The sequence below is a fragment of the Dermacentor silvarum genome, chromosome 4 (genome assembly GCF_013339745.2).
Source record: "Dermacentor silvarum isolate Dsil-2018 chromosome 4, BIME_Dsil_1.4, whole genome shotgun sequence".
Lineage (NCBI taxonomy): Eukaryota > Metazoa > Arthropoda > Arachnida > Ixodida > Ixodidae > Dermacentor > Dermacentor silvarum.
This window is the reverse complement of record NC_051157.2, coordinates 118,105,506-118,207,138: the sequence shown is the minus strand read 5'-3', so window position 1 is coordinate 118,207,138 and position 101,633 is coordinate 118,105,506. Positions and strand designations below refer to the sequence as shown.

At 49.3% G+C, this 101,633-nt stretch overlaps 1 protein-coding gene across 1 annotated transcript; it reads right to left on the bottom strand.

The window, feature by feature from the left end:
• Positions 1 to 30,747: 30,747 nt before the first annotated feature.
• Positions 30,748 to 92,874, bottom strand: LOC119448860 (uncharacterized). Its single transcript, XM_049666529.1, has 5 exons — positions 92,811 to 92,874; positions 81,814 to 81,888; positions 51,350 to 51,418; positions 32,212 to 32,253; positions 30,748 to 31,029 (listed from the first exon to the last, which is right to left on the bottom strand). The coding sequence occupies exons 1-5, from the start codon at positions 92,872 to 92,874 to the stop codon at positions 30,779 to 30,781; spliced, it is 501 nt and encodes a 166-aa protein (XP_049522486.1). The 3' UTR covers positions 30,748 to 30,778.
• Between the last annotated feature and the right edge of the window lie 8,759 nt (positions 92,875 to 101,633).

Below are 101,633 nucleotides of genomic sequence, written 5' to 3'. Positions count from 1 at the left end.
TATCTCTGTTGAGTCCGGTCCTATACGTGTAGGGGAGGCGGGCTCATTACGAGCGTTAACTCTGTATCTTGAATGTCTTGGCATAGCATTTTGCTTTTACTCTTGTACCATACCCCCAGGCACCGGTGGGGCCATTGAAGTCTCCCCTATGATCAGAGGATAGTCCCTGCCATCACCACAGCCTTTCTAAAGAGAGTTACGAAGCGCTGTCTTTTTGGGTTGGATTAATATAAATTTAGAATAAATATACTGGAGGATTCCTCCATCTGGGGAGGAGCTCTATTAGCACGTGTTCAATGTCTGAGATTTGGGTTTCATGCCGAATCACCACTAGCCCTTCATCACTAGTGTAGTTAATGTTCTGTTATTCCCATTCGGGGGCCCGATAGCTTGAATCCCGGCTGTTTCGCCAGCCCATGTGTTTCCTGGAGAATCATAACGTCCGGTTTAGTCTTGTTTTTAAGGTATTGTTGCAGGACGACCTTTTTGGATTCGTAGCTCCTGCAATTCCACTGCCATAAGATAAGGTCGCTTTTCCCACGCTTTCCCATCTTACGGTGGGGTTACCGCGGAGGGGGCCGGAAGGAAGGAGGGCGCTCTTAAAACAATGTTAGAAGAGCTAGAATTCCCAGCTGCTTGTAAATTTTGTAGATTCCCTGCCGAGCTGATCACAGGCGTGTTGTTGATTGGAGGCGATGGGGTTCTTCTCGGGATAAGTTCTGTTATCCTAGTATTAATTTCGGCCATATTGGCCTCCATTTCATCTAGCCTGCTCAAGATCACCTCAAGAGAGGAGGAGGAAAAAACATTTATTAAGAGAAGGCTGCCGTACGTTCGCGTACGGCAGCCTCTTCTGCCGTGCGCTGCATCCGAGGCCTACCCAGGGTGAGGGCCGAGAATTCATTGTGTGACGTGCGTAATGCAATGCAGATATATAAAGTTCATGTGGGTAGCTTGGTGTTGCAGTTCCCATTGTTATTATTGGTACAACCGCGAATGTAAACTGTAGTGTTCTCCGATTGTGTGTGCAGATGCTCAGATTGCTCTTTTGTGTGCGCAGATGCGCAAATAGTACTATTGTTGAGGTCGCGGGAGGTCGGGGGTGAGTCGCGGTAGTATTGCATGAGGTCGCGGGATCGAATCCCGGCTACGGCGGCCGCGTTTCTATGTGGGCGAAATGCGAAAACACCCGTGTACTGAGCGTTTAGGTGCACGTTAAAGAACCCCAGGTGGTCCAAATTTTCGGAGTCCCCCACTACGGCGTGCCTCATAATCAGATCATGGTTTGACACGTAAAACCCCATATCTAAGTTTTTTTTTAATTGTGCATGTCGGCTTTCCTGTTGTGGGTTTTGGGCACTCACGGACGAATCAGTGAGACATGCAACTTCGCTTCAATAACCGCAAGTGATGCGCCCGTGTCCACCAAGGCTGTCTGTACACCTTCAACATACACCAACAGTACATTTGACGGGCGCCCCGGAAGAGCTTGATGCAGTCCAAAAGATGCAGCTTCCCCCCTGAAGCCGCACTGCTTAGTTTTCCGGGCGATGATCAGAGGCTGAAGGAGGCGGGTCGAAGTAGTGAAGAAGAGCGCCGAATCTGTAAAGGAGAGCGACGTCGCGGGGAAAAGGGTGTACTGGCTGCGCCGAGTTTGGCGGAGATGGTGGACGAGGTGAATAAGTCGGGTAAGAGGGACGATGGTTAGGTCCAGGTGCAGAAAACTCATCCCATTCAACATCGTCATAGCCTGGCTTTTTGTATTGTTGGCGACAACGACAAAACCTTGAAATATGGCCGCGGAGGCCGCAGCAGAAGCAGACCAGTCGAGATAGCGCCAGGGGTGATAAGACTGAGGCGATGCTCTCGGTTTGAGACGACTCAGCGAAACCTGCGCTGCGGGCGGCTGTTCAAGGTGATTGCTGGGCGGGTGGCACAATAGTGGCATTCTGAGTGTAAGTTGGTGGTTGCGTGGGATGTCGGCTCGGGACTGGCGCGCAGGTCAGGGAAAGCCAGTTTTCCTTTATGATATTGCGCATACTACCACCAGGAAGTTTCATACGATCCTCAATAGGGCATGGACCAGCTTAGGCATGCAGTTGCTTTCGAATGAGAGAACGGCTTAGTGCACGTAGCTCGCTGCCGTTGGTGGTCCTGAGATCAGGCATGTGAGGTTGCAAGCGTATAGTCTTAAGCTCATCGAGGCGCTGACACATACTAATAATATCGGCAACGGTGGTTGGGTTCTGAACCAGATGAGCATTGAATGCTACTGGCCCGGTTCCTTTGAGAAGGTTGGGCACACGGTCATTCTCCGCAATTGAGCTTTTAACGCGGTGGCATAGGGCAAGGACGTCTTCTATGTAAGAAGTGTACGACTCGCCGGTGTGCAGAACACGCTCAGCAATCTTCTTTGCGATATCCGAGCGGACAGTAGGGTTCGCAATAATCTGGCGTAGTTGACGAGTAAACGAGGTCCAAGTGGCGAAATGGTTCAACTCATGGTTGAAGAACCAAGTTTTGGGGGCACCCGTGAGATATAGAATGCGACGCGCGTAAGTTTTGAAAAATCACCCCAACGATTTACGGCACTCACACGGTCGTACTGTTCCAGCCATTCCTCAACATCGTCTCCACGAAGTCTAGCGAACACCCGTGGGTTTTTTGTAGGGATGGTGATCGCCCAAGCAGGGATAGCAGCCGGGGTTGCGGCGGAATGCTGCTGCCTTGGGCTGCTGATCTTGCGACATCGCCAACTGCAGTTGGTATAGGTGGCGACCCGAACGGAGCTCCAGTGAAGTGGTCTAGTTGAAGTTAGGGAAGGCCGGTAGAGTGAGAGGACTGAAGGACCGGATAGCACTCTCCGCTATTTGTGAGACAACGGTGAGGTCGCAAGTCTCTTCTTTATTGTCCCGAGCCAAATCCACACGACGATGGTCTCAAGTCGTGATGATGAGTATGTGCAGATGAGAAGATGAATCGCAAGTACAATGCTCACATATATATATTGTAAGATGGCACTTGGTACGAAGGCAGAGCCCTTGTATTTCAACCAGTGTTGTACAAGTTCCTCTAAAACAGGAACAAAAGCTCGTTCCTTCCCAATCTTAGAACAAGTTCCCGTTACAAGTACTGTAATGCGAAAGGAACGCGTTTCCAGTTGCACTTCTACCATTGTAACGTGGAGTTACATTAGGTTACAATTGATTTTTGTAAATCAAACGATTTTGTAAATGAAAATATAGTGTCAAAAAATCCTGCGACGAAATAAAGTGAGCAATTTAAAACATCACATTGAACGTCATATATTATACGAATTTGAACATCGCCGGCGGCCGATTATCTCGAGATAAAAAGAATCCAAAGAAACGCTCCTAGACTAATTTTTTTCGGCAGCACCGGACATACTCCAGACATGTCTAACTGCAACTTTCGTGCTCGTCTATTGCAAGTGCAACAAATATGGCGCTTTCCACTTAGGTCTTCAAATGCGCAGTCAGGATACTGCACTTCAGATCTGAAAATAGAAAGTACTCACATGCACCAATATCCTCCTGAGACACGAACACAACAACGGGACATAATCGCTCTTCAAGGTAGTTTTTATTGTCGACTGTTATGTCATGAACTTGAAAAACATTTTTTTAATTTAAATACCACGGATAGAAACCAAGAGCTCCGTCTCCATGTACGTGAAAAACATGAATATCTCCATCATCTCCTTATGTCAGAGAGGGCACGGCAGCTTGCTGGCGGACAGCATGCCTAAATCGCCATTACTGCTTGTGCAGGTTTTGCCGTGGTTTTTCGCCGTGGTATCTACAGCAAACAACGGGACTCAACCAAGATTCTTCGATGTGCCGCAACGTGGCAATGACACTGCGGACCGTCTACTTGTCAACGCCTACCCCACAGGAGTGACGTCATCGCTGGACAACCTAGAAAAGGCGCATCCCGGCATCGATTTCTTCAGAGGGCACGGCAGCTTGCTGGCGGACAGCATGCCTAAATCGCCATTACTGCTTGTGCAGGTTTTGCCGTGGTTTTTCGCCGTGGTATCTACAGCAAACAACGGGACTCAACCAAGATTCTTCGATGTGCCGCAACGTGGCAATGACACTGCGGACCGTCTACTTGTCAACGCCTACCCCACAGGAGTGACGTCATCGCTGGACAACCTAGAAAAGGCGCATCCCGGCATCGATTTCTTCAGAGGGCACGGCAGCTTGCTGGCGGACAGCATGCCTAAATCGCCATTACTGCTTGTGCAGGTTTTGCCGTGGTTTTTCGCCGTGGTATCTACAGCAAACAACGGGACTCAACCAAGATTCTTCGATGTGCCGCAACGTGGCAATGACACTGCGGACCGTCTACTTGTCAACGCCTACCCCACAGGAGTGACGTCATCGCTGGACAACCTAGAAAAGGCGCATCCCGGCATCGATTTCTTCAGAGGGCACGGCAGCTTGCTGGCGGACAGCATGCCTAAATCGCCATTACTGCTTGTGCAGGTTAGTCAGCGTGGTAATTTGCCTGCTTATCGTAGTGATAATAGGTTTTTGTTGGTCATGCCGTGCCCTCAAAAGTGTTCTGCAATTTTGTCTGACTGCTGGTCGATGCTCATGTTGTTGCTTGTGTCCGGTGACATAGAACAGAACCCTGGGCCGAAGGTTAATGAAATGTTGCAGGTTATTATTGATAAGCAGGAAGTTGGAGACCGCAAGATGGACCAAATAAGAGAGGAAGTTGCGGCTGTTAATGCTAAAACTGATAAGTTACAGGGTATTCTGACTTTGTTTGAGGAGATGAGCAACAAAATTGAAAAATTGGAATCTGTTGTCCAACAGCAAGCATTGAAGTTAATCGAGTATGAAAACAGAAGTAGGCGTAACAACCTCCTAGTATTTGGAATCAGTGAAAGTGCTGATGAAACAGAAATTAAACTCAGAGAACAGGTCCTGGACGGTATTTTTGACAATACTTTGGGGGTCCCCGTCAGGACAGTTGAGAGAATTCACCGTATTGGAAAGCGAATCCGGATAGGTCAAGACCAATTATTATGAAGTTCCTTGATTCCAGGGAAAAGGACAGTGTACTAAAGAACTGTTTTAAACTGAAGGGCACTAATGTTCGTGTCAGCCAAGACTATGCTAAAGAAACAGCGGAAATACGAAGAAAGCTATGGGAAAGTGCAGCATCGGACCGGTCAAAAGGCACGAAAGTCAAGCTTATCTACGATAAACTTAAAATAAAAGACAAAATGTACACTTGGGACCTCACACAAGATAAGCGCACACTATGTGGACACGAAGAAAGTAGATCCGGTAAAGAAAAACAGAAAAAAGTTGATACGGCTAGCCTCCCGCCTAACTTGGACGATTCAGGAAGTTCGATGGTGACGCCCAGCTCGTCACCTACGTCATAGCTATGTTTTCTTGTTTTAAACGCACGCAGCATCGTTAACAAAATAACTGATCTGGAATTTCTACTGCTTTCACAGAGCCCTCATATGGTTTTGATAACAGAAACCTGGCTGCACTGTGGTATACAAAATGACGTAATTATTCCCCCTGGTTACCAAATGTTTAGGAAGGACCGCGATTCACGTGGCGGAGGAGTGTGTATCATAATAAAAATTCTGTCCATGCGACCCTAATTGATAGTGACATCCCTGAAACAGTTTGGTGCAGGATTTCTTTTCAAGGTGTTGTTTATCTTGTCGGTGCAATATATCGGCCACCTGCGACTTCCCTGGACATGCTAAACCAACTGAGCGCATTCTTGTGCGACAATGTACATAGGAACACACGGTTAATTATGGCCGGAGACTTCAATTTACCACACATTAACTGGCAGGACCTAGCTTGCAGCGGCGTTGAAGCATCCAGTGCTGATAAACTACTAGATTTAATGTTTTCTTTTAATCTGAATCAAATCGTTCAACAGGATACAAGAATAACTTCTAGGTCGCGGTCATTGTTGGACCTAGTGTTCCTATCCAATAATATAGAAAATCATTTGTTGACAATTGAGGACGGTATTTCTGATCACAAAATGATTGTAGTGAATGTGACCGCTAGCAATGTGCCCCATAAGAAATACTCTACTGTAATTACGATAAAAAACTACAAACGTGCTGATGACAATTCAATTTTAGATTTTTTGGAATTTTCGTTCGGCCAATTTGAGCACCACGCAAAGGAAAAATCTGTAGATGAGCTATGGCATGAATTTAAGGATGTAGTAAACCATTGTGTGGACCGATTTGTGCCAACTCAAAAAAAGAAGTCTAAACAGCGCCGTCCTTGGATTACCCGCGGTATTATTCACATGAAAAGAAAGCTAAAACGACTGCGTAAAAAGAAAAAGGGTTCGGACGGAATAGCGAGGCTTCGTGCAGAATTAAGACGTACTCTGACACAATCCAAAAAGCAGTTCTTTGAAAAAACACTGACAGGGTTCCTAAAAAGTTCTCCACAAAAATTCTGGAGATATCTCAGCAGTAGGAAAGATAAAATTGAAGAAATCGTAAAAGGCACTGGAACGTTAACAAAGACTGCCGACATTGCTGAGCATTTCAATTACTTCTTTCAGTCTGTGTTTACTAACAACACAAACGCGAATACAGGCGAGCATTTACAGTATATTATACATTATCCAATGGAAAATCTTGTAATCAAACAAGAGGGAGTATTCTAATTGCTGCTGAATTTAGATGCAAAAAATCTAGTGGACCCGACGGGGTTTCTGCTGATTTTCTGAAACGCTATGCCGAGTGGATGTCCTACTACCTAACGATAATTTTCGAGAAATCATTACATACGCATTCATTACCCAAGGACTGGCGCAGGGCCGTAGTTATACCAGTGTACAAAGGCGGTGATCGCACGCTTGTAAATAATTACCGTCCCATTTCACTCACATGTATCAGTTGTAAACTTCTGGAGCACATCATCGCAAAACACATCTTAAAATTTCTAGAAGAGAATAGATTACTTTACTCATACCAGCATGGCTTCCGTACTGGACTATCCACCATTACACAATTAATCGAAGTGGTTCATGATCTCGCTGCAGCCTTAGACGAGAAGCACCAGATTGACGTCATTTGTATAGATTTTGCAAAAGCCTTTGATAAAGTGCCGCATGATAAGCTGATCTTTAAACTGAGAGAAATAGGTATCGATGAAAGGCTAGTGCTTTGGATAAAAGAATACTTAAATGATCGCAAACAGACCGTAAGTTTAGATGGCAGTTTGTCGAGTCCACTCCAAGTGCTATCAGGTGTTCCTCAGGGATCGGTGTTGGGTCCACTGTTACTTCTTATATATATCAACGATATCCCATGTGTTGTTGAACAACCGGTGAAACTGAAGCTTTTTGCAGATGACTGCCTAATTTATTCTACCGTAACCAATGTTCAGGATCAACTCAGAATTAGTCGTTGTTTAGAAAATTTCAGTCAATGGTGTAATTTATGGGGAACGAAAATAAACTACTCTAAATCAACATACACACATATGACTAGAAAAGTAAACGTCCTACCTTTTAACTATTACATCGATGGTAATTTGTTAGTTCGTGCTAACCAGTTTAAATATTTGGGTGTTACAGTCACGCATAATCTGACATGGCATACGCACATAGAAAATGTGTGCTCGAAAGCGAACCAGAAACTAGGTTTCTTAAGGCAAAAACTACATCAAGCTTCGCGAGATGTAAAGCTGATAGCTTACAAAACTTTTGTTAGGCCGTTACTTGAATATGCCTCAGTCATCTGGAGCCCTCATCAAAACGCATTGACTACAAGGCTAGAAAAAGTTCAACGTCGTGCTGCGCGCTTCATATGCGCAAAGTACCGCAGATTAGATTCTGTCACACAGATGTTGCAGTCATGTGAATTGGAAACACTAGAAACACGAAGGAAAAGGAATCGGCTCAAAGTGTTTTTCAGGATACTACATGGTCATTTGAAAATTAACAAAGATGAGTACGTGCAACTCCCAGGGAAACGAAGCAGTCGTGTCAATCACCAATATGTTTTGAGACCATACTTTGCTCACAGTGATGTGTTCCGCTATTCTTTTTTCCCCGCCGTGATTGAACTTTGGAATGCGTTACCAAGCTTTGTGGCAAATGCCAGTGATGTTTGTGAATTTGAAAAATCGTTAAACGCGTATTTCTGTGATTTCGCTTCTACTTGATGTACCTGTATATATGATTTGTCTGTATTTAAAACCCTCCCTGTAAGAACCCTCAACAGAGGGTTGACAGTATGATTAAAATAAAAATGTTAGCTGTGGTAAAAACTGCATTTCATTGTTTAAACGCTGAGATGAAGATGTAACTACGTGTAATACATTGCCATGTTGCTGCAATGTCCGGTATTTTCACGCAATCTCGGTGACCTTGAAACACGCCTCCAAATATTTCGGCCGTTTTGGACGACACAAAGCTCTAGACCAATTTATTGTCAAATTTCTCCAAAACGCATGACAAGAATATGAGTAAACCACTTCTTTACAGTTACACATGCACCGTATTTCATCCCAAGAGTGAATATTTTGCGCAATCCCTTCCGGGTCAATTTCGAAAAAAAGTTGAAGACAATGTGCAATGTATTGTAAAGGGGTCTCAGGAAGATATAATTATATTTCTTGCACAAGAAATCGCATCGAAAGGAACAATACATAGGCGTTTAATGAATGCTGATTCAATATTGCAGTATGAGGGAAAAAAGAAATGTCAAGAATAGATATTCGCAATTTAGTGAAGATCCTTGTTTGAACTAGGCAAGAGTTACATCTCGATGTCAGTGTCCGATAAGCCGGTATGGAGAAAAGAAACTACAGGGGGGAGCGTCACGTGACAATCTCGATGCCTAGTCATAAAAAGAGATATATAATGGAGAACTCACGAAAGAAAATGCACCATAGTAACTTGACAGGCAAGCGTTAGTTCTTTAAGCCTCATGCGGTCGCCCATCCGCCCTGCATGATGTGCTGCGTACGTGCGTGCGTCTGTTCAGTGCCGTGGAATGTTTACAGAAGGAACGCCGTTCGCTCTGCAGTTCCTTCGTAAAACTAACGAGTTAGCTTTACAGTTCCACCGACCCTAAAGGAACGGTGGCATTCCTCCGTTCCTTCCAAAAGGAACTAGTTCCAGGAACGCCGTTTCGTACAACACTGATTTCAACGCAACCGTGCGAGCCAGCCAGCGAGCACCAACCCGACACGATCACGATGATTATGAGGATAGGTACATACAGATGAAGACGATGATGAACTACACAGTTAGCCCTCAAATAAACTCCCCCACCCCCACTTCACGAAAGCGGTCGGCAAGGTAGAAAGGGTACGGACGCCAGAGATACGGCTTCAGGCGAGAGACGTGAATGATTTCGGTGCGGCGGCAACGGCGGTCAATAGCCGAGCTAACAAGAGCGACGCGATAGCTAACCGCAGATTTCTTTCAAGCACGGTGTACGGGCCGAGATACCCGTGAAGAAATTTTAGAACGTAATCTGTCATGGACTCATTCCTATAGCCATTTCGGGTCGCGCTGATGCCGCCGCCGCCGCGTAACCGCTACCGCCGGAAATGTGAAAAAAATCACAGCATATCCACGAAGTGAATGATGATGAGTGGGCGAAGCACCGGGGGATTATTCGGGTAAACCACAGCTACGGACGAGAGATAAAGAGAGCGCGCGTCGGGAACGAACGCCCTTGTGCACCGCAGCGCCAATAGCTACGGACGAGAAAGAAAGAGAGCGCGCGTCGGGAACGAGAGAAAGAGAACGCGCGTCGGGAACGAACGCCCTTGTGCACCGCAGCGCACCTAGCTACGGACGAGAGAGAAATACGTTTAGTTTATACCGACATCTGGTAGTAGCGTTAAGACTGGTTACACACTACGACGGGGACGAACGTGTGCCGCTATAAGGAGCTTCGCCCCTAAAACGCCGGAAGCGTTCTCCGGAAGCCGGAAGCTGGCTTCCGGAACCGGAAGTGGAACCGGAAGTGGAAGTCGGCTTCCGGTTATACTATACATATACATATATATGTATATATGGGTATGCATACATATAGGGACACACAACGCCATCTATTGAGCAATTCATAAAACTAGACGTGGCTACCTACTACGACGGGGACGAACGGGTGCCGCTATAAGGAGCTTCGCCCCTAAAAATGCACCCGGTCTCAGCCGGGATCGAGCCCAGGCCCGCTGCGCTGGAGTCGGATATTTTCCCACTAATCCACGCAAGCGCTTGCTATAGGGCAGCGGAAAAAACCCTATAAAAGCAAACACAGACGATCCGAGCCTCCGCCAGTATGGTGGCGCCGTCTAGTAAAGGCGCAGATGACGAGATGCCATTCAGACGAGACGCGCAAACCCCCCCCCCAAAAAAAAAAAAACGCGATCCCCAGTCTCCACCAGTATGGTGGCGCCATCTAGTTAACGTGCCTGCAAACGCATCGTGCGCAGCTCGCCATCGACGCCGGGCGGATAGTTCAGATCGTTCTCGTCAAAACGAGGCGAAGAGACTTTGTCGCGAAGAACCTGGTGGCGTGGGGCCGAAATTGGAGCGACTCTTGAGCCGCTCCACCAGCTTACGCTATGGCTGTGCTGCGTGTGCCGCGCAGGCCTGTGACCTTTTTTTCACAGGAACTCGAACAGGTACTCGAACAGGTGTCCCCGTACTCGAACAGGTGTCCACAGGAGCACTTCGTCGCCTGGGCGGCACGAAATAAAACGACGCGTTGCATCACAGCGGATTTTCCTCTTGTCCTGAATGGTCGCGGTGTTGGCGCGCGGAAATTCACGGCAGTGGGCGATGCGGGCGGGGAACTCTTTGGGAAGAGATGTGAATGGGACAGAAGGTGTAGAGAGAAAAGTTGTGTCCAAAACAAAGGACTGTTTACGGCCGTATACGAGGAAAAAGGGGCTGTAGTTTGTTGTGCGTTGAACGGCCGTGTTATAAGCAAACGCGACGAAAAGTAGTACAGTGTCCCTGTTTCTGTGGTCGGGGGTTTAACATACATGGAAATAATGTCAAACAGAGTTCCATGAAAACGCTCGGTAGGACCATTCGTTTGGGGATGACACGCTGATTTACTATTATGGAAGGTCTCAGTTGCCTGCAGGACTTGAGCAAGATCATACGAAAGAAATATCTGGCCACGGTCACTCAGAAGAACACGAGGCGCACCGTGGCGCAAGATAATGGCGTGCAGGACAAACTCGGCGACTTCAGAGGCATCACCAGAAGGAAGAGCTGCCGTCAGAGCGTAGCAAATGAGATGGTCCACGGCGATCACAACCCAGCGGTGCCCCGCGGGTGTATAAGTCTAACCCCAGTGGCGTACCAACGATTTCTTGAGGGAGGGGGGGGGGGAAGCCGCCAATGATATGACTCTCTCTCTCTCTCTCTCTCTCTATATATATATATATATATATATATATATAGTGCATATTACTATTAAAATAGGTGACTGTCTGCAAAAGCGTCTGTAAGGCTGTATCGTACAGACTGTTGTGTCTGGCAGTCCTTCGGGGCAAAGGAGGCCTCATCGACAGACGGGGAAGCTATCAAGTGCTCTTAGCGCTTGTCGGTTCTCGCAGCCGGGAAGTGTCTCCTGGGACGGATGGATGAGCACTTAGTCTCCAGGCTGCCTCATGCGCCGCTAAACGGCAACGTCGCCATTTGGTGCGTTTCCGAGAAATTACCAGCGCCACCCGAACTACGACGAGGCCCGGCGCCGACTGTGACGCGCCAACCTGGAGCCCTTTCAAGACAACAGCCGCCGTCGCTGCAAATGGTGGCTTCCGCGAACTGACGGCTACGGAGAGGCGACTCTTGACTGGAAATTGCGGCTTCCGCGAACTGACCGCTACGGAGGTGGCCATTGGCTAAGAATAAATAAAGTGCATTCCCTCGTCGTCTGAAAGAGGGAAACGGAAGGCATAAAAAGGCGAGCTGGAGTGTTGTGAGGATGGAAACGCTACTACATGCAAAGATCTTAGCACGTAGACGGCTCCGATATCATGGTGCCCTTCTTGTAAAATACCAACATGTACAGTGTATATAAAACAGTTTTCTGATTCCTCTGGACGTCTCCTTCTCCCGGCCCCTGGAACGGCACCACCCACGGAACCTTCGTGGCCGCCCGGACAACGGCTTTCGCAACAAGACGTAGACCTATTTTGTACAGCCCTAGAAAAACCATTTGCATTTGCCTTTATTTCTTGCAACTCCATTTTTGCTAGATTTTGGTTGAGTTCACCGTTCTCCCATGAAGCGAGATAAATTCTGCTTTGTTCGTAAAACACATTAATGAAGCTACGGTTTACTTGCACGCGTAAGTTACTGCAAAGTCATAGTTAGTCCCTGCCTTTGAAGTTCTCCTACATATTGCCCATAACGTGCTCTTTATTTTCGCGAAATATAAACAAAGTGTCTTATTTAATTCACCGAGGACATAGCTGAAACCATGTAGGAACGTCTTATGACGCATGAAAACAGGGGGGGTGAAATTTCTCGCTGGTACCTCCTCGCCCGCACTCCTCCTCCTTCCTTTTCCTTCTGCTGTACTCTCCACCGCCGAGGCGCGGATAATCTAAGCCCACGGTAGTAGAATAGGAGAGGTGGCCAAACTTTAGGCCAAACGAGCGCCGCAAGCGCGTCGCGGCAACTCTCGAGTTTCTCGAGTTTCTACAGCGGTCTCCAAGGGGCGACAAGGGTTTTATGGCATCAAAGACGCGTATCGCAAGCTTTCGCTGTGCTGTAAAAAGTCGGTTATTATGGCACATTTTGTGGCTTTAAAACGTTCTTTATGCTTTTAATAGCTTGTAGAGGCTGTCTGCTGGCCCTGCCCTGAAAAACAAGGGTGCCAGTCTCTAGGGAGCTCAAAAATTTCTAATCGGCGCGGGTAACCTCGACAAGACTGACACAGAGCGCCGATCGCAAGGGACGCGCGTATATTTTTCTGGAAGCGTGAAAATTCTTACCGGCGAGTGTACGGCGTAAAAAAAAAAAAGGTTTTCACGTCATTGTGGGTTGCTTTGAGCTTATTGGCGTAGTTTATTTATGATCGCCTGGCTGTAACTAAATTTCACTGTTGCGCAGTCAGCAATTGTTTAAATATTGTTCCGCTCCCGTCAGGCGCCGTGCAGGCGCCTGGACTAGTAGAGTCACATGGCGAGTGCAAACGTGCACGTGCCTACGAAATCTTGAAGACTGCAAACGACGGGAGTAGACGCCGCTGTGTGCAGACACAGTGGCGCCACCGCGCCTTCGTGCTCTCGGCCGACCACTCTGAGCAACAACGAAAAGAAACGGCGTGAAACACGCAGTAAGTGAAGACGCGGTGACCGCTGTAGAGGCGGCGCAGTGGACTTCACTTGGGATGCACACTGCAGACAGATCGCGCACGCTGAAGCTTCTACAATGAGTATCCCGGTGTTGCAGAAAGGGTCGATAAACGTTGCTTTTTAAATCAGCCGGTCCTCCCAGTGATATAATAGAGAGGTTTAGCTTGTCCGGTAATCGGGTAAACGCGAGCACACCGGGCGTTGGGGCGTTTTGCCGGAACCGTAAACGTGAGCGGCCTGTATGGTGCTACCACCTGGTGGCGCAGAAGTCAAACAGACAAAAAACAGCTACTGTTGCAGTAACCAAGTGTATTCTTCTTCGCTGATGGTGTAAATGTTTGACCGTGGCGTAATCGTGCTGCCGCCGAAAATTTACACCAGCAGAGAAGTAGAATACACATGGTTACTGCAATATTAGCTGTTTTTTGTCTGTTTGATTTCTGCTCCACCAGGTGGCAGCACCATACACGCCGCTCACGTTTACGGTTCCGGCAAAACGCCCCAACGCTCGCGTTTACCCGATTACCGGGCAAGCTAAACTTCGCCAATCTTTGAATAACGTGCTTTGAAACTGACGATTTCGTGACCCTAACGTTTTTCATTAATAATAGTAGTAACAATATATATATATATATATATATATATATATATATATATATATATATATATATAGTAGGTAACTGGATTTGTCAATGGGCCAAGCGTATGTAGAAAAATGAGAAGCACAACTTCGCGGTTATCTTAGGTTTATTTTCCCAACAGTTTCGGTCGGTGGACCGACTTTTTCAAGGGATGAAGGTCCCTACGACGCCAAACTCTTTCTCGAATGTCAGAGAGGTAAAAATACAGCTTGAATGCTCGCGACGCCCGCCGACTATGCGCACTTTCATGTACGGCGGAGCAGTGAAATGAGGCCAGACTACCCCTGCTGCCACCTTACGCAAAGCGGCGGCAACTCGAAAGCCGTCACGTCATGTGCGGCGCATTGGCGAAGCGGCGCAGTTTGCCACCTCTCCTATTCTACCACCGTGGTTTTTGGACGCCAATGAGAGCCGCGCATGTCCCCGTCTACCCCACGCCTCGGTGGTGGAGGGTACAGGAGAAGGAAAAGGGAGGAGGAGGAGTGCGGCTGAGGAGGTACGGGCGAGGAGAAATAGGTAACGCCAGCGAGGAATTTACCAATTAACGTAGCTCGTACTAGTGGCGCAAGGCTAAAGAAACAGTGGAGCTGACGACACCTATCTGGTCCTGACCTTGCGGGTTGTGCTTTTCCGAAATTTGTTGATTATTGATCGATTATTGATTACCTATTGCCTGGCTATCGATTGGCTATCAGAGGGTATTGGCCGCGCATTGGGTTAGGCTAAGAACTACCAAGTCATCCCCAGCATTTATTATAGAATTTATTGATCATTCATCGATTATCGATTACCTATAGATTGGTTATCGCAAGGTATTGGCCACGTGTTTGAGCTAGGCTAAGCGCTACCAAGTCATCTTCAGCATTTTTTCGGAATTTGTAGAATATCGATCGATTACCGATTAGCTATTGATTCACTATCGATTGGCTGTCGCAAGGTATTGGCCACGTACATGGGCTAGGCTTAGCACTACCAAGTCATCCCCACCGTTTTCCGGAATTTATTGGCCATTGATCTATTATCGAATAGCTATTGATTGGCAATCACAAGGTATTGCCCAAATATTTGGGCTAGGCTAAGCACTACCAAGTCAGCCCCAACATTTTCGGGAATTTATTGATCGACTATCGATTAGCTATCGATTGGCTATCGCAAGGTAGAGCGATGAAGAGCTGTGCGCAGTGACGTCATCGCTAACGCGGCGTCGGAGGAGCTAGGCGCAGCGAGTCACAGCTAGAGCACCGCACGGGCTCGGGCTTACCCGATAGCCCTGGCCCGGCCCGGCCCGTGGGCCGGGTAGGGCAGTTTTTTCACGGGCTCGGGCTGGGCTCGGGCACGGCATTGGCTTTTTGACCCGGGCCGGGCTCGGGTATTCTTGAAAAATGAAATGAAAGCTTGAGTGTTAATACTTATGCGCAGCTGCCTACACATGACACACACCTACTGCAGCACCTGAGCTCTTTTCAAAGCACAATAGAATTCACCGTTGAAGTCATGCGCACTGCATCCGGCATTTCAACAAGCGTTTATCGGATGCCTACCCACACAGGAAAATATCAGCACTGTATATCAGTATTCGGCAATCCGTTTGGACAAAAACGATCTGTTGCCTCTACATTGTTTACCAACGCATTCCGATTGTGCTCGACTACTGACGCACGCAGAGCCGAGACGCAGGATTTGGTCAGCAATGGCTACCCCGGCGAGTTTATAAAGACTGAAGAAAAGCGTGCCGCTGAATACCCTGTCAGGCCGATGAGAACAAGGAAACCGGCGTCTCTCCCCTATGCACGAGGCGTGAGTGAGTCAATGTCGTGAATTTTCAAAGATTATGATGTACAAATCTGCCACGTCCCTTCAAGCAAGCTAAAACAATACGTCATCCGAGTCAAAGACTGCCTCGAAAAAGAAAAATATCCCGGTGTCATCTACAAAATTCCTTGCCAGGACTGCCAGGCCTGCTACGTAGGCGAGACGGGAACCTTTAAAAGGATGCTACAGCAGCACCGCAATGATGTAGCCAAAGGACACACGGTTGCCAGCGCCCTGGCAGAGCATCATGAGAAGTCACGGTATTAACTGGCATTCTGCTTCCATCATCGAAACAGAGAAGAAAATATCATCCCAATTGATCCTTGAAACTTTCTGCATACAATATACTACTAACACGAGAAACCGGACACACGGGGCCCCCTCCCTGAGTTGTACGCAAGCGCATTACGTCTTCCGACGTATATACAGGGTGTTTCATTTTAGCTGCACCAAATTTTTAAAAATTGCCCGTGGCAGATAGCATAATTACAATCCTTGAGCTAAACTACTCGATGAGGCGGCCATTACTTCCACGAGAAATAAAACCGCTTAATTGAGTAATTAACATTACTACGCTAATTAACTTCTTAATTATTTACTTTGCGGCACATCTTTCAATCTACGAAATATAGCCGCTGAGTTCGCAAAGCGTATCCACTTGAAACGAATTCTCAGGACTGTGCCAGTTTCGAGATATTAATTTTCAAAGTGTCCCACGAAATACATGGGCGTTCCAGTTAACTTTGTGCTTCAATGCATAAAACAGCGTTTTCCTCAAAAAGTTAACTGGAACGCCCATACATTTCGTCGGACACTTTAAAAATTAATATCTCGAAACTGGTTCAGTCCTGGGAATTCGTTCCAAGTGCATACGCCTTGCGAACTCAGCGGCTATAACCCGTAGATTGAAAGATGTGCCGTAAAATCATTAATTAAAAAGTTAACTAGCGTAATTATGTTAATTACTCAATTAGCCGTTTTGATTTCTCGTGGACGTAATGGCCGCCTCATCGATTAGTTTAGATCAAGGATTATAACTGTGCTATCTGCCACAAGCAATGTTTAAAAATTTGGTGCAGCTAAAATGAAACACCCTGTATAATAAAGACCATCATGCGTGACTACGATTATAAGCATGGCCTTGAAAGGAAAAGTCAGTTGATTAAAAACATTTTGCTTTCCATATCGGCAGGTATGCGGTTAGTAGTACTCCATCTTCCACAACATGACCTCATATAATATCCCCAAAGACTAATAAGAGATTTTCAAGGACAAAAATGGGTTGTTTCTGAAGCGTTACAGTTTCCGTAGTTCTATTATCCGCGCATAAAATAGAGCCCCTGACGTTTCAAAGGTCTAATAGGAGCAAAAAGTTTGCGCGTCAGAGCCATGCCTTCTTCTTCTTCTTTCTGGGGTTTTACGTGCCAAAACCACTTCTGAATATGAGGCACGCCGTAGTGGAGGGCTCCGGATTAATTTTGACGACCTGGGGTTCTTTAACGTGCACGACAACGCAAGCACACGGGCGTTTTTCCATTTCGCCTCCATCGAAATGCGGCCGCCGCGGCCGGGATTCGATCCCGCTACCTCGCGCTCCGCAGCGCAACGCCTTAGCTGACTGAGCCACCCCGGCAGGTCCAGAGGACCATTAGGACACATTTCAGCAAAACTTCTGTTGAAAACACTGGGGTTCATACACGCTAGCACTATCTATCTCACATGGTCTCTAATGTGAATACACGCCAAGAGAGCAGCAGGCAGCGTGTCTCAACAGAGAAGATCAGGCAATCTCGAGCTCGCGCCTCCCGGACGACTGGCGATGTGTCTGCAGCGCCGGGCATTCGTCTTCGCTACAATCACCCCCCGTCAGCAAAGGAGCCATCCTGGCGACTCATGGTGAACATAGAAACATGGGGTCGTAATACGGCTCCAGGCGTTGTACGTGGACGGTTTCACGACCACGACAGCGTTGGTCCGTAGGTGACGTGACAGGCTCGACAATATAGTTCACAGGCGATGTCTGCGCTACAACACGGTAGGGTCCTTGATATTTCGAGACAAGTTTGGATAAGAGGCCAGCAGGAACGGCAGGAACCCAAAGCCACAAAATCGGATCCGGAAGAAAGTGTCAATGCGGGTGATCATCGTCACGTCGAGAGTTTTGTTGCCATTGGTCGACCGCTGTAAAGGAACGGGCGAGCTGACGGCATTCCTCTGCGCGGCGGGCAGCTTCAGAGATGGGCGTACATTCGGATGAGTCGGGTCTGTACGGACGAATGGTGTCGAGGGTAGTCGAAGGTTGACGGCCATACAAGAGGAAGAATGGGGAGAAGTTTGTGGTCGCCTGTGGTGCAGTGTTGTAGCAGAACGTGATGAATGGCAAAATGAGGTCCCAATCAGTGTGATCAGAGGACACGTATTTGGAGAGCATGTCGACAAGGGTGCGGTTAAATCTTTCCGTCAGACCATTAGTTTGAGGATGGTAGGCGGTGGTGGTGCGATGAACGATGCGACATTCAGCAAGGAGCGCTTTTACGACTCCGGAGAGGAAGACATGCCCTCTGTCACTCAAAGGTTCGCGACATGCACCATGACGAAGTTTTTCAGGAGGAAGGATGCTTTATCACGAGTGGTGGCAGCAGGCAGAGCGGCTGTTTCTGCGTATCGCGTCAAATGGCCAATGGCGACGACTATCCAGCGGTTTCCGGAAGCCGTGCCCGGAAGGGGTTCATATAGGTCAATGCCAATGCGATCGAAGGGCCAGGCAGGATACGGGATTGGCTGGAGTGGATCAGAGACATGCTGAGCAGGAACCTTGCGGCGTTGGCACTGAGGACACGACCGAACGTACTTGCACACAAAGGTGAACATGGCACACCAGTAAAACCTGGTGCGAAGACGGTCGCACGTCTTGAAGACGCCCGCATGTGCACACTGCGGGTCAATATGGAAGGAAGAACATATTTCACCACGAAGATGTCGAGGTATGACCAGCAACCACTTGCGGACGTCAGAGACGTAATTCGGGTGATAGAGAAGTCCATCCCGAATTTAGAAGTGGGATGCTTGACGGCGAAAAGCTCGAGAAGGTGGAGGAACAGTCGACGGGTTTGAAAGGAAGCGGATAAGAGTACTAATCTAGGCATCTTTGTGTACTCCGAAGCCATGTCGGAGCCTGCTGGGTACAAAAGTACTTGGTCAACGGCAGAGAGACAGGCATCCCTTTCGGTTGACACGGGCGAACGGGAAAGCGCGTCGGCATCGGTGTGGTGGTGGCCAGACCTGTAGACAACGCACACGTCGAAATCTTGCAACCGCAAAGCCCAATGAGCTAATCGATCTGAGGGTTCCTTTAACGTGGACAGCCAACAAAGTGCATGGTGGTCTGTAATCACGTCGAAGGGCTGCCCATAGAGGTAGGGTCGAAATTTACCAAATGCCCAGATTATGGCCAAACATTCCTTCTCCGTAACCGAATACTTCTTCTTAGCTTTGGTGAGGGTGCGGCTTGCGTATGCAACGACGTACTCGTCGAATCCAGATTTGCGCTGCGCGAGCACAGCGCCGAGTCCAACACCGCTGGCGTCGGTGTGTACTTCGGTTGGAGCTTTCGGGTCGAAGTGGCACAGTGTAGGCGGTGAGGTCAGCAGACGACACAACTCTTGGAAGCCATCGTCACAAGCAGACGACCAAGTGTAATCGTTCAAGTCGCTCCGTAGAAGCTCATTCAAAGAGCGGTGATGGACGCAAAATTCCGAATGAAGCGGCGAAAGTACGAACACAGGCCAAGGAAGCTGCGAAGGTCTCTTGCGGAGGAAGGTTGAGGAAAATCCGCAACTGCACGGAGCTTGGCAGCGTCACGAAGAATACCGTGTTTAGATACTACACGGCCAAGGGTGGTGAGCGGACTAGCGCCAAAGTGGCATTTCTTCAAGTTGAACTGAATGCCGGCGGCAGTTAGGCGCTGTAACACTTCCTAGAGCCTACAGTGATGGGTGGGAAAATCGGGCGAAAAAATAACCACATCATCTAAGTAGCACAGGCACGTTTTCCACTTGAGACCACGCAAAAGGTTGTCCATCATACGCTCAAATGTTTCGGGGGCATTGCAAAGCCCGACAGGCATGATACAAAATTCATATAGGCCATCTAGTGTTACAAAGGCCGTTTTAGGTTGGTCTTCGGGTGCCATGGCGACTTACCAATAGCCGCTGCGTAAGTCGATAGAAGAGAAGAACTCCGCGCCTTGGAGACAGTCAAGGGTGTCGTCAATTCACGGAAGAGGGTAAACATCTTTACGAGTTACGTTGTTAAGACGACGGTAATCGACACAGAATCGAATAGGTTCATGCTTGTTCTTAACAAGAACAACGGGAGATGCCCAGGGGCTATCCAAAGGCTAAATGACGCCGCGCTTTAGCATGTCAGCTACTTGGTCGTCGATACCACGGCGCTCTGTCGCGGATACACGATATGGTCTTTGTCGCAGTGGCGCACTGGTACCCGCGTCAATGCGATGACGTACAGTTGACGAGCGGTCCAAGGGAACATACTGGCAGTCTAAAGACGAACGGAACTTGTCGAGGAGGCGTAGAAGCTGGGCGCATTGGGAAACAGTCAACGTGTCGTGTCGGCCATGGAGCTATGTAAAACGTCGGGCGAAGTCGGCTTCTGCGCGGGATTACAGATCACTCCGGCGACCTCATGAGTGGCGATGGAACCAGTTGGCATGTCAATGATAGCCGCAGGGTCGACACACTGGGCACGGCCAACGCACTCCCCACGAAGCAAAGTGAGAGGACAGGACAATCGGTTGGCGACGAGCAGTCTGCTGACGCCGGCATGAACGTCCAAAAGGGCGAAAGGCAGCGGGGAACATTTGCAACGAGCGAAAATTGCAGATGGCGTAAAACGTGCGCTGGCATCAGCAACAATGTTGCATGAAACTGCGGCAAGGGCAGATGAGTGCGGTGGAATTGTAACGTATTCGGCAACAAATACTCTATCTTCAGGTTCACGAGCGTCAAGGTCAAGGAGTGGGGCATGACACAGCGTTTGAAACTCCACTTCAGCGCGAGAACAGTCGATGACGGCCTTATTAGGGCAAAGGAAGTCCAAGCCCAAATAACACCGTGGGAACAAGAACACAGCGCCAAAAATTCGACGATGTAGAGGAAGCCGTTGATCACAACGCGAGAAGTACACGCAGCTGCAGGCGTGATGTGGTCTGCGCTGGCAGTACGAAGTGATACGTTTGACAGTGGCGTCTTAACTTTTCTGAGCGAACGGCAAAGTTTGGCGCTAATAGCTGAAACTGCGGCACCAGTGCCAACGAGGGCGAGTGCGGCGACGCCGTCCACAAATACATCAATAACATTAGTCGGAGAAGGGAGAGGCCTTGGTCTGTTCCTGTGTGATGCAGTTCTTGCCTCAGGAACTGCGGCGATTAGTTTTCCCGTTCTGGCAAAAAATGTCGCAGTTTAGCCCGAACGGCGAAGCATCATTTGCGATAGCAAATTAGTAGAGAACTATTCGGAGTAGGGATAGTACTTTTATCGGCTGCATAAACATGGACACATTCGCTTACTAACTGAACTAACAAGCGTGGTGTCATCACGCCTTTGCTTCCCGCCGTGCGTGCTCTCTCTCTCGTCGCCGCGCGCTGGCGCGCGGCGACGAGAGAGAGCGCACGCACACGCAAACCATATTGTCCGGTTGTCAGGAGTGCGCCATTGTCCATTGCTCTGTGGGTACCGCGGCTGAACGAAGGGAGGGGCTGGACGCAGTGGCACGACTGATGGGAATAGCGCAAAGGTCTGAAGTGGTGGCAGCACGAGAGCCTCGGCATATCTGAGAGGTGCTGTCACCTCGGGAAAAGCAACGGGAGTCAGCACTGGCGGAGTCTCGCGGGCAGAAAGGAGAGCTGCGCAAACTTGCTCGTGGATGACCTGGCGAAAGTTGGCCGGCAAAGGCGAGGGTGCTGGCGTGGCTGAAGACAGCAGCGAAAGCTGACGAGCGACCTCAGCACGGACCAACTCTTTTATCTGGCAAAGCAGAGTGTCCATCTCAGGAGCCGCAGTCATGCTCGCGAGGGTTTCGTCGGACACAGGTGGGCGCCGCGTGAGAAGACGCTGTCTGCAGAGCGTAAGTGAGTGAGTGAAATAACTTTATTGAGGTCCAGAGAAGACGCAGGGGACACCCCGCGCCACCCGGCTAGTCACACGTAGGGACCGGCAAGCCGAGCTTGACGGCCCGATCGCGGGCACTCTGGACGGCCAGGGTTTGGTCGTTGAGTTCGGGGCTGCCCAAAAGCGCAGCCCACCTATCCTCGCTGAAGGCGCAGCCGATGGCTTCACACTCCCACAACACATGGTTAAATGTTGCCGTTAGTCCACAGGCAGGGCAGTCCGCACTGGGATACCTTTCAGGGTATTAGCCTGAAGAACCGCAAGGTTAGGATACGCACGAGCTTGTAAAAGTCGAAGGGTCACCGCCCGCGCCCTGCATAAGGCAGGGTGCGGGAGGGGGAATACCCGTCTTGACAGATAATAATGCTTAGTGATCTCATTATACGTCATCAACGGTTCCCCGCGGGGTAGGGGGACTGCGGAGGCGGCGCGGTCAGTGAGTCCTCGCGCGGCCTCGTGCGCGCTCTCGTTAGGGTTAGAGGGAGAGCCCTCAATCGACCCCAAGTGAGCGGGAAACCAAATGAGAGAATGCGGAGAGATAATTTTCAAGCTTAGGAGAATACGAAGGGCCTGAGGGGAGACCATCCCGGTTTGGATGGCCTTAATGGCCGCCTTAGAATCGCTATATATTACCTCTCTGCGACCATCGAGCACAGCCAGCGCGATTGCAATCTGTTCGGCTACAAATGGCTTCGAAGTGCGTACTGTAGCGCAGCAAGTGATCTTGGAATTAGAGTCGACGATGGATACGGCGAACGCCTCTTGTTGGACATATGCCACGGCATCCACGAAGCTTGCCTCAATGCGGTTGTTACGTACATGTTCGAGTAGAGCTCTACCCCTGGCCCGACGTCTGCCGACGTTGTGTGCGAGGTGCATATTGCGGGGAATGGGCGCGATGTGTAGTTGAGTTCTGATGTCGCTGGGAATACGCACGGCGTCGGGGCAATGGTCGACAGGGTAGAGGTCCATCTCATCGAGTATCTTGCGGCCCGCCGGGGTGCCGGATAGCCTGAGCAGCTGTGAACGCTCTTGCGCCTCTATTATTTCTTCGAGCGTGTTGTGCACTCCGAGTTTTAACAGGTATTCGGTGTGAGTGCTCACAGGTAAGCCGAGGGCAAGCTTGAAGACCTTTCTGATGAGGGAATTTAACTTGTTCCTCTCTGCAACATGCCAATTATGCATGGCTGCCGAGTATGAAAGGTGGCAGAGCACAAAAGCGTGTATAATGCGGATGAGATTGTCCTCCTTGATTCCCCGGTGCCTGTTGGCGATCCTCCGGATGAGGCCGAGAGCACTCTCCGTTTTGGCGATGATCCTTCTGAGTGCGGCACCATTGGCATGGTTAGACTCGATATACATCCCCAATATTCGGAGCGAGTCCCCTCTGGGCACCGGGGACCCGTCACCAGTGAAAAGCCGTATTTCGCTTTCGGACGCTGGTTTCCAATCACGATGGCCACCAGCTCTGGGTCTTTTCTTGTAGAGAAGTAGCTCAGACTTGGATGGAGAACATCTGAGCCCAGTGGGGCGTAGGAAGCGCTCGGTCGCATCGATGGCGCTCTGCATGGCGTCCTCAACTTGGCCGTCACTCCCGCCAGCACACCAGATGGTGATGTCATCTGCGTAGATGGTATGGTTGATTCCTTGAATCTTGGCGAGCTCCTTGGAAAGCCCGATCATTGCGATGTTGAATAATGTTGGCGAGATGACTGAGCGCTGAGGCGTGCCGCGTGAACCGAGGGTGATTTCTTGCGAGAGGTATCTTTCGATCTTGAGCTTGGCAGTTCTCTGGCTAAAGAATGATCGGACGAAATCGTAGACCCTCTTTCCAAGCCCGAAGCCGGTAATAGTCTGGAGAATGAATTCGTGTGAGATATTGTCGAAAGCCTTCTCCAGGTCTATTCCAAGGATGGCTCTGGTATCTATCGTGCTCCGGTCGATGATATGATGCTTTATCAGCTTCATGGCGTCCTGTGTCGAGAGGCCGGCTCTGAAACCAATCATATTGTGGGTGTATATGTCATTAGTCTCGAGGTGCACCGTGAGCCGGCTGAGCAGGGCATGCTGTGCGACTTTACCTACACAGGACGTCAAGGAAATTGGTCTCAGATTGTCGATTCCTGGTGCTTTACCGGGTTTGGGATTGAGGACCGTGCAACCCGTCTTCGACTGTGTGGGGACATGTCCACTGCGCCGGACTTCATTAATCCTTTCGGTGAGGAAGTCGATCGACTCATCATCGAGATTCTTGAGCATCTTATTAGTGACGCCATCTGGGCCAGGGGCGGATTTGCTGTTCAGGGAGAAGAGGACCTGTCGGATCTCAACCGCAGTGAAATCCTGGTCCAACTCCGGCACATCACACCCCGTGTAGTCTGGGAACTGGGTGGGGGCAGAGCTATCGGCGACTGGTAGATACTTCTTTATGAGCCTGTCGACAATCAACTCGTCCAGGGTAGAGTCTGAAACGAGGTGGATGGCTTGCGCAAGGGGTCGTCTTTGGCTGGACTTGGTGCTGCCCTCATCGAGAAGGTGTTTGAGCAGACCCCAGCTCTTGCCGGATCTGAGCTGGCCCTCGACGGATTCGCAGAGCTCCTCCCATTGTTGTTTACACAGGTTCTTGCAGTGCTCTTCGATCTCCCTGTTGACCTCGGAAACCCTCTTGTGGAGCCTCCTGTTATGCTTCTGTCCCTTCCATCTCGTAAGGAGGGCTTGCTTGGCTTCCAGCAGGTGGGCCAACCTGTTATCTATCTTGTCAACGTCGAGGTCAGTGACGACCTCCTTGGTCGCCGCGGCGGCATCATCCCTGATCCCTTTGCACCAACTTTCTAAATCTGTCACGGCCGTCGGTGCACGCTCCACTCTGATCTTTCGGAAAACGTCCCAGTCGATCATCTTGAATTTCCGCGTCCTACAGCGGGCAACCGTGAAGGAGACCTCGATGACGTAGTGGTCACTTCCGAGGTCTAGAGCCGTGTTTACCCACTTCACTTCCCCGACGTTCTTGACAAAAGAGTTGTCTGGGGTAGTGTCCCGGCATGTGGAGTTGCCTCTCCTTGTGGGGAAATCCTTATCGGTGATGAGTGCCAAGTCCGCTTCCATCGCAGTCTGCCACAGGTCGCGTCCAGAGCGTCGTCGAAACTCTGGCAAAGCTCAATGACCTGAAAAACATTGCCTGGGTTTTTGGACAGCAGCATATGAAAGGCATCGTCGGAAATGCCCTTCAAGATGTGACGTACCTTGTCCGCCTCCACCATCGTTGGCATGCCGGCAGAGGTCAACGATGTCCTCTATGTAGCTGGTGAACGTTTCATCAGTTTCCTGGGATCGGCTTCGTAGGCGTTGTTCAGCGCGAAGTTTGCGCACGCCAGGGCGGCCGAAAACATCTGCGATGCTGGTTTTGAAGCTAGCTCACGTGCGTAGGTCGGCTTCTTAGTTTTTGAACCACAGCTTGGCGACACCCGATAAAAAGAAGATTGCGTTGCCGAGCTTGAGGTGATCGTCCCATTTGTTGGCCTTGCTGGCGCGCTCATACAATTCCAGCCAATCTTGAACGTCTTTCTCATCGGTGCCGCTGAAGATGTCAGGATCCCGCTGGCGCTGGGCACCGGCACATACGATGGCTGAAGTAACTGGTGGGGATGTCGGGCTGGGATCGTCAGGCATTACGGACGGCAGAGTTCGGGTGCGTAATTCCATGTTGCGGGGAAAACAGCAGCACCTCCACCAGAATTTAATGTGAATACCGGCCAAGAGAGCAGCAGGCAGCGTGTCTCAACCAGAGCAGGTAAGGCAATCTCGAGCTCGCGCCTCCCGGACGACTGGCGATGTGTCTGCAGCGCCGGGCATTCGTCTTCACTACAGGTCGTACACTCTGTGGAATAAAACCTGGTTTAACATCACATACGGAACAAAGAATCAGCGGATTTCAGCAAGTCAACCGGTTAAAGGGACACTAAACAGAAACCTGAAGTTGAGCTGAAATGGTAGATTATCCTTTCACGATCACAGTCATACCATTCTTACTGCAAACAGACGTTTAATAAGCGAGAAAATAGTGAAAAACTGAAGGATAGGTGCTGACGCCCCTTCGAATTTCCCGCACTACACGTTTGTGACGTCGGAGAATACACGTCGTGACGTCGCGATTGGTGGAGAGCGATTTATCGCTGTTAATAAAACGCAAAATGAAATACACCTTAAACGTACATAAACAGCATTTGCCAACTTTTTAAACCGTTTCAAGCGAGGAAGTACAAGTTTAGCACAAAATTAAATAAATAATAAAAAATGTCATGACGATACATCGGGTCGTGACAGTTTCGTAGTTTCGTTTTTGCTCCTTGGATCTAGGGATGGTAATATCGATGAACGGTTAATCGATTAATCGACTAAAAGTATGCCGCAAAACGATTAATCGTCATCGATGTCTACCTTTAATTTAATCGGTTTAATCGATTAAACCAGTTCGATTAATCGTTTTCCAGACAGTGTCTAAAGTGGCGTGAAAATTTTCAAATCGTACTATAGAATGCGGAGCACGAGCAACGACAGCGCGGCTGCGAAGACCGAGAGCGAATGTCGACTGTTTTCCCGAGTCCTGCCGAGCTTGCCAAGCGTTTCCGCGCTTTACGCACACGTCACACAGGCTGCCTGAGGCCGAAGAGAGCCCGCCCCCATGGAGGAAGAAATAAACTACGGAAAGAGCATTACGTGAGGCAGCAAGTCTTGGAAAGCGAACTTACCGTCAAGCCATTTCCTTCGCTTTTTACCTCGCAGTATAGGGTCAACACGTGACTCTGAGAGGCAACGAATTGGCGGATAATTTCAGATCAGCGCGCACCCGTTCAGCTGCTGCCCTGCAGCTTTTCCAGCGAGGCAGCATTAAACCTACCGCGCGCTTTGATGTGGTGATCACGTGTAGGGCCGTTGCTTCTTGATGTCGCTGCGATGTTCTCTTCTAATTTCTTCTTCCCCACCCTCCTCAGTAAGTGTCCTTTTTAACATACAGGGTGTTCATTTTTAAGTTTTACGGAATCTTTTGAGAGCGCCTGTGGCAGGTAGCATAATTCTTATCATTGATGAGACGGACATTAGTAGGAGAAATCGAACCACATATTCAACTAATTACCAAACATTACTAAATTAACTTCATAGTTAACTTACGACACATCTTGCAATTTGCCAATTGCAGCCGGTGAACTTATCTATTTACTTATTTGACGTACTTTCCAGGCCCGAAGGCGTTACAGAAAGGAGTGGATTCAAAAACAAAAAATAATGCAGCAAAAATACAAACAAAAAATAATAACAAAAGGCATTCGAACAGCGCTCTTGAAGTTGGTAGAGTCGGTGATGAGTGCGACTGATGCGGAAAGGCGATTCCAGTCCGTGCTTGTCCAGGGATGAATGCGTCACTGTACCGGCTTGTGCGGCACAATGGCCCCCCGACTTCGAGGCTGCGGTCAGCGCGGGACGAAATATAAGGGAAGGGAAGGGCAAGGAAAAGGGAAGGGCAAGAAGGGTTTCTTTTAAAAGGGGGTTAAAATGAAAAAAATTGTGAAAAAGGGAAAGACGGGAACATTTGCGGCGTGACGAAAGATAAGGTAAGGTAAGATAAAGCGTCCACCGCGGTTTTGAATAATTTCAAGAGTAGAAACTAATGAAGACTGAGTCGGATCCCAAATGGCTGAAGCATACTCCAATTTGGAGCGAACTGAAGTTTTGTAGAGAGTTAGCTTCAGGGACGAAGGGGCAGAGCTAAAATTACGGCGCAAGCAACCAACCATACGGTTAGCGTTATTAGCAACATACTCAATATGCGAATGCTAAGAAAGGTTATTTGATATATGAAAGCCGAGATACTTGTAAGAAGTAACTGACGTCACAGGTGCACCATTAATAAAGTACGTGTACATGAGAGTGTTACGACATACTCGCATGGCCTTGCATTTATTTGAATTTAGTTGCATGCACCAATTAGAACACCACTCAGTTACGCGGTTAAGGTCGTCTATGCAGTTCTTGGGAATCGGAAGGATTAGTAATTTTACGGTAGAGAACACAGTGATCTGCGAATAGCTTTATGGAAGAACAAAGAACGCAGTTCGGAAGATCGTTAATATAGATTTAAAAAAAAAACACCGCCCAAGCACTCCGTACAGATGGTTAACCAGCGAAGCTGAAGCGTGCGGCCCCGGTGTTTAGAAGTGGGTTAATCCCGAAGCTGTGAAGCGTTTCTCAGTTATTGGTTACATGATTGTGTTTCTAGTGGAACGCAAGCGCCAATGGGGGGCGGATGCTGCTAACCACGACGCCTAGCTAACTCGTGATATCGAACGCATGCGACAACGGCGAGCCGAGGAGGAGGCGTTGCGGGCAGAGCAGCGTCAACGTGGCAATGGCGGGAACGCGTCAGTTAACGATGTCACTAACGGCGCTGCCAATGGCGCGCGTGCTTGAGTGCGACGTAGAGAACGACGTAACTGACGGCGCAGCCAATGGAGACGTTTACCGAAACATGAGACGAATGGTTTTTCGTTTCGCCTAGCCATATACAGCTTTTGCTGTAAAAGAGAAGTGGACCCAGGACTGAGCCTTGAGGAACACATATTAGAAAACAGGCGTATCTACTTGTCAGGCGTATCCACTTGGAATGAATTTCCAGAATGACACCAGTTTGGATATATGCACGATCTAACTCGCCGTAAACAAACGCTGTTGTTCCAATTACTTTTTTTACCAAAGTGCATTGAAGAACAAAAGTAACTGGAACGCCCATGTATTTCGTCCCACACTTTGAGAAGTAATATATCAAAACTGGTGTCATCCTGGAAATCCATTTCAAGTGGATGCGTCTTGCAACCTCACTGGCTACAATTCATAAATTGCAATATCTGTCGTAAAGTAAGTAACTAAGAAGTTCATTAGTCAATTTATAGTTAATTAGTCAAGTATGTCTATCGACTTTTCGTGCTACTAATGTCCGCCTATTCGAATAACCCAGCTCAACGATAAGAATTATGCTACCTGACACAGGCAATTTTGAAAAATTCCGTAAAACCTAAATATGAACACCCTGTATATTGTTTATTCCTTCACTAGTCACTAGTGGCAATTATAGTTGGCCTTTAAGAAATTAAACATTATTCTTTATCAAAGGTTACATCCTTGTATTTCTTATCCTGGTTCCATTTTCAAACGTTATAATAGGTACTTATGTGAGTAGATAACTGTCTTTCAGCCTTTTTAAAGCGCCCGAAAAAGAAGTCGATTAATCGATTAATCGACGAAAAACCCCGCATCGAAAGCGATTAATCGATTATAGGCTAAACCGACGAACGATTATTCGTTAATCGATTAAAATATTTAATCGACCATCCCTACTTGGATCATAGCGCGCGCCTGTTCCGCTCCACAGTGCTTGGTTGCGTGTTGCGCGGCTCGAAAAACGTTGACTTCGCGTGAAAAAGGCAGAAAATGCCTCGTGTGCGTAGTGTTGAGGCGCTTGCTCAGGGGCAGCGGCAGTGTTTACCCGATTGTGTCCTTTTATGTGGTGCCGCGCGATGAGCCCCGGCTCCCCGGCGTTCGCAATGGCTCAGTGCTGTGCACTGGCAAAAGAGCCATAGAAAGAGCCAGCGAAACGGCAAAAGAGCCAGAGAAAGCGATGGTGTGCCCAGTGGCCAGTCCTTTCTCGAGCAGCTGTTCCCTCAATGCGGCCTTCATCAAACCCCCTACCGGTGCCCCTGCAACAGGAAACTGGCGGCTCGGTGAGTGCTGAATGTCATTAAATAAATCCACGAAATAACCATACCGAGTACGTGCGCATGCAACTTTCTACGCTTGTTCTGTCGGGAACATCGTCGCCTGGCGGACCGGACGCTTCCCCTTCCGTCGAAGAAAACGAAGCTCTGCTTTCCGCCGGCGCGGCCGGCCGCTGACCGCCATCGCACGCGGAAACAGCTACCGCTCGAGCACGGAGGATCATTTCGCGCTCCGTTTCACTGAATATCAGCTGAAAGGCAGTCCTGCTTCCCTGGCGAGCTCTTCGTTGCAAGGTTCAGCGGCAGCAACGGTATCCATCGCGGCGAACGCAAATGCAGCGGCCATGCATGCAGCCATGATGCAGCCAGCCCCTCGGCCGTTTACGCAAGCGGTGACGTATCCTGGCGCATTCTGATTCACTGAGAGCAACGAAATCTGTGACGACACGGCTTCAGCACCAAATCTGGGGTGAGAGAAATTGAGGAAGAGATATTTGGTCTTTGTTTAAGACTTTCTCCGCTAATAACTCATATTTTTGCACCCAACAAAAACGGCATGCATTCCTGAAGGTCCCTCTTTTATTCCATCTGAACTTCCTGTTTCTCTTTAGTATCCCTTTAAGTTATTGCGGAAAGAGACGTGGCCCGGACAGCTGAAAGCGGAGGTTCTTATGAATACCTTCTTATTTGGGGAAGTGGAGAACTTTGCTGTAGTACTGGTTGCTGTGGTCTCGGAAATGTATGCGCTGACGCCACCCATGGCACAAACCGCCCCTCGACAATGCACAGTAAGTGAATGTGCGACCGGCAAGAGACGCTAATGACATGCGAAATAATCTTCATCGAGTTGAAACGCCCTCAATAGGAATATATTCCTGCCTTTGAACAACAGGGATGCCTCCATATGTCTGGAATATTTCTTGAAACATTCGGCGTGGAAGCCAAGAAGAAACAACGCAAGTGTAGAGTTTGATAACCATGTCTTTATTGCGAGATTAGAGGCAAATGACTCGTCGTGCTTCCCAGTAACATTTTTCGGAGGCCACGTTTTCTAGGCACTTCGCAACTTGGTTCATATAGCAGCTGCTCCTTTTGCAAGAACAACTTAATTTTTTCACCTTTAGAGTGCAGCCCTGTTGTGGTGCATAAATGTCTATGTCTAAAGGGAACTTGCAGCTGCACTCCCCACAAGCAAATACCATGCCGCTGCCGGTTCTGGAATGTGGAGCACCCGAAATGCCAGTTCCTAAAGAAGATAAAGAACATACGAGTATATTCTGCAGGCACAGTAAAATTCCAATTTCTAAATACGGGCCGGCCTCATTACTCATTAAGTAAACACATCATTACTATAAAATGTGTACATGCGTTAGAATAGGAAGCATTATAGGCACTGCCATACTCATGTGCATGGATATTCTGAGAGGAAAAACATGTTTTCACTTGGAGATGTAAAAGAAATCACCCAATGATCAGAATATATAGCTAACCGTTGTCTTTTTCACAAAATGTCACAAATTTGCCTTTTTCACAAAATGTACTACCACAACCCCGCTCTTCGATCCTTGTTTATCCTACCAGCGCCATTTCGCTTACACCGGCTTGATCATCCCCATAAGGTTAAGATACCGTATTTTTCAATTACTGCAGGCTCGCAATCTTTTGTCCCTAGAACCGCAAGGGACTGGAATCACTTACCCACATTCATAACGGACATAGCTCATCCAACTGCCTTTAAACATGCCCTATCAAGCTTATTGTAGTACCACACATTACGTTCCTGTGTGCTTTATGTGAGTATGTAATTATTCGGTCTAATGCTTCGTATATGCTGTATATGTTTTGTATAATTCTCTCCTTTCTTTTAATCCCTTTAAACCCCTTCCCCCGTGTAGGGTAGCAAACCGGACGTGCTTCTCCCTGCCTTTCCCTTCTTTTTTCCTCCTCCTCCTCCTGTGTAATGCTTCTATCTTTATGTTATCTTTATGTTATTATTTTTGTCTTCACTTTTACTTTGTATGCCCCTCCCCCTCTGTAATGTATTTATACCCTGAGGATACTGAAAATAAATAAAAAATAAATAAATAAATATATATTTCCTGTAGCACATCAATCGTTGTGTTCCACGTTTTATATTCCACGTACGGCTTGACGTGTTTTTATATTTTTAGCAAAGGTAACAGACAGCCTCCTGTGACACATATGTTACAGCAAAATATTGAGCTTGCAAAAAAATATAACATAGAGTGCAGCTAGTGCGTTAAGCAAAATAAGCAGATGTGCCAAAACATTAATAAGGGCGAACGAACCGCAGCTACGAAGCACTGGAAGCTTGACGATAACCCGATCTGAAGAACCACGTTTTCACCAGGTTAACGTTATATTCGGATGAATGCTGCCACCGAAACGGGCAAAAGGCTTTACTCACCGTTATATCCTGTTTGGCCAGTTGAATCATCGGGGCTTGGAGCTAAAGATTGAAGAAACTTACATGCGTCAAATGCGCGGTGCGTGAGAAAAAAAACAAAAACATGTGACAGTTTAACAAAAAACTTTAACAGTGAATAGACAGGGAAAGCTGAATGTGTAGGGAAAAGAGTTTAATATCACACATCAGTGTAACGCGCCGAGCTCTTATCTTTGTCGGACAAAACAATATGTAAGTTGTTTTAGCTAAAAGTGAGTCTTAGATACAGAAGCTTTGGAAGCAGTTATGCCAAACGACTGTTTCTGACGTATCACAGAAAATGCAAAGCACTTCATTGCCGCAACAGGTACATTTAACAACGTAGATTTGAAGCTAATTATTTGTATCGCCAATCAAGGACTAATTGCTCAGACACACGCCGCCTGCCAAACGAACAAATCTGGTGTGTGATGTTCCTATTATCTTCAAACTGAAAGGCTAATGTTGGGACTAGTTGTTGGTATATCCTGTATAGAAACGTGCTGCTGAGCTACACTAGCGCACGAATAACCCATACGACACTTGGGTCTGTACCTATGAGACCCTGCTGTTTTGACTCACATACCCTTAAAATATACACAAAAGGAAAGTTGCGCACGGCATTTGCATAGCGATATCCGTAGTTCATCGCAATCTGTTGAATTTGCCTAATCCTTCTTTTTCTGGCTCTCCTGTGCGGCAGACCAGTTTCTCACTTCATCCGGCCAACATATGCGTCTTCTGAACATCTTTCTAGAATACTCTCAGTTGACCTGCTTAATGTTGTAATACATAAACACTGTTCGATGGTAATGAAAACTGGACCAGCTCGTTCACTTCTATTTCTGGCCAAGGGGAGCACAGCTGTAAAATACACGAACTGCTCTTTAAGATAAAGGTGAATTATTACTGTAAGTAAACAACCAATATTTAGTTCATTGAAAAATCAACAACTAAACTTCCGTCCAGCATATCAAAAACGCAACTATTGATTTTGATTTCAGTTTCTCGTGCTTACATCGACAATTTGAGGCATCAAGAAAGCGATGTTGGGCTAGTTGGTTCATGCTTTAAATGTGATTCTTGCGCAACAAGACTAAGACGAAAGAAGAAGCGACAGAAAGAGCGCGGAAACAGGACAGGAAGGACAGACAGAAAGGTGCTTTTTCTGTCCCGTCTTCTTTCCTCTTAGTTTTATTTCGCCAGAACGAGATTTGAGGCATTAAGATTAGTGTGCGATGTATGATACGGCGAAAAAGCTTGCTTCAACGGATATTAAGGTGAAAGGCGAACGATGCGTTGTCATCGACCCGAGTAGACAAGGCTGGCTCTTATACAATGCGCAATGGTCGCGCTAAACTGTTCGGCAAAGTGAGCGACATCTCAAGGAAACGAGGGCGAGTACAAGGTCGCATCGACAAAGATTCCACGAGAAGGTGCGTGAGCCATAAGCTCCGGGCTGGGGGCATGGCCGAAGACCTGCCCCACCAGCTGCGCATCGTTAGGGATCGGGGTACTCGTTGTAGTGCCCGGAAGGGCGCCTCCACTGCCATCGCACAGGTCATATAAGACGTGAGTGCCGTGGGCATTGCAGAGGTAATTCTGTACTAACAAAACAGTTGCACTGTGTCATTTCTTTCTTTAAATAAAGTTTCTGGACGTCGAAATTCTAGAAATATTGTCGGCAAGACTCAAAGTGCCATAAAGAATTTACTCTATTAACCTCTCTGCAAATCGTTTCAGTGGCATTTCTCACGTGCATGTTTCGTGAAAACAAACACAAAAAGTAATCACGCGGAAGCAGAACGTCGCAAATGTACCCAGGGTACACCACAAGTGGACAACTAGTCAACAAGTGGCGACGAGGACGGGATCAAGAAGGAATATAAGCAGAACAACCGCCAAGCAAACCCGACTACTCGGCGTGAGACGCTAGTGGCATGGCGCAACCACGCAGCGCACCGCCATTGTTCGCAGTACTCCGCAATTCGATTCAAATGCGGAAACGTGGACAAACTACTCCGAGCGTCTAGAATCCTCATCATCATCATCATCAGCCTATATTTATGTCCCCTGCAGGACGAAGGCCTCTCCCTGCGATCTCCAATTACCCCTGTCTTGCGCTAGCGTATTCCAACTTGCGCCTGCGAATTTCCTAACCTCATCATCCCACCTGACTTTCTGCCGTCCTCGACTGCGCTTCCCTTCTCTTGGTATCCATTCTGTAACCCTAATGGTCCACCGATTATCCATCCTACGCATTACATGGCCTGCCCAGCTCCATTTCTTCCGCTTAATGTCAACTAGAATATCATCTACCCCCGTTTGTTCTCTGATCCACACCGCTCTCTTCCTGTCTCTTAACGTTACTCCTAAGATTTTTCGTTCCATTGCTCTTTGTGCGGTCCTTAACTTGTTCTCGAGCTTCTTGGTTAACCTCCAAGTTTCTGCCCCATATGTTAGCACCGGTAGAATGCAATGATTGTACACTTTTCTTTTCAACAACAGTGGTAAGCTCCCAGCCAGGATTTGGCAATGCCTGCCGTATGCACTCCAACCTAATTTTATTCTTCTGTAAATTTCTTTCTCATGATCAGGGTCCCCTGTGAGTAATTGACCTAGATAAACATATTCCTTTACAGATTCTAGAGGCTGACTGGCGATCCTGAATTCTTGTTCCCTTGCCAGGCTATTGAACATTATATTTGTCTTCTGCATATTCATCTTCAACCCAATTCTTGCACTTTCTGGATGAAGGTCCTCAATCATTTGTTGTAATTCCTCTCCCTTGTTGCTCAATAGGACAATGTCATCTGCAAACCGAAGGTTGCTGAGATATTCGCCATCGATCCTCACTCCTAATCCTTCCCATTCTAAGAGCTTGAATACTTCTTCTAAGCATGCAGTGAATAGCATTGGAGAGATTGTGTCTCCTTGCCTGACCCCTTTCTTGATAGGTATCTTTCTACTTTTCTTGTGGAGAACCAAGGTAGCTGTGGAATCCTTGTAGATATTTGCCAAGATATTCACGTATGCCTCCTCCACTCCTTGATTACGCAATGCCTCTATGACTGCTGATATCTCTACTGAATCGAATGCCTTTTCATAATCTATGAAAGCCATATAGAGAGGTTGATTGTACTCCGCAGATTTCTCGATTACCTGATTGATGGCATGGATATGGTCCATCGTAGAATATCCCTTCCTGAAGCCAGCCTGTTCTCTTGGTTGACTGAAGTCAAGTGTTGTCCTGATTCTATTGGAAATTATCTTGGTGAATATTTTATACAATACTGAAAGCAAGCTAATGGGTCTGTAATTCTTCAATTCTTTAACGTCTCCCTTCTTATGGATAATTATAATGTTGGCGTTCTTCCAGCTCTCTGGTACACTTGAAGTTGTGAGGCATTGCGTATAAAGGGCCGCAAGCTTTTCAAGCATGATATCTCCTCCATCTTTGATTAAATCTACTGTTATTCCATCTTCTCCAGGCGCTTTTCCACTGGTCATGTCTTTCAAGGCCCTTCTAACTTCATCGCTAGTTATAGAAGGAGCTTCTGTATCCGGTTCATCACTATTTCGAATGGAAGAAGCTTGGCTGTTTTGGCTACTGTACAGGTCAGTATAGAATTCTTCTGCTGCTTTTACTATGTCATCGAAATTGCTGATGATATTACCATGCTTATCTTTCAGTGCATACATCTTGCCTTGTCCTATGCCTAGTTTTCTTCTTACTGATTTCATGCTGCGTCCATATTTTACGGCTTCCTCAATTTTTCCCACGTTATAATTTCCCTCTCATGACTCCGACAATTAACCCATGGCCCTCAGTTCCCAGTGGCTGCGGAGCACCTGACCAAGGTGGCGGTCAGACCTGCTACGCGGCAGAGGGTGCTAAGAATCTCAGGGTCAAGGCAGGCCGCCAATGGAAACTGAACCTGGCAACGTTCAACACGCGCACCCTCTCGAGTGAAGCTAGAATCCTACTACGACGCAAATAGAATCCCCGACGACGCTCGCAAACGCGCCATTCTCATAACATGCCTCAACCCGGACGAAATCTCTTGGCGCCGAAAAAGTCACGGGAAGAACCTTATGATGCCATCATTGGACTGCTCAAGCAGCACCTGAATCCGGCATCGTCGGAAATATATGAAACGTACCGGTTTCAAACCCGCGTTCAGAACACCCGCGAGGAGGTAGGCGAATACTTGGCGGAACGTCGCAAGATCGCAGACAACTGTGGCTTCGGTAGCACGTTGGAACAAAACCTGCGTGACAGATTCGTCATCGGATTGCGAGAAAAGATGGTCCAACGGGTACTCCTCGCGAAGCCAAAGTCTCTTATCCTTCAAGAAGCAGTAGATATCGCCACTTCTGCAGAACTGGCGATACAAAACGTGGAACGCTTCGGGATCGGCGAACGAAGTCAACGCCGGAGCCTTCAAGAATAAAACGAATCCACAGTTTCGGCACGCCAAGGCAAAGACACCGCGGCCGTGCATTCGCTGTGGCGACTGCTCGCACGATGCTCCGAACTGTCCGCATAAAATGTCGACGTGCTAGAATTGTCCAAAGCAAGGGCATTTAGCCAAAATGTGTTTCGGCGGCGGAAAACCGAAAAAGCCAACAAAGTTGCAGGCTAACGTTGTGAGTGTCGAAACTGGCTACAACAACTGCAGTGAAGTTTTGGACATTTTCACGGTAACAAGTGAAGGTACTGTGGTTGAGCCGGTCTACAAAACAGTGAAGTGGGGACCAGTGGATGTTGATATGCAGATGGATACGGGTTCCCCAGTCTGCATAGTTTCTGAAGAAACATATCAACTCCATGCCAAGCAGTTGCCAGCCCTGGAAGCAACAAACAGGGAGCTTCATTGCTACTTGGGAAAGCTGGGTAAGCGGGGTGCGGGGTCAGCGGGGTCAGTGGGGTCAGCGGGGTGCTTCACTCGACAGCCCAGCACCAGAACTACAGGGCAACTGCTGAACTGTACGTTGTGCGATGCCCTGGACCCACACTGTGTGGTAGAGATGTGATCCAAAAGCTTCATCTGCTACCCGACAAGGAGGTAGGCACAATCCTGACTCCAGACAGTAAAATCTCAAGTGTCACAAAATGGCTGAAAGAAAAGTTCAAAGACCTCTTTGATCCAGGAACAGCACTGATGAAGGGACCTCCTGCCAGCCTTGCGATGAAGAAAGATGCAACTTCAAGATTTCTGAAAGCCAGTTCATTACCGTATGCACTACGTGAAAAAGTGGGTATGGAACTCGACAGAATGTGTCAGCAATGAATGCTATCTCCAGTGAGCCACAGCTGTTGGACAACGCCAATTGTCCCAGTGGTAAAAGCAGATGGAAGCTTGAGAATATGTGGGGATTTCAAGGTCACAATCAACCCCGAGTGTGATGTTGACCACTATAAGCTCCCAAAAATGGACATATTTGCCTCTCTCAAGGATGGCTACAGGTTTTCAAAGTTGGACCTACGGGAAGTCTACTGCCACATACCACTGGATAAACGAGCAAAGCAAGTTGCAGTACTAAACAGCCATAAATGCTTATTTGCTTATAATAGGCTGCCATATGGCATTGCATCAGCCCCTGCCATATTCCAAAGGAAGATGGAAGAACTTCTGAAAAACGTACCAGGCACTCAAGTCTTTTAGACGATGTACTGATCCCAGAGGCAAAGAATAGCTACGGGAAGACGGTAAACAAGGTACTGGAAATCTTTCGGGAAAATGGTATCCGGTTGCGGAAAGACAAGCGTGTGTTTGGAGCACAAGAAGTGACCTACTTGGGACACAAAATTGAGCGACACGGCTTGCATCCTGCAGAAAAGAAACTGGACACTATCATGGAAGCACAGCACCAGAAATGTCCAAGAACTCAGATCGTTCCTGGGTCTGATCACCTATTACCGCAGCTTTTTGCCTACCATGTCTAGGCTCTTGGCACCCCTGTACTGGTTGCTACAGAAAGACAGCAAATGGCTGTGGGCAGCTGAAGAGAAGACAGCGTTTGTAGCTCTAAAGATCGCTTTGATAAATTCAAATTTGCTTGTGCACTTTGACCCCACGAAGGTAATAGTGCTAGAATGTCATGCCTCGCCAGAAGGCATTGGTGCTGTGCTATCTCATGTGATTGATGGTATTGAGAGACCAATAGCATTCAGATCCCGTACCCTAACAACGACAGAGAAGAATTGTTCTCAGTTGGAAAGGGAAGCCCTGGCCTTCGTGTTTGCTGTGGTGAAATGTTGTGACTCTTTGTTATGCAGGCAGTTCACAGTGAAGACTGATCATGAACTACTGGTGGGGCTTTTCAAAGAAAACAAGCCCATTCCTAGTACTGCAGCATCACGCATTCAGAGGTGGGCAATTACCCTTGGGGCCTACAAGTACACCATAAAATACAAGCCTGGATCCAGCAACCAAAACGCAGACGCATTGAGTCGACTACCTGTGCCAGCCAGTGAGACCGAACAGCAAATGCAAGACTCTGACCAACAAGACAGTGCACTGGTAGCCAGTATTTTGGACACAGCACCTGTCTCAAGGAAGCAGCTGGCAGACATTACTGGAAAAGACCAACTCATGCAATGCCTTCGTGTACAGAGGGGGTAGCCCAAGAAACCCCCACGGTCTAACCATGACCAAGTACTGCCATTTTGGAGACGAAGGAATTCCCTCACTACAGATGGGCAGCTCATCCTTATGGGAGACCGACTAGTTGTTCCTGAGGCAGCTAGAAGAGCTTTCCTGCTGGAACTGCACGAAACACATCCTGGAGTCAGTACCACTAAAGCGTTGGCAAGGAAACTTGTGTGGTGGCCTGAAATTGATCAAGATATTGAACAGCTTCTACGCAGTTGCCCGATCTGCCAGCAGACAGCATCTATGCCACTATCTGAGCAGCCAGCTGCATGGCCAGCTACAACTCAGCCATGGACGCGTGTTCACATAGACTATGCCGGCCCAATTGAAGACAAGATGGTGTTGGTTGTTGTCGACAGCTATTCAGGCTGGATTGAAGCCGTCGCAACACACAGAACAACCACCGCAGCAACTATTGAGATCTTAAGGAGCATATTTGCTCGATTTGGTCTGCCCAATTGTCTAGTGTCCGACAATGGCAGTGCCTTCGTCAGTGCCGAATTTGAAGAATTCATCACGAAGAATGCCATAAGGCGCATCCGTATAGCACCCTAGCACCCTAGCACCTAGTATAGCACCTAGTAATACTCTACGAAGCGGCGCCCGCGGGCCACACCCCCACAGCGCATGCGCGTCCCCTCCCCTTCTCTCTCCTTTCCTACGCTCCCCCCTTTCTCTCCTCTAGGAATCCGGAGCGGCGCGCTCGACAGGTGGTGCGACAGCTGCATACTCCGCTGGGGCGCCATGGTAGTTCCGCGATATGAAAATGACGGAGAGCGCACGCCTCATTCTCTCTCCTGTGCAGCGCCGCGATGAGCGCTCGGGCCCCTGCCGCGAAACCATCTCCCGCTCAAGCTAACCATCTCCCCGCTGCTTCGCATCCACACATGGTTCCCTTTAGCGGGAGATGGAGTAATGTTTTGTGTAGATATATTCCTGCACCTAAGGCCATCGATATAGTAACTCATACGAATACTTTAAAGCAACATTTCTATCACATTCATCGCTACATTCCGTGGCACTCGAGCTTTGAACTGCGGCACATTTTCGGCCCGTGGCAAAACACCACCTGCTCGTTATGGGCCTCCAAAGTGCTGCCAATGTTCTTGGGGGCCGGAAGCCTTAACAAAACTTTGTAAATATCTCCATAGTGTGTGTGCGTATAACTGCGTGTATGTGTTTTTGCCTATAGATGTAATGCCTCAGAATTATGAATGTCAAAGGGCTAAAACGTGTTGTGGGCGAAGTATAGGAAACCGTTCACGTGTTAGAAATAGATAGTGCGTGTGTGCATGTGCGTGCGCGTACATGTGCGTGTGTGTGTATCTGTGACTGCATGTGCTGTTTACGAGTTTATTGCTGCGTAAAGCATAACCATCACCCAGCACCTGGAGTAGCATGTCAGCTGATCAGCCAGGTTAACATATCCAGTTTCCGCCTTACGGGACAACCTGCCCTCCATTGCTCTGATACAAGAGGTTGTTCGTGAGGAGATAGCTAGTTTTGCGCTTCCGTCTCTCTGCCCGCTTATCAGGTTCCACCGGCTGCTTGCTCCCAGACGCAAAGTTATCTCTCGCCCCGTCGCAACCCGGCCGATTGGCGAACAGCGTATGATACGAAGATCTGTTTTTATTGTTCCCGAATTGGACATATCGCCCGTGACTACCGCAGCCGCTGGTTGTCGTCATCTCGTTGGCCATCTCACAGCGACTACCGTCAAGCACCAGGCCCTCGTACTTTCTCGCCTTAAAGCCAACCTCTATGGAGCGAAAAGGCGACGAACTTTCGGCGGCGGCCGCTCGGCGACGGCCGCCCGCCGCCCGACGTCAAAAAAATGACTGTTCGCCGCCGATCCACTCCTTCCAGATATTCGCCGCCCCGCGAACCGCCGCCGCCGGAAGTCGCCACGCACGGCGGAGAGCGAGGACGAATCGGACCACATCGCAGAGGTCGACTTCCGTCGGTCGCCCGTCGACGGGAGTTTTGGTTATTGACGCTTGGCTACTGTTCGGCTATTTCCTACCTTCGTTTCAAATGCTTGTTTTCCAGCGCTGTTTCACCTCCTTGTTGATTGTTCTGCCTCAATGTTCCAGTGAATAATATGTGGTCACTGCTTGTTTTGTGTAGTTAGAGGCTTCGCTTCCCGATGATGCTCTGCCCATGCATACCCGCAACATGATGCCTTGCGTACCGCCGTGTTTTGGAAAGACGTTTCATTGAAGTTTGCTGGTGTCTCTACGAAGCACTTTCTCGGATGTACCACTACTGGTACATCCGAGAAAAACGCGAGATGAAGAATCGCGTAGGTGCGGCATATGAGCGGCTCGCTACTTTAAGCGACAAAAGAGCCTTCTTGCAAACCACGTACGTAAAACATGGTAGCTTCGAATTGAATTTGGCGTGGCTTTTGTAGAATTCGCTTCGTTCATAGCAAATGACTGCGTACACGGCTTTCGCTTAGTCTCAGGCCGCTTCGACGATAGTGTATTTGGATAACCTTGTGGAGTTTTTGAGATCGCTTCTGGTTTCAAACGACACGAAGCCTAACGAGAGAAACCTTCAAGATATGTCAGCGCAACCAATCGGTGAAGTCGAGAGATAGGCGTGACGTTGGCATAGGGCCTCTGAGATCGAAAGATCTCGCAGGCCAGCTAAAACTAATAAACGTGCGCTGCTTAGCGTACGCTGTACTATAGCGTATAGCGTACGCTATAAGTTGCGTACGCTATACTAAAACTGTCTAATAGCTTTCCGTGTTTCCTCCATGGCAGGGCAGGCTCGAAGGTGGAAGCTGACGGGAGAAAAACTCAGCTGCGCGCGAGCGGAGAGAACCGTAAATAAACACAGGGTGATAGACGAGGGATAAGTATCGGCGAAATACCGACGTGCCGCGTATTCAAAAAAACAAAAAGTTACAGTCTAAATACATTCCGGCTAACGGCAAACACTTATTGCACGCACTTTTTCAGACCTAGGGCCTTATTTTACGTGTAAGAACATTGATTTAGGCGCTGTTTTGCCTTCTGCTGTCATTCGCCAACGTCGCTTTCGTAGCCTATCTCGTCTGGCCACAACGACTCCTCGCGGGCTGCGTCGACCGCATGGTCGGCGGCGTTCGCCGGCTCTTGTTTGTATGGAGTGTGGTGCGACGAATTCGCGACGGCGCTTCGCGCTGGATTTTTCGTCACGTGAAATTCGTCGCGAAAGTTCGCTGCATGGAGGTTGGCCTTTACTCGCCAACTCAGACGCCTAATGACGTCAGCGCTCCGCCGAGACCCAGCCGCTCCCCGTCTCCGCAGAGGCGTCTGTCCCGTTCGCCTCTCGTTCGCCGCTGTTCGTACCTATCTACAACCGATCGCTTATTTACGGGAAACTAAGCGGAGCAGCTCCCGGAGGGAACGCTGCAACTACGACCCGGCCTACAAATCCTCTTTTGACCCTGCCTACACGTGGCAGCCTACTGGACGTTGAAGCAGTTGGTGTTGCCGTCACAGCTTTCGTCGACGCAATCCGGAAAGTTCTGACACCCGCCGTGCCCTGTACAGTACATGTTGCCGACGGTAGAACTTGACCTGTCATAAGAATGTGCACGTTTGACCATTGGAGACCACTACACTATTGTTTTATTAATTGTTCCAGATCAGTGCCCACATGACCTCATTCTCGGCCTCGACTTTCTTTCTACGCACTCCACCCAAATTGACTGTTCCGCTAGCATTGCACATTTTTACTGTTCCTGGGCATTTACATTGTACATTCTGTTTTGCCAAAATAATTTCTTATAGAAATTCATCATTTATTGCTTGTGTTGTTTGCACAGTCTACATACCATTTGTGAAATGTCGATCCCATTGGTTATTACGTTGAATTATTCGCTGCATGACGTACCCCACCGCTTATGTAATACCCCTGATAAAGGGGCCTTTAAGGAAATAAACTGAACTGAACTGAACAGGACCTGCCGTCTCCTACTGACGCCACTTCTAGTACACCACTCCGCTTATGTTCTGCTGAGTTCAGCCGTCTGTCTCCACAGGCCGCTACAAATATCCTCGTGACCACTTATCCTCCCGTTCCTGATGGCGAGTACGTCGTATCCCCGATCATTGATGTGATTCTGTCGCGCATTATTGCGCTTCCGCACACCATAAGCCGAATTATCGAGAATTGTAATTGCCTACCCATCCTAAATTTTGGATGTTCAATGCATGTTCTACCCCACGGCATTGCCTTGGCCCATATCACGCCTTTAAAAGAATTGCACGCTTCTTCCTTGATCCACAACAACATCAGTCAAGCTTTTATCGCTATCTCTCTTGATCCCACTCAAGGTGATGTGCTCCTTATGTAGATAGTGCCCATCGCTCTCAATAAGGCCTTGTTTATAGCGATTCTGTGATCTGCCATGCAACCCTTACGTCTATTATGGCGTATCGCAATTCATCAAACCTGCTTTCATATTTTACATTCTTCAGAGCTGTAATTTCGCGCACACAGATATTCCCGCTAAGGACAAAGAACTCTGCATAATTTGAACAGTGAAGGAACAGTTCGACTCACGAATATTTTTATTCTTCCGTGAATTGTAAACGCATCACAGTGACCACCACTACATGAAGAGGTTGAACATGATGACAAAAATTGTTAGGCTTTTATGGTTAACCATAAAAGATGTCACAATTGCAGCGACAGCGCGATTAAACTACTCCTGCGCACTCTAATACGGCCGTTGTCTACCACTCCCAACCAGTCTAATTTGCTTCCTAATGTACTAAGCACGTTCGGGATTAGCACGTCTTTTAACCAATTGACCGAGCTTATTACGCCATCGTGCGATACGCAATGTCGTAATCCCCATGCCCGACACCTCCGGAGCCGCGCACCCTGTTATGCGTGAGCAGCTTCCAGTGTGGTGCATTATTCCAGCTTGTCAATTTAACTTGAATTGGTGGCGCCATTGGTGCCTATGTGGAATGGCGGAAATCGTTGGACATGCTGTTTTGTCGCAGTGTTTTCATCACCTGCGTAGTGTTGGTTTCAAAATGCCTGCTCTCACTTTGCCACTCTCCGTGTATGCTTCACACGTCGGCTACAAACACCGTAGAAACTTACAAACACGCAGGTTACGCGATAGATCAAGGGTTATCGCATCTAGCTACCCGCTGCAAACGGTCGCATTGAAATAAACTGAAAGAATATGGAGGTGCTCCATACAACCATTTGGAAATATAAGAAACTTTTTCAGGTTATGCAGCTGGAGATAATAAAGACACGGGTAAAAATTGTTGGTAGGAAAGAGGACATCAAGTAATTGTTAGAACAAAGAAATAAAGCAAGCTATAGAAGAGCGTAAGCAGGCGTCAAGGGATCATCAAGAAGCCAAAGCTTTGGGACTACATGAAGAAGAGGTGCACTTAGATGGGTGAAATTGTGGGAAAGAAAAGGGCGGGTAATGCGCTCCTGCAAGAGAACATTAAATGCACAGGTGAACATTGGGTGCATACTATTCGCAAAAGAGACAGAGGCGCACAGAAAGATTCTGGAACCAAGTAAGAGCACTGGGAGGTCCAACTAAAGATTCGCCAATGGCTATAAGCGGTGAAGAATGTAACATCTAAGAAGGAGGCGATGCGCTGAGGTACATCAGAGACGTTATTAGGGATTAATTCGGGAGGAAATTCAGACTGAAGCAGATGCAGCAACAACACAGAAGCCTGAGAAACCAAAATTTAGCATAGAAACATTTTGATTAAAAACCCAGAAAAAATAAAAACACCGCCTAAGCACTCCGTACAGATGGTTAACCACCAAAGCTGAAACATGCGGCCCCAGTGTTTAGCAGTGGGTTAATCCCGACGCTGTATTGAAGCGTTTCTCAATTATTATTTACATGTTTGTGTTTCTAGTGAAATACAAGCGCCAATGGCGAGCGGATGCTGCTAACCAGGAAGCCGAGCTAACCCGAGATATCGCACGCATGCGTACAGTGTACTAGAAGAGTTGTAGTGCGCTCACAACGCGGCAGAGCTTGACGCACTTCGTGTCGCCGCCGACAGGCGGCGCGGTTCGCAGCGTCACCTGAAACTTTCCTACGCATCGCGGTAAAACAGCTATGGCGTGTTGCTCTTTTCACCATATAAAAGTAAAATGCACGACGTGCAGCGCACGAAAGTTCTTTTGGTGCACCTTCGCAGTGTGCAGTGAAATAAATTACTATTGTTGCGGCTGATCTACAGAGGGTTGGCGACGTCTTGAGCCGGAGGCTCAAGACGTCGCCACCCTCTGTAGATCGCATCTGCGAATTTCCGCAGATGCGAAATTCGCAATCCCGTTTCACATGGATCTACGGTAGCTGCGTTTTTCGCATATGAGTCGTTAAGCATTCTGACTGGCAATAACGAATGAGCGAGCCGCCTCCTATTGGTCGTCTGTTTCCACCGCTACAGTGGCTACCAACGCATCTGCGTTTTTCGCAGAGAAGTTCAGCACACCGAACATCGAAAAAACGCACGCACGAAGGGTCCGGCGGCCTATTTTCCGCAGCTGCGAATTTGCACGTGCAAATTCGCATACAAAATCGCACCATGTGAAACGGGCTTCACTGCTGCACAATTTAAGCTGGTTAGCTGGTTATTTATGTATTACATCTTTCGTAACGTTAATGCGACATGAAATCGAAAGGATGAAAATACCATGTTACATATATTTATGCAATAACAATATTTATTTACAACGAAATAAAGAATGATCCCGGAAGCGCCGGGAGCAGCCGGTGAAAACTCCGAATAGCTACTGTCTAGTGCGCTTCGGATTTTCTTCGCGGGTGCTTTGTCCCTTTCACACCTTTTCCTTTTGTTCCTGGGCTTCGGTGTCGTCTTCGTCAGGTACTGTGGTAAATTCGGAAGAATCGTGGAAACAGCGTTTTCTGATAGCACTAGTGGCAATTGTCACGAGGAATGCACACCTCTTTGCACTCTATAAGGTGCACAAGTCCCTAATTATGAATCGCGGTTCGAAGTGTAACTCACATACCCGCAAGATTTCTCCAGTGTCTTATCTGCACGGTTGAGGTTCCTCTCCCATTCCTTTCGCCGTTCATCACGTGGAACACTGAGCAAAGAGGCCTTTGGTGCATCTTTCACACGACTGTAGCCAGTTCAGCACTTGGGTGCAATGCAGTATTTTCGACGGCGGCTAGCCATTCTCACTCACTCAGAGTGCACATTGAGTAAAGCGTCACGCACAGAGCAAGCACAGAGGATACTGCTGAAAACGCCGAGGACTTGCAGTCGAGAGCCGACAACGTCGATATTAAGTGGTTAGTTTTCAGAAAGGAAAGGTTGGCGCAATCTTCTGCAGCCCTCGAGGGAGAACGGTCAACGTCGCGATCCAACAGAACGTACTCCATACAAAGCGAGGGAAGTTTTCAGGAGAAACTGGCGGCAGGGCCTCTGGCGGGCGCCGGAGCAGTCGACGCTGAGTGCGCCGCGGCGACGCGGCGCAGGGATACGGCAGTGAGCACACTGCCCCTATTCTAATACACTGTACGCATGCGACAACGGCGAGCCGAGGAGCCGGCGTTGCGGGCAGAGCAGTGTCAACGTGGCAATGACGGGAACGCGTTCGCCGGGGCCAACGCCAGCTTTCGGCGAGAGTTTCTGGAGCGGCACTTTGCCTTCGGCTGCAACGAAACGTTCACGTTGAAATGGCGAAGTGAAACTCTGGCACCAATGGCGGGCGGACGCTGCTAACCCCGACGCCGAGCTAACTCGAGATATCGAACGCATGCGACAACGGCGAGCCGAGGAGCCGGCGTTGCGGGCAGACCAGGTACGACGCAGAGAACGACGTAACTGACGGCGCTGCCAATGGCGCACGCGCTTGGGTGGTTCGAGGAGAACGGCGTAACTGACGGCGCAGCCAATGGAGACGTTTAGAGAAACATGGGACGAACGGTTTTTCGTTTCGCCTAGCCATATTCGCTGCCCGCTCAATGACGGGCAGCGAACCCCGAGGCCTGGGAACTCGACACCCAACTTTGAGGGTATGACTAGCTTCACATGCCCCCCTGTTCCCAGTAGGGGAGGGGTCTTAAACTTGTATCTTAAATGCCCAATGGGAAAATGCTGCAACAGAAGGTCCCCCGACAGATGTATGCGGACGACATAGTGCTGCTAGCAGACAACGGAAGATATATACAGACAGCTGCGAATATGTGTGGCAACGCAGCAGTTAATCTAGGCCTTAGGTTTAGCACAGAGAAATCGGGAATTGTGATTTGGGAGACGAGTATTTATTATGGGAGACGAGTATTTACGTGGTGTCAGTTCAGCAAGTCATACCCATAGTCATACCCATAGTCAAGCAATATAGGTACCTCGGCGTTTACATAAGCGAAGGAAAGGCTTACTCAAGCACCCACCAATATAATCTCAAAACGAAGGGAAGTGGAATGCAGCAATTACGAAAGATAGGGCACTTTGGGCGCAACAGTAAATGTTAGGTGGTGCACTGAATCTGGAAAGGAGCAATGGTGCCAGTGCTAACGTTCGCAAATGCCTATCTGAGCTTAAAATTAGATATCTCGTCGGGCCTTGGTTGGGCCTGTATTGAAGTCAGAGAACCGCAGAGCAAAATTAGTTTTGACGAAAGGCTCAGAACATGGATGGATATAAATGGGCGTCTAAAGTGCACAATAATCTGTACCTGAAAAGCGTGTACGCAGAATAGAGGAAGAGGTCAAGAAAGTACAGCCAACCAGAAAGTACAACCAAGTACAGTGCAATTGAAAGTAGAAAGAGACAACCAGGAGTCATCAGAAAGAAAGTGCCAAACACAGACAATAAAGTGCACGCAAGGAATGTAAACAATAAAGACCATGGAGATTTACATGATTGAGAACAAATTAATGGGGAAAACTGGAAGATAGCACAAAGGGCAGCGCCTAGGTATTTGAGGGTCGAGGTGGTTGCCTAAGGGCCAAAACATACTGGAACGAATATTCGCAACAAGATGACTCATGTCTATGCTGCATGAAAGTTCGGGAGACCACTGAGCACATCCGAATGGAATGCCAAGCGATGCCCCCAGCGACACCCATAGGCAACGTACACCTTCCAGAAGCGCTTGGTCTAGGTCACTATTTGTCACCGCCCCGTTTCGAAGGGAATACCAATAAATAATAATAATAATAATAATAATAATAATAATAATAATAATAATAATAATAATAATAATAATTCTCATTATTATTATTATTATTATTATTATTATTATTATTATTATTATTATTATTATTATTATTATTATTATTATTATTATTATTATTATTATTATTATATAGCAATTCTCTTTACAACTTCACTGTCCTTGATATGAGAGTTCCTCGGATTGGTACACATACGCGAACGTCCTTTTGTAATTTTGTATATAAATATACCGTTAAGTCATTGTTCACCATATGAATGTGCTTGAACTGAATGTTAAGCTCAGGGCTAGATAGCGATAAAGCAGATTTTGCAAATATTTTTCCTTCTCTTATAGCATTCCGTTCAACAACGAGGTATTATTTTCGAAATTACATACGTTGTTGAAGAAATGGTATTGGTGACTTGACAGAAATGAGCTTGAACATTAATTACGAGCTAACATGGAGCAGCTTTCTCCAATGAAAAAAAAAAAACATTTGCTTTGAGATAAAAATTACTTTCCGCTCGCTACTCATGTGGCATGCGTCTGCATCATAAACGTTAGAGGGGCCTTGCGAACGCTCAAGGCGCAGAGGAACTATCGAATCGTTCTGTGATCATAGAGGTATCAAGAAAATGACTGTGTGAATAAATGAGATGTCCCATTACTGCTTATGTTTAAAAATTGCAATTTCTAAATGAGATCAATTGCGAACAATCGGAAATCTTTAACATCCTTTATCGAAACGAAGACAGTATAAAGATTCTCAATGTAAGAATGAGGCATTGAATACAAAGGCAAACCACTTCGCTGAATAAGACGCCTTGTTTTACATGTACAGGTAACTGAGCATAAACTCCATGACTGCTTAGCTCTCGAATGCCGCGAACGTAAAAAAAAATTGCTCTGGTTTCTTGACAAACCAACACAGAAATGTAAAACAAAGCGCGCAAGTTTGCACTCGGTCGTGCAAAGCTTAGGCACAGCGAAAGTGTCAATCCTCAAGTCTTACTGGCTGCTAGTGCTAGGTATTAACTTGGTTGCTGAAGGGTCTTAAGTTGGTTTACCTTAACTTGGCGGCCATGGCGTATGTTTCTTCGTCTAATTGGAGAGATATCCGGTAACATAGACCAGTAACCTAGACATGACTGTGGTGCTGATGGTCAAAGTATTGTTGGTGGAGTTATTACGGATGTTTCTATTTCGGGTTGAAGCCGAGAAGTAATGAAGCTTTCTCTAATGGCGGACTTTCTTTACTTGGAATGAAACTACAGATACAGATGAAATACAGCCTCAGAATATTTCCCGTATATATTGTTACGGGTCATTTCCGTCACCGATAGTCTGTTTAATCGACTTCTGTGCGTAGAGCAACTTTGCTAATTCGTTGAGCTTACACTTGAGGGCACTAAAAGCGCCGCGCGTTAGCTGGAAGTCACGTGGCATTTTGCTTTAATTTTTCGCACCATTAGAAAACGCTGGAAAAAGTTATTTAGGGCAGTTATCTTAGCACAGATGAAATAATCCGATGCTTCTGAACAAGCACTACAACTCTTGCATTGAGGATTTTTTGTTAGAGTTAATAAATAAAACGTAAATAAGTCATCTTAGTAAATGATGAAGCTTTCGCGGATTGAAAAAAAGCTGTCGCAGTTTCACCTGAAAGGCGAAGCATCAATTGCGATAGCAAATTTGTAGAGAGCTATACGGAGTAATGATATTAGCTTTATCAGCTGTATAAACTTGGACATGCAGCAGCACCGGCAACACGGAGAACTGTTGTCGATGCCGTCGGCGTTTTGTCCGCGTTCACTCAAAATGCGTGCGGCGTTGGTGACGGTTGCCGGAGCCTCTGATATGATGATAAGTGGTTCTTGAGGGAAAGGGAAAGGTTGGCGCTATCTTCTGCAGCCCTTGAGGGAGCACGGCTCAGCGCCAGAGCCTCTGATATAAATAGGCACTTGGTGCCGCAGCTAAACGTCGCCTCCCTTCCCTCCCCCTCCCCCACGGCCTCTCGCGCGTCGGAAGAAGGCGCGTTTGCTCTACATATATGGTGATTGTAAAGGAGGAAAGAGACGCCTACTTCTGCAGCCCTTAACGGAGCACGGCGCAGAACGCGCGTTTGTTCTCTGCCGTGCGTTCATTCCCCGTAAAAGCGCGCGCCCCTCGCGCTCTTTCACTCGCAGATACAGCGTTCGGCGCGCGGAGCCGATTTCATCCCCATTGACGTCATACGGAACCTCACGGCGACGGCGACGGCGACGCCGACGGCAGAAATCTGCTTTTGAGTGTCCATATAATTGCTATCGCAATAAAAATATCATCACATGCTTTATACGGCTCAGAACAATCTGCGCCAATACAACGCGCGTAGCGTCTAAGTTTGTATTTTTAAAGCTTGGATAAATTGAGCTGAAACAACCTGTACATACAGTGAAGTAGACGCGCGTTTGAAGCGCATGTAGGGAAGGTATTCTTGAGCAAAAATTTTCGGAGGCACCATTCCTTTCGCGACATTTCGCGCGCTGGGTCCATCGGCGCCTACCAAGGAGGTTAAAAAAATTTTTTTGACCTCCTTGGCGCCTACGAGCGACAGCGTTCCTGGCATGCCACAAACGCAGGCATGCAGGCAGGAGCCGTGTCTGTGTCTGGCGAGGCGAGCGCGCACCCGGGCTTGTGGTTACTAGGAAACGTGAACTGACGTCATCGCTACTGCTTCGGCGCATGCGCGACTAGGCACCGCGGGCGGCGTCGGTAGCAGCTCTGCGCGTTGCCTCGTTGGTGCTGCTACAATTTCTTTCTCTCTCTATGTCGCTCTCATCTTCGCTTTCCCTCTGCGAGCATGCTCTCCTTCCCTCTCCTTAACGTCCCATGTCAAGGCAACATGGCACAGCACGGAGAGGAGGCGCGGCACATGCCGCTCCGCGAGGTGGTTGCTAGGCAACGCAGTGACGTCATAGCTCGGCGAGGTTTTGAGACATCAGGCGCCACTTTTTACGGTTAGCTAGAACATCTTCGCTGTTAAAAAAGAACATGTACCCTATTTAAAGCCCCTTGGCCAGGTTTTATTGAAATGAAACTGTGCTAAATATTTATAAAATGCGCCAAACCAAGCGTTGATGGCAGAAATAACTAATATGCTCATAGAAAGACTAATAATTAACTGTACGACAGCAATGTGTACTCCTGAAAACGCTTATCGTCACGCGATTGGTACTACCTCCAATCAAATTACAAGAGGTGATATGCTGGCGATATTAACGCTCACTTACCCAAATCCAAAAAGACATCAATCTTCTGATCGATGTGCGGGTCGATGTGTTGTTCTTTCGCCGCAGAACCTAGTGAAGCATAAACAAAAAGATAACACATATGGTAACTAAATCAATTATATATATATATATATATATATATATATATATACAATGCCAGACAAAAGCGATTCTCGGTCCGGATAAATATGCACAGTGAAGTAGACGCGCGTATGAAGCGATTTATTGACGTTTCGGCAAGGGTCCGGCCTTCATCAGAATACAATGCATGGCGTCGGTACAGTTATTATACATGTGCATATCAGCCGAATGATATATGTTTACATGAAAAACGTATAAAATTGGCGAACAAAATGCGTGTCCCACGTTCTAAAGAACAGCTGATTCGTGTAAAACAGATGGCGTTTGCAAACACCAAGAGAGAGAGAGAGCAAGCGAGAGAGGAAAGGCAGGGAGGTTAACCAGAAGTCAGTTTCCGGTTTGCTACCCTGCACTGGGGTGGGGGATAAAGGGGTTGGAGAGAGTGCAAAGAGAGAGAGAGAGAGAGCGTGCGAAAGAAAAAAAAAAAAAAAATAAACAAAAGCAAACACCAAAAAAAAACGTCACCAAATATGTGCTATGTTACCAAGCAAAAACAAAAAAAAAAGAATAGTTACGTGCTAATAGGAATAAGGAAAACGAGGGAACATGTGACGGGCATAAAGACAGGCAACTCAATTTTCTTACACTTTCGTTCAAACCAGACGCGACTGTATCAAACTTATAGATAAGGAGGGATTCAGGGGCTTCTGTATCATAATTTGAACGAAATCCAGATTCAAGCAACTTAACTTTCAGCTCATCAAAAGAGTGGTCAGGGAGGCGCATGTGTCTTGAGATGGGCAGGCTGCGCAACATGTCAGCCTGGGATTTATGATTGTTAAAACACAATTTAAAATGCCCTTCTGTTTGTCCGTTCACATTTTTAAGCTGCATTTGATCAACACCCATTTAGATCGCACATAAACTTGGCGTATTGTTCTGCCTAAGTTCGCAAAATTGACCTCAGTTGTAGTTGCGCAGCCGCCTAAGTACTACACCGCCGATAAAACTGAGTAAAAAGGCTATAGACCACTTTCATGCGTATTCTAGTGGAAAAGGATCATTTAACGCACCCGTTCGGAACAGTGCCTACACATCACCGATAACACGCCCCTAAATTTTCCCACATATAAACAAGATACCTTGCTTAGCTCAACGAGGACACCGGAGAAACAAAATACGAATCTCGTATGATGCATGGAAACACATGGAAAAACGAGGGTTTAGTAGTTATCTGCAACACTTGCATTTAATGCAGGAAAGTGAAAGTATTGTGACGCATTGCGCTTCAAATTCTCCCTGTTCTCACGAAATCTTAAGTTCGTATTTCGAGCTGTTATTTTTATTTTAGGAGTCTGGTGTCTACTTAACTCTATGTACAGGGTGTTTCAGCTCACTTTATCCAAGTATTACAAGTACAAACATAGGCACTACGCGTGTTGCGTTGGCGCAATATTGTTCTGCGCCATCATGGATGGATGGATGGATGTAAAACTTTAATGAACGTCCTGAGGTACGCGACTCAGCGCGCAGCGGGCCGCTCCCACGTTGGGACAGCCAGGCCATGCCCGACCGCCGCATCGTGGGCCCTCTGGACAGCCCATAGTTGCGCCCGGCATCGGGGCTCTTGATAGCGGAGAGCTACTTGTCCTCATTTATTTGTTCCGTGCCTCGTAACGAGGGGCAACGCCAGAGCATATGGTCTAAGCAAGCGAAGTCATTGCAGTGCCTGCAAGAACTACTGGCATAAGTGTCGGGATAAAGCTTGTGTAATAAAGTCGGGCTGGGATACGAGCCTGTTTGCAATAATATGAGGGTCAATGCCTGCGCTCTATTTAACTTCTTGTGAGGAAGGGGAAAGTCTCTCCTGCCGAGATCCAATACCGTTGATCCAATACCAAGAACATACACCCGACCCACAACGAAGGGCGGAGAAAAGCGAGAGCGAAGGCAATCCTTGATAACATCAACCGTAACGAAACGCAAGTCCTCTTCGTTGACGCGACCAGATATTGGAATTGAGGCGCATACGCGGTCTCTGTGGTGGACGCCCATGGCTCACTCGTCAACGCAGCCACGGTGGTTACCAACTTCATTCACGAAGCAGAAGAAATGGCCATCGCGGTGGCCCTTCGAAGCTGCAAAGAAGCCTCCGTCATTTACTCGGACTCAAGAACAGCCATCAGAACCTTCTCGGCGGCCCTCGTCTCTAGGAAAGCAGCTACGGTTGTCAACAAAATCTTCCAAGAACCGGGAGGAGACAATCTCACGTCCCCACACGTCACATGGTTCCCGGCCCACATGGGCAACATTTCCGGACCTCCTGACTGTAATCCGAACGAGCGGGCACACCAACTGGCGCGAGAACTCACATTCCGCGTCTGCGGTCCGCCCCCTCGCTTCAACCCAGCCTGCAGGGATCTAGACAACAAAGACCCGCTAGTATGATACCACGAAATCACTTCATATCATAGGTTAGCACGAAGAATTTTTCCTTCTCCTCACCAAAACCTCAAAAAAGCACAGGCCGTCACTTAGAGACAGTTGCAGACTAGGACATACATTACACCAACAACACTAAGCAGGATCAACCCTGAGGTTCCTACTGCATGCCCACACTGCGGCCACGAATACAACAACTTCGAACACATGCTCTGGCTGTGCCCTGCCAACGCGGGCACGGACTTTCCTGACCAGTCCTCCTGGGACTCAGCGCTCAGAAGTAAAGAGCTCGTCGCTCAGCTCAAGGCTGTCCAGAGGGCCCGGGCCGTCGCCAAAGGACTCTGTCTACCGGCCCCGACCTGGGTGGAGCCACTGGATTGATTGGCGGGCCCTCCGGCCCCGCTTTAATTCTTTCTCCTCAGGACCTCAATAAGGTTCGTACTCACTCATTCTCCTGCCGAGATAAAAGTGCTGCGTAATTTCATTGTATGTTGTCGGTTGATCTCTGTTCTCCACCACTCCTGACCGGCCGGGGAGTTCTCCATGGTCGCGGAAAGCGAGACCTCGCGCCTTGGAGTAGGCCAGCTCGATGAGGTTTGTGAGGCCTCCCATGATGGATCCCATGTGAGCGGGGAACCACGTGAGAGTGTGGGTGGCAATGCTTTTGCCGTCGAGGATGCGACAGGCTTCTTTACACACGGCGCCAACGCTGAAGGCGCGGATGGCTGCCCTGGAGTCGCTGAAGATGTTGGCATCTTTCTCGTCCAAGAGGGCCAAGGCAATGGCCACTTGCTCGGCCGGACATGACGACGTGCTTCGTACCGAAGCTGCGTTAACGGTCTAACCCTTGTGGTTAATGCACACTACTGCGAAATGTTTGCTGTTGCCATATTGGGCCGCGTCAACGAAGCAGCTGCAGCCAGGGAGTTCTGTCGCCCGGCGTAGGAGCGCCACGGCCCTGGCCTTCCTTCTTTCCACGTTGCGCTGGGGATGCATATTGCGCGGGGCGGGGGATATGATGATGTGGTCTTTCTGCTCTTTCGGAAGGCCCTGGTAGGAGTCTTTGACTTTAGCCGGGGGGACGCCCATCTCCGTTAGGAGTCGTCTGCCCGCCGAGGTGCCGGAGAGTCTGAGAATTTGTGCCCTTTCTTGTGCTTCTGCAATTTCTTCCAGTGTATTATGAATGCCCAACTGCAGAAGTCGGTCGGTGCGCGTGTAGTGTGGTAGTCCGAGCATGCTCTTGATCCCCCTCCTTATCATGGCATTTAGCTTGTCTCGCTCGGCCCTCTTCCAGACGTGCATGGCGGCTACGTACGTAAAATGGCATAACAAGAAAGCGTAGACTAGCCTTATCAGATTCTCTTCACTCAGGCCTCTCCTTCTGTTAGCTACCCGCTTGATTAGACCGATGACGCAATCCGTCTTCTTTGCTAGTTTGTGAATGGTGATGCTATTTGTGCCCGCCCCTTCGAGTGTCATTCCCAAGATTCTAATGGACGTGACTTTGCGAATCGCATCTCTGCACTTGATGTAGAGATTATGTCGATTTTGGTGGGGGGTTTCCAGTTCTGTGGTTTGCGGCCCTTTCTAGTGGGGCTGTAGAGAAGGAGTTCCGATTTCTTTGGGTAGCACCAGAGTCCCGTGTCCGTTAGAAAGCGCTCTGTAGTGTCGACAGCTTCCTGGAGAGCGGCTTCGACTTGTCCGTCACTGCCTCCCGCACACCAGACAGTGATGTCATCCGCGTAGATCGTGTGACCGATGCCCTGGATCTTGCCTAGGTATCTCGAGAGGTCGACCATGGCGATGTTGAAGAGGAGCGGTGAGATGACTGACCCCTGGGGGATGCCTCTTCGACTCAGCTTCATTTTCTCTGATTCCAAATCTCCAGCCTTCAGGATGGCGCATCGTTTGCTCAAGAAAGACTTGACGAAGGCATGGAAGGACGAGCCCAGGTCGCGTTTGGAGATGGCGTCGAGAACGAACTCGTGACGGATGTTATCAAAGGCCTTCTCCAGGTCCAAACCAAGGATGGCTCTCGTGTCCCGAGTGCAGCGTTCCAGGATTTGGATCTTTATAAGCTCCATGGCGTCCTGGGTGGAGAGGCCTGGCCTGAAACCTATCATGTTGTGAGGGAAAAGGTCGTTGGTCTCGATATACTCGGCAATTCTGTTATGGATGGCGTGTAAGGCCACCTTCCCCACACATGACGTCAGTGAGATGGGGCGGAGGTTGTCCAAGCTCGGCGGTTTACCGGGCTTTGGGATGAGTATGACCTTCGCCACTTTCCATTGTTCCGGTACAATTCCCTCCTCCCAAATGCTTTTTATCTCATTTGTGAGAAACTCGACTGATTCGTCCTCTAGGTTTCTGAGAGCCTTGTTGTTAATGTGATCAGGGCCGGGTGCCGACCTACCATTGAGGTCGTGTAGGGCGCGGCGGATTTCACTGCCTATGAAATTATTTTTTCAATCCGTGAAGCTACGTAATTAACAATGATTACTTAATTACCTTTTTAATTATTAACTCTGGCAAAAAATCCTCATTACGAAATTTGTAGCGCTTGTTCAGAGACATCGGACTATTTCATTTCTGTTAAGATAACTGCCTTGATAAATTTTTTTCCGCCGTTTCTTTCAAGTGCGCGAAATATTAAAAAAATACCACGTGACGGCCTGCTAACGCGCCGCGCTTTTAGTGTCTGTCCTCAAGTGTAAGTTGAACGAATTGGCAAAGGCTGCTCCAGGCACAGAGGTTGATTGAACAGGCTGTCGGCGACGGGACAGGTCCGTAACAATATATTGTAATGAATGATTCAAGGACTTCTAAGATAACTTTTTATTGGGGGCTAACTTGTGCCCGGCAAGTAAATAAATTAGGTAACTGCAGCGTTCCAAGCAGGAGATCAAGAAGCCTTCTTTTCCTCGAGTGGCGCTTCACTTCCTATTCTTTTGACAACTGTCACATATATCCGAGTGCGTGCGGCGAATACACGTGCCATTACATCTTCGTCTTTGTTGTTCTCACTAATACGCCGTTGTCCTCTTGGAGGGCGCACGAGCCTGCGCGCGTTATTTAAAGACGGTTTTTGTCTTGCGTCATTTAAGCGCCGCTCGAAGAAATGAAGGCTTCTTGATCTCCTGCTTGTAACGCTTCAGTTACCTAATTTATTTACTTGCCGGGCACAAGTTAGCTCCCAATAAATAGTTGTCTTAGAAGTCCTTCAATCATTCGTTACAATTCTGGTGGAGGTGCGGGTCCCATTCGAGTTGAACAAAGCAGCCCTGAGCCACGCCAACTCGGACCCATCGAGCTCACGCCTGTCCACCAGCTCACGAGCCGTCGCCTACGTGGTGAGCGACCCGAGTTTTCTGTTTTGCCGGAGTCAACTAGAATAGCAGCAGCAGCCAATGCCGAAATGACATCCCAGACCGCCTCAACCCATGTCGTTGATCAGCCGATGACGCCTAAGCCTTTCCACGGCGACACTTTTGAAGACACCGAGGACTGGTTAGAAGGCTTTGAGCGTGTGGCTGACTACAATGGAAAGGACGAAAACCGAAAGCGCCGCAACGTTTACTTCGCGTTGCAATACTCTGCACGAACGTGGTTTGAAAACCATGAAGCTGCCCTCCGGTCGTGGGATGACTTCCGATGGGAGCTGCTGGCTACGTATTCGAGCACAGACCGCAGGGAAACAGCTGAAGCCGCTTTGCAAGCAAGAAGCCAACGAAACAACGAAAGCGTGGCAATGTATGTCGCAGATATGTCCCGCTTATTTCGCCGGGCCGATCCGAGCATGAGCGAGAACAAGAAGCTTCGGCATCTGATGCGCGGTGTGAAGCAGGAGCTTTTTGCCGGTTTGGTTCGAAGCCCTCCACGCACAGTCGCCCATTTCCGCGCCGAGGCGATAACTATGGAAAGGACACACCAACAGCGAACGAAGCTCTACAACCGCGATATGAATGTCGCATCTGTGGACGCCATATCAGCGGTGTTCGGCAACGGCGTCGATGTCTTACGAGAACTCGTTAGGTCTGTGGTTCGAGAAGAGATCCAGAGACAACAGCTGAAGAATGGCCCTCCAGGGGCCTCTTGATTGGCAGAAGTGGTTCGTGAAGAAGTGAGACAAGCAGTCCGCGAACAGCACTCACAAGCACAGCCACAAGCGTCGCCAACGGTACGGCCGACAGTATCGTACGCCGAGGTATTCAGAGTGATATGGGGTTTATTGGCGTTTAATCCCGTTATGTCCAGCGCAAAGAGCACCCGAGCAGTTCCAGCGAAACGCCAGCGCGAAGCAAAACCAGCGATACGAATCCTTTCGTCTTTCTCTTCCTCACTTCAGGAACCATGCGACCACATCGATGCTTGTGCTAACTTCGTCATTACAATGGCCCCACGAGAGAAGACTAGCCATCCTGGCGACTCACGGTGACGACACGATAGAGGGATCGTAATACGGTTTAAGCCGGCTGACGTGCACAGTCTCGTGACCACGACGCCGCAGATCGTCAGACAGCGTGAGAGGTTCGACCACATAGTTTACAGCAGATGTACAGGCGACGATCCGGTAGGGTCCGTGGTATTGATCCAGCAGCTTAGACGAAAGACCAGGAACGTGAGGCGGAATCCACAACGAGACGAGGGAGTCGACACGGAAAGTGGTAGGGCTCAGGTCGTTGTCATGTCGATTCCGCTGGTGGGCTTGACCTTCCGTCGTGAACGTACGGGCAAGTTGGCGGCATTCTTCAGCATACCTGGCTACATCTGATATAGGTCGATATTCAGAGGCGTCAGGTTGGTATGGCAATACTGTATCGAGCGTGCACGAGGGTTCTCGTCCATACAATAAAAAGAATGGTGAAAAACCTGTGGTCGCTTGAGTCGTGGTATTGTAAGCGTAGGTGACAAAGGGGCGAACCATGTCCCAGTTGGAGTGGTCCGACGCAACGTGTGCAGTGAGCATGTCGCCAAGACTGCGATTGAAGCGCTCAGTTAATCCATTGGTTTGCGGATGGTACGCGGTTGATGTACGGTGCACGACGTGGCACTCGGCAAGCAGAGCTTCGACCACTAGGGAAAGAAAGACACGTCCTCTGTCACTGAGGAGTTCTCGAGGAGCGCCATGTCGAAGCACGAAATTGCGCAGGATGAAGAAAGCAACCTGACGTGCTGTAGCGGCAGGAAGGGCGGCAGTCTCAGCATATCGGGTGAGATGGTCAACACCAACGATTATCCACCGGCTTCCAGACGTAGTGCATGGGAGTGGGCCGTAAAGGTCGATGCCGACCCGATCGAAAGGCCGCGCAGGGCAAGCTAAAGGCTGAAGAGCGCCGGTCGAGCGTTGCGGAGGAATCTTGCGTTGTTGGCATGCTTCGCAAGCACGGATATACTTTAGGACAAAGCTGTACATACCGCGCCAGTAGAAGCGTTGGCGCAACATTGCGTAAGTTTTCAGCACGCCTGCGTGAGCACTCTGTGGGTCGGCATGAAAAGCAGCGCCGATGTCGGGGCACATGTGACGAGGTATTACGAGAAGCCACTTGGGACCACCCGGTATATAGTTGCGGCGGTATAGCAGGTTGTCTCGCACGGTAAAATGAGAGGCTTGACGGCGGAGCGCGCGGGAGTGCGGATTGGCGGTGGAATCCGACAGAAGGTCGAGAAGGGCAACAATCCACGGATCCTTTCGTTGCTCCGAATGCATGGACTCGACGTTGAGCGCTGATAGCGGTGTACTCTGCCGGGAGAGACGCTGTATCGGGGAGTAGAGGAGAGCGAGAAAGGGCGTCTGCGTCAGAATGGTTGCGGCCAGACCTGTACACCACTTGGATATCATACTCTTGAAGCCGGAGGGCCCACCGACCGAGGCTGCCCGAGGGATCTTTCAAAGTCGACAACCAGCAAAGAGCGTGGTGGTCCGTGATGACATCAAACGGGCGGCCATAAAGGTAGGGTCGGAACTTGGCAAGGGCCAGGCACTCTTTCTCAGTGGTTGAATAGTTGGTTTCGGCCTTTGTGAGGGTTCGGCTCGCGTAGGCGACAACATACTCGTGATAGCCAGGCTTCCGTTGCGCGAGCACCGCACCAAGGCCCATGCCGCTTGCATCAGTGTGCACCTCCGTAGGCGCCCGGGAACGTAGTGCCGGATAATCGGAGGAGCTGTGAGCAGCTGGCGTAGCGTCTGGAATGCGTCATCACATTCACGAGACCAGTGAGACATGTCGGTGCCAACGGTGAGAAGTCGCGTCAAATGTGCGATAACGGTCTTGAAATTGCGCACAAAGCGACGAAAATAAGAACAAAGGCCGATGAAGCACCGGAGGGTCTTCAGTGACGTCTGCTTAGGGAAGTCGTCGACAGCTCGAAGTTTCGCAGGGTCAGGGAGGACGCCGTCTTTGGACACAACGTGGCCCAAGATAGTCAAGGTGCGAGCTGCAAAGCGACACTTTTTGATATTCAGCTGAAGACCAGCGTTCTTAAGACATGTCTAACCTTCTTGGAGACGTGAGAGGTGCGTCGAGAAGTCTGAAGAAAACACGACGATGTCATCAAGGTATCATAGGCAAATGTTCCATTTGAGGCCGCGAAGTATGTTATTCATCATGCGCTCGAAAGTTGCGGGCGCATTACAGAGCCCGAATGGCATGACGGTAAATTCATATAGCCCGTCAGGGGTGACAAACGCTGTCTTCGGTCGATCGCATTCGGCCATGGGAACCTCCCAGTAGCCACATAGTAGGTCCAATGACGAGAAGTACTCAGCGCCTTGTAAACAATCGAGTGCATCATCAATTCGGGGTTAAGGGTAGACGTCCTTCCGTGTGACTTTGTTTAGGCGGCGGTAATCGACACCGAAACGAATAGAACCATCCTTTTTTCGCACTAGCACAACTGGAGAAGACCACGGACTCTGGAGTCTGGCATGGTTGAACGACGCCACGCTCGAGCATGTCATTCACTTGGCCGTTGATTATACGACGCTCCGCCGCTGAAACGCGATAGGGGCGTTGTCTAAGGGGAGAGTGGGACCCGGTGTCGATGTGGTGGGAAACACTGTTCGTATGACCCAAGGCGTGTTCCGTACAGTCGAAACGAAGAACGGAAAGTATCTAGGAGAGACAGGAGTTGCTCGCGGTGCTCAATGGAAAGGTTGGCGTCAACGCATGAATCAAATACTTCCGTAGCCAATCGGGAGCTTTTCGGAAATGGTGTCATGGCGTCGAGCGAAAAGCCAGAAGAGGAGCCAAGCTCGTCCAAACACTCAGACATGTCAATAGGTTCGACACAGCCGAGGCACTCGTCGCGAAGCAGAGTCAGCGGGTATTGGAACGGGTTGTCCACTAGCATTATTGTTATACCAGCGGCTACGTCAAGAACGGCGAATGGAAGTGGTAGAGATTTGCGGTGAAGAAAAACAGATGAAGGCGTGAACAGTACCGAGGCGTCGGGCGCCGATGGACACAACAAAGCGACTGGTGTTGAAGTGCTTGGTGGCAGATCAGTATCGGCGGCGACGATAATCTTTAAGGGGCCGGGAGAGGCGGCAAGCAGAGTGGTGTTAACGACAAACAGAGCAACTTCCGCACGGGCATAGTCAATGACGGCATGGTGGTGCGACAGAAAGCCCCATCCCAGGATGACATCATGGGAGCAGGAAGGCAGAACAAGGAACTCAATTGTGTAAACTACGTGCTGAATAACGATCCTATCGGTGCATGTGGCTGAAGGTTCGATGGGCTCCGTGGTGGCAGTACGAAGTACAAGGCCAGAAAGTGATGTGGTGACCTTCCTAATCTTACGGCAAAGAGTCTCACGTAGGACGGAAACTGCAGCGCCCGTGTTGATGAGTGCGAATGTAGCGGCTCCTTCAATCTGTATTTCTATAATGTTTTGCGGTGATAGCAGAGGTCTTGGGCATTTCGACAAGCGTGCAGCTCTGGCCTCCGAAGCTGCAGCATTTAATTTCCCTCGGAAGGCGGGCGACGACGCATCGGCGATATCGAATGGTGACGCGGTGATGGTGAACGACGGGGGCTGAAGTTCTGATGAGCGGTCCAGGATTTCAGCGATGGGTTCGTATAAGCATGCTGGTGGGATGCAGGTACCTGTGGCTCAACGACGACGTCCTGACGCAGCAGGCGACGGCAACAAAAGCGCGCCACATGTCCCGCGATACCGCACGAGAAGCATATCGGCCGATTGTCCCGCGTGTGCCATGGGTCTTGCGGCCGGAAGTACTGAGGGGGCATTTGAGGGACAGGGAGAAGAGCTGGGCGCGGTGGCGGCGCCGAGTAGGGGAGTGTCGTTGGTCTAGGACGCGACACAACTTCAGCGTACATCAAAGGTGCAGCAATCTGAGCTGGTGCAGCAATCTGTTGGACTGGTGGAAGGGCCTCTGCAACCTGCTCGCGGATGGCCTGCTGCACGGCCGAGGACAAAAGTTGCACATGCTCCTGGGTGAGAGGGAGCAGTGAGAGCTGGCGGGCCACCTCTTCACGAATGAAGGCTTTGATCTGAGGCAGCAGAGACCCGTCATCAGCCTGTCCGTGAGCAGTCACCAAACTGGAAAGGGAGGCCACTTGAGGAACACTTTGGCGGGCGAGCGCTCGTTGCCGGCGTAATTTATCGAAGCTTTGGCAATATGTGACTACGGCTGCAACGGTGGTAGGATTCTTGGCCATGAGCATCTGAAAAGCGTCGTCATCAATGCCCTTGAGGATTTACTTAATCTTATCTTCCTCAGTCATCGTTCGGCTCACGCGGTTGCAGAGATCTATGACGTCCTCAATGTAGCTAGTGAAAGTCTCGCCCGGCTGTTGCGCTCGGTGGCGAAGGCGCTGTTCTGCGCGAAGCTTTCGCACCGCAGGACGGCCAAATACCTCCGCGAATGCAGTCTTAAAGTCATTCCATATCGCAATGGTTGCTTCATGGTTGCGGAACCAGAGGTGGGCGATACCCGCAAGATAAAAAATAACCTTGGTGAGCTTTGTCCGATCGTCCCATTTGTTGTGGTTGCTCACCCGTTCGTACGACGAAAGCCAGTCGTCGACGTCGGTATCAGCGGTGCCACTGAACACAGCCGGGTCTCGTTCACGAACGGCACCGGAGGTGACTTGCACAGTTGACGAAGTGGGTCGCTCACCGGCGTCGTCTGGCATGGTCGTGGGGGTAGCGGAGGGCAGAGTGCGGCTGCGGAGTTCCAGGGCAAATTGTTAGGATAGTTAGGATACCCAGCACCTCCACCAAATGATATGGGGTTTATTGGCGTTTAATCCCGTTATGTCCAGCGCAAGGAGCACCCGAGCAGTTTCAGCCAAACGCCAGCGCGAGGCAAAACCAGCGACACCGATCCTTTCGTCTTTCTCTTCCTCACTTCAGGAGCCATGCGACCACAGTGACGCTTGTGCTAACTTCGTCATTACAAGAGGAACGCCTGAACATACTTTCGTCACGGCACCTACCCATGTAACGAACCTCAGTTCACGCCGCCTCCGCCTGAGACGAAATTCCGGAAGGCTGACATATGACGCACTCCTGATAGAATCCCACTGTGCTACCACTGCGCCGAAGCAGGCCATCTTTACCGGATGTGCGAGTACCGCAGAGTGGGACTTTGGGGTTTTCCCGTAAACGCTCCTTGCCCAAGAAGCGGTGAACACCCTTTTGAAATCCGGGAGTATTTGTCAACTCGACAAAGCCCTCATACTTCACAGCAACACCAACCTCGGTCAACAGTACCAGTGCGGTATCGATCACCGAGCCCGCGTCCATCCTGATGCTCCCAGAGGCGACGTTCCGAAAGCCCGCGTCGGGAAAACTAATACCGGTGACCTGTGGAGGTAAGGCCGCTGTCGACGCAAGAACAGTGCCTCCAACGCTGACTCCGAAATGTAACGCCAGACGCGAGAGCAGTTGCGGAAACAGTGACGTTACTTCCGATTTGTGTGTGGTTATAGACGGCTACGAAATTACTTCTTTAGTAGACACAGGCGCAGACCATTCAGTTATGAGTAAAGAACTTGCCAGAAGACTGAAGTGCTGACTCCTTGGAGAGGACCGCAAGTTAGAACAGCCGGAGGACACCTTATCGACCCGGTGGGCAAGTGCACTTCTAGAATTGGAATACGTGGCCTCACATACGTCGCTACTTTTATTGTCCTGTCAGAATGCTCGAGGCACTTAATTATTGGAATGGAATTTTTGCAGGCGAACGGTGCAGTAATCAACTTGCAAGAATTTTGTGTGTCGTTCTCAACGAAGCACGCCATCGCTACATTCAAGTGTGAAGAAAAAAACCACAGCATATCCACGGGGTGAATGATGATGAGTGGGCGAAGCTCCGGAGGGAATCATCGGATTTCCCGCTTAAGGGGACGCTAGCACAAACGCGTTAGAAACGTGCAGTACTCTCTAGTAAGGGGGAGCGGCCACAGCGTCTTACGCAGCCATTTACACATGCCGGAACGTGCACCGCGTTTGCCGACGCCATCACATGACTGCTGAGAGAGTATACCCCCCGTATTCATAAACGCTCCTCGACTTGAACTTGACTTGCCACCGCCTTGGGCAGCGCGTTCGAAACGCGTTGAAGGTAAGGCGGAGAGGCCCACAGCGTCTTACACCAGCTTCTTACACGGGCCGTAACGCGCTAGCACAAACGCGTTAGAAACGCGCTAGAAACGCGGCCTTTCGTTAATGTTGGGTATTTATTGCCATCGTGGTGCGTGTGTCTATGTGCACTTCGTGGCGTAGTGGTTAGCGCCGCGCGTTCGGAAGCGAGGGGTCCCTGGTTCAATTCCGCGCTACGGACAGAACTTTCGGAATTTTTTTTCATAAAACGCCGGAAGCGTTCTCCGGAAGCCGGAAGCTGGCTTCCGGAACCGAAACCGGAAGTGGAACCGGAACCGGAAGTCGGCTTCCGGTTATACTATACGTATACATATATATGTATATATGGGTATACATACATATACGGACACACAACGCCATCTATTGAGCAATTCATAAAACTAGACGTGGCTACCTACTACGACGGGGACGAACGGGTGCCGCTATAAGGAGCTTCACCCCTAAAATTTGATGCGCTCCAGATTGTAGACGACGTCATGATACCCCCAAGATCCAGCATAGCTGTCGCCGTAAGAAGCAACGTATTCAGCGACTATGAAGGAATAGCAGACAGTAACACTGGCATTTTACTCGAAAAAGGTATCTGTATGGCCAGAGGTCTTCTTCGGCTGCGTGATGGGTGTTCGAATGTCGTTATCATAATTTTGGAAATGAGGTCCAGCATATTGCGAAGGGAACTGTCATTGCCCACCTTAATGATTATGTCCAGATTATGGATTTGAACACTTCCGAGGCTGCACCCTTCAAGTCTGACAACGTAGACTCCATACTCGCATCCATCAAGATCGAAGCAGCGGTATCACCGACCCAGAACCAGCAAATAGAAAGCCTTGTACGAGAATTCGCCACGTGTTTCTCAACGTCATCCCAAGTTCAGAGAACATCCATCGCCAAACACCGTATCATTGTCGGCGAAGCTGTCAGGCCTATTTGCCAGCATCCCTACCGAATGGCACCGAAGGAGAGAGAGGTCATCAGAAACCAAGTTGAAGAAATGCTGAGAGACGACGTAATTCAACCGTCGACCAGCCCGTGGGCTTCACCCGTGGTGTTGGTAAAGAAAAAGGATCAGACCTTGCGCTTCTGCGTGGATTACCAAAAGTTGAATGTCGTCACAAAACGGGGTGTTTATCCACTTCGAGGATCGATGACACACTTGATAGACTACGGGATGCGAAATTCTTTTCCTCTCTCGACCTCGAAAGTGGCTACTGGCAGATAGAAGTGGACGAAAGAGATCGTGAGAAGACAGCGTTCGTCACACCAGACGGGCCATACGAATTCAAGGTACTTACATTCGGCCTCTGTTCCGCACCTGCTACATTTCAGCGGATGATGGACACTGTACTATCCGGGTTAAATTGGCAGTCCTCTCTTGTTTAACTTGATGATGTCGTGATTTTTTCTACCACCTTTGATCAGGATGTCGAACGACTACGGACTGTGATCAACGCTATTAGTTCAGCAGGGCTGACGATAAAGCCACAAAAATGTCACTTCGGCTTCCATGAGCTCCTGTTCCTCGGCCATGTGATTAGTTCTGAAGGCATCCGTCCGTGAATAACGTCCTCTACAAAAGAAATTTTGAGCACAACACAGAGAAATTCTTACTCGTCGTTCATTCATCCTTGCAATCCGAAATCTTGGAAGCCTGTCACGATGACTCATCCGCAGGACACCTTGGAGTGAGTAGAACATTCGCTAGAATCCATGCCAAGTACTACTGGCCAAAGCTATTGAGTTCGGTGCAGCATTATGTGAGAACATGTCGGAATTGCCAAAGACGCAGAACGCCTCCATTAAAACCCGCAGGCCTCCTTCAACCAATAGAACCCCCAGAAGACTCATTCGAACAAGTAGGAATGGACTTCCTTGGTCCATTTTCGACATCGTCATCAGGGAAACGACGGATTGTAGTAGCTACTGATTACCTAACCCGAAATGCCGAGACAGCCTCTCTAATCAATTCTACAGCCATTTAAGTGGCTAAATTCTTCATCACCAACGTGGTACTACGACATGGTGCCCCTGCAGTTATTATCACGGACCGAGGAACTGCATTCACAGCGGATTTGACGCAGTCCATTATGCAACTAACTCATGCCAGCCACTGGAAAACAACTGCCCATAACCCTCAAACAAATGGGTTGGCTGAGCCGCTGAACAGGACGCTGACCGATATGTTGTCGATTTACGTAGACTTAGAGCACCGTACATGGGACAAGAAACTACCATATGCAACATTCGGTTACAATACCGCATTGCAAGAGACCTCTCAAGTGATGCCATTTAAGCTTGTTTTTGGCCGAACAGTTACCACACCCTTAGATGCAATGCTGCCGGTAAACGACAGTGCAGAACAAAACCCTGAAATCAGCGAATTGATACGGAGGGCCGAAGAAGCACGTCAGCTGGCGCGACACTGCATTCAACAAAGACAGCGCATTGACGCCGACCGGTACAACTTGCGGCGAAGAGAAGTCGAGTATGCACCAGGTCACAGAGTGTGGGTGTGGACTCTCGTACGGACGCGCGGCCTGTCCGAAAATCTTCTGCGCCGTTATTTCGGCCCTTACCGATTACATCGCCGCACTAGTCCCTTAAACTACGAAGTTACGCCGGAAGGACAAGTGACCTCATCACGATCACGTCGCACATAAACTGTGCATGTGGTCAGAATGAAACCATATTGTGACAGGCAGTGATTGTTCTACCAAACACCTCTACTCAGTGCCATATATACCACCTTAGTATGGACAACAGCTTGTCAACAGTTTCGCCACTTTACGCATCGGGACGATGTGTTCTTAGAGGGGGAATAATGACGCAATACAAAAACCGTCTTTAAATAACGCGTGCAGGTTCGTGCGCCGTCCAAGAGGACAACGGCGTATTAGTGAGAACAACAAACACGAAGACGTAATGGCATTGTCATTCGCCGCACGCACTCGGATATATGTGACCGTTGTCAGAAGAAGAGGAAGTGAAGCGCCGCTCGAGGAAAAGAAGGATTCTTGATCTCCTGCTTGAAACGCTGCAGTTACCTAATTTATTTACTTGCCGGGCACAACTTAGCCCCCAATAAATAGTTATCTTAGAAGCCCTTGAATCATTCGTTACACAATCAACATCATCATCAGCAGCAGCCTATATTTATGTCCACTGCAGGACGAAGGCCTCTCCCTGTGATCTCCAATTACCCCGTCTTGCGCTAGCTGATTCCAACTTGCGCCTGCAAATTTCCTAACTTCATCACCCCACCTAGTTATCTGCAGTCCTCGACTGCGGTTTCCTTTTCTTCGTATGCATTGCGTAACTCTAATGGTCCAACGATTATCCATCCTACGCGCTACATGGCCTGCCCAGCTCCATTTCTTCCGCTTAATGTCAACTAGAATATCAGCTCTTCCCGTTTGTTCTCTTATCCACACCGCTAATTTCTGGTTTCTTAACGTCAGGATTAACATTTTTCGTTCCATCGCTATTTGTGCGGTCCTTAACTTGTTCTTGAGCTTTTTTGTTAACCTCGAAGATTCTGCCCCTTATTTTAGTACCGGAAGAATGCAATGATTGTACACTTTTCTTTTCAGCGACAGTGGTAAGCTCTAAGTCTGGATTACGCAATGCCTGCCCTATGCACTCCCACCCAATTTTATTCTTGTGTAAATTTCTTTCACATGATCAGGGTCCCCTGTGATTAATTGACCTAGAAATAACGTACTCCTTTACAGACTCTAGAGGCTGACTGGCGATCCTGAATTCTTGTTCTCTTGCCAGGTTATACAACATTATGTTTGTCTTCTACATATAATCCTCAACCCCACTCTTACACTTTCTCGGTTAAGGTCCTCAATCATTTGCTGTAATTCATCCCCATTGTTGCTGAACAGGACAATGTCATCTGCCAACCGCAGGTTGCTGAGATATTCGCCGTTGATCCTCACTCCTAAGCCTTCCCAGTCTGAGAGCTTGAATATTTCTTCTAAACATGAGGTGAATAGCATTGGAGAGATTGGGTCTGCTTGCCTCACCCATTTCTTGATAGGTGTGTTTGTATTTTTCTTGAGGAGAACCAAGGTTGCTGTGCAATCCTTGTAGATATTTGCCAAGATATGCACATATGCCTCCCGTACTCCTTGATTACGCAATGCCTCTATGACTGCTGGTATATCTACGGAATCAAATGCTTTTTCATAATAGATGAAAGCCACATAGAGAGGGTGATTGTACTCCGCAGATTTCTCTATTACTTGAATTGCAGTGATTTGGGCTTGTTGGTGTGACATCGTGAGGCTTAAAGCGCATGAAAAGACAAGGACATGCAGACTAACCAGACCAGGCCTGTCTCACAAGTGCAAGTGCAAAAAGAAACATCAGGACCCGTTTGTTGAATGTGCGGGAGGAATTGTTTACAACCTTCCTTTAAAGCGTGCGAAAAATACGTGGGACAACGCGGAAGGTGCCTCAACGAGCGTTTAATGGAACACCGGTATAATGTAGAAGAAAAGGGGGGTGGGTTCCTTGAAGCTCACTGCAGGCATTGAAAGTGCGCTGATGCCGGGGCGGATGATGGTGTCCGCTTGACGTGTGCTCCAGCATACAGAGACTGCTCCATCGTGGGAAGAGCACCAGGAAGATTAACTCGCAAATTTATCGAAGCAGAAATGATTGATAGGCTTGAGGATAACTATTTCAAAACCACCAATTCCCCTTTCCCACAAAGAGTTAGCTTACCTGCGTAATGGTGTGTAAGGTATTTTTGTAAACGGCGCATGTACGATGATGTATGCGAAAAAGTTGTATATAAAGTGTGGGTCCTTTGCTCGAAATACGTATTGTTGCAAGTTGGTGCCTGTGTGTGTCACGTCTTCCTTCGTCCTTGTCTTTTCACGTGCTATAAGCCTCACTCTATTACCTGATTTATGACAAGGATATGATCCTTCGTTGAATATCCCTTCCTGAAGCCACCCTGTTCCCTTGGTTGGCTTAAGTCAAGTGTTGCCCTTATTCTATTGCAAATTATTTTGTTGAATATTTTATACAATACTGAAAGCAAGCTAATGGGTCTATAATTCTTCAATAATTTAACGTCTCCCTTCTTATGGATGAGTATAATATTGGCGTTCTTCCAGCTTTCCGGTCCAGCTTGCAGTAGTCCAAAGCATTGCGTATAAAGAGCCGCAAGCTTTTCAAGCATGATATTCCCTCCATCTCGGAATAAATCGACTGTTATTCCATCTTTGTAGCAGCTTTTCCCCTGGTCATATCTTTCAAGGTCATTCTAAGTTCATCACTAGTTATAGAAGGAGCCTCTTTCCCATGTTCATCACTACTTTGAATGAAAGTAGCTTGGCTGCTCTGGGGACTATACAGGTCAGTATAGAATTCTTCCACTGCTTTTACTATGTCATGGAAATTGCTAATGATATTACCCTGCTTATCCTTCAGTGCATACAATTTGCCTTGTCCTATGCCAAGTTTTCTTCTCACTGATTTCATGCTGCGTCCATATTCTACAGCTTCCTCAATCTTTTCCACGTTATAATTTCAGATATCCCTTACTTTTTGATCAGTTTCGACAGTTCAGCGAATTCTATCTGACTCTCTGGAGTTTGACATTTTCATGTTTTGCCGTTGCTTTTTTAGGTCCTTTGTTACTTGGGAAAGCTTACTTACTGGTCGCCTTGGTGCTTTACCTCCCACTTCAATTGCTGCTTCTGAGATCAACCTAGGTTACGGTTTCATTCATTACCTCTATGTTGTCTGTAACTTCCTGTTCTAAAGCTGCATATTTGTTTGTGAGCACTAGCCTGAATTGGTCTGCTTTTACCCATACTGCGTCTAGGTTGGCCTGTTTATTCATGACGAACTTTATTATTTCTCTCGTCAAATTGAGAGAAATCCTAGACCTCACTAACCTATGGTCACTGCACTTTACCTAACACTTCTACATCCTGCACTATGCTGGGATCGGTAGAGAGTATGAGATCTATTTCATTCCTTGTCTCTCCATTAGGGCTTATCCAGGTCCACTTCCTGCTGCTGCGCTTCCTGAAGAACGTATTCAATATTAGGAGCCTATTCCTTTCCGCGAATTCTACCAACATCTCTTCCCTAGTGTTCCTAGAGCCAATGGTGTAGTCCCAATTGCTTGCTCACCATCCTGCCTTTCCCCCACTTTTGCGTGGAAGTCGTCTATGACTACAGTATACTGAATTGGCACCTTTTTCATTGCTAATTCAACATCTTGAATAAGCTGTTCCATTTCTTCATCATCGTGACTGGAGGTTGGGGCGTAAGCGCTTACTACCTTCATTCTATGCCTCCTAGTCAGCTTTATTACGACTGCTACCCTCTCATTAATGCTGTAGAATTCCTCAATGTTGGCGGCTATGTCCTTAGTGGATTCCAAGTCCTACCCCGTATTCTCTCTTATCAGGAAGACCTCTGTAGCAGAGGCCGTGGCCATCAGTCAGCATTGCATAAGCATCAGCGGGTCTTCTAACCTCATTAAGGCCAATAATATCTCAGGCAATGCCTACTAATTCCTCAAACAGCCCTACTAAGCTAGCCTCATTTGAGAGCGTTCGCATGTTGAACGTTGCCAGGTTCAATGTCCAGTGGTGGCCTGTCCGGACCCAGAGATTCCTAGCACCCTCTGCCGCCTCGCAGATCTGACCGCCGCCTTGGTCAGGTGCTCCGCAGCCGCTGGGGACTGAGGGCCATGGGTTAATTGTAGGAGTCATGAGGAAGGTAGTGGCCGAATGCTTCACCAGGGAGACCAATTCCTGTTCTGGTGAGGGAGTGACTGTTAAAGCTTAGTGGGCCTTCCTACTTTGGTTACACCTGGACTAGTATAGTCACACTAGCTCTCGGCGATATCTTTTTGTCGGTGTCAGGCGCCACTCCATGCCTGAAAATGTAATGGACTGGAGGAGGATTCGAACTTACGACCTTCAGATTAGAAGCCAGATGTTCTACCTCTGCTCCACGCCACCACTATATATGCCTATACAAACCAATATATACGTGAAATATTGTGAGGCTGCATTTCATTCTGTATCTGTAGTTTCATCCCGCCAGTAGAGAAAGCTTCACTACTTCTAGGCTTGAACTCAAAATAGAGGCATCCGTATTAACCCCACCAACAATACTTTCACCATCAGCACCAGAGTCAGGTCTAGTTTATTGGTCTTTGTAGCCTGAAATCTCTGCCATTAGACCAAGAACCCTAAGGTATGGCTGCTTACGTTTCCCCTCTGGACGAATGCATATGGAGGACCATCTACAATGCCTACTGGAACGAGACGCCATTGGAAATCCTCGACAGCTTCCTCCAGTACAATCCCGAGGGTCCTGTCGTAGTGACTCGCCGCCTGAAACAGACCACCTCCAACGTTGTCACCTTTGCAGGGACCAAGGTACCCCGGTCTATCTTCTTCCGAACCGGTCTCATCATCTGCCAGCCCTTCTATATCCGCGTGGCGAAGTGCTTGAACTGACGGCAAACAGGCCACTGTACCGATGTCTGCCCCAAGCCTGTGACCCACCTCTGTCGCCGATGTGATGAAAATCGTCCATCTACTCAGGAACCGACGTGCACACCAAACTGTATCATCTCCGACAGCACCGGGGAAAAGAAGAGCAAACACCGCTTTATGCATCCCAACCCCAAAAAGGCTAACACATCTTCAACCGAAGGCGATGCACAAACCACCAATCAGGCACCCATGAGAAATTCCAGCTCAGAGGCCGTTCCGAAAGACAGGATCACAGCCATTGAAGATCATGCAATCGACCTGCCCTTTGCCTCCCCTGGATACCATCCAGAACTCCACTGCCACCAAAGGGCCTAATCGCAGCAGCAGCCGCTCCCACAGACAGGTCGGAGCAGCTGAACTGATCCTGAACCCTTCTCGCTCTCAGGAGCTGCTCAAAAGAATATCGACCTTAGAAAAACTAGTCACCGCCCTCCGTCAGGAAAACGTCTGGCTTAAACATGCTCACATACCACACTCAGTCACTACTCCTTTATCACCCTTATCACCGCAGTGTTAACCAGCTCCATCACTGCAACCTCAACCAGATCCTTCTAACCCTACGGAGCTCGACTTGGCTCCTCCTTCCACCCCTCAACCTCCGCTCCCCCCCCCCCCTCGAAGCAAAAACCATCCGCGGAGTATACCCTGGACGAAGAGCGCCACTCCAAAACCACGCTCTCCACCATTGAGAAGGTAAGCGTCAAACAGAATGCTCTAGAGAAGCGCATGTTGGCTGCATTTGACGTCAAACTAGCCGCATTCGAAACAAAACTGACACAAGATCTTCACTAGATTCTCCCACAAAATAGGGACTGTCTCCCGGCTGTCGAGGCCCATCTCCCACCTTCTCCCCAACCTCAACCGTCCACACCCATACTCTACCATGGCGCCCCACCAGTATTAGGGTATGGCAATAGGAGGTGCCGCGATAAGCGAAGCAACCTGCAGCTCCACATCCAACACATCGACTCCCCACCAGATATAATTGCCCCCATGAAACTAACGGCCCGGTAAAATTACCGGGCTTTAAAGCATGCCACCCGTTTTTTGCCTGTCTTAGGCACCGCGAGCCTCCCTCAGCGCAATATAATTGCCATCCAGCATACTATCGATAGGTCATACGCAGAATACACCTTGCTTTAAATTATTCCCGAAAAAAACCGAGACCTATTTTTTTTCTCCTGAGCCGCTTCGTTCGCCCGAACACAAACAACCTGACATCCCAGGTATCCTCCAAAAGCTAACCCGCCTGACCGCCGAAGCCCAATCCATAGTTGGCGACTTTAATGCCCACCAATCTGCGGATGGCTATCGCATAACTAATTCCAAATGCACAAAACTCTGGCTCATCACCCAGAACCTCGGTCTCAGCAAACATAACGAACCCCAGACTTCAATCCGCATAGGGGACAGTGTCAGCATTGACACATCCCCCGACGTCACCCTCCACAAACGTATACGCAACGCCCACTGGTATAACACAGTTCACACTCTCGGCAGTGATGACTACATTCTCTCCACAACCTTCGCAAAAACCTCTCCCTCTCGGTACCCAAATCACAGATTGCGACAAGATCAGACGCCTACGTGACCGAACCCTACTCACATAGACTAATGACCTCGACGAGTGGGTGCACACACTCAAAAACACTCAAAGAAGACATTTCAGCTACCTTACAGCTGCTCTTGATTCCAACCCCGCAACAAATTCCAACCTCCTCCAAAATTCCAAATGAGAATTCCGAAATGAAATTGCACGAAACAAGGCTGTGATTTTACCGTAGTTAGTGTTTACTATTGGAAGCAAGAGCTCAATATTTTCAGAAAACCGTGTGTTATTTGTATTGTAAAGTAGCGTTGGGGAAAGTAGCTCAGTTTCAATATCACAATTTCTACTTCTAAACAATAAAGTATCTAGTTTGAGTTGAAATGTGCAGGTTAATGGTAGAATTTCAACAGTGCGAATGGCTTCAATGTAGGCTACCAGCGGAGCTGTTTTTCCTCAGCACGCACTAGACGCGGCCTCTCCATCCCAGCGCACTCAATATACTAACTGCCTATTCGGTTCATTGCGCAGGCTTAGAAGCGCAGCAGGTGGCATGTTAGAAACCACCTGTCACACGAAATGATCGATGCACGCTACGGCCATTAGCACTCCCTCGGCGCTGCCAAACCGAGCAGTTGGTTTAGTCAGGAGCTGGGGTCGCTCTCCAAACTGCATCACATTCACGCCTCGCGACATCTCGAAAGTTACCCATCAACATCAGATCATTCTTGAACCAGTCTGTCACACACCGCACAATTGGATCCGGAATGTCTTTACAGAAAGTCCCTCTGAAATCTCGCAGTCCCTATACCATTGTGCTCGTCCAAGTTTCTGCGTGGTACCTGCGTCGCTTCGCCGCATCCTCCGCTTCCCAGCACACGTCTTCCTGTCGAGCCCGCCGCTTACGGGCAGCCTCTCGGACAAAATCTTCGCAGCTAGTCGCCGTCCGTTGCCTAGCTTTCCTCTTGCTACGCCAAGTGTCAGCACATGCCTTACTGGTTTGCTCTGCGTCCTCATAGAGGGCGGCGTTATGTAGTATTGGGTGGTTTCTTAGCTTTCCTCTTGCTACGCCAGGTGTCGGCACATGCTTTACTGGTTTGCGTTGCCTCCTTATAGAGGGTGCGGGAGTTTTGAGGCGTGGACATTGTGGAGATGGGTTTGCACAAGGCTTACCCTACGAGCGACGGTCAGGAAAGGGCACGACGCTCCTCCACTCCGCAACGCACAAAGGCGCTACGGCAGGGTTCGTCGACTCTCCGACACGGCGCAGAGAAGGCTCCGGAGTCAGATCGCCAACAAACACGGGTTTATTCACCCAAGGTACAGCTCAGTGCTACAGTCACGGCGCTTACGGGCCAAGGCTCGCCGCAAGACCGATCGAGTACGCGCGCCCGCTGCGCTAGGGCTAACCGGGTAGCGGTCCGCCAAGCGCGATAACGAGGAGTCGCGAGAACAAAGGTCTCATGTAACCACCTCGTTGCGAGCCTGAGAGCCTCTCTCCCGCGGCGAGGAAGCGCTCAGCGGACGAGAGCTCGGGTGGAGAGGGTGCCCGGGGGCCGCCGCGCGGGAGGCCAATCAGGGCGCGTCCCGGTGACGTGTTCTCGCGGGGCAAGTCCAATCCCGGGGGGGGGGGGGTGAAGCACGGTTTGCGCGGGAAAGTAAGTCCGGCGCGCTCGCCATGTCCGCCATGTTGCCGTTATGGCGGCGGTTCCCGGAGATTGAGCTAAGCGCCACGCGCGAGCTGGGGGGCGAGGCGCGGGAAGGCCCCTCGATCCCCACAACATTGAAAAATTTTATGGGAGGGTAAAGATATACAGCTCCGCGCGAAAAGACGTGGTATTTCTTGCGACATTTTCTTGAACCCACGCAATCAATGTCCTCCCGACGCGCTTTCAATAATTCTAAGGAACTGATCCAGATTTGCTTGCTGTTTTACATCACCGCTATCTAAGCATGTCACATACCGACACCTTCCCCACCTATGAGGGCCTCCTTAAAAAGGCCCTCAACGCGGACCTCACCGATGCTGAACTGTGCTCCACACTAAGTCACCTCTGCACCACTTCGGCCCTGGGCCCAGACGAGGTCAATAAGAAAGCCCTCCAAAACCTTGATGTCGCCTCCATATCGGCGTTAACCGACCTTATGAACTCCTACTGGTGGGAAGGCAAACTCACCCAAGCTTGCCTATATGCTCGAGTCACATTTATTCCACAGCTCGACAAACTCTTGTCGACCCAAAACGTTCGCCCCATATCACTCACCAGGATCCTGTATAGGCAAGTTGGCAAAGCAGGTTATCCACAATCGCCTCCAAAATCATGAGGAAAACCACCACCTCTTATCCCCAACCATGACTGGATTCCAGACCCACCTGTCCACGCAGATCATGCTTCAACTCTCGCGAGACGTTATCGACCCCACTGACAAAACAGGCACGAAGGCCATTCGCTGGCTCGAGCTAACCAAAGCCTTCGACACGAAGGCACCAGGTTGCCCACGAAGGCAACAGGACCTCTCCCTCATCAACCCCGGCGAATGCTTGTTCAACTACACACGCTAGTCCCTTTCCGGTCGGACTGCCGAGATCACACTAGACAGTCTCAAATCGGGTCCAATCTCCCTGGGCAGCCACGGCACATCGCACGGCTCGGTTGTCTCGTTATTTCTCTTTAACGTCGCCCTCATCACTCTGCCCCCTATATTCACCGCCATTCTGGGCCTACAGCCCTCCTTCTAGGCGGGCGACATCACCGTGTGGATAACCGCGGGACATGCCGGCCAAGTATAGGAGCCCCTGCAGAAGGCGGTCAGCGTAATCGAGGTTCACATCTGGGGGCAGGACTCGAGCGCTGCCACCAAAACTACGAGCTCCTGGTCATCAGGGGGCAACCCATTGGGGGTCATCCTCTCCTCTGAATAACTTCAGGCTGCCTCCCTATAAAGGAGTCCTCCACCATCCGCGGTCTGGGGATGTTCCTGCAGAGCAACACTGAGACCATTGTTAAACTGACAACAACCCTCATTCAAAACACCAGCCTCATCTGGCGAATTGCAGACATCAGGGCATCAAGGAGGCTGACTTCGGCTGACTGGTACAAGCATTCCATAGCCACTATGTCAAGACACTAGCTTATTTCTACCTCACTCCACCCAGAAACTAAAGATAGATTGTCTCATCCGCCAAGCGTATAAGTCGGTGGTATATCTCCCACAGACAACCTCCACAGCAAGACTACTCGCTTCAGGAATCCACAACACTTTCCTCGAACACTGCGATGCCCATCTCACCTCCCAGTACAATCGCCTCACCCGCACAACATCGGTTAAGGCTACACTCCACCGCCTAAACATAAGCTTCGAGTCCTTATACCCGCACCCCGTTCAACTCTCACCACAAATTCACAACGCCTTATAAATAAAACCCCTTCCAATAATATGCACCCCATCCACAATTAGCGACGCCGCACAAGCACGTTCGCTGCACGTCAGGGAATTATGAGCCATTCCACTCTGTGAAGGTGGATGACCAGCGTAAATGTTTAGCGCACGACACAGAGGTGACACAGAATTTTGAACAGCTGTACGAATACATTTGTTTCGATCGGGTGGTCATCGTTACGAAAGGGACGTACACACACTTACTTGGCACGATTGGTGCGGAGAACGGCAACTTGTATTTCTGGTTTTCTATACAGGGTGTTTTAGTGAACACTTTAAAAATGTTTAAAGGTTGCCTGTGGTAGATAACAGACTTCTAGTTCATGAGCTGGTCTACGCGAAGAGGCGGACATGCACAAAAAATGAAATGCATATTCGACTAACTTAAAAAAATCACTAATTAAGTTTTAAACTAATTGCCTTATGGCCCAAATTGCAATTTACATATTCAAGCCGTGGCGGATCAATTCGGAACGAATTCTCAGGATGACACTAGTTTCGAGATATTAATGCCCGGTTTTTGCGGAGAAATGCATCGGCCTTCCAGTTACTTTTGTCCTCCAATGCATAAAATGGCGTTTTGTTAAGAAAGTCACTGGAACGCAATGCATTTTCCCGCAAAGTTCGGGAATTATTATCTAGAAGCTTGTATCATCCTGAGAATTCGTTCCAAGTGCATCCGCCTTGCGAACTCCACGGATACAATTAGTAAATTGCAACATGGGCCATAAGGCAATTAGTTAGGAACCTAACTAGTGAATTTTTATTAATAGTCGATAACGCAATTCAATTTTTGTACAAGTAATGTCCGTCTCTTCGAGTAGACCAGCTCACGAACTAGCATTGTGCTAACTGCCACAGGTAGCCTTTAAAATTTTTGAATGTTCGATGATACACCCTCTATACATTCGCTTACACGACGGGACCGCCGCCCCGAGGAGCCGGAGGAAACTAGACAAGCGTGACATTTCGATGGCAGCGCCACCATGGGAGAGCAGCAGGAAAGGAAACTAGATACGCAAGCTCTTGGAACGCAGGTAACGAGAGGGTGTTGCGAATGCAGACATGGCCGCGCAGCTCGCAAAGCTTCAAATCTTTGAGAAACGTTTATTACCTACCTGGGAGTCAACTGCTCTTGAAAACGGTGCCTAGTGATAACTAATCTACTCAAAACGCATATCCAAGCGATGAGACGTATTAGCTTTTGCATAGCATCAACCGATCTGGCATCAAATTCGGGACCTGAGCTTTTGCCACATGCAGAACAAAAATGCACGGAACCCTTGCCATAAACAGCTTCGCTATAGCATGCCCAGTACTCCAGCTCCGACCACGGCGATACACCCGAATACCCTACCCACGACGCGTTCGCGCTGGCAGCGCTAACTGGGACCGGCACCTCGCGCGCGGTTGCAACTACTCAACCCCCCTCTTCCGAAACAGCGTAGGAAGCTGCGATTGCTCAAGCAACTGCCAACACCACCGCCAATGCGACTTTCAGCCGCCGTAGGGCTTTTAAAAGGGCCGCATATTATCCATCATCGGGCACCTCCTTCGGTACTCGCCATATGCGCTCCGACTCACTGATCTAATATCTGTGTCCCCGCCCACTCCTTCAACTCGGGGAACAAGGCAGCCAAGACTAGCGCCCGAGGATTCAGCACTATCGCCTGATTAGGCAACTCCGCCCACCTCCTCACCAGACCTTAACCAAGGCCCAGAAAATCATCTGGCGTCAGTTACAGACCCACTCTTTCCCCAACCCGGAAGTATACTCTCACGTATACCCACCCCAGAAACGACTTATGCGCGTCTCCGCAGCCCCTACGCCCGGCTCAGCAGCCCCTACGCCCGGCTCAGCATTGTGCACCCCAGCTTGCACCGGTCAATACTCTCCCTCCTGCACTCGTGGCGATAAAGCCACATTAGATCACATACTTTCGAATTGTCCGGAGGACCCCCGTCCTACCGAAGTGGGTGAGCTCCTTACTTCCTAGCGGTGGTAGGCCGTGCTGTTAACCTCGAACCCGGCAGTACAACTGCGGGGTTCGAGCAGTTCAAGCAGTGGGCCAAAGAGTTCGCCGAGAGCGAGGGGCTTCCGGTCACGTAGTGAGACCAAGAACCCACCATCTCCCAACCTTCTGCCAATTAATTTACTTCTATCATTATCAAGCACCGACAGCGTCTGAAAACTGTAGCTGCCATAAAAGAATGCGACAAACCCCCCTTACCACCAGTACCACCTCGTTCTGATACAATGCCATTGGTACAACTGCTACAATCAGTGCCACCGGTACCAAAACCACTGCGAGCACCGGTAGGAGATCTATATTCCGGTTTGGTGCACATTTTTGGACCGCGTTATTTCCGGGATCGGCCCATGAAACAGGCTATAGGCATACCCGGTAAAAATGTGGGGATAACTCGCCAAGAAAGGGATTTTCCTTTGAATAAATAAGGACATTAAATGCAGGGAGATAAAGCATATACAAATTTCTCGTTAGGAGCTTGGTGCATAGGACTGGAAGAGGGCTGGGGAAGCCAGGGAAAGACAGAAAGAAAAACAATATAAAATATTAGCGTAGCTTGCACTGGAGGCGCAATGCTAAAGAGACAGCGGAGCTGATGGGCACCTATAGCTAGTCCTGGCTTTTGGGCTAGCTAGGCTATGCACTACCAAGTAATCCCCGGAATTTTCTGTAATTTATTGATTATTGATTGATTATCTATTGATTGGCTATGGATTGGCTATCGCAAAGTATTGGCTACGTATTTGGGCTAGGCTAAGCACTACCAAGTCATCTCCAGCATTTTTCGGAATTTATTGATTATTGATCGATTATCGATTAGCTATTCATTCGCTATCGATTGGGGCGTACCGCATGTGCGGGACGCTATGCCCAGTGGCATCCCGCTCGCCCGCTGGCCCGTAGACCCGCTGGGCTATTACTCTCTAATGACTAGTGCGCAAAAGATACCTAAAAAAATGTCACAATTTCGCCCTAAGCGCGAAGCAATGAATGCGATAGCAACACAGCAATGTCATACGAAGTAAGGTGAGCGGCTTTGGTAGCAATATGAATTGTAGTAAACATGAGCTGATTAAGTAAGGAGGTGTGCTGCGGCGTAAGTAGACCGACATGACGAGAGACTCGATGACCACGAGAAGGCGCGTGTGAAACGGTGGTGTTGATGAGAAGCGCTTCCCGTGGGCAGCGCGTGCGAAGGGACACATCTGTAGCGCTGCACTGCCGATCCGGGCAGCATTGCATGTGCAGCGTGCGTTGGAAAATGTGGCCCGACTATTACTAACTGAATGAACAAGCGTGGTGTGAGCGCGCACAAACAAACATGAATAGATCACACTGAATGACTGCAGACAACGACCGTCAAAACTCTGGCAGCAAGCGGATACGCCGCAGCGGTGAAGGTACGTGCGGTCTATCGCTTCAACGGAAACTTAGCGGCGAATGCACGGTGCATAAAGGTCAGAGCCGTGTGGAGATAAGAGACGGTGCGAGCGAGCGACGAGCGCGGTTGTTGGCAGCGTAGAAGTGCGCCCCCCCCCCCCCCCCCCGCTCCCTCCGGCACTGGCTTGCCGCTTCCTTGCTTGCGCGTGGGAGAGATAAGAGACTGTGCGGACGAGTGACGAGCGCGGTTGTTGGCAGAGAAGTGCCCCCCCCCCCCCCTGCTCCCTCCGGCGCTGGCTTTCCGCTTCCTTGCTTGCGCGTGGGAGATTGAGTGCGATCGCTCTCCGTGATAGCGCGCGTCCCCGCACGCTTCCGCTGGGACATACGGCGCGCGGCGAAGATTTTATCTATACGGAACCTCACGGCGACGGCGACGACGACGCCGACGGCAGAAATCCGGTTGAAGTGTCCATATAATTGCTATCGCAATAATAACAGAAATAAAGAAACAGTTTTAAACACAAGGTAACTAATTTTATTTTATTTACCCGCCGGGGTGGCGCAGTCAGCTAAGGCGTTGCGCTGCTGAGCACGAGGTAGCGGGATCGAATCCCGGCCGCGGCGGCTGCATTTCGATGGAGGCGAAATGCAAACACGCTCGTGTGCTTGCGTTGTAGCGCACGTTATAGAACCCCAGGTGGTCAAAATTAATCCGGAGCCCTCCACTACGGCGTGCTTCATAATCAGAACTGGTTTTGGCACGTAAAAGCCCCAGAAAGAAGAACTATTTTTATTTGAAAAAGCTAGAGGAATAACTGTTCAACATTTCTATGATCCTGGTTACATCCTTTCTTATAATGAACGCCTGCTGTATAGAAAGCTTTTCAATAATGGAACCCACACTCACTACTTTTGGCAGCCAACAGGAGTGCCGGTAAACGAAAAGGAAGTGCTCAAGGAAATGTGTGCCCTAGACGCATTGAAAAGACGCATTTACATCACTCGTTGTAGCGTAAGCGATATACTTGCTTCATGACTAGAGTGACAAATCACTAAATCACAGACTACAAGCAAAAACCTCCGGTTCTCAAGCAGGCTTCCGCGGCGGAAGCGTAAACAAAGCCTGCATTACTTCTCTCGCTTCTACACAGCACCATAAACTTATGTCGTTTCACTATGCACAACTTCCGACGCTTAGTTTAGCACAGGGAGAACACTAACCAGACTTTAACAGTCGGTTATGGCAAAATATTTGTTTAGTTTTCAATATTAGAATATTCGAAAATTCGAATATTCGGCTATTCCTACTTCCTTGCTGACATCAAATGCGCAGATTTATTTTATCTTTTTGCGAGACAGTAGTATACTCACCCAAATTGCGCACTATCTTCGGAATCTTCGGCAGCTTAGGTAGAGTCGGTCTCCGTAACGCTGTTGACCCCGTTACTAGAATAAATATTGAAACACGTTTATTATGTGCCAATGCTTTAAGTTTAAGGTCTTTATTCAAGTCAAAGCATCGTGCAGTGAACCGGGAGTACTTATCAGTGCTATTCGATGATTCTCAAGCTAGAAGAATAAGGTAATTCATATGCAGCTCAGGACTGCTTACAAAACATTGACGCGTTGTTTATGTCGTATAGCTTTGAAATCTTCTTTGTTATTGTGAAGCATGAATGCTTGTGCGACAAATCTATTCTGCTCATATGCAGCAGCCCTTATTTTGTTCGGTAGATGAGTTGCTTACCGATACCTCGAAATAGAAAAAATACTATGAAAATTTTGAAAATTGTCTACTAATGCGAAGAATTCTTACTTAGCTGCCTTATGCTTGCATACCCATCGCTCCGAATCACCTACAATTACCCTACTATAAAGAGAACACGTGTTAACTCGACCAATTATGCATTTATTTTACTGATACAATATTGAATCAACTGAGCCTAAACGCCATGAGAACCGTTTTTTTTTTTCTTCTTTTGTACCACTGCAGCTTTTTAATGTTCCCTTTTTTATTACGGCCTTGACGTGGCGACGGCAATGTCACCTTTTTTTTTTCAAACGCAACCAATCATCTGCTATTACACTATTATCACATCTACCAATCAGCATTTCTATATTTTATATACTCGGCAAACCTAAAGCAAGCATCTTTGCACGCAAACCAGTAATGTGGGAAATTATTCTTTCAAAGAAATTAAGCTTTCAAGCGGGCTTGGCGAGAATTCTCTCTTTTACAGCGAAGCTGCTTATGGCTAGGGTTCCGTGAATTCTTAAGCTCCATAAGCAGCAACTTAGGTCCCGAATTTGGTGTTAAATCGCTTCATTCTAAGCAAAACCTTACACGTCTCATCACTTGGATATGCATTTTGAGTAAATTAGTTATCGATAGGCACTATTGCCAAGATCAGCAGACTCTGGTAGATAAACTTTTCTCAAAGATTTGCCACTGTGCCGCCCTCATTTGTTGGCAGAGTAGAAGCAGCTCCCCCCCTCCCTCCCGCGCAGCCTCCCCGCTTTTTTTTTTTTTTTTTTTGCTTTCGCGTGGGAGATTGCGTTGCCAGTTCCCCTTGCGCTGGGTTGCAAGATAAGCATTTGGTGCCGTAGCACAGCGTCTCCCCGCCTCCCCCCCCCCCATACCCCCCCCCCCCCGGCCTTTCGCGCGACAATCGCGTTTGCTTTCCGCCGTGCGTTGGCTCTCCGTGATAGCGCGCGTCCCCTGCGCGCTTTTACTCGCGCATACGGCGCGCGGCGACGATTTTATCGCCCTTGTAATCTATACGGAACCTCACGGCGACGGCGACGACGACGGCAGAAATCCCGTTGAAGTGTCCATATAATTGCTATCGCAATAAAATGAGGGACAATAACTGTGTCGTAACGCGAGAGAACAATCTGCTGATGCGAAAGAAGGAAGAAAAGTAAAAAAACACAGAACACAACGAAAACGAACAAAAAAAAAGCTAAGAAAAAAGAACGGTGTAAGTCGTCAATGTAGTTTAGTCACTCGACGGTCGAGTCACGGCGCGAAAAATATGGTTTTAGTCTTGAAACATGAACCACTTCAGTTTGAGGAAGCCGACGGGAGTTTCTTGGGGTGCCTTCTGGAAGAACCTTGTAGGTAACGTCACTGAGTCGCCGTACAATCTTGTAGGGACCGAAGTAGCGACGCAGCAACCTTTCTGACCGGCCCCGCTGTCGGATGGGGGTCCACACCCACACTTCATCGCCAGGATTGTAGGCAACATCGCGGTGGCGAAGGTTGTAGCGCCATGCGTCTGCAGTTTGGCGACACTGAATACGGCATCGCGCGAGTTGACGGGCCTCCTCGGCGGGCTGGGCGAACATAGCCACATCCGTGTGAAACATCCCCAAGTTTTCGGGAGCATGGCGTCGAGCATCGTGGTGACCTCTCGACCGTGCACTATGCGAAAAGGTGTGAAGCCTGCACTTTCTTGAATTGCGGTATTGTACTCAAAAGTGACGTAAGGAAGGATATCGTCCCAGTTCTTGTGGTCAATGACCACATACATTGACAGCATATCCGCGATTGTCTTGTTAAGCTGTTCAGTCAGTACATTTGTTTGGGGGTGATAAGCCGTCGTTTTGCGATGTGCAGTGCCACTTAGCCTCAAGACTTCCTGTAACATCTCGGCGGTGAAAGCTGTCCCACGATCGGCACTGACGACCGCTGGCGCTCCGTGACGGAGGACAACGCTGTGTACGAAAAAATGGGCGATGTCTGCTGCGGTAGCTTTTGGGAGTGCCTTTGTTTCGCAGTACCATGTTAGATAATCGGTAGCAACGAGAATCCACCGATTGCCAGACGAAGACGGGGAGAATGATCCCAGCAAGTCCATACCAATCTGATGAAATGGCCTCTGCGGTATTGCTACTGGTTGTAGCAGTCCCGCTGGCCGCGCAGGTGGAGTCTTACGTCGTTGGCAGTCGCGACATCTGCGAACGTACTGCTTCACAGTCTGCGAGACGTGGCCAGTAGTAAGAGCGGCGAATTCGTTCCAACGTGCGTGTGTACCCCAGGTGTCCGGACGATGGCTCGTCGTGACAGGCACGTAAAATATCGTCACGAAGCGAGGTCGGCGCAACTAACAGGTATGTAGCTTGCGTATGGTCAAACTTCTTATAAAGGACGCCATCCCGGAAACAAAAGGAGGCTAGCGCGCGTGGGAAACTTCGAGGAAGACTTGCCGTGTGTCCTTCCAGGTAGTCCATGAGAGGACTGAGCTCCAAGTCGTCGCGCTGTTGTTGAGCCATGTCTGTTACTGATACGGCAGAAAGAAAACTGTCGTCCTCTTCAAGGTCAGCGGGGGCACTTCCGACTGGTGCGCGTGAGAGACAGTCAGCGTTGGTGTGTTTGCGTCCTGACTTGTGAACGATGGTGACGTCAAATTCTTGCAGTCGAAGGCACCATCGCGCCAGGCGACCTGAGGGATCTTTGAGATTCGCGAGCCAGCAAAGGGAATGGTGGTCGCTGACTACTCTGAATGGGCGACCGTACAAGTATGGCCGAAACTTTGTTATGGCCCAGACAACGGCTAAGCATTCTTTTTCTGTGGCAGAGTAGTTTTTCTCGGCAGCGGATAACGTTCGGCTCGCATAGGCAATCACACGCTCTATGTCATTTTGCCGCTGAACCAAGACAGCTCCAAGGCTGACGTTGCTGGCGTCTGTGTGCAACGCCGTGTCAGCGGTCTCCTCAAAGTGACCGAGTGCAGGCGGGGCCTGGAGAAGGTTTCGGAGGGTATCGAATGCGAGCCACTGATCCTGACCCCAAACAAACGGGATGCCTTCCTTCGTAAGTTGGTTGAGGGGTTCAGCGATTTTAGAGAAATTTTTGACAAAGCGTCGGTAGTACGCACAGAGCCCCAGAAATTGGCGTAGATTGCGCTTATTTGTTGGCACGGGAAATGCGGCGACGGCGCTCGTTTTCTCTGAGTCTGGGCGGATGCCGGCATGGCTCACAACGTGACCTAAAAACTTCAGTTCTTCGTATCCAAAATGACATTTTTCGGGTTTTAGAGAAAGTCCAGCTGTTCGAATTGCCTGGAGAACTGTCTGAAGGCGCTGGACGTGCTGTGCAAATGTGTCTGAAAAGACCACCACGTCTTCGAGGTAAACCAGACACGACTGCCAATTCAGCCCAGAGAGAACCGTGTCTATCATTCTTTGAAAAGTAGCTGGCGCTGAGCATAACCCAAAAGGAAGCACCTTAAACTCGTAGAGGCCGTCAGGAGTAATAAAAGCGGTCGTTTCACGATCACGCGCGTCAACGGAGATTTGCCAGTAGCCACTGCGTAAATCCATGGAAGAAAAGTAGCGAGCGTTGCGTATAGGAAAAAAATTAATTAAATTATGGGGTTTTACGTGCCAAAACCAGTTCTGATTATGAGGCACGCCGTAGGTGGGGGACTCCGGAAATTTGGACCACCTGGTGTTCTTTAACGTGCACCTAAATCTAAGTACACGGGTGTTTTCGCATTTCGCCCCCATCGAAATGCGGCCGCCATGGCCGGGCGTATACGATCCAAGGAGTCATCTATACGATCCAAGGAGTCATCTATTCGGGGCAGGGGGTAAACGTCTTTCTTCGTGATCTTATTTAATTTTCCATAATCCACGCAAAAGCGCAAGGTACCATCTTTCTTCTTTATGAACACAACTGGCGAAACCCAGGTACTGGTCGATCGCTGGATGATGTCATCTTTAAGCATCTGCTGAACTTGATGACGTATAGCGTCTTGTTCCTTTTGCGATACGCTATAGGCATGTTGTTGAACGGGCCTTTCGGTAGGTTCGGTAATGATACGATGCTGGGCAAGCGGCGTCAGGTTAACCTTCGTCGTTGTAGCGAAACAATCTCGAAAAGAATCGAGTTCGTCCAGAAGCCTTTCTCGTTATTCTGATGGTAGGCTCGGGTATACATCTAGAGTGCTCGCAAACGCCTTGGCAGAATGGTCACACGGCGAAAGGGCAGCTAATACTGGCGGACAGTTGACGTCGGCAATTTCCGCAAAGTATGCAATCGCGGTGCGTCTGGCAAGATGGCGATATTCCTCACTGAAGTTCGTGACCAGCAGGTGAGCCTGTCTGTTTCGAGGCTGAATAACTCCTCTGGCAACGCATAGTTGTTGTGCATGGAGGAAAGACAAATTTGCCTCCGCAATTACAGCGTGGGGAACGTCCTGCTCACATTCCACACCGACAAAGAGGCTGCTGCGAGGGGGCAAAGTCACGGATTCATCGGACACGCGTAGCACGGTCTTCGGTACTTGGGTGATGTCAGCTTCAGAAGGAAAAATGTCCTCGAACGACACCAGCAACTCACGTAAGTCAATTATTGCGCCGTATTCACAAAGAAAGTCCATTCCAAGGATTATTGGGCGCGAGCACACAGGTAATACGAGGAAAGGCCCCGTGAACGTCGACGCACGGATACGAATACGTGCCGTGCCCATTCCAGTTGGCATCGCCAGATGGCCACCTGCCATGCCTAACTGGGGCCCTTGCCATGGCGTGGTGACTTTCCTCAATTTAGGTGCCAGTGCCCCGCTCATAACCTAATAGTCGGCACCGGCGTCGACGAGGGCAGTGACAGCATGATTATCAACAACTACGGCGATGTCGGCAGAAATAATCTTAGTACTGTCGGAAAATAAAGAAAAATCGGAACGATCGTCGTCGGGTCCTTGCGTCGAGGGAGGTTCTTGGAATGTTCGTTGGAAAGCGACTTCACCCCCAGAAGTCGCGGTTCCTAGTTTCCCCTGTGGGGACTCGGTGAGCGGTTCCTTAGGGGAGCGTAAGGCGACGAGGGCAAGCTAGGTGACACGGACCGGCGAGGGGATGGTGATCGCGATTGGCGGCGCTGAACAGTCGATGGAATTCGCTGGCCCGTCAAATACGCTTCGATTTCGCGGGGACGCTCACCGTAACGTGGGCACCGCGCGCCGGGATGGAAGCCGCGGAGACCTAGCTGGCGGTACTGGCAGTCGCGGTACACGTGACCCGCTTCGCCACAGTGGTAGCATAGCGGACGGTTATCCGACGAGCGCCATACACTTGCCTTAGTAGCGCTCTGTCTTGAGTGATCAGGTGGTCGATACGTAGGTACGCTCGGGTACCTTGAGCCGCATAGCGTATGCGAAGAGGTGTCCGGGAGCAGATGTGTAGCCTGGTCCACTGTACACATGATGGGATCTGTAGAAGGTGGTGCAGGAGCCCTCAATGCCGCTGTATAGGTTAGCACAGGGACCTAAGGTCTTGGTGGTGCGAGTGGTTGCACCGCCTGTCTGATTTCACTCCGGATGACGTCCGAAAGTGCTGTCATGGGTGGTTGGGGTCTCACTGGTGCCACTGCTTGGAGTTGCCGCAGTTCGTCACGCACAACGCTACGTATGAAGTCTGCGAGGGCGTGCTTCTCGCTGTTGAACCCAAGAGAGCACGCTGTAGCCGTGATGTCGTGGCGTTCGTACTGTGACGACCGCTGCTGGAGAGCACGCTTCATCGTGGTTGCCTCACTCACGAACTCGGCCACAGTTGTTGGTGGATTGCGTACAAGTCCGGCGAAAAGCTGTTCCTTGATTCCACGCATTAAATGTCGCACCTTCTTTCTCTCGGGCGTTGCAGGGTCTGTGCGTCTGAAAAGAAAAAGCATGTCCTCGACAAACATCGAGACTCTCTCGTTGGGCCGCTGGTTCCTAGAAGAGATGGCTTGTTCAGCTCTCTCCTTTCTTTCGGCGTTGCGGTTCGCATCGCGGAGCTGTCGGCTAAACTTGTGCCATGTCGCAAAGGAACCCTCATGGTTCTCATACCATCTCTTCGCAGACTCTTCTAGCGCGAAGTAAACTCTCCGCAGCTTGCGAATAACATCCCACTCTTTGATGCTGGCAACCCGATCGAAGTGGTCCAGCCAGTCTTCAATATCTTCAAAAGTGTCTCCATGCAACGGTCTGGGCGTCTGTGGCGCATGAAAAACATGCGGGAGAGAATACTGGGAATCGTGGGTTTGGCTCGCCTGGTTTGTAGTGGTCGTTGACATTGTTCTTTCTAGTCTCGACGACAAGGGAACGAATTCGGGTGGTAGTCCTTGCAGGCGGCGGCTGCTTCTTGCTGTGGGAGCTGTGGCTGTCTGTGAGATGCTAGCAGTGTTGCGGAAACTTGGGACCGAAGGTGCATTTACCCAGCACTTCCACCAGTAATGTAGCGGGCGAAACAACAGATCCAGCCAGAAGTCCACGTCTTTACTGGAACCAGACCAAAAAGAAGAACGTTCTCTTCTTCTTCCAAACCCCAAGCGTGTACGTGCCACAGCAGATGGCTCATATGTGACGGCACGTGCCAATATATATATATATATATATATATATATATATATATATATATATATACATATTGTCACGTTCTAGGAGAACAGACGACCTGAAGCGTTGAGGCGTTGAGCGTCGAGTCTCTGACCCCCAGTTGAACAAACGTCGATGCTCGGCGGCGATGAAGTCGATGCTCATTGGTAAAATTTGTGAGCAATATTTCAGCCCGGCCATCTCGAAGGTGAATGATGCCTCGTGCCGCGCAAATTCCGAGGTTCAGCACACGGGACATGTTGCCTTCTGCTAGGACTTGACCATTGCGCGCCCCTTCAGATGTCACCTGAATCATAACGCTGGAACGAGGCGGTATAGTTACGCTGTCGTCGGAAACTCCAAGTCCGGCTCTATGGCGGCAGGCATCATCTTGTGCCGTAGCGTTCCTCGCAGAGAAAATGATGTAACGCTTCCTGAGGTCGATGATGGCACCATATTCCCAGAGAAAATCCATTCCAAGAATTAAATGACGGGAACATTCACGCAGGACAATGCAGCTAGCGAGAAACGTGCATTTTCGGATTCGTATCCTAGCGGTGCTCACGCCAAGCGGTGCGATAACGTGTCCGCCAGCTGTACGAACTTGTGTCCCAGTCCAAGGCATAATAACTTTCTTGAGAAGGCTCGCCAATTTTCCGCTAATAATTGAGTAATCGGCGCCGGTGTCGACTAGCGCACTGACATTTCTCCCGTCGACGAGCACAGGTATGTTCATCGCGAACTTGTCTGCAGGCTGAGGTACAGGCGTCGTTAAATCTCCGTCAGGTCGCGGTCGCGTCGCTTGGAGGTCCAAATCTCTGGGTACAGGTGTCGCTGAATCTCCGTCGGGTCGAGGTTGCGTCGCTGAGAGATATTCAGCACGTCGCGCATCAGCGGCCTCGCCTTTGAAGGTCGCTGACGTCAGTTTTCCAGGCGAGGGCTCGGAGACCATCCCTGCGTCATCATCGACGTACCTTCGCGACTTGGATAGGATCGCCGCGGTGATGGCGATCGCGACTGGCGTCTTGATGACTGAGGCGCGCGCTGCTGGGCGATGAACGCTTCAATTTCGGGCGGCCTCTGTCCGAACCGGGGTCGAGGTGAATTGGCCGCGTAACCCTGCAGTCCAAGTAGGCGGTAGTGGCACTCGCGGTATACGTGACCCGCCTCACCACAATGATAACAAAGCGTTCGTCGGTCGGGCGTGCGCCAAATGTCCGATTTACGTGTGACAGGGCGGTTGTCGCGAAAGTGAGGTACCGCCTGTGCCGAGTGGAGGGCAACGGGACTTGGCGGAGCTGATGCAGGGATGGAGCGGCTCAGTGTGTCTCCATACGTCTCACGCTGGAAATCGGTCGCCACGAGTGGGGATGTTGCCGATGCGGGGAGACTGCGCCTCAACGCGTCAGCGTATGTCGTGCGCCGAAATTTACTCGCCTGGGGTGTTCTTTCGGGGCGAGGTTGAGGTACCCCGAGTGCATGCTGCACTTCGTCACGCACGATGTCAGCGATGCAGTTCACCGTAGGCTGCTGCGCGCGGTGCAGCTGTTGCAGCTCGTCGCGGACTACCGATCGTATTAGCTCGGGGAGCACTTTAATGTCAGTCGCGAAAGCTCCCAGACCGATGGTTGTCGAAGCAGCATTCACTTGCTGGTCATACTGGTTCGACCGCTGCTGCAGCACCTTTTCCATAGCAACGGCTTCTGCGAGGAACTCGGTAACCGTCCTCGGCGGGTTACGAACAAGCCCACCGAAGAGCTGTTCTTTGACAACCCGCATCAAATGACGGAGCTTCTTGTCTTAAGGCATGCTAGGGTCGGCTCGCCTGAAGAGACGTGTCATGTTTTCAACGTACATCCGAACACTTTCATTGGGCTTCTGAGCACGCGATTGGAGGGCCCGTTCTGCTCGCTCTCGGCGATCGGGGCTCGAGTACGTGTCCAAGAGCCGCCGACGTAACTCACGCCATGATGTCAGGGCCTCTTCGCGGTTCTGTAACCAGGTACGAGCACCGTCTTCGAGGCTGAAATACGCATTCTTTAATTTCGCTCGGTCGTCCCACTCGTTGCAATCTGCTACTCGTTCAAAGTCGCCCAGCCAATCTTCCACGTCTTCATAAAGGTCGCCGTGGAAGGAACGTGGCACTCGCGGGCTCTGCAACGTTAAATGAGTTGGTACTTTCGCCGTACCTTCCAACGCAGCCATTGTGCTCCTGGTTGACGGCACAAGCTCAGGGGCCAGTCCCCGAATTCTCCGGCTGGCACGGTGCACTGGTGTAAGCTACGGTATGGCGCTGATGTTCTTGCTGCTAGGAGGGGTCTGTTGCATAGGTCGAGGGCTACCCAGCACCTCCACCAGAAATGTCACGTTCTAGGAGAACAGACCACCTGAAGCGTTGAGGCGTTGAGCGTCGAGTCTCTGACCGCCAGCTCAACAAACGCAAAGCTCAGGCACCCGCGCGTGGATCGGAGTCACTTCATCTGCCTCTTCGCTGGCGCCCGTCAAAGCAGGTGCCGGCGCATGGCGCGTGGACTAGCGCGCGTCTTCGGCTTTCTAATTATGTCCCACATGTTGCAAGGTGTGGCAATATATAAAAACTTTGCCATTGTGACTGCGACGGCTCGGGAGGCGTTATCGATGACGTCGCGAGTGCCTGAATTTGGGCGCTGGTTCGCCACCAAAGTGGGTAGCTTGCGGTAGTTTGTAGCAGTTACAGTGACGATAATCTGAGCGCGATGATTCGTTTTATATATATATATATATATATATCTAGTGCTAGTTATCACCGTGTAATCGTCCACTGCGGCCCAATAAGGCCAGCTTCGAGCTGGCGCCGCTCCCATTAGCAGTGGAGCGTTGCCCAAGCTGGCCGCGCTTGGTCAAGTTGCGGACAGTTTTCTTGCATCATAAATGCTTATACACGACGTGTGGGTACACATCGCCGAAAAGAAAAACACGGCGCATATATTTATGAAAAATTATATTCCTTAAAATATAAAACAAGCTTATTTCTAATTTTATAAAATAATTCGAGCAATGATTTAAGTGAGCAGGCGGCATTTCTCTTTGAGCGCATAAAATTGCTTTTATTTTCGAATGCACTTTCAAGTTTGTACATTTTATTAGGAACAGCATCGAAGCAAATATCATGTACAATATTATTGCAGCGGTGAAAAATAAGCAAATTCAGCCCAGCGGAAGAATACTCAAGGAACTGCACAGATTCCAAAAATATTACAAGTATCCCTGTTAGTGCATGCAGGAAATGTTTCTCTTTACAACAATAATAATGTTTACAAAATGAAACAAACCATTTTTTTTTCTCACAGAGCACACACTAGATACAAAGCACTTAAGAGCAAGCCTAAGAATATGCAGTACGGCGAAATAGAAAAAAAAACTCTCTGCCGTTTTGTCTTGATTAGTGTGAGCCATGATGATTAGTGTGAGCCTCATTTGGCAATGGAACTGCCGAGGCTTTCACCAGAAACAACCGGTACTTAAGCAATACCTATGCCAACATACCCGCCGCCCGGATGATATCCTACTTCAAGAAACCAATAACGCCCCCACCACGCTCCCTGGTTATCAAACCTTCCATACCACCCACCCTCTTCGCCGGGTCTACACCCTAGTACGGCATCGTATCCCTGTTATTCAACATGATCTGCATAGTCCTCACATCGAACACCTATTCCTCGAATTAATTCCCAATGGCAAACGGAAAGAATGCATCTTCCTTCTGAACATTTACAATAGCCCCAAGGACAAAGCAAAGTGTCGCTTCCTCACCCTCTTTAAGAAGGCTCTTCACGTAGCTGGAACGCACCCCCTCCTCATCGGTGGTAATTTCAACCTCCCCCATGCAGGCTGGGGTTACGTTCCCACGGAAGCTGCAGCTCGAAATCTCTGGCAAGATTGCCACGACTTAGGCTTCAGCCTTATCACGGATCCCTCCTTTCCCACACGCCTCGGTACCTCCACTACCCGGGACTGTACCTCCGACCTCACCTTCATCAAACATATCAACAATGCTCATTGGACCAATATACAGCCAGACCTGGGCAGCGACCATTATATCCTTGCTATATATTTACCCCAACTCGCTGCCACCCCTGCCCCCACTAAAGAATTCGCCATTACCGACTGGGATGCTTTTCGTAAGATACGCATTGGTGCTGCCTCAGCAGAAGGCATTGCCGATATCAACACCTGGATGCAAGCGCTACGCACTGACTTTCAAACAGCTACTCGGGTGGTAACTACAGATGCCCCAGTTGAACGCATGGAAAGCCGCCTCGCCCATCTTCTGGAGGCTAAGGCCTCCATCCTAGCTCGTTGGAAGGGGCAACGCCTAAACCGTCGCCTCAGAAGTAAGATCTCTAAACTCAATACAGCCATCGAGGAGCATTGTCAAACCCTCAGCCGGCAACAGTGGACTGAGCTCTGTAACACGGTGGATGGACAACTTCATTGCCCATCTCCGTGGAAACTCCTCAGACACGTGCTTGACAATACTGCCACCCGCACTGCCCAACAGGATCGACTGCAGAAACTCCTTTATACGGACACCCTTAACCAAGGTCCACAACGAGTGCTTGACTACCTCTGCACCATATATATCTCCAGGGGACAAGTAAATCCACACAGAAATTACATCGGTAATCCCAACCCTACACTAGACGCCGATTTCAGCGTATATGAAATACATGCTGCACTTCGCAAGCTTAACGGTCGTTCTGCACCAGGCCCAGACGGGGTCACTAACAAAACCCTTCGCAATCTCGATGACGAGCCCGTGTCTCATCTAACTGACTACATCAACGATTGCTGGCGCAACGGCGCCATCCCAGCTGCCTGGAAGACTGCCAACGTTATCCTAATCCCAAAGCCTGGCAAACCATCTAGCCTCAACAACCTAAGGTCCATATCCCTCACTTCATGCGTAGGCAAAGTGATGGAACACGCCTTCTTAGCACGCATCAACACACACCTCGAAGACAACTCTATCCATCCCACACCATCATTGGATTTCGCCCTCACCTTTCAACTCAAGACGCTATGTTGTAGCTCAAACATCAAGTACTAAACGAGCGCTCCCGTAACACGAAAGCCATCCTCAGACTCGACATCACTCAAGCCTTTGACATCATTTCCCATGAAGCTATGCTTGACCAGGTCTCCCACCTCCACCTGGGAGAGCGATCCTACAATTACATCCGTGACTTCCTCTGCAATCGCACCGCCACCCTCTCGGCTGGGGATTTACGATCAGACGAGCTTCCCCTTAGCAGCAAAGGCACCCCGCAAGGTGCAGTTATCTCTCCAATGCTTAGTCATGATTGGCCTTGCCCAGCAACTACAACGTGTCGACAATATCAACCATACCATCGACGCCGATGACATAGCCATCTGGTCGTACCGAGGCAGTGATGGTCAAGTGGAGTCAGCCCTCCAAACGGCGATTGACAGGGTTTAAGCCTATCTCCAAGGATCCGGATACGCTGTTCGCCGGCTAAATCGGAGTTTCTTCTCTACAAGCCCATTCAGCGGGGACGCCCTCCCAAACACCAATCTGATCACCGACGCTGTGACTCTATCATCCTACGCCTTCAAGATGGCAGTCCTATACCACATGTCCCTAGTATCCGGGTCCTCGGTCTCACCATCTCTACCAACGGCTCCAATGCCTTGGCTATCAACAAGATCTGCGCCCAATCTCAAAACACCCTACGCCTTCTTAAACCCATCTCCAACCGACGAGGGGGACTCAAAGAAGAAAGCCTTCTCCGCCTCGTGCAGTCCTTTGTCATATGCCACATTATCTACGTTGCTGCATACCTCAACTGGTACCGGGCTGAGCCAAACAAGCTCGACACCCTCATACGAGGGGTCTACAAGCAAGCACTTGGCCTCCTGCATTACACCAGTACTGAACTCTTCAACCAACTAGGAGTTCACAACACCCTTGCCGAACTCTTTGAAGCACAACAACGCTCTCAGCTTGAGCGGCTCACCCTTACTGAACGGGACGCTTTATTCTATCTACGCTTGGCTTCACTTACCATCAGCAACATGACCCCAAACAATCGATCCCGACGGACGTCCGTAGCTGGATCCACACAGACCCTATCCATAGAAATATGCACCCTGAATATAACAGGGCCCAGCGCCAAGCTCGGTCCGGAGCTATCATAAAAGCCCTTGCTCATGTACCTGGCGTTACATTTGTGGATGCAGCCCAATATTCCCATGGCACACGATTCGTGGCCGTCGCCACACGCGATGTAGTCCTACACCACGCCTCCAGCGTCACTACCCCCACTGCCGAAACGGCTGAAGAAGTGGCCATCGCCCTGGCCAATCTAGATCCCACCTGTCACACCATCGTGTGTGACTCTCGCTCAGCCGTCACTAACTTCAGCAAAGGCCATATTTCTCCTCAAGCTCTTGGTATCCTCCGCCAGGCACCACACTCTAAAGAAAGCATGATCTCCCTGACATGGATCCCGGCCCAAGCGGGCCCTGTCTACGCACACCTCCCCAACCTCAACGAGGTCACCCACTCCATTGCGCGAGGCCTAGTCAACCGCGCCGGAGACACTGGAGACGAGTTGGACACCAGGGATAATCTGAATACTTATAACGATCTCGTTAAGGCATTTTACCTTAGTCGCCGAACCTCCCCCCCCCCTCCTCGCCCCGAGTTCAGCTGGGCGCAGGCTACCCTGCGTTTGCTACAAACAAATACGTACCCTTCACCCGCCCGCCTCCACCTTATATTCTCTGAATTTTACCGTACCCCCAACTGCCGGTGCTGTGGCACTCACCCAGCTACGCTTCCGCATATGCTGTGGGAGTGCCCAGCACAGTACACACAAATTAACACCACGACCCTCTCGTCGTGGTTGCGTGAGGCTCTGTGGAGCTCCGCCCTCGACGACCAAACCTGGGCGACCCAGCACGCCCGTGAGGCGGCGGCGAGGCAAGCCCTCGACGTCCCCTCATGGGAGGCTTAGGCCCGGCCATCTTAAAGTGCTGGTTCCACAATAAAAGTTTGTTCCTCCTCCTCTGCCGTTAACGACGTGAACGAAGTCCCTGATTATGTAACACGTGCAATTCGCACACGGCACATGTTTGGTCAAGCTTCTTTTCTTCACCGTGTAAGTTCCTTAGCCAATGTTGTCTCCTTTCTTCGTCTTGTGGGACGCTGTAAAGAGACGCCTTCGGCGATTCTTTCACTCGACTATAGCCTGTCCGTCACCCTGGTGCAAAACAGTAATTGCTCCAGCGACTAGGCATACTTTCTTAGCGCACAGTAGAACGAGCACAAATAAAGTCCGAGGACGTTGCAGAGACAAGTCGTCGAACGTTGCACTTTACAAAAACAATCACAATCAAGTCGATTCGCGTCCTCGGGTGCAGACTGCAGCACACGGGAGCGCACGCGCTGGCATGGGTCTTCAGGTGGAACTAGCTCCAGCGTCCCTAGCGGCCTCCGGCTTCGGCGACATGCGCGGCTTCAGCTGGAAGCGTGCGCCGCATAGGGCAGATAGCACACTACCCAATATTCTAGTACACTGTAGCAGCAACCACCTGCAGACGCGAAGTAGGAGAGGGGAATCCCCGCAGCAGGAGTGGAGAAGGAAAGCGCAGAAGAATAGCCTGCAAGCTGCGAAAGAGCGCCGACGTCTCCACCTACTAATCGGATCACAAGGCCATGCATGTTTCTATGCACCCCGACGCAAGTACTTCATCGCCTGAAACTTAAATGACACCACCCACAACGCTGTGGCAGCCGTACTATCGGGTTCTACTTCGATATACCCGAGAACTGTGATATGTACTGTCTCACCAACGAAATAGAAGAGGACATGTAAAGTGGTGTCGATACGCCTTTGATTGCACTAAATCATCTAAATAAACACAACTGCGCCTCTCACATTACCCCATTATTACACAACTCGGCAGCAACACTTTGCAGCACCCCTCTGAACAACAACCTAGCCAAAAGAACCGCTTTCGCGTTCTTATCTCATAAGAATCTGCTTAGGGATCCTCTACAACCTTTTACATGTGAAGCATTTCTTGGCGCACAGTTGCCACTTTGAGAGAATATGAGCCTAGGTCTATATATATCTAGCCGCCTAGGTCTTGGTGTTCTTATGGTCGTTTCGTTAACTTGGTATGTACCAAAATTAGCATAGTATGACAACAGTGTATGACGAACGTATTTGATAGGTCATGCCATGAATGTCATGACATGCGTGTCATGTAGGCCATGAAACAGCCGCCAACGTCTTGGTGCTCTCATGATGGTTTCGTCAACTTGGTATGTACCAAAATAAGCATAGTATGACAAAAGTGTATGACGAACATAAATGATATGTTCATGCCATGAATGTCACAACATGCTTGTCATTTAGGTCAGGAAACAGCCACTTGTGTCTTGATGCCCTAATGGTCGTTTGGTTGACTTGGTAGGTACCCAAATTGGCATAGTATGACAAAAATTATCACGAACATAAATCATAGGTAATGACATCATGTCATGACATGCATGTCATGTAGGTCATGAAACAGTCGCCAAAAATGGCAATGAGCTAGCAAAAAAAGATTAATACTCAAAAACTGAAATGGGTTTCGGACGTAGGCACTAAGTGAAGGAACACTCAAGCATGATCGTAGAAGTCATAGTAATTAGCATGACTCAGAAAAAATAATAATGACTCAGCGAACAAAGATTAACACTCAAAAACCAATGGAATGGTATTAGATTAGGTACTAAGTGAAAGAGAAGGCTAATGGTTGATGGTCGAAGTCATGGTCATAAGCATGACTAAGGTTTTTGCCTCAAGGTCTCTTAGGCGTAACTAAAGGGACTCCCGAGGACTCATGACATAAATGTCTTGACATGCGCGTCATGTAGGTCATTAAACAGCCGCTTACCTCTTGGTGCTCTCACGGTCGTTTTGTTAACTTGGTATGTACCAAAATTGGTATAGTATGACAAGAATGTATGATGAACATGAACCCTTTTCGAGTTGGTCTAAACCTTCTTCGGCCGTTCTGCTCTCGGGCTCCGGAAATAAATGGGTTGATGTCCCTACCGATTACGCTACGCGGTACTGTTATGATCGGCTTGGAACTCCGCATCTCAGTTGCGGGAAACCGAACCCGCGCACGTTCCCGTGACGAGATAATCCTCTTTCATCCCCGAGAAAGCGTCACACCTCTACGACCTGAGTAGACGCAAAGGGCGAGCTACCAAAGAGAGGACCCGAGGGGGAGGAGGTCGTCAACTTGACCGCCCGACAGAGGACTGACACTTCCACAAGTTCCCCGAAGGAGACACCGGCAGGTTATGATCTTCCTGGAATCTGTTGCGTTGCGCACCGCTTATCAGCCGGCGCCCAAGTCTGGCTCATCTGTTCCGGACGATAATCTGTTTAGCGCATGTGCGCTGATGTTTTCCCTCGCCCTTTGATCACGGCGTTCCTTTATAAAGGACTGCGGATCACGCCGTTGGCGGCTTCTTTTGTACACCTTCTTTCGGCAAGCATGCCGCATTAAAACTACGTTCTTCCTTCTCCCGGCGTCTTCTTCTCCCGGCTTGGAACCGAACTCGGCCAAACGTAACACTCTCAAATGTGGGAAGCAAGCCCGAGTGCTTTTCCCGTGATGAGATAATCCCCTTCATCCCCGAGAAAGCGTCTCACCTCTACGACAGGAGCAGACGAAAACGGCGAGCTACCAAGAAGGAGGACCGAGGGAGTGGAGGTCGTCAACTTGACCACCGGAAAGAGGACTTCCCCGAAGGAAACATCGGCCACCACGAGGGGATTTAAGGCCGTCCTGGCCCCCGTGTTAGACAGAACCGCTCGAGGCTCGGATAGAGTCAAACCATGTACTAATGAAGTGAATACAATCTTTTCTATTTTTCATCATCACGATGCCCGCCTTCATCGTCGTGTCCTGATTCCTGCGGTGACGACCCCCCTCACCCGGTCGAGATTTTATCAGTACGCCATCACCAGAGCCCTCCCGATAAGTTGCGATACTGACGTCGCTGACTTCCAAGTCTACATCCTTTTAGGGGCGAAGCTCCTTAGGGCCGAGCCTTGTCCCTCGTTGTCCGTAGCTCTCTTGTTTGCATGGAGACCGCTAGGGGCCATGCGGTGCACAAGGGCGCTCTATATACTGTACACATGTACAATATACACACACACACACACATATATATATATTATATGTACGCCAAGCTCCGGCTTCCGGAAGCCGGAACCGGAAGCCCACTTCCGGCTTCTGGTGAACACTTCCGGCGCTTTGCCCGAATGATCCCCCGGTGCTTCGCCCACTCATCATCATTCACTTCGTGGATATGCGGTGTTTTTATTGCGATAGCAATTATATGGACACTTCAACCGAATTTCTGCCGTCGGCGTCGCCGTCGCCGTGAGGTTCCGTATAGATAAAATCGTCGCCGCGAGCCGTATGCCCAAGCGGAAGCGTGCGGGGACGCACGCTATCACGGAGAGCGAACGCACTCAATCTCCACGCGCAAGCAAGGCATCGGGAAGCGAGCGCCCGCCGGAGGGAGCGGGGGGGGGGGGGGGGGGCGCACTTCTACTCTGCCAACAACCGCGCTTGTCGCTGGCCCGCACCGTCTCTTATCTCCACACGGCTCTGACTTTGTATGCGCTGTGCATTCGCCGCTCAGCTTCCGTTGAAGCGATAGACCGCACGTACCTTAGCCCGCTGCGGCGTATGCGCTTGCTGCCACCGTTTTGACAGTCGTTGTCTGCAGTCATTCAGTGTGATCTATTCATGTTTGTTTGTGCGCGCTCACACCACGCTTCTTCATTCAGTTCGTAATAGTCGGGCCACATTTTCCAACGCACGCTACACATGCAATGCTGCCCGGATCGGCAGTGCAGCGCTACATGTGTGTTCCTTCGCACGCACTGCCCGCGGGAAGCGCTTCTCATCAACACCACCGTTTCACACGCGCCTTCTCGTGGTCATCGAGTCTCTCTTCATGTCGGTCTACTTACGCCGCAGCACACCTGCTTACTTAATCAGCTCATGTTTACTACAATTCATATTGCTACCAAAGCCGCTCACCTTACTTCGTATGACATTGCTGTGTTGCTATCGCATTCATTGCTTCGCCCTTAGGGCGAAACTGTGACACTTTTTTTATTGCACGGTCCTCCACGCCAAATACTAACTGACCATAGCCGTAGCTTTCTGTCGGAAGTCGTTAAGGACATTCTCCGCTTCTACTCGAGAAAACACAAAATCGGCACGTCTTACCATCCACACACCAACGGCCTCATGGAGTGCCTCAACCGGCCCATCACGGAAATGCTTTGGAAGTACGTTGCAGCCGACCACCACGACTGGGGTCTTCATTTACCATATGTGATGTTCACTTATAATTCATCGCGTCACGACACCGCCGGCTATTCACCGTTCTATCTCCTATGTGGCCGTGAACCCGCGTTGGCCTTGGACACATTGCTGCCCTCGCCTCACGTTAAGACACTGAATACCCCCGCGATGCGATCGCATGCGCCCATCACGCGCGCCAGCTCGCCCACACCCGCCTAGAGGCTTCATAGGTGCATCAGCGGCACCCTACGATTGCCACCATCGTGACGTGCACTTTTTTTCGGGTTCTCTGGTGCTTCTCTGGTCGCCCATCCGCTGTGTGGGCTTATTCGAAAAGCTGTTGTCGCGTTACACCGGTCCATACCGTGCGGTGCGACAAGTAACCGATGTCACATAAGAAATCGTCCCTGCCGTCCCCTCAGCGTCGTCGTCAGCTGCAAGTGACATCGTTCACGTAGCTAGACCCAAGCCCTATCCCACACTTTTCACCGCGGATGTGTAGCTTAAGCACTGGGCATCGGACGGTGCTTCTACCTCCGGGGGTGATGATACGGAACAGCCAACACGGTGGGGCTGCACTGAAGCGGAGGAAGACGACGTGTCCCCGATTCGTATAGGGTCACCATTTTGGCCACGGTTAGCCTACGTGTAAATATATTGTAAATAGGATTGTACATCAGCTACAAATAAGAACGTTCTCTCTTTACTGGCGCCGTTCTTTACGGCCAGCGCAGTGGCACCGGTCGATGCTATTACAGGCCTTACACGACATGTTATAGTTTTGAAGGCTGCCAGAAATCTTAGCGCACTCGCATATGTCGTATCCGCGTAGTTTGGAACACCGTTTGAATTGCTCAAGCGCAATGCTAACTATAATTATGGCTGCTAGTGTTCGGCCGTCGGGCGAAACTGCCAAATATTGCACACATATTTCATAGTGTACCAATTGCGGTCAAATTTTGCCAGCTCGTTGTGGGACGCATATGGTTAACAGGCCATGTATAGATAAAGGTCAGAAATTTCGGACCACTCCTCGTTCAAACGAAAATATTCTATTTCGACGAAACTTGCTTATTCAAAGCAGACACGTCAGCAAAACCAATAGCGGAAGTAACATTTATTCAGCGCTCATTGGTAAAGAAGTCCGAGACTGGGTGGAGCCGTTCAAAGATTAGACTGCATCTTAGGAGTCCCTAGGACCAATGAATTTGCTAGCAGAAAATAGCAACTCGCACTGTCGACAGCTAATATTTCCAGTCAGTATGACGAGCAGCAAAACATTAGAAATACCGCACGTAAAGCATAGCACAAAAGAAAATTGCAAAACAAATAGAATGTTACTTGGAGGCAATCCTATGAGATTACATTTGGTGTCTGGTGTCTTCGCTCAGTGACTAATGCGTTCTGTAGCTAGGTATACAGATGTAGTGAAGTGACAAA

Excerpts from the sequence above, each read along its gene's own strand:
- LOC119448860 (XM_049666529.1), bottom strand. The coding sequence starts at position 92,874 with ATGGTCGCTGCCCAGGTCTGGCTGTATATTGGTCCAATGAGCATTGTT. Across the intron at positions 81,889-92,810 it reads TGTTGATATGTTTGATGAAG|TAACGGGGTCAACAGCGTTA; the intron begins GTGAGGTCGGAG and ends TATTTATTCTAG. Across the intron at positions 32,254-51,349 it reads TGATGTCTTTTTGGATTTGG|CTCCAAGCCCCGATGATTCA; the intron begins GTAAGTGAGCGT and ends TTCAATCTTTAG.